The 132,095-nt window shown below is 32.4% G+C and overlaps 7 protein-coding genes across 12 annotated transcripts; 5 read left to right on the top strand and 2 right to left on the bottom strand.

Moving 5' to 3' along the window:
• Nucleotides 1-39,037: 39,037 nt before the first annotated feature.
• LOC146530672 (uncharacterized) lies at nucleotides 39,038-55,876 on the top strand. Its single transcript, XM_085198912.1, has 6 exons — nucleotides 39,038-39,227; nucleotides 50,497-50,654; nucleotides 52,833-53,049; nucleotides 53,463-53,590; nucleotides 54,001-54,178; nucleotides 54,485-55,876. The coding sequence occupies exons 1-6, from the start codon at nucleotides 39,194-39,196 to the stop codon at nucleotides 54,544-54,546; spliced, it is 777 nt and encodes a 258-aa protein (XP_085055038.1). The 5' UTR covers nucleotides 39,038-39,193; the 3' UTR covers nucleotides 54,547-55,876.
• Nucleotides 55,877-61,257: 5,381 nt separating this feature from the next.
• On the bottom strand, nucleotides 61,258-77,668 carry Cep164 (centrosomal protein 164). Of its 3 annotated transcripts, XM_085199371.1 has the most exons (22): nucleotides 77,315-77,666; nucleotides 76,449-76,560; nucleotides 75,843-75,990; nucleotides 73,889-74,324; nucleotides 73,223-73,436; nucleotides 72,325-72,698; nucleotides 71,358-71,547; nucleotides 70,026-70,926; nucleotides 69,243-69,420; nucleotides 68,837-68,994; nucleotides 68,144-68,317; nucleotides 67,822-67,922; nucleotides 67,257-67,428; nucleotides 66,822-66,936; nucleotides 66,415-66,492; nucleotides 66,113-66,182; nucleotides 65,613-65,746; nucleotides 64,954-65,108; nucleotides 64,176-64,307; nucleotides 62,529-62,715; nucleotides 62,321-62,385; nucleotides 61,258-62,070 (listed from the first exon to the last, which is right to left on the bottom strand). In XM_085199371.1, the coding sequence occupies exons 1-22, from the start codon at nucleotides 77,379-77,381 to the stop codon at nucleotides 61,987-61,989; spliced, it is 4,245 nt and encodes a 1,414-aa protein (XP_085055497.1). In that variant the 5' UTR covers nucleotides 77,382-77,666; the 3' UTR covers nucleotides 61,258-61,986. The 3 variants fall into 3 exon arrangements, with proteins under 3 accessions (XP_085055497.1, XP_085055495.1, XP_085055496.1); XM_085199369.1 differs by lacking the exon at nucleotides 64,176-64,307 and having other exon boundaries at nucleotides 77,315-77,657; XM_085199370.1 differs by lacking the exons at nucleotides 61,258-62,070; nucleotides 62,321-62,385; nucleotides 62,529-62,715 and having other exon boundaries at nucleotides 63,941-64,307; nucleotides 77,315-77,668.
• An 875-nt stretch (nucleotides 77,669-78,543) lies between these two features.
• On the top strand, nucleotides 78,544-80,786 carry LOC146530670 (26S proteasome non-ATPase regulatory subunit 8-like). Its single transcript, XM_085199268.1, has 5 exons — nucleotides 78,544-78,776; nucleotides 78,908-79,083; nucleotides 79,337-79,544; nucleotides 79,820-79,990; nucleotides 80,611-80,786. Exons 1-5 carry the CDS (start codon nucleotides 78,669-78,671, stop codon nucleotides 80,752-80,754), a joined length of 807 nt encoding a protein of 268 aa, XP_085055394.1. The 5' UTR covers nucleotides 78,544-78,668; the 3' UTR covers nucleotides 80,755-80,786.
• Nucleotides 80,787-81,037: 251 nt separating this feature from the next.
• On the bottom strand, nucleotides 81,038-93,755 carry LOC146530668 (uncharacterized). 3 transcript variants are annotated; one of them, XM_085199026.1, is made up of 17 exons: nucleotides 93,580-93,755; nucleotides 92,517-93,149; nucleotides 92,133-92,257; nucleotides 91,916-92,047; nucleotides 91,180-91,326; nucleotides 90,438-90,588; nucleotides 89,500-89,653; nucleotides 88,811-88,882; nucleotides 88,436-88,531; nucleotides 88,083-88,323; nucleotides 87,597-87,720; nucleotides 86,874-87,090; nucleotides 86,290-86,485; nucleotides 85,731-85,900; nucleotides 85,438-85,638; nucleotides 81,258-81,373; nucleotides 81,038-81,164 (listed from the first exon to the last, which is right to left on the bottom strand). In XM_085199026.1, the coding sequence occupies exons 1-17, from the start codon at nucleotides 93,738-93,740 to the stop codon at nucleotides 81,071-81,073; spliced, it is 3,030 nt and encodes a 1,009-aa protein (XP_085055152.1). In that variant the 5' UTR covers nucleotides 93,741-93,755; the 3' UTR covers nucleotides 81,038-81,070. The 3 variants fall into 3 exon arrangements, with proteins under 3 accessions (XP_085055152.1, XP_085055153.1, XP_085055154.1); XM_085199027.1 differs by having other exon boundaries at nucleotides 90,438-90,582; XM_085199028.1 differs by having other exon boundaries at nucleotides 93,494-93,612.
• smid (nuclear valosin-containing protein-like smid) lies at nucleotides 81,470-84,736 on the top strand. The gene has a single exon (XM_085199029.1). It carries the CDS (start codon nucleotides 81,566-81,568, stop codon nucleotides 84,167-84,169), a length of 2,604 nt encoding a protein of 867 aa, XP_085055155.1. The 5' UTR covers nucleotides 81,470-81,565; the 3' UTR covers nucleotides 84,170-84,736.
• A 5,677-nt stretch (nucleotides 93,756-99,432) lies between the features above and the next one.
• Nucleotides 99,433-109,082, top strand: LOC146530667 (insulin-like peptide receptor). Of its 2 annotated transcripts, none has more exons than XM_085199240.1 (8): nucleotides 99,433-99,513; nucleotides 100,002-100,206; nucleotides 101,894-102,107; nucleotides 103,478-103,618; nucleotides 104,040-104,239; nucleotides 106,078-106,224; nucleotides 106,609-106,774; nucleotides 107,137-109,082. In XM_085199240.1, the coding sequence occupies exons 2-8, from the start codon at nucleotides 100,184-100,186 to the stop codon at nucleotides 108,982-108,984; spliced, it is 2,739 nt and encodes a 912-aa protein (XP_085055366.1). In that variant the 5' UTR covers nucleotides 99,433-99,513; nucleotides 100,002-100,183; the 3' UTR covers nucleotides 108,985-109,082. The 2 variants fall into 2 exon arrangements, with proteins under 2 accessions (XP_085055366.1, XP_085055365.1); XM_085199239.1 differs by having other exon boundaries at nucleotides 99,440-99,600.
• Nucleotides 109,083-111,600: 2,518 nt separating this feature from the next.
• On the top strand, nucleotides 111,601-118,659 carry LOC146530666 (insulin-like peptide receptor). The gene is made up of 6 exons (XM_085199443.1): nucleotides 111,601-111,809; nucleotides 113,142-113,282; nucleotides 113,699-113,898; nucleotides 115,673-115,819; nucleotides 116,250-116,415; nucleotides 116,714-118,659. The coding sequence occupies exons 1-6, from the start codon at nucleotides 111,675-111,677 to the stop codon at nucleotides 118,358-118,360; spliced, it is 2,436 nt and encodes an 811-aa protein (XP_085055569.1). The 5' UTR covers nucleotides 111,601-111,674; the 3' UTR covers nucleotides 118,361-118,659.
• The last annotated feature ends 13,436 nt before the right edge of the window (nucleotides 118,660-132,095 follow it).

The following is a 132,095-nucleotide window of genomic DNA, read 5'->3' as shown; positions in this document are numbered from 1 at the left end:
ACTCTATCTTGCTAATTTTATTTACAAATAACGTCGATAAAAATACCCTAAAATACTCCAAATATGCCTTAAATATTTCGCATTACTTATTTATTTTTACCGGAAATCAAATTTCGCGATGAAGGGCGTCCCTCTAATGCCTTCCGGCGTTTCGATAATGTAATAAAGTTACAACTTCTTAACCCTATAAATTCACTTTTTGATCGTGGTTTGAGCCTGTGGCGAAGTTTTCTATAGATATTACCATTTTTTGTTTCACATTTTTTCATACAAAAAGACAAGGATGGGAAGTTTTGAAGCGACATCTCGTACTAAATTATAGTGATCGCAGGGAATGAAGTTTACGTAATAAAAATAAAGAATATAATGTATGTATGTTTGTGTTATGGTTTTCCTCTTATTTACTTTCTCGCTTTCTAGAAAAAAAACAACATCTTTACTATATTTTGAAATATCCCTCTATCGGCTTTAGGCTTTAATTTGACGTAGAACCCTTCACCTATACATAGTAAGTTACCGTAATACTCCGTTCTCTACTTAAAAAAAAGTGAGTTTTGAGTGCCCGAACTCTACGCCGTGTTTTTTTTGCGTTCTTGTTACCAGAAATAGGAATTAAAACTAATTATAATTACATATTGTTACAAAACTCTGTTAGTTTATATCATTTCATATTTAAAACAAACTCATTAAAATAATAATAGACTCTTACTACAGTATTGCAGATTTTCCCAGCTCCCGCGGAAACATACTGATGAGTTTGAATTTCATTTAAACTTTGATTGTAACAACTTTTACTCGGAACTGTTTCAGTATATTCTATTCAAATTATTATTTATATTAATTTTGTGGTACACTAATCGAATTTAATTAGTTTTTCGTGTTTTTTTTTTGTATGTATATTATATAGTTTTCAAAACATTCGAAAATTGGGCGGAAAATGTGAATTATTTCAACTCTAGGTACCCTCTATCTCCCCTGAAAAAATCGGAAGTCATAGTAAAATTCAAATTTTGAATATACATATATTTAAAAAAATATATATATTCAACCTATTTTAAAAAATTACTTATTGTACAAAAACTTAAATTACTCAAGTAGCAAACTAGAAAAGAAATTTCATAATAAATTAACTCATTTAAACCAATATAATAACAAACGACATTAATTACAGCATAACGCAGTCTATCCATCACTGTCGCACATATAAACAAATACATACGTTGGAAAGAGATGACGCACATCAATTAAACGTAACAGTGACAGTTAACAGAGTCCTCCCCAGCTCTTGACCGTTTTAATTACGCTATACCAGACTCAATCAGAAAAATGGTTAAATAAATAAAAAGTCACAATTAACTTCCATAGTTTAAAGCTTTTTCACGTTACAATGGCCTGCTGTAAAATTTTTTAAATACAAATTCAGGTATTTTCAAGTAAGTTTAAATGAGTTTATATGGAGAATTTATATTCACATAAGTACATAATATGTGTCCATAAAACACTTATCTATATCTACCTATACATATAATCAAATTATAATTCATTGTTGTATATACATTGAAAGTTTATGAGAAATTCTATTATTTTAGGGCATTTAGGCGGGCAATGGTACCAAAAACAATTATAAAAAAAAAAAAAAAAAACCATTATCAAAAGAAAAAATCGGCATTATACATTTTACTACGCTATAATAAAAACATTTACACTAACATCACTGAAGGTTAAACCAGTGCTTAAACATTAAAAGGAGGCAAAAAGTCCTAAAAGATTTGACACTCCAAAATATCATGACATCACATCGTCTGTCTCTACGTAACGTTGCATTATATGGAAAGAACTTTTTTCATAACAAAGATGTTATCTAATATATTTTTTTTTTTTTTTAATTTTTTAGAAAAATTTATACGAAGTATGTAAAATTTAAAAAAATGAGTGTACTCAGTACTTTTCCTTTAAAATATCGTTAAAGAATATGCGCCGTGGTACATTTTAAACGCAGTGGAATTGGACCCAAACTCTATCATTGAAAAAAATATGCAAGTATAAACATTTCTTTCCCTCTGTTTCGTTAGACAATCCGCGGCGTTGCGGTCCGCCACCCAACATGCTATTTTCCATCTGAAAATAACATTACTTGAATAGAACTATATTTTATTTAGCTTCACGCTTTATCTCTCTTTCAGAATAAAATACGACAAAGCGACACTACGTTAAAGAGGTTTATAACGGGTTAAAGAGGTTTATAGAAACACTACGGTCTCTATAAACCTCTTTAACCCGTTCATCTCTTCATATATGAATGGATAAAGGTAGGAATTTGAAAAACTCAGCCTCAAAGAATATAAGCAAAAATCCACTTTCATTGTTAGAAGCACACAAAATCGACAGGTGTTTGTGATAGCGTCCTTCGCCATTCCTTTTATTTATTGGTCCCTTTGTACGAGGCGTGTGGATATGTGATACCAATTATCTCTAGTTTCAATTACTTCCAATGATTCATGTAGTTTTTGTAAGAGTGAAAATTGAGGCTAGTTTTGTCTTGAAGTAATATAATGTATGTATGCATAATACTTGGAAGGACGACGGAAAGAGCTATTTTTTTATTTTTATTGTCAACCATAATTAAAGATCTATGTATATCGGCGCAAAAAAATTTGATCGTTTTTATGGTGGGCAACCCAAAGATCAGTATGTTGTCTGTCTGTCTATCGGTCAAGTCCATGTATCTCAGGAACCCATGGAGATATCGGTTTGAAATTCAAACCATACACTCAGATCTATCTAGACTACACTAATGGGAACGAAGTGACTTAACACTAGGTCTCCAGGTTCCCTTCGCTTACTCTGCTATATGCGGGATACATCGTGAACATCAAAACAATATTATATTTTAACTTTACGAATCTCTATTCCTTACTCACTCCTGTGTGCATATCTATTATGGTATAGTTAAAATATTATAATAATATATTTTTCGTATATATTATACACTTTAAAGTAAAATTTTCCAACATATGAAACTTAGGTTAATAAAATATTTATAAGTTTTTCATATTCCTCGTAAAGTTTTGTGAAAGAACCGTATATAAGAGTGGATAAGTAAGCTAATGTTATGAAAGAACCAATATTGTATAAGAAAATTTTGTATGCCCTTATATTTTTTTATACTTACAAAAAAAATATCTCATCATTAAAATTTAATATCAAAATTTTAATTGACAATAAAAATTCAGCATTAGCATGGCGTTGACCTCTGCCACTCACCGAAAATTTAGAGGTAACCTGGGAAACTAGTATATATTTTGTTCCTATTAAGATCCTTCCTGTTCCCCCTTTTTCCCAAAATTATTCAGCAACGAAACTGAAAGCCGCGTTTTATCTCGTGATCGGGAGGCGAGGAACCCCTAACCTATAGTGTTTACAGCCGCACGCTTCTGCCCTTGCGCCTCAACGAATGGCCTCATGAGTGACTGACGTGTATATTAAATATAAATATTTTCTTTTCTTTATATAAGAATAATAAAAACGACCAAACACTATTAATAACAAATACCTATATATTTCGACGAAATATACAAATTACCTTTACTTCTCTCTAATAACGATAATAAAGGAGAAAATACGATAAAAAATGTTTATTTTTCTTTATTATCAAAACAAATGAATGCTTTATTCAGAGAATCTTCTAATTTACTATTTATACATTTAATTTGTGTACGATTAATTATAATTGTTACTGTAAACGCGACAGGTTGTGGGTTCGATTCCCACTCGTGAAAATGAAATATTTCATATATTAATATCTAAATGGCATAAACCAAATAAATATTTTCTTTGAAATTAATACTTATGTATATGATATCTCAATAAAATATATATAATTTTAATTTTTTTATATAGTTGGTAGGTGAGTTCGATTTCCACTCGGGAAATGAAATATTTATTATTTTCATTTCTTCAATTCTCACTGAATTGAAGACAGCCAGACAGCCTGGCGCTAAGTTCCACCACTCAGCCCGTAAAGCCTTAAAAATGAATTATTACAAAAAAATCTTCCGTTAGTGAGTGAGAGACAGACAACGCACAGACGAAACTAATGTATTCCGCCCTACTACTGTACTTAAATAGACATTGACAAGACAAGAATTGACATTGAAATTGGATATTTAGGCAATTTAGGAAGGCTTGGAGAGCAAGAAATTTGAACGGAATCGATAAAAATTCTGAACTTTTCATTTTACGCCTAAGTTAGTTGTTGGCGACGTATATTATAATTTAATTTACAATAATATAAATAATTTTACATACATATATAAATAATACTAAAAATAGTTTTACCTTTCAAAATCCTTCATCTTTATCTCGAGGGCATATCCATAGGTTTGCATGTTGATGATAGAGACCCATATCAATAGAAAAGTGACATAGCGAGTTACCCCATAAATTTATAATAATATATCTATAATATATTGTATTTTATTACAGACAAGATTTTCATAGAGGAAGAGAATATATTAAGTCTTTCTTGTTTGGAAATAGTTTTTTCAGTAGTAACACTAATATACGAAATCTTTACTATGTAGTACAATTGGTGGAATTAATAATAACAGGGTTAATGGTAATTCCACCAAATTCCATTTCCAAGAGGGTATGGAAAAAGTCATGACGCTTCCCCGGGTGATCGGTGGTGCGAGATCCAAGCCAAAGCTATTCAAAATTGGCAAGATGACGAAAATTCAAGTCCTCCCTAAAAAGCACAGCGACTCCAGCATGAGAACACAGTATCACGACACCTCCTCTTGTATTTACCGCCCAAGCCTCAATACATCCCTCCGCCAACCCTGCTCCATACAAATAAAGCAAGAATTTGAAAGATATCAAATTATTTAGAATATGAACTCACGATCTACCCAGCATCCTAACCCTCAACAGGAAAGACAAGTCCTAAGGATAATGAACAGCGTAATTTATTAAGTTTAATGCTTATAAAGGTCTTCTCTCATAGAGATATTAATGTCTTTACTGCGTCGGATATACTCGTGTGTGTATCTAATTAGACCTCTAGCGGAGCTAACAATATTATTCAAGCATCCTTATTTGCTTTATCCTCTCTAATTTCCTTTTCCCGCATTTTATATTTTTCTTTTATTATAAAAATAAGTATTGTAATTTATTACTTATTAATTCATTTGTCGATTTGTATTTGTTGAGGTTTTTGCTTGGAGGTGAATGAAATTGCGTGTTGACTGACGGAACTCAACGCTGCGCTTTACCTCGTTACCAGAACGAGGAAATAATTATGTTCATGGATATAATTAAGATCTGGAGCTAGTATAAAAATTGCTAAGATGGTTTATTTCGCACTTGTCCAATCGATTCTTACTTACTGCATACCGGCATGGGGTGGTGCTCCTAAATCAATCTTACTCCCACTAGAAAAAGCACAGAGATGTATACTTAAGGTTATGACATCTAAACCTACCCGTTTTCCAACTGCCGAACTATATGACATTTGTAAAGTTTTAAGTGTCCGTCAATTATTCGTTCTGCGCTCTATTTTACGGAAGCATAGGCTCACCCCTTTCGAACCGCAGAACAATTGCGGGAAACGTAGAGTTGATAAGGTTTGCTCAATAGAGTCACGACGCACTGTCTCGGCAAATCGCATATTTTATTACTTAAGCCCCATACTATATAATAAAATAAATAAAGAATTAAAAATATATCCCCTAACGTTGTATCAATGTAAAACTAAATTGACTGACTGGCTATTAAACTTAGATTATGATCAGACAGAGAACCTATTGATCGTATAGCTTGATACCGATGAAGCCATCATACGTACGCACACACACATCCACACACGCACACACGTCCACACACGCATACACACATCAACACACGCAAACTCACACACCACATATAAACATCATGCACATGCACTCTAATAATGTTTTGTTTATTGTATACCTTTTTATTTTATTTTTTCTTTTAATTAATTAATTTTTAATACTATTATTGCATGCTTTTTTAATTATTAGTTTTTATCATTTGTTATATTTTAAAGTTTTTTCTTTTTTTTTTTGTAATTGATCATACTAATTTATGAATGGATGCTGGTGAGGCGGGCGTTAATAACTGCCACACAGTTTACAACTAATGCGGTTATTATCGTTATAAATTGTTTTTTTTTTGTAATTTTGTTTATGAATAAATTATATTATTATTATTATTATTAATGGTGTCATATCGTATTTATAAAAACTTTGACATTAAAATGTCCAAATACGATATTAAATGCTGTGACAAATGTGAAAAAGTTAACTAGAGACGTCACACTTAACCTTCGATCGTGATAGATAGCCCTCGTTTGAGCTTTTACATCGATCGTGTCAGCTACTAAATAGATTTAGTAATTTCTGAAACGCCATACAAAAAATATATCATCAGTTTAATATTTCGCTTTTAAGGAAAATATCTGATGGTTTGGAATTTGAGAAATATCAGTGTAAGTTGTTCTAAGAATAAATCTCTGGTAACTAGACATTGCATGGCGTTGAGTTGATTCAATAACAATGCTTCAGAAATGGATGAAAATCTGGGAATAGTATATGTATCTTAACACTAAGTTTCCTCGGAACAAATTAATTCTCTGAACAAAGCTACTCTGTACCGTTCGTCATATGACAGAGACAACGTCACGTCAATTCCGTGTCTGGTTAGAACTAAAAATGTGGACGAAATATCTCAACTACCTAATTAATTATTGGCCTTAACAGTATATATTTTAGGAAAAATACTGATACTATCTGTATCAGTATTTTTCCTTTAGGCCTTTTCTATAGCTGTAAATTCTTCTTTTTTTTTCTATTTAGTAAATTCTTCTTTATGCAATCTTTTTCTTTAAAACAACAATAATGAATATTATGACTAAATAAACGTACCTCTACGCCGCGAACCTGAACCTAAATTATTTTAATTATTTTCAATTCTCTATAGATGAACACACGGCGTTAAGTTTCACCACAAAATCAACAAGGTGAAAAATGCAGGACAGAGAACCTTCAAAATTGCAGGCGTGTGAGCTCAATGTGATATTTATATGTAAGGATAAGTAAGGACTTGTAAGGATTTTTTGACTTAATTTTTTTTAGATATTTTTCTTGGTAACAAATAAATGCTTTTGACAGACGGACGATAAAGTGCTATAAGTGTTCCATTCTCACCTTTCTAAGGTACGGAACCCTAACAGAATTATTAACTACAATTAAATTTATTAACACATAAAATATGTAAAAATTACAACAAAGCAATATTCTATGAACGTGATTCAATGACAAATTATCAAAGGAAATCCACAAACAAAGAAGCCTTCAGTAGAACCCCAAGCAAGAAATGCAAGCGTAGAAAATGAAATACATTTAAAGAAAATTACGTAAATAGAAAGAAATAGTACAAAGATAACGAACACACCCGCGGAATATTAATGACCGAGCGAATGATCAACGGGGCTGGTACTAGTTTTTATTATTACTTCGCTTTCTTTAAATATCATTTCTCTTTATAGGGTAGCCTAGGAAATATATTAATATCTATCTATCTATCTATATATATAAAATCGAAAGGTCACTCACTCATCATGAAATCTCAGAAACTACATATGCTAGGAATCAGAAATTTTGCATAGGAGTTACTTATAGGACGTAGGTGCTCGCTAAGACGGGAATTTGTAATATTCGACTTCTAAGGGGTTGTTTTTGGGGTCGAAAGTTTGTATGAAACTTCGTTACTACAAATGCTAGAAGTCTCAAATTTTGCATAGACGTCACTAGGACGTAGCCATGGAGACAGAAATTAATAATAACATAGTTCACGCGGGTGTAACCGCGAGCGGGCCGCTAGTCAGTTATATGGGTAATATCTAGGAAAAAGCAAGGTAGGTAGAGGGAACTTATTGTTCCCTACTTTCCCCCGAGTTCTGGAGGCACTGTGTTTTGAGTGGCGAAACTTAACGCCGCGCTTTGCGTTGTTACCAGAACACGGCAATGAAAATATTGAATAAATCATTCCCTAAATGGGAATCGAATCCCAATATAATTATATTACTATTTTATTAATATATTTATTAGTATAGAAAACTGTAACATTGCAGTAAGCAGTAATTTGAAAATGACTAAAGGGAATAACATGTGGTGACAAGGGAAATGGTCACTAAATTTATGTTGAAATCCATCTCACCCTCATAATGGTAAAGTAATTATAGCTACGACAGGACTTCACGCCCCATAAGCGTGGAAGTTTTAAGTATTTTTCAGAGATCTTACAAAAATTTGGTAATCAACATTTAAAATACGTATATATATATATATATATATATATACGTTTTTAAGGTATATCAATAGACAAAAAAACAAAACCCTAATGGGATCACTATTTTCTATATCCGTCTGTCTAAACCATTTTCTTTATAAGATATCAAGCTGAAATTAACATGTAATGTTCCGGTCGTTTAAAGCACAGAGAAAATTAAGCATCTATTTTAATCCAATTAAAAATACGAGCAATTATGCATAATTTTTGTTATATTTTGTATGAAATTAGCAGCGTAATCAACAGCTATAGGGGAATTCCCGGTGACCAAGAATTATGAAATTTGGCAAGAAGGGAGAACTTGGAGGACGAATAAAGAAAAAATAAAAAAGTGAAAATTTATACATATTACATAGAAAAAAATATATAAGAAAAAAAAAATTTCTTCGCTCTGGTATCGAGGCAAAGCGTGGCGTTGAGTTCCGCCATTCAACACGCAATACCTCCAGAATTCGGTAGAAAGTGGCGAATGGAGTGTTTTAACACTAGCCTATTCGCTGCCCACCCTGCTGTGTGCGGGATACAGCGTGAAGCTGATTATTTTCTTTTACTTACAGATATTGTTATTCTTACTTGGAATACTATAAAAATATAAAAAAATACTTAAACAAAAGCAAAAAATCTACAGCTCTATATAGTATGTATATCAGTATCGAAAATTTCTTCATACGATCATAATAAAACGTTCACTTATTCATATGCTCCAATAATTCAATATCCTGCTTTATTATTTCAGCGTGCGTCGTCTCTTGTTCAGATTTTTTTCCTTAAAATAAATCATTAATGGGGAAACATTATTTGCCCTTAACAGTATCATCATTCGCTTTACGCTGTATCCCGCATTTACGTAGAAAAAGGGTATGTATGTCTTGTGCTAAGACACTCCGTTCTCTATTCTCAGGCCAATTTTCTAGACATTGTGCCTTAATGGCGGAACTCAACACCGGTTCTGGATCAAGATTGGATGAGAGAATAAACTCTCTAATAATAAGAGAGAAAATAAAAATACTTCACTTTCCAAAGCGGGAATCGAACCCATAACAAGGTTTCTACGCAACGATGGACTCTAACTTATTAGAATTCTTTAACAAAATATGAAAATGTTGCGTGAAACGTGCCCCGACGGGGCTACCTTTTGATTTATTTATCACATTTGTCAGCCTATACGTGTGTGGATGTTTTTTTAGCTATTAAGATAGTGGCATCAAGATATAATAAATTATAAAAAATGTTTTTTCTAAACATAAGTATAATGATGATGGGTGTATTATTATTGTAAATAATTTATAAAATATAATAAATTATTATTAATATATATATAATTAATAATATTTATCGACGCAAAAATTAAAAAAAAATGGGCGGAATGCAGAAAACTCTATCTTGACATTAATTCTCTTTGCTTACTCTGCCATACACGGAAAATTAAGCGAGAAAATGAAAAAATAAGAAGATTGTCTAACATATCAATATTTATGTTCTCGAACATCTATCTACCTTAGAAAACAGATTACCGCTATACTCGCATAAAAAGGTAAACATAGGTAACTTAGTGTTAAGACACTCTACTTTTCGCCCAATTTACGAGATATTACGTGTTGATGGAATTCAATAATACGCTTTGTCTACCAGAGCAGGGAAACTAAAATAATTAAATGTAATCATTCTCCTCAGTGCAAATCGAACATACATCCATCACTTACAGTCACACGCCGTTCCACAAGGTACTCAAAAAAAACATTTCCCAACAAAAAATCTAACATAAGATATGTCTGTACATAAATAATAATATATGCATATTGCCTATGCTAAATTTCTTGGAGATGAAAAATGCTATAGAGTCCATTACGGGTCACGGGTGAAGGCGTAATAATAGGGAGGTCACCTTACGAAATATGAAGTCATTTTGCCCCCAATTTAGCTTTATTGTATGAAAAAAGATATATACTATATTTCTTGTTCTTTTGAATTATCATATTTGGTTATATCATTTTACTTTCGTAGGAAAAATTTTGATCTTATAATATAATTTACGTATCTGTTTTCTATAGTAGAATAGGCAGAGAGAGGGAACTTCAAGTCTTTTTGTATTGAGTGTCGGCACTAAACGCCGTATGGACAAACTTGAGAAAATTACAATAATTGAATACAATCATCCTCCTGAATAGGAATCAAACACAAAACCATCGCATTTATAGACAGATGCTCTTACGAAAACCAAAGCTGCTTGTAATTAAATATCATTCATCAAAAGGCAAAATATACGTAGTTTAAACAAAAATTCTAAATAATTATAATAAGCGAAACTTTTTTGTGAAGTAAGAAGTAACGCTAATTATATTTTTCTACTTAAACCCTCATATCCAGGTCTAGACTTGACTCATGAGTCACGCGTGCTCTATTGTCGTGTCGATCGCACATTAAGGCCGATTCGAGTTTTACACGCCACCTGTATTCAATGGGAAATGACATAGCTTATGTGTAATAACTAGATGGGACATCTATTTTAGTTTTCTTTTTTCTATTTAAGCTCTGTCCAGTACATAGCAGAGTAGGCAGAGGGAACCTAGTGTTGAGACACTTCGCTCCCCATTTTCAGCCGAATTCACGAGGCATTGTGTGTTGAGTGGCGGATGGAACTTAACGCCACGGTGTATCTACGTTACCAGAGCGAGGAAATGAAACTAAATTCTCTCGAGTAACGATCGAACCCACAAACAACCACTTTGTTTACTATCAGACACTGGAATAACAGGCTTAAATAACCACAATTTTTATATCGTTATCTATACTAATATAATAAAGCGGAAGAGTTTGTTTGTTTGTTTGTTTGAACGCTAAGATCTCTGGATCTACTGGATCGATTTACTTTGTTTTTGTTTTGTATGAAAGCTGCATTCTTCAGAAGTGCTATAGGCTATATAATATTACATTACACATATGTACTAATAAATTAAAATACTTTCTAATTTGACATGCAATTTATTCTGCCATGTTAATAACAACCGTCGTCGCTACGCGACCGCGTTCGTTACCGCGTCATTTTGATATTCATCCTTATGAAAATAAATATAATAGTCACTTTTAGCATTTCATCTAGATTGAAATTATATTTTTATTAAAAGCTTTTATTTAACTTGCAATGTATGTATGTGGGTTCGGGTGAAATCTTAGAGCTCAATTTTGAAGTAGATGTCGTCAACCGATTGAGCTGAAATTTTGTATACACGTTTACTTTGGATGACAATGCACGATAAAATATGTGACGTCATTCTAAATGTAATATGGCGGACCATGCAAGATGGCGGAATTGTTAGTTTTAATGTACTTCTACAATATGGGTATCAAATGAAAGGACTCGTTGAGGGCAACTCGAAAAATAATGTGATGTCACTCTAAATCCCATAAGGAGGAAATCGAAGATAGCCGAGTATCTATTTGGTCTACTTCTACAATATACATATTAAATGAAATGGGTTGTTGACCGTAACTCTAAAAATAATGTGACGTTATACCAAATCCAATACGGCGGAACATCTAAAATGGCGGAATAGTTATTATTTATGCACTTCTGCAATACGGGTATCAAATGAAAGGGCTTGCCGAGAATAATTAGAAAAATAATATGACATCTAGTGTGAGAAACCTTCTTCCTCCTGGCATTAATCCCGGCTATAGCCAGGGTCTGCCTTCCTACTCAACCTACTCCACTTTGCGCGGTCTTTTGCGTCCACGGTGGTTAGACCACTGGCTCTCATATCCGGAATCACAACATCCAACCAGCGCTTCCTTGGGCGTCCAGGAGGTCTCACTCCAGGAACTGATATAGCAAGGCACTTGCATCCGACATAGTTCTTAGACCGGCGCGTAACGTGGCCAAACCATCTCAGGCGGCGCTCTTGGAGCTTATCCGCTATGTCACGGACCCCAAGACTACCTTGAACGAATGTGTAGCGTATGCGGTCAGACCGCGTTTCGCCGCACATCCACCTCAGCATCTTCATTTCCGTGACGTGAAGCTTCTGAGTGTGCCGAGATAGTGCTGGCCAACATTCGCTGCCGTATAAAAGAACCGGTCGTATGATGCTCTTGTATATCAGTCCCTTGAGCTTGGCGGTTTTCTTTGGTCACAGACCACACCAGTGACCTCCCGCCATTTGGCCCAGGCAGCACTTGTCCGGCCATGGACATCGTGATCGATGCCTCCAGACTCGTGCATAACGGATCCAAAGTATCTGAACTTTTCTGACTTAACGGCTGGCTCAGGACCTATAAGGATCGTGCTCAAGTCTTCCGCAGGCCATGTACTCGGTCTTCGACACATTTAGTTTAAGACCGCCGTTCTCAAGCGTACCCTTCTAGAGGTTCACTTTACGCTCCAGCGTCAGTCGGTTCTCGTCAATGAGTGCTATGTTGTCGGCATACAGCATCAGCCATGGAGGCTGCACTACATTGAATAAGAACGGACTAAGAGTCGAGCCCTGGTGAACCCCCACTGTAATCGGGAAGGGTTTAGTGTCGCCAACATTCCTAACCATAGAAGCGGAATCGTGGTACATGTCTCTAGTGTGAGAAACCTAGTCAGTGGTAACTAAAAAGTAAAAAATAAATTATAAGCAAAAAAATCATTTTTAGAAAAAGCTTTTATTTAAACGCTTTAAAAAGGAGAAAATAAAATTTATCTTTTAAATTTTAACCATCAACTCATAACCTCATTGTACATTTTAATATTTAATTAAATTGAAACTTTAATAATTTAAATTTAGCAGATTTTACATAATTAAATTAGCACTAGTTTAGTTACACAAGTAAATCGCGCGACAAGCTTTTATGATCATATAAATTGTGTACAATGAGGTTATGAGTTGATGGTTAAAATTTAAAAGACAAATTTTATTTTCTCCTTTTTAAAGCGTTTAAATAAAAGCTTTTTCTAAAAATGATTTTTTGCTTATAATTTATTTTTTATAGAAATTATATTCTTATATTTCAAGCAGGCGTAGCCGCGTGCGGGTCCGCTAGTGCACTGTAATATTTGACCTAACTAAAATTCGACATCTTCTAGAATTTTCTACCTCTTTGCTTATATCCACGCATTAGCCATACAAGCATTACATGGAAATCTTAAAGAAAAACTAGCCCCCACTATTGTATTCATAATTACCTATTAACAGGACTTTTTAGATTAACCCCACAAATATATGGCATTATTACAAGCGGAAATTGTGACTCTTTACTTACTAAAGGGTTGGACCGGAACAGTTTTATTGCGATGAATTTGATAATTTTCAACTTCACGCTTTATCCCGCATATTGCAGGATAGGCAGGGAACCAGTGCTAAGACACTGCGGTGATTTTCAGCTAAATACTGGAGGCACTACGTGTTGAGTGGCGGAACTCAACTTAACATATGAGCGAAAAAATGAAAATATATATTTCATTTCCTCGAGTGGGGATAGAACCCACTACCAGTCGCGTTTTCAATCACAGACTTGCCCCTGAGTCACGACTGGCTTCAATATGGCATTATTACAAGCGGAAATTATACCTCTTTACGTACTAAAGGGTTGGACCGGAATCGTTTTATTGCAATGAATTTGATAATTTTCACGGTACTTTTAAAAATATTTAGTAATGGTGGATAGACATAGTATTTTAAATTACTAATATTTTTTCTGCAAACTTGGATTATTTTTGTTTTTGTAGTTAAAACATAGTGCTTTACAATTTTAATGTGTTTTAATTTGTTTGTCCCATAGTAAATGAGAATTTACTTATTTTTCCATGTTCAACTCAATGTTTATATTAAAATTATTGATTTCCTTTTTGATTGGTCAAAGTAAGTAAGAGAAAAGGAGTGTCCTACCACTAGGTTCCCACGTCCCCTCAGCCCACCACGTGCATGATACAGCATGAAGCTGAAAACTAATAATAATTGAGTATTCCAATAAGTAAAAGAGCAAGTTTAGTACAAATATAGGGCGTATATTCAAACAATTTAGCATCTATTTCCCAGAGGAGGTCCTCCGTAAATATTGAACTTCGACTTAACAATGTAATATTAGGTACAGTTTGCTAGTTAGTCAAACTAAAACTCACATTGATTGTTAACTATGTTATAATTATAATTGGGAAGGGAATTAAAAGGTTTTTTTAAATAATATCATATAATATAAATGTTTATAAAGGCTGGCGTCGTGTTCCTCTACTTCTCTTTGACACTTGTTGACACTAGGTTCCCTTTGTTTACTCCGGTATGTACGAAAGAAGGTGGTCCTTTATTGTTCAAGCTGTATCTTGCCCATCACTCTATTGTCCATTTTCCACGTAACTCAACGTCGTAATTTAACTAATGACGCCGTAACTTTGTCATGTAAGAGAGAAGAAATTAAAATAATTCCCACGAGTGGGAATCGACCATCTCGCGTTAACAGTCTCAGTCAGAAAACAACACATTCAAAATTCAGCGGAACAGAGGTGTCTTAATGGGAACGGAATGTTAAGACATTTCGTTCCCAGGTGACCTCTGTGGGGGATATAACTAAAGCTGTATAATAAGCCCTTAAAAGTTGTATTGTACACTCTAAAAACTTTCTAGGCTGTAATTCATGTAGCATTTATATTAGACCTAAACTAAAACCTAATCTAGTGAGTAGTAAATGTTTTATTAGCGCCTATCGACTCATCTCGCTTTAATGACAACAACAAAAACTATTTATTTACCGCAATATTAGGGTAGTTGTTCACTAAGAGTTCGCATATATTTGATTCTATGTAAATGAAGCCAATTTGAGATCTGTCTTTGATGAAATGAAATATTTATAAATTTTTTTTGCTCTGGTGTCACTGCAAAACACAGCGTTGAGTTCCGCCACTGAATCCGCAATTCCTCCAGCATTCGCCAGAAAGTAAGGTCTGGAGTGTTTTAACATTAGGCTCAATCTGCTCACTCTGATGCTGTAGGGGATACGCGTGATAGGAAATTAAAAGAGCCTAAGAATATGGAACTTCTTGTTCCAATTGCTGGAACCCTGGCTTCTACTATTCAGATCCTCTCTCAATCAATAGGCCACTCAATGATAATGAAAATTATTATATTGTCACTTAAACCGCTTATAATTACAAAGTTTCATGGTGATACAATTATTAGAAACTGGGTCAAATTCAGTATCTTAGATTTTTTACATATTTATAAGTCGACCTCATAAAAGCCTCTTTTTCTCTCTCATCTTTGTATAGTAATCTCGAAATAATAAAAAAAAAGATGTTATTTCTCTTCCACATAACGCGTCTAGTAGGAAGGCAACCCAAAATCTAGTAACGCTCTAGTCTGTAATGAAACATTTTTATTACTATCAGTTGCTACGGACCCATTCGTGTTTTAGTTTTCTTTTGGGAAATACCATGTTATTTGCTATACATGGCCTGTAAATAAACTTATACTATATATATATTAATTTATTAGTTGGAGCTAGTTTTTGCTAGCTTTATATGTATACTAGAGAAGTAAGTTAATCTTAAGAACTTCATTAATTCTGGTTGATTTTGATATATTGATTAAACAATCAATATACAAGGAAACCTGTCTTATAAGGACAGAAAATAAAGATATTTTAAACATTTCCTAGATGAGAATCGAACCTACAACCAACGAGTCCCACTGCGCCACGATGTTATACAGTTTCGATGGTATTTTCCTTTACATATTAAGCAAATTAATTTATCCCGCACACCCAATAGTATTATTGTTATTCATATCATTTTTCTTCTACCTTCCCTGCTACGTGCGGGATACAGCGTGAAGCTAAAAAAAGGGTTAAAATATAAAAATAATTAACTAATGTAAAAAAAAATAGTGTCTAGATGTAAACTTTTAATTAAATTTAAATATCCAGTAACAAAATATACTCCACAGAGTATATCCTCAAGAAAATCTGAGTAAATTTTTAACAAAGTAACGCGGGAGTACACGAGCTCTAATAATATTATGAAATCTTTTTGTCCTTTTCATTTATAAATTGTGAAAGAGACAAAGAAGTTGTAAAAACATCAACAAAAATGTATATTTTATAAATATGTGACTAGGATTTACTTTGTAGTCAAAATAAAGATTCCTCTGGGGATGGAAATTGGTGAGAGTTGGGTATTTTTAAATGACATTTTAACTACCATGAAAAATTAAATATTATATTCGTCTTTCTCATCCTACTTTTTACTATAAAAAAATATACAAATAAAATCGAAGGTTTCACAAATTATCGTATTTTGTTTTTATTAAACGAAAACTGTCATCGCATTTTATCTGATCAGAGCCAAATAGGCGTTGCCATGTGCCATGGAGCAAGGTAGACAGGGAGTACCTGGGCACCTGGTATTAGGAGACACTCCGTCATCATTATGACACTTCCGTTCTCCATCTCCAAATACTGTAGGCATTGCGTGTTAAGTAGTAGATCTCAACACCTCGTTACCACTACAGGCATCTGTAGCATTTTTCTTCCCTAAGTTTGCAATAACACTTCAAAAAAATACAATCAAAAATTATATATTAAAAGCTTAACAAGACGCCTATTCTTCGTTAAAATGTGATATCTTTTATTATTCCTTTATTTCCACTAAAGGGACACACAAGTACATAGTTTGCAATTTCAACTATTTTGTATTTAGGTTTTCAGTCCCTTTGAGCTCAACAGTAATTACTGGTCATTTTGTGTAACAAAATGTAATTTAAAGTTTTCTTAATTTTAATTGGGTTTTCTGCGTGTCATTTTGGGCTTAATGATTGTGCTATGGTTTAAACAAAACCTTGTACCTCTGTGGAGTAGGTTTGGTGTAAGCAATTCTAATGATGGTTAGTTTATATCTAGAACTGATATACTAGAAGTTGAACAATATGCACGTTACTTCGAATTCCATTACGGAGGTCATGGTGGAAAAACTTAGACGAAAAATAGTGAAAGTGTTTTAACACTAGATGGTCTAACCACCGAGGACGCAAAAGACCGTGCAAAGTGGAGTAAGTTGAGTAAGAGGGCAGACCCTGGCAATAGCCGGGATTAATGCCGGGAGGAAGAGATCCTTCTATATGTGGAATACAGAGAACCTAAAAAGAAGTTATGCTAATCAAATACTTAAAAAACTTCACAATTAACTACTTCTCACCTATGCGTGTATTAGCATCAATTATAGCAATTTTCATACAAAAGTCTTTCTTATTAACGTTTATACACAAACACGCTCCTTTATTCATAATTTAGTGTTTTGGGCAATAAACTTTACAAGTTATGGGCTATGCGCCATGTCGTTGCCCTACAATAACCTCTGAGGCTAATTTCTTTATTGCTGCTTTTTTGTTTTTCTTTTACTAAGTACCTTATTTGCAGGATATTATTGATATATTGACACCGTTGAGACGTAATTAGGAAGTATCTAAGTATACTTCTAGATTGTGGTCGAAGTAATAGGAATGTTTTATTTTATTTCGCGGTATTTTTTGCACATAGCATGCTGTTAAGTAGTGGTAAGTGGAACTCATCACAGCACTTTACTCCGTTAAGAGAGGATTTTTTTTAGCTCCATTTTGAATCCCGCACACAGCAGGGTGGGCAGAGGGAACCTAGCCTCCTCCCCACTTTCCGCCGAATGTTGGAGGTTTTGCGTGTTGAGTGGCGGAACTCAACGCCGCGCTTTGCTCGCTGCAGGAGAGGAAATGCAAATCTTAAATATTTTATTTCTTCAAGCGGGAATCCAGCCCACAACCAGTGGCGTTTACAGTCGTAGTTGTACCCCGTCGTCGTAAGAACTGACCTCAATTAATGTTTATAAATAAAATATTTCATTTTCTTATCTGGTTAGACAATGTGCGTTTAGTTTCATTTTTAGCAGCGTTCTGTTTATTATAAGTAAAAATAAAAAAGCAGCTTTGAAGTTAGCTTTTCTCTTTGGATTCTCTTAATAGAATTCAAACCCACAACCATCAAGTAAAAGAAAATTCAAATAAAGTCAAAAATTAAAACAAAAATAACCATTCAACTAACGTATCTAAACGCCGAATATATAAAATATCTCGCCCACGCGCGCAGTATAGTCCCATTTAGCGTTTAATGTTGGCTGAAACAAATACATGTAACACGTTAATGCCTCATTGACACGAATGAGTCGGTTATCGGGTTTTATTTGTACTGGCGACGCCACAGTTTTAGTAATTCTGTTATGGTCAAAATTCATAGTATTTATGCCTATAAATAAATAAGACATTGTCTTAATTTTTATGGAAAAGTATAAAAAATTTAATATAGCTAAGTTTCAATCTCCGCCTCGTGGAAACTAATGTCTGAAAAAAATTGTCTGAGAAGACTATTTTGGTTTTCTAAACATGGAACCTGTTTCTTAAGTGTGTAACTTTTCTAATCTTAAAAATATTTAAAATATTTATATGGATTTAAGACATTGCGTGTTAATTGGAATTGAAAACCGTACTTTTATCTTAATGGAAATACAAAATTGATTCGGAAAGTCGAACTAACCAGCCTCACCTTTAGAGTCCGAAGAACTTATTATGAGGTGACAATTTTTTTAGAAACCCAAGAATCCCTATAATTTTTTACTTTATTTACAGAATCTTATTCATTAAACTTTTATCGTTACATAGCCGATCGTAGTAGCGTTCTGGGTTCGATTCACGCTCAGAGAAGGAATTTTCATTTCTTTCAATTGTTAACAAGATAAAGCGTAAAACAATTATGAAATTTACAACAAAATTTAGGTTATCAGTAAATCAATCCTTAGGTGATTAACCTTGCAAGCTTTTAAATACTACATTTTTTAACTATACTGAAATGGGTAGTTCGCATGTTATGAGCAGTTAAACAAATAAACAGTTTTAAATGGGTAATTTGAAATGTAACGTCTAGTACTCAGTTACGACAACTTATTGTAGTAACTAAAATTGTAGAATAATTTGTTATCAGATGTGTTATTCGTTTAATTTTTATTTTATTATAATAAAGATAACATTAAAATGTAATTTAATTATAATTTTATAGTTTTAGTGATGTAATGTGAACAATTATAATCATTTACTGTAAAATTTATTAAATAAATTAATTAAAATTATATTTTAATTTTTTCCTAATTACATTTTTTCATAGAAGTAAGTTCCTATCATAGTGAGGTAATGATCGTGACCGTGGTAGTGGAGCAGTATAGTAGGTACCTGACTGCAAACGCGAATGTTGTAAGTTCGATTTCCACGGAGAAATTAATTATTTTCATTTTCTCGTTCTGCTAACAAGACAAATTGCGTGGTTTAGTTTTGCCATTCAATAATATACAATGCCCTGAAAATTCAGTGGGAAGTGGCATATCTTAATACTTATTTCTCTCTATCTATCTCGCTCTCTCTGCCCTACCATATCCAGAATACAATACGAAGCTACAAAAAAAATAATTCTCAAATAATTAAATTCACACATTACTATTTACCCCACACAAAAACCTCTACACAAAACTTTCTCAATAAATCACTATAGTATACTTATCGAAGTTTTAAAACCTCTTGTGGAACTACAAAGATTCCGATCTACATTAAGTTAGGGTCTACTTACTGAGGAGGAGGAGGAGGAGGTAGCCACATCCAACTTGAAATGTTCACATAACAGCGCTTAGTAATGAGATCCCGCTCGTTAGCTTGTATAAGGGAGGATTCAGATGTGGCGTTTTAAAATGTGTTGTAGATTTTTTTGAAAATAATACATAAAATAACTTTTTTTTATTAGCAACAAAAAGAAATTATACTGAAAACAAATATTTCAGAAAATTAATACTTAAAATTTAATTTAATTACATGCCTGTATAATTATACAGGGTGGAAGAGGCTGCGCTTCTTTAATTGAAACTGCATATAGGGTAAAAAATTTCAAACCCGAAGCTAAAGAAATTAATCAAGATGCCTCAACAGTTTGGACGTAGGATTTTTTTTTCATTTCACGATTTTTCTCCATACCTGTATTTCGTGTGACGCACACATACACATACTACTACAAAAATACTACTAAGCGTTGCCAAACTTCTACTTTTCATTCGTCAAAACAAAACCGAACGAGAAAGAACGATATCTCGCGTTCTTTTTCACGCAATTACCTATTTATTATAAATCTAAATAACGTTCAAACCTCTTATTAAAATTGTTTAACAAAATCCTACTTTAAGTCAATTTATTATATCACCTTTATTATGAAATTATTTAGAAATACTGCATGGTTATTGAACCACCCACAAAGTTATATTCTAAATTTTTAACACACAAAATGATATTGAACTACGATAGATAGGTACTTACATTTAACATTAGTTTTACATCGTCGTTGTCGCATTCTCCTTTTACTATCACTAATATTTACATCATAAGTAATATTAAAAACTCAACATTTGTTTGAAATGTCTTAAAAAAATGTATGTTTTGATAGTACACTCAAATACTGACACAATAGTTTCACATTTGAGAAAAATACTCAGTAATCACATCATCACGATCACGAAACATTCATCACGATTTTAGAAATCCGATTAATGATAAAATTAATATTAAACAACATCCAAATAATTTAAAACACTTAATAATTATTCAACGTATAAAATCGAACAAAATAATGTAAATACAACAGAACTTAGCCGTTCCGCGGCTAAGTTCTGTTCTCACACAGATAATTAAAAACATTGTAATAGTTGCCATTAACTAAAATACTTATCGAATATACTATTAAATTTTTTATTAAGATTTTCATTATTATTTATATTCGTATGATTATTTTGATAGAAAATCGTATAAAAATTAAATATTAAACGAGTTTTATAATGTTACACGAGGACCTGCGAAAATTCAATACGAAATAAATTAATATTTAGTAATTATTTGTAAATAGTATTGATAATTTTATTAATTATTTTAATATCAAATCATGCGTAAAAAGTATAATCTACATTTATTATGAATTATAGTGTTATATTGCACAATCAATCAATATTAAAAATGAATTTTGTTATCTGTACAAAGACACCCCGCTCACGCCGCACCGATTACCAGGGATTCCCATAGAATCGGTGCGGCGCGTACATTCTGCGCAATAGTAGTTGGGTCGGACTATAGCTGAATGCTATTTACTAAACCATATAAATACAACGGGTTATGGGCCCAGACCACGTCGTAACAATAATAAAGAAAATTGCATCAATCGTAGAAAATTAGAAATACTGGCGAGATTAAAACAGCGTTACTTCATGCGACGCTTCGGCGTTGGTATTGAAATTTGGAGGTTAAGTTGCCGGGAAGGAATAAAAAAGAAAAACAAGCAAAATAAACAATCACAATGAAAAGGAAACAGCACAGTAATAAAACTGGAAGGAGTAAAAAATTGGAATGCTTGGAAGTTCCAAACCATAATACTACTACGGGGGGAAATTGTGTCATCATCATCTGCATTTATTGTAAAAAGAAATGCTACAATTAAAAGAAATATTAAATGTTTCAAGTGTAATAATATGGGTCATTATCGAGCTGAATGTAATGTGGACAGAAAATGTAATATTTATTGTTAAAAAAAGTGAAAAAAAATGCTATTATTGTAATAATTTTGTAAACATGTTAAAAATGAGTGTTAGTTTAAAACGGGAACATAAAAAATGTGTTTGTAGTGCAACAAAAGTAAAATTAAAAAGCTAATAGAAATAATTCAATAAAAGTGTGTGTAAAGTGTATTCCTAAGTGTTGCGTTAATTTAACATCAGCTCGCCGCCGTTGCCTACATACCTACGCTAGTTGCTGCGACTCGATTTCTTGAATGAAGCGTGTGCGACGTTGCCGCTTTGACAGGTAAGTGTGTGAGTGATAATATAACACTTTACAAATGGCGTTTTTTTTTAAAACGATTATTTTATTATTTATTTTGTTTGAAAAAATAACTTTTTCATTTTTGGGAATTATTTTTTTTCTGAATTATATTAGGCTTTTATAGAGTAGTTAAAACTGTGGTTTCATTTAACGTGGTGCCGTCAATTCCACCCTGTATACGGCTTTATAATTAAGTTTAAGTAATATTCACTTTTTAATTTAATATGGAATTATTTGAGCATACCTATACTTTCACGGTGGTTGGTAGTTTGATTCCCACATTTTTTCGTCGTCATGGCTTAACTGCACGGTGTTTAACTCTGAAAACGACGGTTATGGTCAACTCCTACTCGGGAGATTTTTTTCCCTCGCTCTGATATCAAGACATAGCGTGATGACGAGTTCCATCACTCAATAAAGTCTCGAAAATGGGGGTGGAGAGTATCTCAGCGCTAAGTTCTATCTGCTTACCCTGCTATAACAAAAAAAGCGAAGCTAATTTGTTTAAATCATATTTTTTACTATAAAACATATAAAACTAAACCGAATATCTCTAAATAAAATAATTTTCTTAAGAGTTAGAAATAAGAAACTTTACTGGAAAGCAGCATATAGCAGTTCACTTAGCTCGAGCAGGTCTCGTTGCCAAAATAGCGGCCAAACTTTTCGTCGCAATAAATCACTGTTTTAAAATATATTTCGAAAAATACTCGAAGCTGCGCCATTATCAACTTCTCGTTTCTTGAAGTCTCTTGAAGCTTTTATTTTTAGTTCTAGTTGTATTGTGTTGGAGAAAAATATCTTATCAATTGTTGTTTTAACAGATTCTGGTCTCATGTGGTTCATTGTTTACTAAATATTTTCTAAAATTTATACTACGAAACTAATAAGTTTGTTGTAATTGATGATGTTAATCTCATAAACTACTGGTTCAATTTGAATATTTCTTTTCTTGCAGTCAGTGTTATCTACCTCTGGTATCGCAATTGGAATGGAGTGGGTTCGATTTCCACTCAGGGAATGAATTATTTTCATTTTCTTCGTTGTAGTAACAAGGTAAAATTGACTTACACCATTCAACACACAAACATGGGCGGTGAATCGGTGACGGAGTGTCTTGGCACTACGTTCCCTTTGTCTACTGTGCTATAATTAAAAAAGTGTTTTAAAGACTTAATGTAAAAAAAACATGACTCAGAGGAATGTGGAAAGAAAATTCTTCATAACGTTTAAAAGTTTCATTTGAAAGTGATCTTAGCTGTATTCCCTACGGCAAGGTTAACAATGAAACTTGCTCGGCCAGATCATTTCACCAACATACGTTTTTAACTACCCTACTTACTTTGGTTGGAAAACTTACATATTGTTTGTATAATCATTTGTTAATATATTGCTTCATTTTTTTTCTGAGGCCACTCGTGGCGCAGGGGCACGAAGCGTGACTAGTAAATGCGACTGGTTGTGGATTCGATCCCCACTGAAATATTTATTTATATTTATATTTCTTAGCTCAGGTGCCGAGGCAAACCGTGGCGTTGAGTTCTGAAACTCAACACGTAATGCCTCTAGAATTGGTCGGAAAGTGGTGAACGAAGTGTTTTATCACTAAGTTCCCTCTATCTATCCTGCTGTATGAAACACAGTGTGAATCCAATAATAAAAAGAACGATTCGAGGGTAATTCATTATTTTTATATCCTCACTATAGTAATAAGATAAAACCCAAAAAATACAAAAAAACACTACTGAACATAGTGAAGTCAGTGGAGTGACTTAACACTAGATTCCAACTATCTACCTTGCTATATGCGAAATATAGGGCGAAACTATAGAAAATAATATATTTCTTGTATTTAAATATATGAAAGTGCAACCAAATAGAATAAGGTAAGGTGAAGTCAGTGTAAAGTGTTCACAGCATGTTTACAATGGTTGCATGCACGATTATAGTAGAACCTAGTTTCCTTGAAAACTAAAGTACCTTGTGATATTGTGAAGGCAATCCACTAAACTGCCAACTGCTATTAAACTGTACTATTAATATTTTAAGTCTTGAAGAGTTTGTGTGTTTGAAGACGCTAATCTCAGGAACTAAATTCAATTTGAAGAATTCTTTTTGTATTGGATAGTCTATTTATCGAAGGAGACGAATAGGATATTTTATTCTTATTCGTTTTTATTTATTCTTCCTCTATATTATTTCCATGTACTACCAAGGTATAAAACTAGTCATGGCGCAATGGCACAAGCGTGTAACTGTAAATGGTTTTTGGTTCGATTCCTATTCGAATGTCATTCCGTTGGTAAGACAAAGCGTAGGGTAGAGTTGTGCTACTCACCACGGAAAAATGCCTCCAAAATTTAGCGGAAAAACGGAAAACGGAGAACGGAACTGTCCTAATAGGAACGGAGTGTCTTAAAGCTAGGTTCCCAGGATCCCTTCACTACCCTGCTATATGTGAGATACAGCCTGAAGCTAAAAAAACGAGATATTCTCTATACTCTTGAATTATTCTGCTTTTAGGTTACCTGTAAAACATCTCTAATAAATAGTGAAGAAGAATAAATTATACACAAATTCTTAAAAAAATATATTATACACTCCATTCATTATATTCCAGATTATACAAGGGCCGTTCTGGATAGCAAAAAGCAAGGGGTCCAACTTAATTTGTAAGTTAAAGGCAGGCTTAACCCAGTATACTAATACCGGCCAACACTCACAGATAGGACTTTGTGAAGTTACGAGAACGTGAGTTTACAATATAGGTAGATGTAGGTTCGATTTTTTATATATATTGTTTTTAAGAAGCAGAAGGACCTAGTGTTAAACCACTAAGTTTTCCGCCTTCCGCTCGCTCTAGATATTGCGTGTTGAAAAGCGGAACTCAAAACGGCGATTTGTAATTTCACAAGAAAGAGGGAGAAAAAGAAAATTTTTCTTTCACCCCACTAAGAATCGAACCCACAGCCATCGTTTTTTTTTTCCTAAGTATTGTTTAGAAATAGCACAGTATTTACATCCGCCAATCAGCACGTTTTGCCGCATAATTAGCCTAAAAAAACAAAAAGTGTTTTAATACTTCTTTATGCTTATCTTAATACTAGCGGACGCGCGCAGCTTCGCATGCGTATTTAAGGGTGAATTCTAATAATCCATGAAACATGTGTTCAATGAAATATTTTTAAGAGTCTAAATTTCAAATTTTATAAAAATCGGTGGCGATTTAAAGATTATTCCATATAAACTTTCAACCCTTTATTTGCACCCTTAGGGGGTGAATTCTATAAAACCATGAAACATGTGTTTTATTATATACGTTTAAGAGTCTGAATTTCTAATTTTATAAAAATTGGTGACGATTTAAAAAAACCTATACAAACTTTCAACCCCTTATTTGCACCCTTTGGGGGAGAATTCTAGAAAACGATGAAACACGTGTTCAATCTTTTAAAAATCGAAATTTCAAATTTTATAAAAATAGGTGCCGATTTAAATTTTTTTCCATACAAACTTTGAACCCCTATTTCACCCTTTTAGGGTTAAAATTTTTCAAAATCCCTTCTTAGTGGATGTCCAGATTACGAAAGTAAACTTTTGTCCAAATTCCACGTTTCTACGCACAGCGGTTACGGCTGTGCGTGCGTCTTACCTCAGTCAGTGAGGACAAGTCCTTTTATATATATAGATATGTGAGAGACGTACGTCAAGAATGTAGAATAGCGAATGCGATGGTTATGGGTTCAATTTCCACTTGATAATAAATTATTTTCATATCTAGTACGACATTGTGGTGTTGAGCTTCACCACTCTACACGCAGTGTCTCAAATTTGGGCGGAAAGCGGAAAACATAGTGTCCTGGCTGTAGATTCTCCACACTTACACTTGCAGAATTTTCATTCGTATGCAGAATGCAGCGTGAAAAATAAAAAAAAACTCATAGCTTCTCATATCGCTTGTAAATTGAAATATGGCAATGATAAATTGATTAATTAATATGACAATTAACGCCATCATAGTGCAATTAACACGTACGTGATACGACTCTTGTATTTATATCTATATATTATATTTTTGTAGCTTCTAGCCCTTTCCCGCAAAGCAGGATATGCAAAGAGCGTAGTGTTAAAACACTCCACTTCCCATTTCTTCCCTTTCTTTTCTTAGTGTATGAATAAAATTAAATAAAAAACGTAATTTCTAAAAATCTCCCAATAGACATGCTGTGAGTGGATTCAAGTCCAGCTACTTTCCAATTCTAATCCTTATAATTTTTTAATATTAAACCAAAGATATCAAAATAACAAAGCCAAAGAACAATAAATCCAAATACCCGCACAATTTCAGATGAATCAGAAAAACCCATAGTATCTACAGAAATACGAATAAAAGATACTTTCTCTCGATCAAGAAGCCTAACCGGATAATTAAGGCGTCATTCATTTCATCCGTTTCGCTGGTGACTGTCCGCTCGCGAAAATACTTCTTATATTTTTTTATGGAGAATCCCATTGTAGGGAGAAGGATGCTTAAGGATTTAGAAAAGTAATTATAAGTACTTGGATATATTTTAGTATTGTGATCGCTGAATGCGAGTGTAATCTTTTCTTTTTCTATTTTTTGAAGAAATATTATTGGTTGAGACCATAATGGCACGGTTTATTGTTTGGATTTAAGGGTCATAATCAGAAAAGTGGACATTTTCGAATTCGTAACGTAACTGATAAGTAACAACACTGATAATGTTTGTTACGAAACTGATGATATTAGGCATTATACACAACAAAATAAGGATATTATATGAATAAAACTGTTGTTTTTTTTATTTAATGAGACACAGATAAAAATTTTAAAGATTCAATCGTTGAATTAACAGATTATAAATGTAAGAAGAAAACATAACAAAGTGACAATATTAACAATATAATAATGCTAGTTCGTAACGTAATAAACTTATATTTCTAGTTAGAGATCACAAAGTTAATGATAAAATTAAATCCACCTTAAAATATATCAAAATTTGAGTCGTTATCACTGGAATTAAGTTTAATTCTTTGTAAGTGTTTATTCCGCATATCTCCATATTTAATAGGATTGGTCTTTTTAAGACGTTCTCTATATCTTTTATGTCTTTCAGCATTTGATATAGGAGCCATGACGCTTACTGAAAATAAAAAAATATTTATCAAAAAATAGTAATCATGAAATCACAACTAATTTCAGGAAGTATAAAAAAATGTTTTTAACTAAATCGGTTAAGCTGTTTCTGAGTTTAGCGTGCACAAACACATAGACAAACACGCAAACAAGCAAAAAACTTAAAAATCATTATTTTTGGTTACTTTACGTTATGAAAAGTCACTAATAGTTTTGTTCATATGCCAGCTATTTTTTTTTCTTATATACACATCTTCCATATACAAGCACTGGTTCGTTACAACTTTATTATAAACATATATAAGAAAACATTAGTAACGTAATTGTGAACTAGTCTTCATTTTTTCTCAGTTTCGTTACGTAACGAAATATAACGAAATTGAGAATGATGTCTGAGAAATTCTAACCTTTTTAAATATTTGCTCATAAGCCACGTGTTGCATGTGCAAGCACTGAAGTTCTTTTTTGAGATTTTGTAAAAAGAAGCAAATAACATAAACAAGAAAACGAAATTATAGAATACTTACCAAAATAAAAGCCGTTTATAACCCTGAGATGTAATTTCACGCATTCCCTCTAAAACATTTGAACCCCTCAACTGCTGCGAGAACACTACTGGTTGTAGCTACGACAGCGTTGACTTTTAGAAATATGGTGCCACAATAAAAAATAATAATAAATAATAATAATAATAAAAATAATATTAAACACCATCCAAAATAATTGCGTTCATAATTTAATTGTACGTTATTAACCCTGAGTAACAAAAAGTCAATATTTTGGGACAAATTTACTTAAGTAATATATATTATTTATTAAATAATGTATCAATAAAAGTAGTTCCATTTAATATTGTGCATAAAGTAAAGTAATATAAACATATCTGAAATCAAATAAAATCATAAATATTCGTAACAAATCAATTCTTAAAAGGTAAAGTGGTGAATGGGACACGAAAAATTGTATGGAAGCATTTTGAAAGGATTTTTGCAACTAACAAAAAATACTATTATTTGCCATAATACATTTAAAATATTACAAAAATCTTTAAGTTAATAAATGAATTTATCTTAAATGGCAAAATATTTAAATTATCTTTAAAATTGTATTTTTAAAACACATTCAAAGTAGCGGGACAAGAAAAGACACAAAAAGTACACTTTTTCTGATTATGACCCTTAAACGCGAAGGTTGCTAGTTCGGTTCGAGCACAACGGAATTAATTATTTTCATTTCAATTGAAAACTATAAGTGCTTTATCACTAGGTTCCCCCTGTGTGTGCAAGTAAATAATCAATATTCAGTTAGCAGACATTTTAAAAAATACATGAATTAATATAATTTTGTTTTATGTAGAAATTTTCAATTCATTTTCATTTTTTTGAGCTATTACCAAGATAAAGCGTGGCGTTGAGTTCCGCCACTCAACACGCATAACAATTTGGCGAAAAGTAGGGAACGGAAGTGTCTTAATAGGAACAGAGTGTCTTAACACTATGTTCCCTCTGCCTACCTTGTTATGTGGGAAATACAGAGTGAAGTTAAAAATAAATCACAATTTTCTTCTATCAACGTGCTCGTATGCTTAACTAGCATTCGGACCTTAAACAGATAACATTTCTTGGTCAGTCCATATTGAATCGGTTTAAATTTTTTAAGACTACAGAGTAGCAGCCGGCGAAATCTTCTTATTCTAGTAAGCTGCTTAGAGGGTAAGTCTTTGACAATCGAATACGAGTGAGATTGGGGAATTTAAATTTTCGCGGAGACGAACGAAAGAGATTAAATGCACACTGTTGGGAGAAAACAGCTAGTGTATGTTTATTAATTTTGATTATTTATTTAGAATTATTATTTAATAAATGTCATATTTGTTATTAAAATTAAAATAGATTTTGTGCTTACAATTTTTTTTTCTATTCTTTATATTTGTAAAGAATAATTATTCCAAATCAGATAACATTACATCTTCACACGAATATGAACAGATAAAGAATAATGCAGATTTTTCTTTTCTAAAATGGCTGCCTTAGTTTTAGAAGATATATCAACCTTTACACTAAACGTGAAATACTGGAAAGAAAATAGCAGTGTAACAGCATTCTTCTTATATAAAATGAAAAATAAGTTCCCTTTAAAATAAGCTTGCTTGGAATAAACTGATCAAATAAAATATGCAATTTTAAATTTCTTAAAGATACAAAGTAACAGTGGCCATCTAGGAAAATCTTCTCATTCGAGTAAGCTGCTTTGGGGGCAGGGCTTTGACAATTCTATGAAAGAGGTTGAAACTCAAATTATAAGTTTATAGAAACTGTAAAATGATACTTAAGCGCCTAATATAAAATGTATGATTTTATAGGAAAAAACATATTTCTTAATATTTATATTGTTTTTAATTTGTCTATTTATTATTTATGTATTACTGATGGTTAATATGTGTTAGCTTAAAATATTTTGTTAGAATACAACTTGCTTGCAAAAGTCTCTTACGCGATATATCGAAAATTAGGTGGCACGTGGGGAACGGAGTGTCTTAACACTAGGTTCCCCCTACCTAGCAGCGTAAAGAGAACCAGTACTAAAAATTCAATATAAAATAATATTTTTCCATACAAATCAGTTAAAACAACAAACCAACAGTGCGCAAATTCAACAAATTCCGCAAAGAAACCCGCCCGACTGAATTAATTCGGACACGAATTAATCCGAACACCTTCCGACGGCAAGATTGCGATGCTCCGATTGGTCCCAAATTTCAAACACGTTCCATTTATCGGCTGACATTTTTATTTTTACAAAAGGGCTTTATTAAATTCGACTCAACCATTTCTTCTTTTGATGAGACGATTTCGATTTGAATTGTAATCGATAATTTTATTCGATTTGTTGCTAACGATATTTAATGAAAATTGTTCGTTAAGTTTTAAAATGTCAAATCTTTTTTATATTGACGTAGGGACAGTTTTTGTAAGAAAAATATTTTTACCACATTCATAGAAACAATATCAAGTAGCTTCATGCTCTTCTACTCATAGCAGAGTAGGCAGGATAGAAAGAACCTGGCAACCTACTGTTAGGATACTCCGTTCCCATTAAGTCACTTCCGTTCTTCACTTTCCGCCGAATTCTGCAGCATTACATGTTGAGTGCCAGAACTCAAAGACGACCTTATTACCAGGGCGAGAAAATAAATATATGAAATATATTATATCCTCGAGTGGGAATCGAATCCACAAATTATCTTGCTTACAGTTGGAAGATTATTAATTTTAGATATATTTAGCCGGCAATATTTAGTTGTACAATTAATATAAAATAATAAAAAAAACACCAATTTATATGTTTCTACAAACACATCTAAACAAACACACGTTTCAATTTTAACATTTGCTGAATTCACAGCGCACGTCGATATTGTAGTTTTAAAGTGCTTCAAGTTTCTACAAGAGTATCACTTTTGAATGAATTGTATATTCATATACTTATGAGTGCAAGATATCATCTAAAATGCTCTTTTTAAATAATATATGGGTATCTATATATATATAAAAGGACTTGTCCTCACTGACTGAGGTAAGACGCATGGTAGAAACGTGGAATTTGGACAGGTGTTTACTTTCGTAATCTGGACACCCACTAAGAAGGGGTTTTGAAAAATTTTAATCCTAAAGGGGTGAAATAGGGGTTGAAAGTTTGTATGGAAAAAAAATTAAATCTGCACCGATTTTTATAAAATTGTAAATTCAGACTCTTAAAAATATTTAATTGAATACGTGTTTCACGGTTTTTTAAAATTTACCCCCTAAGGGTGCCAATAAGGGGTTGAAAGTTTGTATGGAAAAATGTTTAAATCGCCACCGATTTTTATAAAATTTGAAATTTAGACTCTTAAAAATATTTCATTGAACACATGTTTCATAGTTTATTAGAATTCACCCCTAAATACGCAAGCGAAGCTGCGCGCGTCCGCTAGTATAGTATATAAGACATCTTTACTATTAAAATTAGGGAATACTATTTATAGCTGGCCTCTCAAGAGGCAATCATGGCGTAGCGGCACAAGGGTGTGACTGTAACGCGATGGGTGTGGGTTCGATCCCCACTCGAGGAAGTGAAATATTTATTTACCATTATCTTTTCATTTCTTCGCTCTGGTGTTGACACATGCCCACAGGTGTTGATAAGCGGCGAATTTTATATTTGACTTGACTTTCGCTATTGACTTAGAAGCTTATTTTTTTCAGTGCTTCAAGGCATCGTAGAATATTCAGGATATTAGATATTAATTTCAGCATGATACTTTTACGCAATATTTCGATAAATGAGTCAAACAGGCAACAGAGTGATAATCCTATAAGAGTTCCTTTATATCCTTTTGTGATACAGACTCCTAAAAATTGATAGATCATTCCACATTCTCCATATACAATGCAATATAAAAAATAAAAAAAAACCATTATAAAGCCAAATTTTCACAGATTTTTTTATAAAACATTGAAATTCTAGTCGCGCTAGTGAAACTTTTAAAAATCATAAACCCGTCCTGTACGCTGTACGACCTGCACAATAGCTATGTTCCTAGACTTAAAGGACACCTCTCACATTGAAAGCAGCGATCTAAAAATTCCCTTTGTATCGGAACAATGGGACACACGTTACGAATTCTAAAAATCAAACACAGACTGAAGGAAGCCTTTGAATATGCTCTGGGCTTGCTCAGCTTTATAAGCTTTATCCATTGCATCGCCTTGTGTCCGGATAATATTTGGTGGCGTAGAGGCACAAAGAATGACAGTAAATGCGGCAGGTTAAGGGTTCGATTCCAGTCGAGAAATTGAAATATTTCATATTTTCATTTCTTCGCTCTGGTGTTGAGCTCAGCAAAGTACGGCATTGAGTTCCGCTACTCAACGCAATGTTTCTAGAATTCAGCGGAGAATGGAAAACGAAACGAAACAATTTTTCCCATCTGTTGTGGCACTATCGAACAGAGTCTGATTTTGTAAAGGAGATAGTTGTAACCCCAGAAAATAATATAAAACAGGTGAACACCAGAAAACGGAGACTTTTGACACAAAGTTTCAAAGGAAATCGAACCTGCAATACTCATAAAAACATTTCAACATTAAAACAATAGGTTAGAATACATTATAAAATCTATAACACTTATCTTCACAATGCCACACATCCGGTTATACTCGTATGATGAACGAAGGTGAATGTTGAATAGCTTGTGAATTGTGACGTCATTGCCAAGAGACCTGTGGCTCTAAGGTCGATCCCACAGGGATTTCATATAATTCTCTAGAAGAGACCTTTTTTTATCATATTTTTTGTACTTACTTTTTAGCGCGAGGTCAAACCTGGCCATGTAATGAGTGACCTAAATATAACGTTCTATTATGTAATTCTAAAAGTGTTTTAAAATTTTCCCCGGCAATGAAATAAGAGTAAATGTGACGGTTGTAGGTTCGGTTCCCGCTCAGGTAAATGTATTATTTCTACATCCTCGCTTAAAAACAATGACTGAAACCATTTCTTAATATTCTTATTTCTTCACTGGCACCAAGGCAAAAAGTCCGGCGTTAAGTTCCGCCAGTCAACACGCAATACCTCGAAAAATTCGGCGAAAAGAGAGAAACGGAGCGCCTTAACACTAGATTCCCTCTGCCTACCCTACCGTGTGCGAGATAAAGCGTGAAGCTGACAATAAAAGATATATTCATAAATTTTGTCAGTCCATCCAGCACAACTAAATCAGTTTTTTCTATTATCACAAAGAGTTTCCAATCGGCGACGTATTTCCCCGGTCTCGGGCGCACCGACTCCATTGTACCAGAGCCGCGTCGTGCCATTGAAAGCTATACGCTTTTTAAACTACACTTACAGTAAGTTTTATGGAATAAAACTGCTTTTTATTTGACTTTTCACTGTAATCTGCTTATATAAGGGTAGGCAAAAACAGTTTTGTCTATTTTTTGCAAGGTTAACTAATACGTTAATAGGTAGGTTGTGGGATCGATTCTCACTCGAGGATAATGAAATTATTAATATTTTCATTGCTTCGCACTGGTACCGCTTCTGCCACTCAAACGGAAATTGGGAAACAGATGTGAGAAATTAGTGTCTTAACACTTGATTCCCAGGTTTCCGCTGTCAATACATATACGCTAATTGACATTTAAGACGAACTACGGCGTAGAGTTCAGTTCGTTCAAAAATATACGGAGTTTAGTAAAAAAAAAACCTACTTCTAAATCTTAGTAATGATGAACTCTCATGCCCCTTTTAACCCTTTCGTTAAGTTAAATTCTTTTTAGAAAACATAAATAAAAATTTGAAAGTAAAAAAATGTAAGAAAGGGTTAATTTAGTTAACTTAATATTAAGGTGCTCTAGTCCAAATGGATGATGCGATGGACAGACCAAGTGAAGGCAGCCCTCGATGACCCTCTCTACGAGTGCACCAGGCAGACAGTCAACCGCGTAGAATGGCGTCGGACTGTGTGGCGCACCACCAACCTTTAAAAAAAAAAAAGACGACCACGACCGCTCTGTCAAGAGCGAAACGACAAAGAAGAAGAAGAAGAAGTCCAAATGTTTCTTTACGAAAGATGTATAAACCAAAATATAGTATGCTATATTTTATCACACCCAGTGTATAACAAGGCTGTCACTGTGGACTGTAGAGAAGGAAAATTTCCGAAAGGACATTGGAAATCTTACAGCAAGTCATTACAGATATCGACAAGTCTTAGAATTAGAATTGTAAATGTCGTTTATTTGGAAGATAATTTAATTTTTTTATATTAACGTATGCATAGTGCGGCGTTCAGTTCCGCCACTAAAACGTAATATTTTGAATACAGGCAAAAAACGGAGAAAACAGTGCAATGAGTTTGGGTAATTCAGCGTGATATTCCATTCTCTTTTTAAAGGAGAACAAGAAATACTTGGCTGTAAAAATAAAGAAAACGTCAGAAGTAGTGTTTGCTCTAAACTTAACGTTTTCCTTCAAAGAAGTAGTTTTAATGCAAATAGTTTTAATTAAAATTGGTCGTCTTCATAGTGGTCAAAAGCAACATTTCATTAATTTAATTAATAACTTAAAAGCAAAACCAACTCTTGTCAATCTAAATTGTTCAATTAAGAAATGAAAGACATACTTCTACAATATTATAAGGATATACAAAATTCTTTAAGACACAGTTAAAAGTATATATTATAGCTCCATGCTGTATTTCGTTCTAGAAGAAGAAGAAGAGGCAAAAGGATCCAGGGATTAAGGCACTCCGTCATACACTTTCACCTGTCATATATATTTTCATAATCCTAATCGAGATATTATGAACTAAACACTTAAAAATAACCTTCAAGCTGATATTTTTTAATGAAATGAAATAGAAAATATGTCTTACATCTGCATAGGTACATAGGTAATGTAGGAGAGTTTTTCTAAAAATATGTCGACATCAAATTCAAGCTTAGCGGCTTAAAAATGTTCATTAAATTTAACGAACTGGCGCGTGCAGGTATCTCGGATTACGTACAGGTTCGTTTCAATGTTTGTTTGTATTTTTTCTTTTCCCATTTAGGCAAGAATTATAACTTTTAAAATTTTAGTTCATATTATACTATTCAGCTTTAAGAGGTGGTTGGGAGAAAATGGTAGCCAATTTAAATATTTGTGCTTAACAATTATTTGAAATTCTATTCAATTGGAAAATGAAGTCAAAATGTATATTTTGAGGAATAGGTTATAGGTTCAGAGTTCGGCGGAAATTACCAAACGGAATTGTCTTAAAGGGAACAGAGTAGGTAATAGTAGGTTCCCAGGTTCTCTCTGCCTTGCTATGTGCGTAAATTGATGGCAACCCTCTTTTAATTTTTAATTATAATTTATTTTCTTGCTACTTCTTATCAAATTTTATCAGTTAAAAAGATTATACAAAAAGATTAAGATAAGAAAATAACAAAAAAGTATATTTAAAAGATCAATCTTACAAAAAAAAACAAATTCACAACATCAAACGACACTTAAAATGTAAATACTTCCAATCTTCACCCAAAACTTGACAAATTGCATTTAAAAAACCAGCTTTAGACCAATAAATGGGTAGATAAGCGAAAAAATTGGTGAACAATTACCCCAAACAAGTAGGGTTTATCACGGACCAAGAATTTACGGAAAAATAGACTTTATTATGGGAAAAATAGGATTTTCACCAAAAATTATACAGTATCCAGAGGAATTAAAACGTCCTGTAGTAATTCCGGCACTAATGGAGCAAGAAGTGATTAATGCTGCCGACGACATTACTGTTAATGAGAATAAATTGCATCTTTGTACGTAATAGCTCACTTAATTCTTTCGCCACTTTGAAAGCTTTGCCATTGAGATGGAAAACTGTATTATTGCCAATATTTATGGAGAAAACTCTGGAAAAACTATTGTTTAAGTTTGAGGCCGCCTTGAACGTCAACAGTGTGACCTTCATGTGGGGGTTAGATTCTGTGGGGGGGGAATGATTAATATGCATAAGCTACAAGTAAAAAAGTACGAGTATATCTATCTGTTAATATGTTCCCTTGTAGCTGTTAAACCAATAAATCGATTTTGATACGTCGCGTCGTCCGATTGGTCTTGAAGTGTTACTGGATATATTAATTTAGTTCATATTGACAAGTATTTTATTTTATTTATAATTCATTTGATAGAATGATGTCAGTCTGGTACTCATTATCTTCTAAGTGTATAAATAATACGAAGTTCTTTCTTAATAACGTAAATTAATAACCCATTTCTAATTATAACCTATCTTTCTATCTGTATCTATATAATAATCTATAATAATTTATTATATGTATTTGAAATGTATTATATAGTTGCTATGTTCTAAGTATAAACGTGAAGTTGTCTGGCCTTTATTAAGTAGAAAGTTAAAAGGCCCAATGGCTTTTAATTTAGTCTCGTTATACAGTCATAGCTCTTCATTTTAGTCTGATGGAACAAGTTCTTTGTCATATTTATATGCTATACATATCGATACATTTGTGATATGGCTGGGAAGTATTTAAATGTGGTGGTTTTTGGTTCGATTCCCATTCGAAATTCATATTCTTTTTTATCTTCACGCTCTATCCTGTACATAGCCACTCCTTTCTCGGATAAGACACTTCCGTTCCCTTTTTTCCGCTGAATTATTTACTTATTGGACTTACTTATTGGACGGAAGCGAAAATCAATCATCATCAATCAATTATTAATTATTTCCACAATTGATAATCGAATCCCCATCTGTCGTGAACTGTCAGTCACATTCGAACTGTGCTATAACGGTATCAAACAAGAAGGCTTCATACAATAATTCGTTTAACCCAACTTCATGAACTACTTACAAAACAATTCAAATGTACCTAGTAATCGAACGTTTTTATGAATTCGAACGATTTTTATGAAAAAGTAAGGGAACAAGCGTGCAAAAAGTTTCCCAATAGAGAAAGTTTCGCTTTCATTGAATAAGGATTATTAACAATCTGTTTACTGTGGAACTTTAAAAGGGCATTCATACTTTATCCAGAGTACTTTTGTGTGGCACAAGCTTTAAGGATTTCCAGCGTTAATGAAAATCTCCCTGCATTTTAGAGTAAAATAAAAATGTAGATAAGAAGAGATTAATTACTTTTATATTAACTAGAGTAGGTTGTTAAGTAAAACTATTATAGGCTATGTAATTTTAGCAACATTATTTTTTAATTAAGCTACCTACATTTGTTCTTTGGTATTCACTTTTACAGAGATTTTTTTAAGGCTTTACGCTGTATCTTGCACATAACGGAGTAGGTAAAAGGCACGTAGTGATATGACTCTCCATTCCCCGCTGTCTGCTCAATTTTTGAAACACTGTTCGGCTCCGCGCTTTGTCATTTCATCAGAGTCAGGAAAGGATGACGAATTTAGGCAATACAGAATGTGTTTTGACGTCGAATTCTGAAGGCTTTACGTGTTGAGTGGCTTAACTCGCCGCACTTTTCCTCATTACCAACAACGACCAAATGAAAATATTAAAATTTCATGTTCTAAAATAGAAATTGGATCGACAGCACGCTTGCGCCCATGTGCCACGACTGGCATCTAGGAATGCCATGACGGCCATGAAGGCGAAAAAAGAATAAATACCTAAAATCCTTTTTAGATTTCAAGCGGATTACGTTATTTTTCATGCATAATCCAACCAATATAAAACATCGTTCCGTAGATCACTTAGATTAGCGCGGATATGTAAAAGCTTTTAGCGTGTTACTATAAATACAAAATCACATTTACTCGTTTTAAGTCTAATATAATATTTAGGGATTTATTAAAAAAATAAAAACTAAAACTTAGTATAAAATTGTATTGTGTTATTTGTAGCTGTTTTTTTTTAGTTGTAAAGATTTGGTTCTGTATAAAAATATACTTGTGTATTTTTTCATTAGTACTTCATAATGTTAAAAGGCTTCCAAGCCTTATAGTATCAGGGTATTGTCCGTCTGTTAAGACCACTTATCTCGAGACCGCGTGAAGATATTGAGGTACCGCGTAAAGGCTTCTATGTCTAGACAATCAAAAGATATGAGGAATTATGTAACATGTATGGTACAAAATAAGGTATGTATAAAGGATAAAAAAACAGTACAAACTTATAATTGTAATTTATTTCATACAAAATCAGTTCATACGCCTACAAGCTTAAGCTTGTACACTTTTATAAGCTGTCCCTTAACCTACAATCCTGAGATTGGTACAGAACACTCAGTGGGCGAGTCCAGCTCACACTTGACCGAGCTTCACGCTTTTAGCTTCACTCTGTATCTTGCTCATAGCAGGGTAGGCAGAGAGAACATGGGAACCTGTACAGACATACACTGCCCCACTGCGCCTTCAATATCCATATGTTTAATGAATACATATAAACATACGTACATAATGTATGTTTATAATGTAATTAAACTGAATCAACTGTAGCTTTTATTTGTGGTCGGTCGACCGTCAATCATTTCATTGCTGCGAGCGTAACGTATTATAATTATTAATTAAATTTTAAGCCGATTTGATAGATTTGTGTCACATGCTAGTGCAAAATTAATTTATAAAGAATGAATCGAAATTACTATGAAAGTGGTAAAGGTGATAGGGGGGAAATAAGTGAAACTTTTGATTTCACATATTTAAAGGATAAATATGTGAAATCAAAAGTTTCATTTATTTCCCGTATAGCAAAATATATGGAATGGATGGATCTGGAAATCTAATGTTAAAACACTCCGATCCCATTAAAACACTTTCGTTGCCCTCTTTCCACCAAACTCTCAAGGCATTTCGTTTTGAGCGTCGGAACCCCAAATCCTCGTTACCAGTACGAGTGAAATAAAAATATTGAATATTCCATTTCCATGAGTAGGAATCGAACCCACAACCGTCGCGCTTACAGTCGAACGCATGCGCCCTTATGTAATAACGGCTTAGTAATTATTGATATAATATATCTAATTTATTAATATTTGTCATCATCTAAGATATTGTGCCCACATAATTTATATGTATCGCTTGGAAGCCATTGTCTGCGCGTACGCCGATGCGGGACAGTGTCGAGGGAACTGTAGACTTAAATGAACGTGCTTTATATATGATTTTTTTTTATTTTTAACCAACTTCTGTAAAAAGAGAGGTTATCAACTATTACAGGTTATCGATTTTTGTTATAATTTATTCTGTTTATTTAGTGCTTGTGATGGGTGGAGTGATCATAATATGGCTAGCGTTAGGTAAGTCTTTTTAATTAAATTTTTTATTATTCTTTTTCTTTGCATATTAAGAAAATATGTTTCGTTTGGTCATATATATTAAGTTTTATACATTTTGTGAATTTTGAATCAACTCTGTTACCACAACTCTCATTTTCATTTATTTGCTCTGGTATCTGGCTCAAATAAATCAAAATATTTTAAAAAAATTGTCGAAAGCGTAGCGTTAAGTTCCGCCACGCAATGCCTCCAGAATTCAGCAGAAAATGGGGAACGGAGTGCCTTAATACTAGGTTCTCTTCTGCCTACCCTGTTGTGTGAGGGAAACAGCGTGAAGCTGCTTTTTTAAATATATTCTTATTATTCTATATTAAATAACATACACTATTAAATAATAATTACATTATATATAATTTTCAATATAATTCTATCCTATACAGACACATTTTACCAACTTAGTAATAAATTCATTAAACTATTAATAATATAAGAGGATCAATCATCGCTAATTTGTTTAAGTATTGTTTCCTCTTTAATGTACATAGACTATAGACAGGTCTTATACGACAATCAATATTCAATCAATCACTTTAGTTCAATAGGAGAAAAACAACATTGAGTGATTGGATATACTAATAATATAGTATTTTTTAAAGTTTCAGCTATATTCCGTAACTCTATTACTCTATCTAATACTCTATCTCCATTTCTCCATTTTATATATAAATTCTAAACGTTGCGTGTATTGGCGGAACTCAACGCCACACTTACTGTACCAGAGCGGAGGAATCGAACCCATAACATTTTATTTAATGGTCTAGGTAGTTAGTCTATGGTAGATAAGACAATTTTTCATCAAGAGATATAAAATAAATAAAAAACCTCCGCGTGGAAATGGAGATCGAACGCGCAACCTTTGTTCTACTATCATGTAAAATAAAAACGAATTAAAAAAATAGTTTAGGCTGTATCCTGCATATAGCAGGGTAGGTCTCTCAGCGGAATTATCCGCTGATTTCTCCGCAACGTCGCGTTATTTGACTTGGTACCAGAGCGAAGATATGAAAATGGGTTATATTCCCCCGAGTAGGGGAACCCAGAGGGGGAATGAGCCCCCTTTTAATTTGTCTTAAATGAAGTCACGTTGTCAAATCGAAATTATGTCGAAAAACAAACAAATTAACTCTAACAACATTCTACAGATAGTTTTAGATAAAAAATCATATATGGACGTACAAATTATACTTAATGACATAGAAAATTATTATTAATTCGGATTCTAATCATCGATTTCCGTGATATATTGGAAAACCCACTTATTATATACTTGTTAGTCACGACAGGTGACGAATAAAAGTTATTTAGTTCTTTATAAAGCCTGCGAGCGCAATAGCTGGAGGTTCGATATTTACTCAAAAAGAAATAAGAAAGAAATATATTTATTTCCTACTTTATTCTTTCGAAGGATAAAGAAAGAAGCTTTAACGTTTTAACGTGCTCGCGTTCAAGTTACATTATGGTGGAGCATGCCTTAAGAAAAACTTTTTTTCCTTATTTTTACCTACAAGCGATAATAATGATTGTAAAAAATTTACAATATTAAAAACAACATTTAGAACCCATAAAAAACTAACTATAAAATAAAAAAAGAAAATTAACTTAAAAATTAATTAACCAATGGACATTGTCCATTCTCCACCATATTTAGAAGCAAAAGCTCTAGCATAATAGGACTACCAAATTGTACTCTAATTTCCTCATCTATTATTCATTTATCTATGCAACCTCAGTCCGGGCCTGGTTTCTGTTGCATAATTAATTTTTTCACATCAAAACCCTCTATTGCAGATGTCTCTTTAATTATTCTCAATTGGTGGCAATTGTTAAATAATATGGCTTCTAAGGGAGCGGAATTAGTCATTATTATGGCGGCTATAAAAGTATATTTAGTTAATGCGTGTGCTTACAGAGTATATTAAGTGAATCTTATATAAAAATGGTAGATTTAAATTTTGTCATTAAAGTGTTATTCTATGCTTAGGAAAGACACTTGGACATTTGAAGAGGCGCAGGTTTAAATCCCGTTACGTTCAAAATGTGTATTATAAAAATAAAAATAAAAATAAAAAAAAAAAAAAAAAAATAAAAATAAAAATCTTTTATTCTCAAGCTACATGGGCTCATAGCTGGTTAGTACAATGACTTAAGAACTATGTTAGTAAAATAAAATACAAAAGATAACAAATATAAATATAATAATACATAATAATATAATAACTTTTAAAACACATAGCTAATTTTGCACATGTAACCTAATAAATCTCCCTATTGTGGGCCCATCCACTCTATCTGCAAATACCTTCAGGATGCTGTTGGCGCTTGCCCTTACCCTTTGTATAACAGATGCCACCTTTTTGCGCATTATCGCAAAGTAATCACTTATGTGAGCATCTGCAAACATGCCTGATGCACTACAGTGATAAGGGAGCTTCAACAGCACCCTGAAGGCATTATTATATTGAACTCGAAGAATATGGGCTGCTCTTCGAGTACAACTAGCCCAAAGGCCGCTGGTGTAAAATGTTTGGCAGTAAGCTTTAAATAGTGCTATTTTAATAGGTAATGAACAACCAGCAAACCTTCGAGCCAGCATATTGGCCCTTACAGCCAATGCCCTGCGTTCTCTTTCCATGTCTTTATCGTCTTTTAAGTTTTCCGTAACAATGTGCCCCAGGTATTTAAATTCAGTTACCCTATTTACAAGTTTTCCACAGAGTTCTACAGGGGGGACACATGTTGGACTTTTATTTGTGCCTAAAAAGACTAACAACTCACTTTTCTTAGGATTGTATATTAGGCCATGCTGCTTAGCATATCCTTCACAGATGGATATTAACTTTCTAATTCCGCATATCGAGGGACTCAGCAACACCATGTCGTCTGCATAACTTAAATTATTTACACATTCACCATCTATATGGCATCCAACATGTGTGCTGCTGAGTTTAACAAGTAATTCATTAATGTAAATATTAAAAAGCCTCGGTGAACTGAGACCTCCCTGCCTCACTCCACAATCAAGTTTATATGGCTCAGACAAAGAATTTGACCATTTTATAAAATTTCTCTGAGTATCATACCAGATGGACAATATAGATATTAGTGAAGCAGGAACGCCGTTGCCACGAAGCTTTTCCCACAGGATATTATAAGAAACCAGATCAAAGGCTTTTGACAGGTCCAGGAAACAAGCATACACTGGTGTTTTCCTATCAGTATAGTATTTGACAGCGTGCTTCAGTGCAAAAATGGCACTCTCAGTGGACAGCTTAGACCGAAAACCAAACTGCGAATCGTGTAATTGTACATATCCACCGATGCAAGAGTCGAGCAGGCTGTCAAATACCTTGGCTATCACAGTTGCTAATGAAATAGGCCGGTAGTTACCCCTATCCGCTATGTCCCCTGTCCTGTTTTTTACAATAGGTACAACTATTGTGTCCAACATCTCCTGTGGCAAGTAAGAATGTCCTATACAGAGATTGAAGAACATTGTCAACACTCCTGGCAGATGTTTACCAGCATTTTGAAGGTGCTCGATGCTGAGTCCATCGTGTCCAGGAGATTTACCTCTCTTCATATTTTTAATTGCATCTTTTATTTCTTTACAATTGAAACTTACCGGGGATTCCGACTGACAAGACTCAGCATCGTTCACTTCTGTCTGAGATTCAAGAGGTGAAATAATTTTAAAATGTTCTCTAAATAAGTTTGCTATCTCCGCATAGTCACTCCTACCCTCCACGCTGACTGGAAGACTTGGACTATTATTTAGTTTTCTAGTTCCTTTCCAAAATGATGAAAATTTCTTTGCTGTATATAAGGAGGCCAAAATATCCATCTCTATTTGATCTTGGTTTTTAATGCACCATTTTAATTTTGATTTAAATATCCTTCGACTTAACCTCATTTCCTCAAATATACGCCCACTAGTGGGTTGCCCGTACGACATCCATATTTGAAACTTAACCCTGGCCTGTGCGTGAGGTTCTTTAACATGCTTGTTCCAACCTTTTATACCCTTATAATTCCTTTTACAGTCTCTTAATGTTCTACTTTTACAAGCAGCATCGCCTAATATACACACAATATCTTTATACAATTTATCCAACAAACACTTATGTTGTAAGTTATTACAAAAATAGTCCGCACATTGTTCAAATTGTGCAGGAAACTCAACATTTTTTAAACTGTTATTACATAGTTCTGAGTATCTTGCAATGTCCTCAGTATTTCTTTCCCCCCATCGGATGCCGCTATTTGCGAGCTTAATTACATTAGTTTTTGATCTAATTACATTGATATCACATTCTAACTTCAAAGGAAAATGATCTGACCAATATGTATCAAGCATAACTTTAATGTTTACAACTGTTCTTGCCGCCGAATGAGTTACAAGACAGTGATCTAGCCACCGCTTACACCCATGCGAGTCACTTATGTATGTATACGTTTGTGATGAGATGCCAAGGCGATTAGTATCTGCACACAACAATTCTTGCTCAGTACAAAAACTAATAAGTTCTTTAAAAAATGTCTCACCTGGGTGCGCATTGAAATCCCCCAGCACATAAACAGATTCAATATTATTGTATTGTATTATGGAAATAATTTCACTGAGACAGTTCGTAAAACCTGGAAGGTTTTCACTACAATCCGTCGGCATATACGTATTTATAACCATAAAACATTTATCATTTACTACCATTTTTATTGCACAAATCCGATCACTATCACATTGCACTACAGTCACACACTTCAATGCACTTTTACGCCACAATATTGCAAGTCCTCCGAAAGGTCTCCCTTTACAAATACCAGCTGATGTGTCCACCGAAGACTTTGCAGTGTAACTGAATTCATGATCTATATTCTCTAGATAGCATAAATCATGTGGATATAACCATGTTTCTTGTAACAATATAATGTCAGCTGTCATGCATAGTGATCGCACACAGTTCAATGACCTCTTGACATTTTTACAATTAAATGTTATTATACTCAATTTTGAAGAATTATCCATTTTTGTATCTATTAGTTCTGAGAAGAGGAATTTCCTTCTTCTTTTCTATACTTAAAACGTATAAAACGCCTGAATGTGATACCATCAGGCCAAATCTGATCATCCAAAAATATTTTCAATTTATTTTTATTTACAAGTATTTTATACGCATTGTACGGTCTTTCCTTTTTCATTTTTATTTTTTCGAGTGAAACGACTTCCGACGTTTTATTTTTAATATATTCACAAATGTCCTCTTCTGCGGTCTCTTTGTTTACATTTGAAATAAACAACGGAATTTTAACTTCAGCCGCTTTAAACTTCTCGGTATTGTCCGTAGCTGCTTTCCCTATTTTTCCCTCAAATCGATTCCTATACCTTCTGTTTTGAACAGTAACCCACTCACTAGTTTTTGCATTCTGCATTTTCCATTCTCCTTTTTTAGCCACATCCGCCATCGTGGGTTGTTTGATTTCTATATTCGTATTCGTATGGCAGGCCGCTTGCGCCTCCGCCTCGATCATATCAGTGCATATTACGTTTTCAATCAATGTTGAATTCATGAGCATGCATGCACTGTCTTTATTTCCGACGTCCGCCTTATGAGCGTGAGCGAGATAACGATACTTTGTTGACTCCGTACGCTCCGAGTTTTGATTTTCCGTTCTTGTTTCGAACTCAGCTGGTAAAAGGCCGATAGGCTCACTATCAAGTACATACCCTCCTCTTTTTTTCGTATTAATATTACACGTTAATAACGATGCCGGGGTTGGATTTGTTTCTAAATTCAGTTTTAATTCATCTAGTTGCTTCGTAGTAACGTAGCCATTTCTTATTTCGTTTATTTCAGCCCGCAAAACCAGCAGGTCTCTCAATAATTTGGTGACATCGACATGGTCGAAGGTAACCGGCGGTAATTTATGTAGATCTCGAGCCACAAAAATAGGGATTAAATCCGGTTCTGTAACTTTGAAGACACATATCATATCCTCTAAATCTTTGTGTAATTTTCCATTTTTACGTCTTGACACCTTCTTCAGGTTTGTTTTAATAGAAGCAAATAGCAAATTTTTTGCACATTCTACCTCCTCTTCAGAAAAAGCAGTCGTACAAATTCTTATTAAGCTTTCATTATCAATTACAGAAATCTTATTTTGTATAAATGATAATAATTCACTTATCACAATATTACAGTTCGCACACTTTAACGTATTCACATTTACTTCAGACATCGTCGCAGAGTTAGCCACTAACGATCCGTTCGCTAGCGCGACGCGACGCGACTGATTTAAAATAAAATAAAATTAAATTATTCTGCTATTTTTTTACTCGACATTGATTGTTTATCTATTATGTATTTTTGTCTGAAAATTTATCTTTTTCTTTTTAAGGACAATTTTCAGACATGTTGGTAGGCAGATTGTAGGTTCAATTCAAATTCGAGGAAATGAAATATTTCATATTTTCTTTTCTTCGCTCTAGTATCGATCGAGTTCCGCCACTCAACACGTAATGCCTCCAGGATTCGGCGGAAAATGAGCAACAGAAGTGGGAATCGAACCCACAATCACGACTGGCCTCAAATTATCAACATATGTTTTTTTCTAAAAACGTTTAATAAGTTGCTTGTTTACCATCAAGTGCACAGAATGTAATGTCACTAGTCAATGAACATTAATATCGTTTGTCGGATGATACGCGCGTGTATCAACAATCATAATAGGGTTGACCACTTAAAATAAATTTATAAAATAATATTTATATAACATTTGAAGCCTTTTGAGGCCATTTGAGGCAAGTCGTGGCGAAGTGGCATAAGCGTGTGAGCAACGGCAATAGAATATGTGAACATTAGGTTCCCAGGTTCCCTTTGCTTAATCTGCCATGTGCAGGATATCAACTTAAGGTCGGGTAATTTGAAAAAATATATTATAAAAATGCTGTGAAATAAATTTGAGTATTAATGCATTAGCTTACAGTTCCAAGATAGTTGACTTCTATAAGTTAATATTATTTTTATAAATAGATCACAAAAACAAATTCTATTTTTAATGACATTTCCTTCTTACCAGTACGATAAACTTTTGTCAGCCTGGATAAATAAAATGCAGCGTTAAGTTCCGTAATAATAAGGCAACTATTCAAATAAGAAAAAAAAGAATAATAATACATTAAATTCTTTCTAAACAAAAAACAAAAGGAAGCCGGTGAGCGGATTGTCTTAATGTCTTAAAAAAAAACGAAAACAATATTTTTCAGACACTAACAGAAAATAATTGATAGCCCCGGCCCCCAAGTCACGAGATGTCCTAAATATTAAAGCATTAAGGCGCGCACGACGCACCAATTGAGCATATTAAACGGTTCTTTTAAAACTAAACTAACTAACGCTAACTCTCCTACAAGAGATTTGATAGAGAACAATTAGAGTGGCTTTGTGTTGTGAGAAAATATTCTTTTGAAAATATTCTTTAGATGCCGTCGTGATGCTGTAGATCCGGTGGTTAAATTCCGGTATTCAACATGAAATGTCTCGAATTTGCGTGAAGCGGAGTATGGAGGTTTTGCGGAGTTAAAGCATGGAAGCTGAAATATATCAGTTGATAGAGAAATCTATGGAATGTACTTTTATTTATAATAAATACTATTTTCTAGTTTTTTTATTTTGACAGCGTGAAGCTGATTTATTACCTAATTGTTCTAGTTAAAACGTACCTAATCATTATCAGTACATTCATATTAATTTGTATGTAAACGTCGTTTAACCTATGTACTCGCTTGTTTCCAAACGGTCATAAATTATAATTTATCTAGAAATAGTAAAAGCTAGCGATAACTGAGGCACTCGTAGCACTATATTGGATTGTAATCTTATTGGGCGGGAAAAATAATTATTATAATTATTTACATTTCCTTTACATGTCAACAAGAAAAGGCTCGGCGTTGAGCCCTGCGATTTAACATGCAAAGTCCCGAAATCGAGCGGCAAGTGGCAAAAGTATATCTTAATACTAAATTTCTTTTGCCTACTCTGTGACATATCTTTTTTAAGCTGTCCAGACCCAATAAAAATAGTTCTACATACGACCATGGTTATCCTCTTAAAACAAATTTGAAGCGGTAACTATTCAAAGCTGACTTTAACATCTGTACCACAATAAACTCTAACTTATATAAACTTATATATTTATACTTTTCTTATATAGTGTTATCTAGTTGGTAAATAGTATGATTAATTAAACGATGTTACGTATACTAAGTAATATATTTGTAGTCGGCACGCAACGCGCCTGGAATGTTTTACTTTATACTCATATAAGAAGCCCTCGTGTAATCCAGGGGCAGAAGCGAGCGTCTGTAAACACGATAGATGGGGGGTTCGATTTCCACTTGAGGAAATTAAATATTTAATATTTTCATTTCTCCGCTCAGGTAACGAGGCCCAGCGAGTTGATTTCCCCTATTCAACACGCAAAGGCCACAGAATTCGGCAGGAAGTGGGGAACGGAAAAGCCTTAATGGGAACGGAGCGTCTTAACACACCTAGTGTTTATTTCCAGGTTTCCTCTGCCTATCCTTCTATGTGCGGAATACAGCGCTAAGCTAAAAAACACATACATTTATATTAATGTTATTTTTACTTATAAGTCTTCGATAGTAAGTCCATCATCTACTTCATATCCTCTTCTAAAATAGATAATATTAAAGACATTCAGTGCTAGGTGACGTAACCTAACGCCGCTCTTTTACTTGCCAGATCAGATAAACAATTATCACTGTACCGATGTAGATGTACCTAAACATTCTCTCACTATGTAGTACATAATTCATGTGATGCTCAACACAAAATTTTTAACAATATAATACGAGTATAACATTACATAGTTTTTAATATTTTATTTTACTAAAAACTCAGGTTAAATACGACGTAGATTCTAGTTACAACGAGTATGTTTTAACCAGACCGTGACATCTGTATTGTTAGTAAGTATTCATTACACGAATTAAAACCTTGACCAAATGCAAAAAAATAGTTAAAACTTAAATAGAAATATAAATTCCGTCAAATTTCTTTATTACATTAGATAAGTATAGATTTATGAAGCTAATAAATGGATAGAGAGTGGAAATTAACGCCACGCTTTGCCTCCTTACCAATGCGAGGAAATCAATATATGTATGAAATATTTTATTTACTCGAGTAAGAATCGAACCCCGACTTGTCGCGTTTACACTCGCAAGCTTGTGCATTCTCTGGCATTTTATTTATATTAATTTATTGCATTTTTATTACTATAAAATAAGTGTTTTTTATGAATTACGATTTTTTTTCTTATTAAGGTCACTCTATCTCCTCCTTTAATATAATGTATACTCGTTAAATAAAGCTAAAGCTCTAAAGTAAGTGAGGGTAACAGAAAATAGCATACGGGAAGTCCCCTCAGTGGATTTTGATTTGGTAATTGACAAAATTAGAGACTCAATGTTTTTAAGTGCTATAAATATTTCTTATAATAACTTTTGAATATTTTATTACGTTTATAACCCTATTAGTTAGTTAAAAATACATTTTAATAAATGCTTGTTAATTTCACATTAAAAGCTGACTGAAATATTGCATAGGTCTAATGTTATGATTTATTTAAAATAATTATAGTGAAATATCGTTTTAAAAACAGGATTTAATGTAATTACTTTAAAAACTTTCTTGATTTATTTGTCGCCTTTATTACAAAGTGCGACTTTTAGTTCCACCACTTGGCACGCGAGTTTTGAAAAAAAGATGGTTAAATTAGAAAGGCACGATTATAAACAGGGCATACTACATGCAATATGGGATATACACGGCAAGGAAGGCAAGGGGAACCTAGTATTAAGCCCCTTCGTTCCCATTAAGGCACTTTCGATCCCCGCTTGTCACCGAAATCTGGAGGCATTGCGTGTTGAAAGGCGTAACTCAACGCCGTGCTTTGCCTCGTTACCAAAGTCAGAAAATATTAAATATTTCATTTTCTCTAGTAACAAACAACCTGTCGCGCTTACAGTCACTCTCTAAAATAATAAAGTCAAATAATTTTGTTCGTAACTAGTTGACGCTCGCAATTTTACTTGCGTGGACTTTAAAATGTATTTTTTCCACTAAAAACATTTCCATGTAAAGTGTTTCCAAGATGATGGCTCGCACTGTCAAAAATTTTCAGATCTCATATAGAGCCAAGTTTCTATATGCCCAAACTTCACAAAGTTAGAATTGCACAGAGTTATTAGTAAATTGTTATTTTCTAAATGGAATGAAAATAATTTTTCAAATGTTCCAGACATTTGATTTTTTTAGCTTTATCGTACATAGCTGGTTAGGCAGAGGGAACCTGGGACACTTCCGTTTCTTATTTTAATAATTGTACTTTTAGAGAAATTTCTCTAATTTTTTTATTTTATGGTCTAAAGTAAGGGTGCGGGCGAATATCAGTTTTTAATAAAAATAAATTTATATTTTATTTTTATTTAGCTTCACGCTTTATCACGCACATTGCAGGGTAGGTAGAGGCAACCTAGTGCTAAAACACTCCGTACCATTAGATTTATATTATTTATTGGACATAGACGTAAATAACAAAACCACAACCAGAATCAAAACACCATTTAACTTCCCATATTACGTAACGTGACCTCTCCTCATTACCATATCGTACATTTGCATAATTAATTGTTTAATCCACTAGCCCTGACAAAAACTATTCTTATGTAAATAAAGGTTTTAGCGACGTGTGCGATTACTTACGTAGTTTACTAGCTTGGTTCATATCTAGTAGAATCTCTCTAGAAATAAATGCTAGTAAATTTGATAACGCCATAGTCCTAAGTTGGACGAATTATCTGATTTCTTGGTTTCTAGATATAGAATTTATGTTTAACATCATATGTGAAACTTATTTTCTTAGCTTTACGCTGTATCACGCAACTGGCAAGGTAGTCAAACATAATGCAGTGTTAAGCACAATTGTTTTCGAAATGTTGTGTGTTGAGTGGTGGAAATTATTACCATTCTTTATCTTATTACTTAGCGAGAAATTGAAAATTTACTCATTTTCCTCGTCTCACTGAAGTAACAAGACAAAGCGCGTGTTTTAACACTAGATTCCCTCTGCCTGCAATATTTACTATAAACGGGATATAGCGTGAAGCCATTATTATTTTTAAATATTATTTTATTTCTTTTTTTTTTAGTGTCAATAGCAAACGCAATAGAAGTAAACGTAACAGGCAATTGGCGGCCGAACGTCGGCTGGGAGGTGGTGTGCCTGTGGGAGACCTTAGAAAACGACACCCTGCAGTCTGTACGTCTCTACAATAATGGACAGCAGTTCATGATATATCGACCTGAGGTAATTGTAAATTATTATTAAGGTTTACATTGCCGACGTGGCAGTGTTAAGGCGCCGGTTGTGTATTCGATTCTCACTTGAGGGAATGGAATCGAGAAATCAGCGAAAAGTGAGAAACGAAAATGTCTTAATGGGAACGGAGTAACTTAATAGGTTCCCAGATTCCCTGCACCTAACCTGCGATGTGTGGGATACAGCGTAAAGCTAATAAAGAAATATGGTTTAAAATATCTTATTCTTCATAAATTTTAAGAAAATATTAAAATACAAATACCAAAAGAACTTTGCTATCACAACAATATTACGAGTATATTAAAAATGCTTTTTCCAACACAATTGAAATAATCTCTTTGTCCGTCAGTATAAAACTATTAGACCTTATCTTCGTCAGCTCTCGTACTTCCAGAGATGTTTATTATGAATGGTCGGACAGGGCAATTAATTTACTTAGTATCCTTCGTCCCTTTTTATTTACTTAACAGAGTGGAAGGCGGTTTGAAGATATCCTTTTTAGTGTAAAAATGAATATATAGCTTAGATTATCTCTTAAGACAGTTTAGGGATTTTTTTAGTAAATGTTTCTTTATGTGCATTAAAATATTATTATGTAAACTTTTTTTACTTTATAGTCAAAAACAGTCTCTGAGATCATAGCGCAGGGTTGGGTTCTGATGTCTCGAATGTCTCGACTTCGAGCGGGCAACTAAGAAGAAGCTTTGACCGAGATTCTCTATGTAGTAGAGAAAGAGTCACGGACAAGGCACTTTTCATTTTGTTTTCTCCATAGTCTATCAAGAGATTTTTTTGGTTGAACGGGCTTACTTCAGGAGCTAGTGGTTCGAATTGAAAAAGTAGTTAAAAACTTAAAAAAAACGTTTATTTTAATTTTTATTAAAAAAAATATAATAATAAAAACGATTTATTAGAACTAATACGAAAATACGAAAATGCATTAAAAAAATATGTGTTTTTATAACATTCTGGTCTCATTTGAATGACGAGTGTCGACTGTCGAGTGGGTAATCTCTCCTTTCCGAGTATTTTAGCCGGTAACCACCCGTTTCCTCTCTATTATGCTCTTGTTTACAAGCTTCAGTGAATACCGCTTAGATATTCGTTGCTTGCGATGATTCATTACTTTAAATGGTTTGGAAAATTTAAATTAAATTATTGTGATATCGTGATTTTAGATAGTCTTCATGTAAATGGTTATGTTTAAACTATACATATACATATTATGTTGAATTATAATAATATGATTTTTTTATATTTTTAAAATGTTACTTCACACCTATGAAAAAAAAGACTCATAAAAGTTTTTTTTTACGTGCAATTTCATAAGAACGCTTTAATAAGAACCTATGGCTTAGTGCCCAGAGTGATTGATAGATTGAACGATTTCAATTCCCGCTACGTCCAAATTTTTACACGTTTTCTAAGATTTTTTTAAAGTATAATCTGTAGGTATGCTGGCGGTGTAGATGACGAGGTTTGCCATTATTGTAGCTTAGAAATATTATTATATATTTTGTTATTAAATTTGACTGATTTTCTTGAAACGTCTTAAATGCCTACTAGATAAGTTTTGTACATAGGTTTTATCTAAAATTATATTTTCGTTTGGTAATATCTATAATTACTTAAACACTTAATTCATCATTGACACAAATTGGTAGATACTAAACTCGATTAAAATGTTTTAAATTATCACTCACATTTTTTTCGATTACATTACGTACCTACATACGACGATTGGATCGGGGAGTGGGGAACGGAGTGTCTTAACTCTAGATTATCTCTGCCTACCCTGCTTACCTTGTTATAATATAACTAATAAAAAATATAAGCTACAACAAAATATATACCTAATAGTAACATAGATATACCTAACTATTTTATCTGAACGCCAGGCGGAGGGAGACATTCCGTTCCCTGTTTTCACTTTACTAAACACGCAAGATTCAGAATTTTTGAATCGTTGCATTTTGATTGGCAGAATTCCATACTTCGTTTAGTTACCAGACCGAAAAAAAAGAAAATGTTCATTCTGCCGAGTGGGAATCGAACTCACAATCTCTGCGTTTACAGCTGAACGCTGAGCCAATAAATTATAAACAGAAAAATATATTGTAATACTTTTATATTTATATATTTTAACAACTATTTTTACATTTCCAGAAACACGGACCCGCAAAAACTGAAGTATTTCAAACCCTCCAAGCCGGGATGTACGTGGACTGCGCCATAACCAAGGATAGAGGCCAGCAAGGTCTATGTAAAATGCTTTTGGAAATATATCAACCTGGTGTCAATGACTTCTCTTACACTTGCGAGGTATCGGGCGAGAGGCCGATGTTTAGAATTGGGAAGCAGGATTATTTTGTAAGGATATTGGGTAAGTTAATTAATTATGTTAATTATGTGTATTTAATTATTATAGAGGCGTAGGAATAGGAGGGCTTGAATGGCCTGTGCCCATCTAAGAATAGCCTGGTTGCCATCCCAGATTTTTTACTAATAAATGATTAGGCCTGAAAATTAGGAAAAGATCATTACATAAGGGCAATCATGGTGCTGTGCCCTTACATCGTGTAAACACGACAGGTTGTGGGTTCGATTCTCACTCGAGGATTTTTTTCATTTCTTCGTTTTTTGTCAACGCAAACCGGGGCGTTAAGTTCCGCCACTTAATAAGCAATACCTCCAAAATTCGGCGGAAAGTGTAATCTATGTGGGTAATATATAACAGTCAGTACACTATATTTTGTGTTTTCACATATTAATAATCTGTTATGTTTGTTCGTTCAGTTCCACCATCAAACGCAACATTAGTAAGTAAAGTGCAGGAAGGATCGTCACCACCTCGCGTTATGTTGAACTGCTCTTCAACAGGACTGCCCGCTCCGAGGCTACTGTGGACTATTGATAATGATAAAGTAAGTTATTTAATTAAAATATTTTTTTTTGTGAAACTATATTTAAAACATAAGTTAATTATATTACTTTTAAAATTTATATAAAATAATAACCATTTGCGCTCATTTAAAAAAATATATTCTATGAATAACTAAAAAAAATATTTAAAAAACGAATATACTAACTTGACTAAGTATATATTTTTTATATTGTTGAGGCCAGCCTTGCCATAAGGGTTGTTTAAAAATTACTTACTCTAGCAACGAGGCAAAGTGTGGCGTTGACTTCCACCACTTGCCTTCAGAATTCGGCGTAAATTGGAGAACAGAGAAAATAATGGGAATATTCCGAAGTTCCCCAGGCCTCCACTACCTATCTTAAAAACTGGAGCTATAAAAGGTATATTATAAGGCTATTATATTAATTCCAGTTACAAGCAGATTTCACGGATCGACACTGGAATGCTACCTCTAAACTGTGGTACGTCTGGTCGTACCTGTCTTATGTTAGGACAAACGACGCCATAGTAAAATGTACGCCTGAAGTTATATCCAATAAAGAATTTATTAGGGGAGAACCTGCTGAATATAACTCTGCTTTTAAATTTGGTAAGTAATGTTTAACAGTTAATAAATTTTAATTTCAAAATTATTTATAAAATAAAGTACTTAATAAAAATCTATTGAAATAGGAAATTAAGAATTATTTGATTTTTTTCTTGGCAAAAATTAAAGTGACAGGTATAAATTACATAATGTACTTTCCGCGGTTAAGCTCCGCCATCAAATATGTATTATCTCCAAAATTGAATGAAACGTGGATAACGGAGTGTCTTAACACTAGTTGAACCCGTTTTTCAATACCATTATAAAAATAATAAACACTAACTATAAACGTAACTTTCTTAATTTCAGGTACAAACCTAGCATTACTCATATCAATATTGCCACTTTATAATATCTTGTATACAAGATAATAAATAAAAACGGATGGAAATACTTAATAAAACTAAATATATAGACATATCGTTTTTATTTCAGTAGAATCGTTGTTGACTTACAAATATTAAGGTGGCACTACACTGTAGGGAAAAAATAAAAAATATATTATAATGTATTTTTATAATAAATTTTAATATTGTTACTGTTTTTATTAAATAAGTCAGTGTAATCCCACCTTTAGTAAATAAGAATTGAAGTTGCCTCCACACTGTTTTTAATTATATAGTATTTTATTATAATTTAATCTTGCAGTACATTTTTCACAGACAAAAAAATGAAAAAAATAAGTAAAATTTAATAAATTTTTGTATGAATTATACCAAAAATATACTGCAAGTTATTATACATACATTTATCTAGAATATAGATAGTCATATTGTATTTAAGTAGAAATGCTACACAATGGCCACTGTCGAGTTCTAAAAATTCTTTATAAACATCGAATATTACTATTTTATTTCTATATTAAATGAAATATGGGAATAGAAAATTGGCTAAAATTAAGTTTTAGGAAATAATAAAAAAAACACATTACGATGGTTATGGCTAATTAGCGCGGCGTTAAGTTTTATAATTCATTATAATATATTTTTAATGAGTGATACTAAAGAGAGTGAAATATCATAAGGTTTTCTTTTTCTAGTAAAATACAATAAAATTTGTTAAGATAAATTTCAAAAAAAACGTTTCTAATAGTAAAATAATAACCAATTTTCTATACCACATCAGTGTGGAGTTATACTAATATTGTATTTGGCATTTGGATAGGAATTTACATAGTTTATTAGTTATTTTGTTTGTGAAACATATATGTTTTTAATATAGAATAATCCGAATAGAAGTTTAGTATGAACGACATCAGTAACCTTAGTGTTACCATGCTAACAGTTTGTTAAGGAAATTCGCAGAAGAGAAAAAAAAAAACTATAAACTATAATATACCTATACTTATATTATTGAAGGTTTTTATAATTTCAGAAATTGATTAGTGTTCTCTGCTATGAGAAATAAAATAAAGTTTTAATATATAAAAATGTACATACCAAAAAAACGCATTTAGCAGGTCACTCTATAAGCCGACTAAGACAAATATTTGTATATCATAGGTATATTATATATAGACAATACTTTTTTATAAAAAAAGAACAATTGTGCGATTTCAAGAAACATATTAATTATTTAAATGATTTAATTAAAAAATATTTTACTTTCGCTGTTTGAATATACAAAATCCAAGTTTCCATAATTTTAATTTTAATTCAGTTAAAATGTAAATAAATAATATATTTTTAATGTTATACATAATCTTTAATGTTTTTATTAAGATATATATATATATATCTATTTACGGGTTACTTCAATAGCTGACCATAAATTTACAATATACAATAACCAGTTTATATTCTATTTGGACAATAATATAAAAAAAAAACATTAGGTATAATGGACTTTAATTCGCACTCAGAAAATTTACCTAGCGTTTAACTATAATTAAATTTGTAACATTACATTATATATAACATTATAACAGGGACGTCGAGGAACAGCGCCCGACTATAAACCTGCGTTCTCTACCCTGCTATTTGCAGTGAAAGCTGATAAAAAATTATATCCACAACTTTAATAAGAATTAAATGCAAATTTATATATCTGAGTGCGAACGTTAAAATTAACTTAGGTAAATAAATATACATAGATCAATGTAAACATGGATATATTTAACTAGAAAGGACAAAATTCACTACAAATATCCTAGCTTTTCATAATATATAGAGGCAAATGAACCAAAGGAGTTTTTTATAATTACTTACTTTAAATAAGTACATACTCAAATAAAATAAAATTTTATGGAATTTAAAACATAAGTACCATACATGTATATTTAAAAATAAAAGTTTCACTCACTAAAGATTATTAGGCTTAAAAAATTAACTTAATTATTTCTAAACGAATGGTCCAATATATTTAAATATGCACAAACATTTACGTATATTTATAAAATATAAGGACAAATACGAAGACAATGGATGAACGAATGAATGAATGTACATTTCTTAATTCAAAGAATTTGGGTTTTTATAAAGTTTATAATATTATAATTTTATAAATTATAATTATTATATTATGAACATTATAAAGACCTGAACGAATGACGGTAATTAAATTTATGCGTGTGTTAATTCACTCACAATGAAATAACTTTCAAGAAATAGGAAAAGTTAGCGCATTTTAGTACTTTATTGAAAAAAAAACTGAAAATAATTCGTAAAAAAAAAACAAAATAAAGAAAATTTTAATTAAAAAACAAAAATGTGTATATGTAATGTTATGTTATATATTAATATAAAATACAAGGACAAACACACAATGAATGAATGAATCTACATTTATTATCACAGCATCTCCATCTAGCCTACGTACTAACAATTTACTTTAACTTTTAATCATTTATTAGAAATTTAGTTATTAATTAGAATGTTATAAGAAATAAATTTAATATTTATTGTAAATATATTTAGTTTGAATAAATTAATTTTATGAAATATATGCATGCAGTGTTTTTTTCTTAAAACCGAGATACCGAATTTTATCAAAAAATAAATAAATAAATATTTAATCTTTTTATTTATATGTAATTCAACAATATTTATTATATCGCATATTAAAAGTTTATATTTTTTTATATATTATATTTTAATTTAATCATTTTTATGGACAAATTATATAAAAGTAAACCCTGCTCACGGAAAGAAATGGTAAATAGTAGTAAAAATTCACAAGTAATTAGAATGCACATAAATAGTCAACAATACTTCTGACCTATTTTAAAGGATACATTTCATTTATATCTTGAAACAGATATTGATTATATCAATATATATGTAAATAATTGTTTTATTAAATTGGCTGAAACTTTAGTTATCATGGAATGGATATTATCTTTAAAACGATATGTATCGTTATATTAATACGCAATCGTAAGTAATAGTAAGCGGGCGAACCCGCGAGCGGAATCGCTAGAAATTTTATAAATTAAAAAAAAGATAAAGTAAATTGTCATACGAAACAACCGCACTATATTTCAGTCTAGTTGATTTAAGATTCAAACATCTAAAAGGGACTAGAAATGTCATTTACAATTAAAAAACAACATTAAATAACTATAATTACTAATGTACGAATAATCTTTTTAAAGTATTTTTTTTTATATATATGTAATATTATATATGACGAAGAAATTGTGCGTCAAAATTCATAAATTACTATTTAATTCTAATAATTACGAATATTATGAGAAGTATTTGACTGCAGGAATTTCAAATACATATATATATATATTTTATGAAATCCTAATCCTACTAATATTATGTTCTAAATACATTTTTTACATATTTTTTTTATGTTGAAAGAGATCGTTTGTAAGGGACTAAAAAGTTCCTTGAATATAAAAATGTCTTTTTTGCATATAAATCAGAAAAAAATCTATTCGATTACAATGAGTTTTGCAATAACAATTGGTTAATATCAAAACTACGAAATTATTGAAAATTAATATTAGTTAATTAAGTAACACATGTTGGTGATTTAGATTCTAATTAAGAATTGCTTTGAAAATATTGTAAATTTTTACGAATATATTTTTTTCTCATTAAATCATACTCATAATTGAAAAAAAAATCTTATGTCAAATAATTGAATGCACATATTTGGAGGAACGTAACAATTCCTTTGGTAAAATAATGAGGGAATAGCACTTTTCCTGGGAAAACAAGTTAAATATAATATCAATGTACATGCATAAGACTTTTTACAAACTGAGTCTCCTGCAATATTCCAAACAAAGTGCATATACGTCGTTGTTGCCCCAAACAATCAACATATAATATATTTCCCGCAGCCTTAATTATAAATTATAAGTTCACAAACACTGTTTATTATTTTGTATTAATATTTTATTATTTATGATAATATTATGAACATGATGGCACTTGTAACAATCTTTTGAAAATGTATTAATTAAAAATATTTTTTAGAAAACATACTAATATGAGTCTAGTCGTGGCGCAGTGACACAAAGTGTGACTTTAAACACGACTAGTTGTGGGTTCGAGAGCGAAGAAATTGAAATATAAACTCAACTTGAGTTTTTATTTCAAAGAGTGGAATAATTAAAATTATTATAAAACAACATTATTGTGAATACTTCGAAAAGATGGAAAAACTAAGGTTTGATTTTAAAATGCGAGGAGCGTCAGATGGAAAAACAACAATATCGTGCCTAACCTCAATCGGCACACTAGATCGTTCTTTTGCAATACCGGATGAATACCAACCAACAAGTTTACACAAATAATTGATACCGTCACAATTATATGGCAGAGTGAAAAACACATTGGTAAAAAGAAATCAATTCAGGAAAGTTTGGATAACCTTAACAGAAAATATGAAAAAAGTTTATTTTGATGAGGAAGATAATTTATTATTTGAAAATTGTTATTTAGAGGAGATTCCAGAAAATGCAGCTGAAACATCTACTGCAAGCCTTTCAGAAGACACAATAATTCTTTACTGTTTTTGCTGTTAGAAAAAGTTTTAGAATCGAAAGAAGAAACTTCTGAAGTTAAAAACTTAAACAAAATTGCTAATGATTCCATGATTGACAAATTTGATGAAAAAACCTCCAATGCCAGCAATGGATTAACCAATTTGAAAAAGAATGTGATCGCTGTGTCGTGGTAGAAGATAAGAACTGAAGATAGGAACTGACTGGTACACTTGCATGATTTTAAAATACTCTATAGAATCAGAATGGAACAACTGGAAAAAAATATTTATTGAAACTTTTGGGAACAAAGTTTGGTCTCCTATTAGATATGCCTTTAACTTCAAATATCAATCAGGTTCCTTGCTTGAATATGTCCTGAAAAAAGAAAAGATACTACTTCAAATCAGAAAATCCATGAATACTGAAATATTGATTGATCTTATTGCTATTGGGTTACCAATAATGTTTCTGAAAAGATTAACCGAGAAACACTTCAAGAAACTCAAGATATTTACAATGAAATAAATGAATTAGAGCATCTTGTCAAAAAAAAATTAATGACAAAAAAAAGGAAAACCTTTCTTCGATAATAATCAAAAGAAATGTGAAGACAAAAATCCATATGAAATATGTGAGAAGGCAAAAAAAGGGAAACAATTTCATTCTGAATCAATTTGCTGGTTTAGAGAAAAAGAACACAAAAACAAGAAAATAGGATCAATCAAATCTTTTAAAAATAACAATTTTCATATAGCGAAATTAATTCAAGCAACTGACGACATGATTTAACGAACAGTCACATAAATATTATGTGATTGTTCTCCTTCGAGGGGGGAGATATAAGGAAAATAACTATCCTCATTTACTCGAAGCGTCATTTCCTTAAAATCGAATTTGTCGCATTTGCAATGTCTCCAATGTCAGTTGTAACGTAAAATATTAAATTGTTATAAAAATAAAAATTGAATTAAAAAACCACCTGGAGCAAAAACTTCTGATGTTGTTTTCTGTTTTTATTGTAGGTGAGACTATTTCTTACTTATGCACCTTTTAAATAGGAATAAAATTATAAATAAACTGTTTTTGTTGCAGAAATCCAACTTGAGTTTTTATATAGTGAGTGGAATAATTAAAACTGTTATATACTATTAAATACTTTGTCATAAATATATATTAATATTGTGTATTTTTGTATTAATTATTATAATTGAATATAAAAAAGTCGTATAATTAATTAATAAACACTAAATGTAAGAAATGTGTGAAATCGACCCTGTTTTTTTTTTAAATTTTAGTACAATAAATTGTTACAAGTGCGCAAATGTATTAAATAGAAATTATTATGTTTTAAATTCATTTAAATATTTTGTATAACTAGTTTGTATTCCAGTAAAGAAATAAATATATCGAATAGTAAACTTTTTTATGAGTAATACAAATATAAATTAATGTATATATAATTTAAAACATAAAAATAATTTGTACTAATCAATTGAGTTTATTATTAAACTTAATAAAATTATTTCAAACAGGAATCATATTTTGAGGCATTTTAATAAAAATTCAATTGTTCTTAGAATTGACATATTTTGATTATTACAATAATAATAAATCTATTTCATACCTGTCTGATAAATGTGTGTTAATTTATCAGAAGCTTATTAGAATTTCACATTATTTTTTATTGAAATGGAAATAAATACATTTTCATATAATATTATAACATTTTTAAAGTGTTATTTATTCCACAATTGGGCAAGAAAATTACTTTTTAGAAATTGTACTAATAAATACTCTCTTCTCTCAAAATGTTTATACATTTTCTAAAAAAAGTATTTATTTATATTTATATATATATTTATTTTAAATATAGTGTCAAGTAAATTAACAAAACTTATCAGATGGTTATATCATAGATTGAGCGGACGCAAAATTAGGTATAACATATAGATTTTTATAATTACAATAATTATTATTCAATAGATAAATTGAAATAGTATATGCATCTATATAAAGGAAAATATTTAAAAATGTATTCTAGAGTATTTATTGACAATTAAGAGACACGGGTTCGTTTCCCATTACGACATTTTTTTTTAATTATAAATGTTTCTAAATATTTACCTTTCATTAATGTATCAATAATATTTTGGTTTGCATAAAATATATTTACTAAGCGGCAAGTAAAAATAAATTTTCTCTTCAAAATATTTTTAAAATAATAATTAATAATTATGCAATATAATTTATTTTTATTTATTCCATTTGTTAGGACTTAAAGTTTCCACGTTTGTATTTCATATTATAGATAAAATAATATTATATTAATTTTATTATTGTAGCGTTAATATTTGAGCTATTTTCTTAAGCAAAATGTTTCTTTGGTAAATATTATTTCATATGCTTATTTAAAATGCTAATAAGATTTAGTAATAAATAGACCGCCATTTTACAATTTATTAATATTATTGATCTCAGAATCTTTTTTTAATATATATATTCAACTAATGGTTCAAAATATAAGATGGACAGATTGAAAAAGAAATAGTTTTTTTCCTATCAACATTTTAAATAAGCATTGACTTTGGCAAAATAATCCTTAAAAGCTATATAAAAATAATATTTGTACGACCAATATTTAAATACTAATATATTAATTGAACAAAAAAAATAAGTTGACTAGACAATTTTAATAATAACATTACATTTTTCAGTCATTTTTCTAATAACACTATTATAGAGTAAGTTTGAATAACAATTGATTATTAAGTTATTATGGTTGTTGTTATTTTAATTAATGAAATATTATTATAGTTAGTGTTACGTTAAGGGAACGTTATTTCAGTAATTATTGGAATATTATTAATAATTAGGGTGCCGTTTGCAACCAAGCGCGTAGACCTTTGGCTCTTTCTGCGACTCCGTCTGAATTATCTTGCAAAACGGGATCAGGCTGGAAATTGGATTTTAAGTTGTTTTTGTAATATACATATATTTTAAATGCCTCTCGCTGTATCCCGCTTATAGAAAGAAAACAGTGTTAAGACACTCAGTTCTCCAAACACCGCACAATCTTAGAAACTGTGTTGAGTGGCGGAGCATAAAGTCTTGTTATCCCTGCGGGGAAATGAACATGAATCGCTTTCTTAAGTGGGAATCGAACCCACGATACTTAATTATTTACTAAATATCATCATACTTACAGCTGATAGTGTCATCCTGGTATGTGAAGTAGTTGGCATGTTACAGGAACTCGTTTCAGGCGAGGCTGGAAATTAAAGAAATATAAATACAAGAAATATAGGTGGGGATCGGAGTGACTTAACACTAGGTTCCCTTTGCTTACCCTACTTTATGGTGATTGATATATGCGAATATAAAGAAATAGACAAACACATACACAAAACCCACCAGTATTACCCCTCGTTCTGTAACTCGGTCGCCGCGCATCTAAGGCCCGCCATATATCCCGCACGTCGGCGTGCAGCGCGCGCAGCGACCGTAACACAGCGCCGCCGGCTATCTCACCACCATCTGGATTGTTGTGGTCATTGTCGTTGTCGGTGGCTGATGAGGGGTCACTTGTTGTTGCTTCTTGCTGGAATTGTTTAATCCTTTTATGAATAGTTTATTTTGTGTAAGTTTTAGTACAGAATATGTCAAAGAATCTGAATTTCTATATCACGATTTTAAAAAGTTGTGAAAAGACTTTTGGTATGTTAAAGATAACACGGAAACGAAAAGGCCCGCTCCAGTCTGTTTCAAAGGTTTCATTGTTACAAATAATTAAAAATGTATTTGCGTAAAATTGATTTAAAAATAGCTGAGTTTCTTGCGCCGGTACTTCTCAGGTCTGAAGCATTAACTTTTGTGACGATGTAAAGAGTTAATTATAAAATATATTACTATAATTAATAACTGCACATGCACTTTTAAAAACATATAAAATTATGTATTGAAAAATGTAAATAATTCTAAAACAATTCTAAATAAAGAGGACTGTCAATTATACAAATAAATATATATAAATGTATTTAAGGTTCTACTAAAAAAAGAATATACAATAAAATATAAAATAATGGTCTGAATAGATACAAACATTAAACAACATGTTATATATAAGATAACAAACAACAAGCAATGTTCACTAGAAATGGTGTTGTATCGACTCACAATACAAGATACAAATATCTCCCTCGACTACCCTACCCGTTACAAACATAATTATTTATATTTTTAAATTCATAAAAATATTACAACGAACACGGAGTGTGTTCGTTGTAATTACGTTTAAAAACTTTTTTTACTTTTAAAAATAATAATTTGAAGAATAAAATGATGAAAATAATTACGAATACTTCATTCACTTCGTAGAAATAAAAAAGGCTAAAAGTTGCTAAACCCTACATAAGTCATGGCTATATATATTTGGCTGAGCGTCTGCAAGGCGTAGTAGGGCTTGTGCGATGTGTCGCAGCCTTGTTTCCCTCACTCCTAGGGTCGCTCAGGAATAGTGCAAAGAACAAAAATGTCACGAATGAACTAACTTCGTATAAAAAAGAATTCAAATAAAAAAGGGACAAAAAATGCTAAGTGCTGAGCAATGAGTATAGATAATACATATTCGGCTAGAGAATATATGTCATACAAGTATATTCGGCTGAGCGTCGGCAAGGCTACGTAGAACTCGTTCTAAATGTGGCAGCCTTTTTTCTTTTCTAGAATTACTCGGGCAAGGTGCAAAAAACACCAAAAAAGGCCAAAAAAGGTATGAACTAAATCTTAAATGTAAAATTACTCAAATAAAAAAAACAAAAAATTCTCAGCACAGATCATAAAGCATTTAGCATATATGCCTCATGCCTGTATATTCGGCTGAGCATCTACGAGGCATCGTAGTGCTTGTTCTACATGTCGCAGCCGTATCTCTTTTTTCCCTAGAATGGCTCGGGTACGATGCAACAAATAAAAAAAATCTTAGGTAAAATGACTCAAATAAAAAAACGAAAACTGCTAAGCACTGAGCATAGAGCATAGAGCATTGAGCATATATCATGCCTGTATATTGGGCTGAGCATCTGCAAGGCGTCGTAGCGCTCGTTCTATATGTCGCAGTCTTATCTCCTTCTCCCCTAGAAGCGCTCGAGCGCGGTGTAACGCCACTTCTAGTTCTGTGGCTTCACGTTCCTCCTATATATTTATATACTTATATATTTATATATGTTTATAATATATTGTATTAAATCTTCTCTATTTCATTCTATTAGTTTTATTTTATAATTACTATAACTACATCTTTATATAAATAAATTCTATATTATACTTAATATCTATTCATATTTTTTTTAAATACGCACGCATACACAAAAATATGACCACACATATAAATACATAGACTAAAACCCAACTCATAATTACTATTCATACATTCTTTAATTAAATTACATCTTATACAGTATGATCAACGAGTCGTGACTGCCTTGTAGTTAGCTGTAGATGGCAAAAGAGATTTGATTTTAAGTTTTTTTTAACTTTTTTAAAACTCCAGAAAGCTTAACTTCAGACCAGCAACAACTCTTCGATTTTAAATTACGTTATTTTTTACTAGCAACTGACGGGCGACTTGACCCGCTTAATCTTATTAAATTATAGCCAAATTATACAAAATGTTAACATAAATTGTAACGTGTGTGTTATTCTGATGTAATAACTACATGACTGTTGCGTGAAACTGGATCAAACATCCATTCTCTCAAGCTTTCACGTTTATAATATTAAGTAGGGATTTACCCTAATTAAAAAAAATAATAAAATCCATTTAAATATTATAGCTTACAGACGGAGCCCTATGAGGTGAGACCGAGGCCCTAGATTCCCTTAAAGCTGCTTTCCTCGTTTTCAATACTGCTCGAGCTCTCTTCATACCTTCTCGCTCCACTAATGCTCGGTGCCTAACAAATTCTAATTCTGGCGTATCTACTGTCACTGGACCTAAAAAATTTGATATTTAAGTGTAGAAATTAATTTTATTTTAAAAAACAGCTTCACGCATGATCACGCATAACAGGGTACGCGGAGGGAACCTACACTATGTTTCCCACTTTTCATCCATTTTACAATATATTTTCCGTTTATTTTGTGTGTTGAGTGAACAGAGACAGGAAATAAAAATAATACACGTCGATAAAATGTTATCGATTATTATTTTTAGCTTCACGCTGTATCCCGCACATAGCAGCGTAGGCAGAGTGAACTTGGGAACCTACTGTGTTGCCATACTCTTATACTCTGTCCCCATTAGAACACTACCGTTACCCATTTTCCGCCGAATTCTGGAGTCATTAAGTGTTGACTGGCGAAACTCAACGCTGCAATGATTAGTATTATTATTATTTATTCTCGTTGTATCCCGCACAGAGCATTATAGGCAGAGGGAACCTAGTGTTAAGACACTCCATGATTATTACCATTACATAAAACATTACAGTTATATACCTAATTCAGCAAAAGGATAACGCAAGCTATATGATGGCTGACACGCCAAATCCGGGAATTGATCTTCTAAATCATCTAATTTTCTTAATTGCTGCCTCAGAGACTCCAGAGGACTGGACCAGCCTTCTCCACGTCTGGAATATAATATAAATAAGGAATGAAATAGAAAAAAATAAAGATTTTTCTAGTGTAAACATAGGGGTAAACTCTGAAAGTTAAAAAACATTGTTATATTCTTATACTCTTTTTGTATAATTTTCGATATATTTATATAATTACAAAAATACGATATATTTTAAAATTTTCTTTTAAGTAATTATATGTGCTTACATGTAAAAGTATAAAATAATATTAACTTTGGTACCCAAACAATGGTCGTCGTTGACAAACAACGTCATGGATTCATTCCACGACCTTCGCGTTTACAATCAGACATGGGCCCTTTGCACCACAATAATCTCAAGACGATTTAAACTTGTAGGAAAAAAATATATACATACTTAGGTGAATAATTAAGACGAGATGTTGATGCCGATTTTAACCTAGTGAAACATCTTCTTCGGCCATGACCTGTAAGTAAAATTAAGATTGTTATAAATTTACTATGAAAAAAAAATTAAAGAAGTAAACAAACTCGCTTAAAGCCCGTGTTTTCTCGTTATTTCAATCTCCTGTTAAGGAGCTTGCATTTGATGTTATAAATACAAAAAGAAGGATAATGAAAATCCATGTGGCTGGCACAGAGTGCGCGTGCACTAGTACTGTTGTTATTAAGTGCAGTTTCTATGTACAAAAATAATACCGTTTCCATTAATAGTTTCTTTGGGTTTCTCATCAGCTGTGGTGGCGTCTGAAGAGTCCTGACAGTCAGTGGTCGCACCTAAAATATAAAATATGTAAATAAAGAATTTATATTGTAATATAAATAATATTAATTTATCAGTATGTAGAATAAATTATTTTTAATCAGGTACACTAATCCCGGCGTTTAGTCGTAGTAATTGGCGAACCAATCAACAAATAATTTGTCTAATACGGGTTGAGAGCAAAGGAAGAAGTGTTTTAATACGTTCAGATCCATACTACAGTGTCGGTCACAGTGTGTTCTCGGTCCGATGTTAGTCTCCGCTCGCCTGAAGCTATCTGCGTAGATATGATTTTAAATGGCCAGGACTCTCCGACCGTATTGTACTATAAATTAATACCAACCCCCATCTCTATCTCGGTCTCGTCGTCTTCGCGGCGGTTCTCTAAACGCGACATTATTACGCTTGTTTCTGGAATGTTTCATGGCCGACATTTGTGACGTGTCTGATTGGATTGTCTAAAAAAAAAGACAGAAAATGATGTATATGTTATAATCAAACCTCGAAGGTCCTGTTTACATAGGTTTGACTCGACTATTCTTGGACTTAAGGCCTTGGTCACATCACAAGAATTTTTAGGGCCTGCCACGCCTACGCCGGCTACGCCCGCTTTAAATAGAAATATTACTAAAGAAATTGAATTGTTTTTTGGGTTCTATTACGTTAATAAGTTCCCAATAACATTTTTTTTAAATATCTTCCAAGTAACGGCACCGACCCTCTTACGATTTTATTATAAGTATAGATATAAATTATTATTTATCAATTTATAACTCACATTGTCCCTCCTCAATTTCCATTCATCATTATTATTTTCCGACTTGTGGGCATTACTTTCAGAATACGATGTTTCATTGTCATTAAATTTTATAGTAGGATTGTTGTTTTTGATTCGAGGCGGCTCCATTTCAACTACAACACTAACTGACGTCTCGTTTAATTCTTTACACCTGTAATGAATAGCAAATTACAGTAAACGTTAGACAAAAACATACTTCAGTATGCTTCAGACAAACTGATATAGACAAAAGTTGTTAGATAGACTTCTTGATAGGGGTCATTTCCAACTATTTGTGGACCATAACATGTTATGGTCCAAAATTTCATCGTTTTCTAGATATTGGGCATTTTTTTATCTAAAGCCCATATTAAGGTTTTAAAAAATGAGGCAGCCCTGGAGCAGGCGCAACGATTTTGTGTTCGATTCTCACTCGAAATGAAATATTTAATATTTTTATTTCCTCGCTCTGGTAGAGGCAACGCAACGCTTTGAGAATTCGGTAGAAATGAGGAACGTATTGTTAAAAAAAATATTGATTAGAAAACATATTTTAACATATTACCTCTCTAAAGACTGATTCGCTTTGTGTGAATTAGACTTCTCCGTTTCGGAGCCCGTCGTCATACTCATTTCACGCCTCTTATTGCGTCTTTCTATGGACATCTGAAAAAACATATATATAAATTCAAATATAGTGCTCAAGGTCTAAGCTGAGTTTTGCATTAGCGAGTGTTCATATATCGTGTAGGTGTGACGTCACGTGTATAGCCTTAACCGATTGTTGTTAAGCGCCCCTGCTCCGCTCCTCTCCCCTCTCCTTCTTCTGGCCTTCGACGCCGCTGTTTATCTTGTTACCAGGGTGGGTACTACAATATGACAATCACCTTAACATCATGCTTGAGCCGCGCGTACTTCTCCTTCAGACACCTGTACTTGTCGTGCAGCGCGCGATCTCCCCTCTCCCCGCGCTCTCCCCGCGCCGCCGCCGCGCGCTCCCCCGCGAACCGCGCGCGCACCTCCTCTATGTGGCACGCGTGTTGAGTGCGGAGACGCTCCACCTGGGGAGGATGTACGTATATTACTATATTGAAATAACGTTTTTTAGTATTTATTATATTGATGTAACATGATATAACGAAGTGAAGGACAATTTCATACAACTATAACAAAATTTTATTGAATTTAGGACTGTACTAGTTGCTTAGAATACTCAAGAATGCACCAATAGTTGTGTAAACATACTCAAAATATTTACATCGCACCAATATTTATGCAAAAACACTTAGGACACACACAGCATACTGAATATCTCACCAATTAATTTAACTTTAATAGATAATAAAAATATCTTGTTCTCAGTTGCCTTAACATTTATTTATACTATATGCTCCTCCAAATATCCTCATTTAGTATTGCCCCTTTTCCCACGCACTGCTCAATCGAGACATTTAGTGTTGGTAGCGAAACTCAACGACGCGCTGTCTTGATGTCAGACCAAGAAAATAATGTATCTCCCCGACTGGCTATCGGCCCCACAGCCGTCACCGTCATTAAATAAAACTATAAATACACTCTACCTCAGCCCTATAATCGTGTCTTAAATCCGTTATTCTATTCGTATGTTCCTCCCTCAACTTCTCTACAGTCGCTCTGTTCTCTTCTATCATATGAGATCTTTCTCTATTTAAATTGATTTGTAATTGACTGTGTATATCTGACAGGGCACGTTCATTTTCTGTAAATAAAAAAAAACAATAAATTTATCAGTGATTACAATAATTATTAGACTATATAAGTAAATACAATTAATAGGATCTTTGATTTTCGTGATCATTACACATTGTGTTGACTGTTTCATCAAAGGAATGCCTGACTGGCTGATTGATAGACTCATAGATTCAAAGGTATATAGATATAATATTAGAACTGATAGAACTAATAAAAACATGTAATTTTTTTTTTAATATAGAAAAAAATACTGACCAATTTCCAACTGCTCCCGCATTTCATTGAATTTATCACTATAATCTTCTTTCAGTCGCGCCATGTCATTTTTATGCTGTTTTTCTCCTATTTCAATTTGATTCTCGAACCTTCTTTGCATTTCTTTTAATTTGTTTTCTAATTCTTCTTTATGTATGTGTTCAGCTTCGGATAGTGCCTGAAGTAAAAAAAAGGATAAACTTTTTTTTCTAAAAAAAGTCTTGGTTTGTACTAATCATGTAAAAGTGCTAATAATCTTTCAATATAAAAAAATAGTTTTTTTTTTTACACAGTTTAATTTTTTTTATATAGAAGAAAATTCTAACATTAAGCTGTATGTGTATAATAAATAGCTGTGTGTGTATAATAACAATTAATTATATTTGTATACTTATTTCGAATTTAAAAAACTGGTCAAGTGCTTGTTGCATTAGCCCACCCAGGTTCCATACCAATAACATGATTGTGTAGGTCAACTGGAAGTACAACTTATAAATGTTGACAAACTTAAGTTTGCATGAATTTGGTATGAAACTACAAGTATATTTTGTAGTGATGAGTGTTGTAATTTTCGGATTTTTTCCCTTTTGTACTGCAAGTTTTACTTCTTGTTCAAATTTCATAATACTAAGTCAAAGGGAATTACTCCATAGGTTTTGATTATGCAACGGATTTATAAAATATACTAGAAAACAAAGCGTAAATGCAATAAAAAATTGCGTTGACGGCTAACAAATTAATCTTAAAGTACGAAACCCTAAAAACAAACCAAAATAAACTTACTTCATCAATTTCCCGTCTATGTCTATCAATTTGTTCAGCCAATCTCAATCTTTTATCATGTAGAAACTTCTCTTCTGAGTCTTTCAATTCTTCCTGCAATTCAGCCCTCATTTTTTTCTCTTTCGCAGTAAACTCCATTCTTATTACTTCTAATTCCTTTTGTAAGGACAATTCTAATCGCCTTCTTTCATCCTGCTTGTTCCTTTCGAACATTTCTCTAAAACCCATATCGGGTAATAACGGTGATTTTATCGGTTTCTGGTCTTCTTGACTCTCAAATTGATACACAACTACTACGTTGTCCGAACTAGATTTTCCTTGAGATATAATAACACCATCTAACCTAGGACTTGTTAGATTTTTACCTAAACTCGAACCAGAATCTGATGTTTTTAATGGATTTACTATAGATTTGCCTAAAGGTTTAAAAGTGGAAAGCGGAGTTGACCAATTTTTGGTAAATTCGAAGCGTGGGGACCTATCTGATAGAGATGGCGTAGGAGATAATTTCAATTGACTTTTAATATCTTTAGGGACATCGATACTATTCGATCTAACACTAGCCTTAGGTTCGTCATCTTTAGATAACTTCGAATCCTCGGAATCCGAATGTGTGAATGTTTTAGTGATATCTAATTTAGGAACTTTTATTTGAGGTATTGCCATATCTCGAGATTTCTGTATAGAATCAGATTTTGATTGACTTTTATCTGTATTGTCATCTATTTTTGGACTTTTATCTTTATCTTTTGTTTCTTCGGCTTTAGTCGTATTAGAATCGTCTAAATCGTTTAAGTCGAGATTCGCGAATTCTCGATCCGGAGAGTCGATTGACGTTTCGGATTCGATACTTTCCATTAAATTGATGGAAATTTTATTTTTCAATGGTATCATTGGTGATCTGGAATAATTTAAAATATATTGTTTTTACATAGGGTATGAATGTTACGCATCGTTTGTGGGTTCGATCCCCATTCGAGAGAATTAATTATTGTTTATAAATATTTTATTAAATCCCGCGACTCAACATGCAATGCCTCACTTTCCGCCGAATTCTATGTACGTATATTGAGTGTTGAGTGGCGGAAGTCGACGCCGCGCTTTGCCTCGACACCAGAACGAGGAAATGAAAATATTAAATAGTTCATTTCCTTGAGTGAGAATAGAACCCACAAAGTGTAGCGTCGATGCAACAAAGTGTCCCAAGTCACACGCTTATGCCCCTGCGCCACGACTAGCCTTGATGGAGTGTCACAACACTAAGTTTCGTCTATCTATTCTGTTAGATGCAGGTTATAGCGTAAAGATGAAAAAGAGGAAATTACTACATACCTCGGCCTACTTTCTTTATCCGATATCTGTTCCTCAATTGTAAGGGACGGGGGTTCGACATCCGCGCGACGCACTATATCTGATATTTTCTGGAAATTTTTTTGGAACAACTCCGGCTTTATGTAAGCACCTGCCGGTGGTTTCACTAGGCGTCTTCGTGGTGATTGACCACGATTTAAACTTTCACTATCTGTTCAACAAAATCAAAAAATATATCTTTATATGAAGAAAAATACAGTCAAATCCAATTTGGCTTAACTGGTAGTGATATAACTTTTGGTATGATATCGTAAATTACTAATGTATAGCACAAGAAATAAACTAACAATATATAAAATATGAAGTTACTCATTCGAGTTTCAGAAGCTAAATGCTGTAAAAACAATACACCAACACTGAAATCACTGACATTTATTTATTTATTTATAAAATAAAATTTATAATACTTTAGAAACAAAAATAAAAATTAATCACCATGAAATTAATTTATTTAATTATAACAATATCTAAATATATAAAAATGAATAGGTCTCAAAAAGTCAACGAACATTGTATACTCCGACATTTTTTTTAACAAAAATTTTATAGATGCTTCTAATTAGTTTGTAATTTATATTACTTATAAAACTTTTTAGCTTCACGCTGTGTACAGGACATAGCAGAAAAGGCTGCTGGGAACTTAGTGTTAAGACACTCCATTTCTCACTTTCCGCTGCTTTCTTAAGACATAGCGTGTTGTGCCGCGCATTACCAGCGCAAGGAAATGAAAATATAAAACATCCGCCCCTCAATACGTAATGCTTCAAGAATTCGGCGGAAAGTGGAGCGGAGCTAGGAAGTAGGAAAGGCTAGATCTGACACTAGATTCCCTCTGCCTACTCTGAAATGTGCGGAAACAAAATGTCATATTCAATATAATTATTATATTGATTATGAGATTTTTTCTATAAAAACTATTTAAACTTACCTAAAGAATCTTTATCAGATCCAGAAATACTTTTCAATTCTCTCGGGCTATCACCAATACGTGGAGGTATTGGAGGTCTTGATATCAACGGTGACAGATGTGTGATAGATGTTGACGTTATAGGGGGTATCACGTTATTGGTAGTTGGTGTGATAGGATGTATCACGGTATTTGAATTAGTAATAGGCGACAACATGGACTGTGATATGATAGATGTAATAGGATTATTAGTTTGTGTGATAGGCGAAGATGGTATGATAGGGGAGGGCATGGTGGGTGGTACACTTATTATGGAACTTTGTCCGTCGTTTTGCTCAGACGAGCTATTGGAACCCGGACTCACTGTTGGTTCGGGAAGATTCTCTAATTTAAATCTGGAATTTTTTAATTGTAATAAGTTATTATAATAAATCTTATATTCTTATTAAATATCTAAAAACAAATATCTACAAATGATTTACATTGATTTTTTTTGTTTTTTAGCGTTATTAAAATAATAAAACACGCCAGAAGCGCTAAACGGGCGCAAACTTCACTATGTAATTGCATGAGATTCCTCAAATCATTCTTATATCATTAACCATTTTGGTTAATATATTTATATTTAGAGGCAGTAACAAAACTATTTCTACAATTAATTGCTTAATTTTGGTCAAGGGCAATTTTTGTGTCATATTTCCATGAGTGGGAATCAACTCATAAACATCATTCATACTCGTAAATGGTATTTTTTTATATACATACATTGGTGCCAAATCTCTAACTTCTGTAGGTCCGGTGGTACCTTTATATTATTGCAAGAGCTTATTTGAATAAAAAATATTTTGAAACATATTTACAATTTGATGTTCACATAACGTACTATTCACATAACAATTAATAATTATTTCAAACTTACCTAACACTCTTCTTATCCTCTTCAAAACTCGGTATTTGTTTAGCTTTACCAAAAGCTGCACTATCTGCCTTTCTTTGCAGTAAATCTGATGATTTCTCCCTTAATATGCCTTTCGGGGGATCACTTTTGGTAACAGAATCTACATTTATTGACTTCTCTGTATCTGGACTTGGCAAGTTGGAGCGTGATAACTTGAGGAACATGTTGCCCTTACCTTTTTTTATAATATGAAAGATAATAAATAAATAATGTTAATAAATAAATAATAATTTTGATATGATACAAATGTGTCAGTATTAAGTAATTATTTCGTATTACATCTTATAAATACAAAATATCAAACTGACATTTGCATGTAACTAAGTCGAGGCAACCTTTACAAGGTATATGAAAATAGCTTATAATAAATGTAATCACAATATGACTTTATATCATGGTATTTGTTCACGGGGGTTCAATCTTTCGGAGAAACTTTATGCGTATTTATTTATTTTATAATAATTTTATCGTGTGCTCAAAGAAGGTGTTACAAAAATGTCTTTGTCAAAAGAAAAATTACATAAAGAGACAGAGAGAAGAGGACAGAGTGATCCTTTCATAAAATTTCTTCGTAGAAATTAGTTTCCCTTTTTTTTCTTTAAAAATACATTAACAAAACAAACTTACCAGTCAAAGGGAATCCTTTCTCCACTTTAGCGCTCACCAAAAGCGGATTAAAATGTTCCTCCTCTGGGCTCAAAACATTCATTTTCAAATCAATAATCTCAGATTGTTGTTTAAACAACATTTTAGGCCTTTCGAAAGTCGTTCTTGACAATATATCACGATCTGACGTATTTCTTATGAGTGGTTTTGGAGTTATTGGTGTGTCAACAGATCTACGTAATGGCGAAATTTTTAGGTCAGCTAACTTTTTGTCTAGCCTAGACATGGGTAATGGTGGTCTTCCTAAGGGTGTCAATCGTCTGTTTAACGCGAGCGTGGAACTAGCATCTTTTACGTCATTCTGTTCGCTATCAGTACTAAGATCGTCATCGTCGCTTTCTACTTTAGTTTCTACTCGTTCTAGATTTTTGGTGTTTTCTTCAGATGTAAGTAGTTCCTAAAATATATATGAATTATGGAACATGTCACTGAAATTTCAAAAGGCAAATGATAATATATTTTAACTGTTGTCTTCAAAATATGTTCGTCTTCTCATTCCAAGACGACTAAGTACGACAAAAGGTCTCTAAATTAAGCAAAAAGTCAAAAACAGATATATGAACTTTCTTGCATAATTACATGGGTTACATACTCCGTGTATAAAAAATAATATTTTTAGTCGGCCAAATCTAAAAATTTACGATCTTCCAAAAACCAGATAAAGCAGAAAAATTTTGAAATAATATGCTTATATATATTTTTATTTATCAATTGCAGATTTCACTGAATAAAAACATTTCATAACACATTCCTCGGCACCAGAGCGAAGAAATGAAAATATAAATAAAATAAAAAAATATTGATATGAGTTCCCCGTTATTAAGATCCCGCACTTCAAACCTCTCGAGAATATAGGTCTTAGGCTCCACTAAAGGGATATATGGATATATCCACATATATATTTATATAGATATTACAATATGTATTGGTAAGTATTAAAATAGTTACGACGTTAAACACCACTATTTAACAGAGCTCTTACTGTATATTTGTTTAAAAAACATACCTTAACCGTCGATTACGAAGTTTTTTTAAAGAAAAAGTATGACAAAGAGGGGAAAATATTTATGAAAATTTATTCTACTAAATCCTTGTTTTGTTATACATAATCTTGTTTGCTGTCGAATCCAATATCCACTAGTAAGCTCCAAAGTAATTTGCAATGTCGCATATAAATGAGCTTCGATGAAAATTAGATGAAAATTAAGCACTCGTCGACTCCCGTATATACTTAGTTCTAGTTTCATCAAAAATATTATGTCACTTTCAACTATATTAATTAACTATTAAACAAAAAAAAACATCATTTAACTCTTAAAAAATCGGTTGAGTGCGAGTCGGAAATGCAGGCCGATACTTCCATGTTATCTTTTTCTCTGAAATACAATAAATTTCTACTTTCGCCATTTACCTTTATTTGTGCTATAAGACGTTGCTTTGTATCAAATTATAAGATTTTAAGAAGTACCCTGTAGGTGTGTAGGTTTTGATGTTGATTTGTTGTTAAACACGCTACATCCGTGAATTGTGAAAATATTATATTTGATGATGAAAATTTTATAATAATCTAAACGTCTAGAAGTATGGAGTCATGAGAAGTCAATGTTTTAGTTATTAGTTTTTAGTTACGATCTTCAATGGAGTGGTCGAATGGAAATAATTAGGAATAATGACACACATGACATGACCAATTTCTAAGTATCCTAAGTAACTCTGACCACATATACAATAGTTCATATAGAAATAATTTAAGATAAGATAAAGATAAAACAACAAATTAATAAATGACTATCCCACACAATAAAAAAAAACAATTCGAACCCGCAGATCCTGAGATTAGGGCGTCGGACGAAACATACTCTTTAGTTTTATAAGATTAAAAATAGAATAGAAGTGTACTTAGATTAAATAATACCTGTACAGATGCGCAAGTATCATCTTGCATAGATGCATCTCGGGCTTTCTTCACCAATTCCCTATACACATGGTCCAAAGGATGTTCCCATTGTGTTTTTTTCGTATCTTCATTATAGTAATAATGTGTTTGTAATTTTTCATCGAAACTAGAAATAATATTAAATTAAACAATATATTTTGTGAGATATGTAACTATTATTTATTAATATTTTCATTTTTTTCCTTTTGGCACCAAGAAAAAGGCCCGGCATTGAGTTGCACCTCTCAACACGCAATGCCTCAAAAAATTCAGTGGAACGTAGGAAACTGACTGTTTTAACACTAGGTTCCCCTACCTTCGCTAGTATATGCAGGATACAGTGTAAAGCTGATTTATAATTAAATAGCTTTGTTAGTTAAATATGACTGTAAACACAATGGTTGTATGTGGTGGTTTAGAAACATTATCCCAGATTCAAGGTAGTGAATTACCTCCACCTAGCTATGGCAAGACAAACCTCAATGTTTAAGTCTGAAAGGTCTTAAGTTCAAACATAAAGTGCACCAGAATAGGTTCTCTTTGCCTACTGTGCTATACTGTATAAAAATGTAAATGTAATATTACTATGCCTTCCACGGTGCAGGTAAAGCTTGCATGAGACCATCTTTAGCCAATGGTAACAAGTGACTCTCACTTTCAGGGTCAATGCCCAATTGATAGGCATAGTCAGATATTTCTGGAAAAGAATACTTGCAGATTCTTTAACTGTAAATGTAAAAATCTCAAAAATAATGCAGAAAGAAGAAGATGGACATGTCAAATTATAAGGTTTATGGGAGAATGTAATAAAGATTCATCTTGCGCTTATAACGGTATTTTGATTTTTTAAGAGCAAAAAGGACCTTTATTTTATTTTCCTGTAAATCCTCCCCTCCTCTTTTGACATAACCATTTGTATGTAGCAACAATATAGATTAAAGAAATGTAATATTCAGATCTATTTTCTCAATTCATTAAAAAGGTAAAGGCAAAATTAAAAGGTAAAAAGGCAGTTATTCTTAATTTTTTTCTTGTATGATATTTAAAGTTTCAAAATAAGATAGATTTAATTACATGAAAAGCAGCTTTTAGCGTTTTACAATTCTGGCATACATTTCTTTTTTATATATAGTTTTTATTTTAATGGACATGAAAATGTAATAAATTGGCTTATATTTTTAAGTACATTTATTTGAATGGAAAATAAACATTGTGCAATTTATTGAAATAATAATTTTTGAAAAAGCGCTTTTTAAAAAGCATAAAATTATTTTAGTAATTAGTCTAAATAAAAAATATTAGAAATTTAAACAGTAATTAATAATTACAAAGACAAAGAGGGTTTTTAAATTACAAAATATAATATCAAATATATATATATTTTTTTTACAGAGATTGCAAAGAAAACTAAAAGAAAAGCCTACATTCATACAAATACAAACAATACAGACCCTCTGCAGAAGGCTGGCTGTTCTCATCGAATATCTCACGGCACACCACGGCCGAAGGCGAACTCATCTTTAAATATCATAATTTACTTCATTTTAAATTGATTTCTTGCACATTAACTTCATATTTACTAGTAAAAACCTTTTTATCCATTATTAAGTAATCCACAATGACCGAAACATATCCTCCTATGAGAAAATCTTCTCGACTAAATGACAGCTGCCGATATTTGATAATGATAAAAATTTAAGATGGATTTTATGTATTGTCTATGTTCCTTATTAAAATTATGTTTATGATATTTTTCGTATTGAAAACACAATATGTTAATACTCCGTCTATACTTATAATAAAATTATAAGGGATCGTCGAAGTGTCTGTACATAGAATTTATATAAGAAAAAATGTTAGTAGTGCCATTTAATAACGTAACAGAAACTTTTTTACAAACATTTTTTTAATTTTTGTCTGTTTGTTTGTGCCTTTTTGTTCATGCTAAATCTCTCAAAAAAGAACTAGGCCGATTGAATTACAATTTTTCACTATTGTATGTTGGCAAGCTATCCTTAACATTTTGTGTTTGTCTTATTTTAATCATTTTATAAATCAAAATATTATATATTTATATACCATTGTAAAGAATGTTGTTCGACAAACTATTTTATTGAAAAGGCTGAAAGTTTACTTTTCAATTTAGATATTTTTTTAAAACGACTTTAATATTAGAACACGAAAGTAATGCAGATTAGCATTTCGTAATTATAATTCAAGTGAGCAAAGCTGCGAGCGTGCCTATACTCATGTAACATACATGTATAGATTACAATGAATTTTGATCATCGAATAGTTAATATTTGCAACAGTCATAATTAGCTGCAGCCACCACCATTATCATTAGATTCGTCAAGTTTGGTAAAACCTTAAAATCAACCATTAATTTTAATTAATACAAAATTTTGTATAAATATAAATTGAAGAAGAAGAGAAGATTTAATAATATTTTTTTAGAAGGAATACTTTTTATTTTATTTATTTATTTAGTTGGAAGCAAAATGTTTGTTGGATATATTTTACAGAAAATTTTTTCATTGTAGAAAGAGGAACAGAATCGTTACGGTGCCATACCTTATCTGACTGATCACAACTAACACAATTATAGAATTTAATAAATATTTTAAAATACGATTTTTTTGTAAATTTTTAATCTATAGTCTATGACGGCAATGACTTGTCAATTAATGTTGCTGTCAAGTAAAATTTTGTCATGAAATTGCAGTTTGCTTTTGCTTTGTAGAATTGTATCAGAAAACGCTTAAATTTTTAAAGTTCTTGATTGGTCTTGGTTATATAGTTAACATGGCTTCTGTTAAAGATGTTGCTACTTTGTATCAAAACTTGAAAACAGAATGGGCAAAGAAACCTCGTAAGCTCGATAGATGCGGCGAACTGTTAAACAAAATAAAGGTAACGATTTCCATAATCTTTGTAATACCTACTGAACTACTACATGAAACTACTAAAGCTAATGAATATGCTTATATAAAATAAAATATAATTTATGATTGTTTCAAGAAAATATTATTCCTTTTTTTCAGATAGCGTTAACACAGCTTACTTTTCTACCAAGTAATAACACCTCCGCCAATCAAAAAGAGTTGATCCTAGCGCGAGATGTGTTAGAGATTGGAGCCCAGTGGGCTGTCGCAGCCAAAGACGTAAAGGCTTTCGAGCGATTTATGTCTCAGTTAAAATGCTATTACTTTGATTACAAGTAAGTAAAAAAAATATAATGTTATTAGAACCCTTCGTTTTTCTTGCAATTGAATCTTAAATCCATATTGAGATAGTATGACATAGGTCTACTATACATGTTAGCTCAAGAAGAGCACCTAACAATTTCCATTCCTCAGAATATGGCCAGGTCCAGGCTGATTACATTTCCATGTTTTGAGGGCTTTTAAGACTATTGTTATCATGTGTTAAGTTAATTTGTGTTGCTAATATAAATAAACTTTAATTTTTAGAGATCATCTCCCAGAATCTGCATTTATGTATCAGCTCCTTGGTCTTAACTTACTTTTCTTACTGTCTCAAAATCGAGTAGCAGAGTTTCATACGGAGCTTGAACGTTTATCAGTAGATGTTATTAGAGCTGATCCATATGTGAGACACCCATTGGCTTTAGAACAGTATTTGATGGAGGGAAGCTATAATAAAATATTCTTAGCTAAGGTAATACATAGCAGTAATTTTCATATAATATATTTTTGTTGTAGATTGTAAGTTGTTTGAGATTAACTTAAACCTAATTTATATAGACTTTTGTAATGAAAACTTTGAATTGTGTAGTCAAGATTTTGAAGAACTTATGGCAAATTTTTTACCAAAAAGAATTGATGAAGATAGTGGGGCAATGGAATGTCTTAACACTTGGCACACTCTACCCACCTTTTAAATGCAAAATACAGTGTGAATCTAAACAAAAGTAAATTAATTGTTAATTCCAGGACAATGTACCAGCGGAGAGTTACACATTCTTTATGGATACCCTACTCGATACAGTGAGAGGTGAAATAGCAGCATGCATTGAAAAAGCGTATTTGTGTATATCTTGTACTGAAGCTGCTAGAAGATTGAACTTACCGTCCCAACAGGCAGTACTAGAATATGGGAAGAAGGTATTTTTTTTATATTTATTGTCACACTTTTCCCCTATAGCAGTTCAGGCAGAGGAAAGCTAGTGCTAAGTTCCAAATTTTCTGTTTATGATCAGAGACTGAACATACAAGCAATGCCAATGAAGAAAATTATCCTTTGTTTTAAACAAAATACTAAACTGCCACTGTGAAACAGTAAGAAATATAAACTTTATAATCGTGGGTTCAATCCCCACTTGAAAGAAACATTATAATGAAATTATTTTCATTTTCTTACTCTGTTAGACCAATTGCAGTATTGAGTTCTTAGTGTATATCAACACACATTTTGATATTATATCATCATTTTTCAAATTAGATGATATCTATCTATCTGCCTATCTTGTATAGAAAGATGCAGATTAAAACTTCAATAATAAAATAAAATAAAAATAAATAAATAAAATGAATCCTCCTAATATTATAAGTTTGTGAGGATTGATATTTGTTCTGCATTCATGCAAAAACTGTTGAATGAATTTAAATGAAACTATATATATGTTAAAATTTTGTGTTTCTACTTTGTGTAATTTGCATATATAATATAACAATAAGAATCTCTCATTAATCTCATAGTTACTTTACTTTTTATGATTTCCTAGCGTAACTGGAATTTAGGTGCTGACAACTGCTACCACTTCAATTCCTCTGAAGAGACCTGCGCATCTGCTGCTGGAGTGTTTCCCTCATCTGAACTCGCTGAACAAACCATTGAATATGCTAGACATCTTGAAATGATTGTGTAATTAAAAGTTTCTTATAATAAACTATTCTTAAATATTGTTTTTTATTTGTCTTTTTGCATGTGATTTTTGGTCATTTTATTACATTTCTTGAGATTATATTATCATGCTATACATATTAAATAAAATATTTTTACTTTAACTCTTGTTTATTTCTGTAGCTTATTTTTCAGATGATAAAAGAATTATCATATAATTTATCATAAATTATTTCAGAAACATAGTATTGTTTTTATGTTTACCTTAAGTATATTATAGAAGGTGGGAAAAATAAAAACCAGATACATCTTAAAATTTAACATTTATTTCAATGCAATGTTTATACCATTAATGATTTAAGATCATCTAATTTCAGGAGTTTCATAAAATATTCCAATGCATGTTGAAAGTGCCAAGCCTTTGAATCTAAACACCTAAAATATAAATAAAAAAATAGTCATATGTTAATTCGTAATAAATATTATAAATACTTTAAAATATTTTAGATACACACAAAAATCAATTACCTTTCACTTGCAATTTCATTTAATTCCGTTATCGTCATAAACGCACTTACAAGTCTCTTTTTACATTCTTCATCGGGTATTGTTTCAAATTTCAAGCTTAACTCTCTTTTTGGAATCTAAAACAACAAAAAAAAAAACACTTAGTTATGAAAATAAAAAGTCTCGTGTATAGGAAGCTTTAGACCATAGACAACATATTTTACGTATGACAACAAAACGATTGATTGACCGACGCTGCTGTCAAACATTGCAATCTGCGACGGAGACTATTAAAATAATTTCCGATTGAATTTAAAACATTATAAAACATGAAGAAACATCAAACTAGACAGAAAACTATAAACGACCCGGTGATAGTTTCGCGGGTCAAAAACTATCTCGCCGAGAACGTCGACAAAACATATGTAGATGTTAGCCAAATGGCGCGTTCTCTCAAAGAGCGCTACCGCGAATATAACAACAGAAGCGACAATGCGTTTTGTCAGATGGTTGAAAACGCTTACAAAGTTGTATTACAAAGATACGGCTTGGAACGTCCGTCGACGTCGGAGGGCTCAGAGGAGGAATCTGATTTAGAGTTGTTAGACGAAAACAGCAGCGCCCTTAATGATCGTTTGTTAGCTATGTACAAGATGCAAGATAACAAGCGGCCGCCGACCACACGCAGAGCCGGCGACAAGTCCGGCGAACCTATCGATATACTTAGTAGCGACGAAGACGGCAACACGGCGCCGAAAATTCCAAAAATCAGCGATCAAATAACCATCACACCACACATACCTACCCGGAACACGAATGATACCCCCGCCGACAACTCGGCGAAACCGCAACAAAATCAAGTCGTTAACGAAAAGAAACGAAAACTTGACACAAATAAGAATGCAATACCAAAGAAAAAGGTTGAGTTTGCGCCAGTTAAGGATGTCAAAGTTAGTTTTGACGACATAGGCGGCATATCCGACATTATTACACAGATATGTGATTTAGTGTTACACATGAAACACCCTGAGGTGTATACACAGTTAGGCATAAAAGCACCTAGAGGTGCACTGTTACATGGACCTCCAGGGACAGGAAAGACACTATTAGCTCATGCAATTGCTGGAAAGTTACAATTGCCACTCATAGCTGTTACTGGTACTGAACTGGTAGGTGGTCTGTCAGGGGAGTCAGAAGAAAGGATAAGGGAACTCTTCGAGAGATCAGTGTCTATCGCACCTTGTGTTTTATTTATAGATGAAATAGACGCTGTGTGTGGGAATAGAATAAATGCACAGAAAGATATGGAAAGAAGAATGGTGGCTCAATTATTAGCAAGTTTAGATAATTTGTCTGAAAACAATGCTTCAGTGCTTGTTCTTGCTGCAACTAATAACCCAGATGCCCTGGATCCTGCATTAAGAAGGGCTGGCAGACTTGAACAAGAAATTACACTAGGTATACCATCCTTGAAAGCTAGAAAAGAAATACTAGTAATTCTGTGTCGAAATTTAGCTTTAGGCAGTGATATGGACATGAATATCTTAGCCCAAATCACTCCTGGATTTGTTGGAGCTGACTTACAAGCTCTGGTAAATAAAGCAAGTACATATGCCGTTAAGAGGATATTTGCAGAGATTCAAATGTTCAATAACAACACATTAATTAATAATAGTGTTGAGGAAAATACATCTAATGAAATAACTATAGTTCCTAATGGGGAAGTAAGTGAGGAGCCTAAAGAACCAGTTGAGAATCAAGACATTGCAAATGTTGAACCTCCACAAGTGGAACAACCAGAGGCTGCCCCACAGGAAGTAATTAATGGAAGTGCACCAATCATAACCAATCACATCACACCCACAATTGTACCTGAAGAGAAACCACTGGACCAAGTGGATGAAGTATTAAAACTCCTTGAGAACAGCCTCCCTTATACACCAGAGCAGTTAACCGGTCTAGCAATAAGGCATGATGATTTTGTGAAAGCTTTAAAGACTACAAAACCTTGTGCGGTAAGAGAGGGTATAGTCACAGTGCCCGACGTCACATGGGACGATGTGGGGTCTTTGAGTCAAGTTAGGAAAGACTTGCAACTGGCTGTACTAGCTCCTGTTAAATATCCTGATCAATTAAAGAAACTTGGTTTGGCCTCTCCAAGTGGCGTCTTACTTTGTGGACCGCCCGGATGTGGTAAAACTTTGCTAGCTAAAGCAGTGGCCAATGAAGCTGGGGTCAACTTTATTTCAGTCAAAGGCCCCGAGTTATTAAACATGTATGTAGGCGAGAGCGAACGCGCTGTGAGAACATGTTTCCGACGCGCACGTAACTCAGCTCCGTGTGTAATATTCTTCGACGAATTCGACGCTTTGTGTCCGCGAAGAAGTTCACAAGATAACAATGGGGCGGCGAGAGTCGTAAATCAATTGTTAACCGAAATGGATGGTATTGAGTCGCGTGAAGGAGTTTTTGTTTTAGCTGCGACGAACCGACCTGATATTATAGATCCAGCAGTACTGAGACCTGGCAGGTTAGACAGGATAATGTATGTAGGAATGCCTGGCACTGAAGACAGGTACGACATTCTCCAAAAATTAACCAAGGGCGGTACAAGACCACAATTAGGCGCAGATGTAAATTTACAAGTAATTGCAGAACTAACAGACGGATATACTGGAGCTGACCTATCAGGTCTAGTCCGAGCTGCGGCTACAAATTCTTTAACAAATCACATTGCAAATAATACTTTAGAAGGTGAAATATTTGTGTCGTTCGAAGATTTTAGGGCAGCCCTAACTAAATGTAAGCCATCGGTATCATTAAAAGAAAATCTACACTATCAGAAACTAAGATTGAAATACGCAGGAGGTGATGAGAAGGAAATGGAAATAGAGACTGAACTCACAAATGAAGAATCGATGGATACCGTGTAGTGTTCTAGGAAATAATCTAATATGCATTAATATACAGTGCCAACTTCCATAGTTATTGCCTTTCAGTTCAAATTATTATAGTTTTATGGGGTCATTCATAAATTACGTCACACTTTAAGGGGTAGAGATGAGGTCAACGTAGTATGATGTGTGACAAACATATTCCAAATTCCATGACATCACATTTTAAAATATAATGTTCAAACATAATTTCAGAACTTGCTGGGTAAATTAAATAGTTTCTAGGTGTAACAAAATAAAATTGCAAAATGTATGACGACACAAGAAGGGGCAAAAAAATCATAGAAATCATGTGACATAATTTATGGATGCCACTTAATGGAAGTAATAAATTATGTTAAGATTATTTTTTTTATTTAGGTAATTTTTTTCACTCCAGTGTTATCTGTAATAATCGCATGTTAAAAATAAAAAAAGCTATGGATATTTGAGATATTTTTGTGACACTAGTGATACTTTTCTGTAGAAATCTCATTTAACCATTTTAATTCAAATGTCGGCACATTTTTAATTCAGTGATGAATAAAAAATATTTTTATTACAATATTTTCGTCTTTTATTTTTTAAATAAATTAAAATACTAAATATTCTTTTATCAAATATGATTTCTTTTTATTTTAGGTTTTTCTACAACAAAAGACTTCTAAGAGAATGCAGTTTATTTTTTTATTCTGTCATTGTTATTTTAAACAATGACTAAAATATTATGTGGCAAAAATAACATTTTATTACTCATAGAATAATAGACGTTTATTATCTAAAATCGTTCTAATTCGATATTAAAATAAGACTAAATTTGTTTTATTTCAATTTTCATTAAAAAATATTTTTCTAGATTTTGATTTATATGCCAAATAAATTATAAAGATTTTAATAAATTAATTGTAGTTGGCAAGCAGAATTTTGTTTTATTGCTTTTATTGTAAGTGGACTTTGTAAAATAAGTTTTACGATTTTGTTATTTTATATGTGCGATAAAGAAATATATTTTTTGGTTCACGCTATATCCCGCACAGTACACAGAGGGAATCTAGTGTTAAGACACTTCCCTAATAAAGCACATTCGGTCCCCACTTTCCGCCGAATTTTTGAGCCTTTGCGTGTTAAGTGGCGGAACTCAGCGCCGGGCTTTGCCTCGTTACCAGAACGACAAAATGAAAATATAACTCATAACGGTCGCGTTTATAATGGCACAAACTATTGTGATTTTAGTTTCAATATTTGAATATATCTATCTTTATACTTACCATAACGTTTCTAAACGCAGAATTACCATATTCCACAGTAGGCTCGTCCCAATACAACATTTCATTATAAATTTGATAATGGTAGCCATTTTTAGTTCTCAAATGGATGTTTCTAGAAAATGCTAGAATAGGCTCGTCTTCTGCTAAAGAGTTAGCTATTATTTTGAAAATACCCGTTATTTTTATTATCGTTGAATATTCCTGCGGAAATTTTGTTTTACTTAATTTAGTATTCGTGTGAACACAATAAGACTAAGAACCTCTTTTTAGAAATCGGTTAAGAAGCAACTCACATCATGATAAATAACATCTACTGTGAAAGTGGACGGGTCGTGTTGTATGTTCGGCCATTTCATTATTAACTTCTCTATATTAGATGAGCCTTCGACTTGGTCTATGTCACCTTCGAGAACACATTGACTTTTTATTAGGAGATTTCTAATATCTTTATTTGCTTCGTAACCTGAAAATAATAAAAAAACAATTATTTTTTTAGTTTCACGCTCTATCCTGCCTGAAGCAGGTTAGGCGAAGGGAATTTATTGTTAAGACATTTCGTTTCCTACGCATAGCCGAATTTTTGAGACATTGCGTGTGGAGTAGCGGAACTTAACGTCACGTGGTGTAAAATAGAGCGACACATACACGGCGATTTCAATCTTAGTGCGACACTTGTGTTGTGGCACAGGGCTATAAAGTGTGACTGTTGTCCTGTTGTGAAGACTGGTGCGACACGAGGAAGAAAGTAATCAAAAGTAAGAAAAAATATAAAAACAAATTTGAGCAACCACCAACAAAAACTAACTAAATTCGAAGCAGCCACGACTCGTCAACCGTACTGTAGTCACTTACGCAGTTTATTCCAATAAGTAATAGTCATTATAGCATCTTTTTGATATAAATTCTTCACATTCCTATCTTCTGCATCACATTCTAACAAAGGAAAGAAAACTTCTAGAAACTTCGATACCGTAGAATGAGCTTCTTCTGTACTATAGTTTTTTTTGAATTTTGGTAATTCCCCTTTTAGTGTTATTGGTATACCATCCTAAAAAAATAAAGTAATCACAATAGAAATAAATAATTTATGTATGCAATATGTACACTGACTGACAATTTTTCAGAGTTTTGTAAGATTAAAATGTATGAATTAAATTGAAAAATAATGTGTTATAATTCAGTAAAGAGCCTTATATTTTAAAATTCAAGTTTTTGGAATCTTATTCTTTTAATTTTTTTTATGCGCAAGTAAAATAAAATATTAAAAAAAAAACAAAAAAATAACTTGAAACAAAAACAAAATATCTTGCCCATTTTAAACTTTTTATGCATAATTAAAATATGTTTAACCCAAAAAAACCCCAAAAAAATATACAATATTTACTATTTAACAAACCATAATAATAGCACAATAATTATTATTTAACAATACTTACCAATTCCCTCAAAGTGGAGAACATAGTTTTAATAACTCTAACATAATGCCCAGTGCTTATATAATCGTGACATAGTGGGTTCCCTTCCAGATATAATTTTTGTAAAGGAATATATCTACATGGTAATAGTAAAAGTGCTTTATTTAATCGATTATTTGATAAATTTAACACTTTTAAATTCGGTGTCGATGATTCTAGATGAAAACTTTCTATAGAACTGAAAAAGAATATAGAGTTAGTTTTTGAGGCCGTCGTATGTGGCTGTAAACGCAAAAGTCGGGGTTTCAAGGAAATTATTTTAATAAACATTGTCATTTCCTCGCTTTGGTAACAAGATAAAGGGTGGCGTATAAAATTGAGCGATTCGTGGGTAATTCCCTCTGCCTCTTTTAACTTCACGTTGTATCCCGCTATATGCGGTTAAAGTTAAGTTAAAAGTGAAATTGATTGTAAACGGAACGGGTGTGTGTTCCCCCCTGGGCTAATGAAACATTTAACATTTTTATTTCCTCACTCTGGTAACGAGGCAGAGTGTGGCGTTAAATTCCGCCACCCAGTACGTAATGTCTCGACAATTTGTAGTGGAAAGTGAGAAATGGAGTATCTTAGCATTAGGTTCCTTCTGCCTCATCTGCTATATGCAAAATACAGCGTGAAGGAAAAAAAACAATAAAAAATAATACAAAAATATTTTATAAATATTAATAAATTAAAGAAACTCACTCAATATTATTGTTAGACAGATCGAGTTCAGACAAAAACATCCATTGTACGTCACTTTGTATTTTAAGCAGTTCCGCCTGGTTGAAGGGACGGTTAAGCGGGTAGTATATGAAATGACTTACATCTGTAATAAAAAAAAAATAATAAAGCCATAAAACTAATAATATAGTTAATAATTAAATTAATCAGATTCACGCTGTATCCCGCACACAGCAGGGTAGGCAGAGGGAACCTAATGTTAGGACACTCTGTTCCTCACTTGCTGCTGAAATCTGGAGGCATTGCGTGTCGAGTAGCAGAACTCAACGCCGCGCTTTGCCTTGACACCAGAGCGAAGAAATGGAAATATAAACGTAAATAAATATTTCACTTCCTCGACGTCGAGAGCGTCGCACCTTGTGCCGCTGCGCCACGACGCCCTTAATAATATCGTAACATAATTACAAATAAAATAATTTAACATATAATAAATTCAAATAAACATACCTTTTTCCAAAGTAAACGCGTTCAAATCCAATATTCCATTATCATCATCGTATTTCAAGCTCAATAACCTTCTTAGTATAAGTCTCGGTACAAAATTTAAATGTGTTATAGTGAGGGTAGTTTGACATATAGTGAGAGATAGCTGTATGTCTTTGTAACGTATGGTGAAAAGCAGAGAGTGGAGAGCTAGGAGACTACCACAACTGCGCACTACTAGTAATTTACATCTTTTTGTTGTGTGCTGAAAGATTGTTTTTGGGCAAAATTTATGATTTATATGAGCTTCTGATAATTATTAATTATAAAAAATGTTCCTAAATAAATAATATAAGACTTATAATAACAACAAATACCTCTATAAAACATGGTATAAAAGATTTCCTATTCAAATTATCCAAAACTAAATCCAAAACATCCTCTTTAGTCCAAGATGGTGGATAATCTCTGATCTGAAAATTAAAAGAATTAATTAGTATTTTCTGGATGTAATCACTATGAATATTTTTTAAGCTGTATACCGCACATAGCAGGGGAACTTAGTGTTAAGGCTCTCCAATAAGAGCGAGGAAATAAAAATATTTCATTTCCTCGAATGGGGATTGAACCCAGAATCTGCCGTGTATACCGTCAGTAACTATAGTTAAACTAAACAATATAGATTAATATATTATAGAGATAGAGTTATTAATTAACTTATATATATAAAACAAAATTAACAAAATATTTACCACAATCATAATAAATAGATCATCCTCGTCATATATTTTCTGCATTTGCTCTTTCTCCAACATCATTACGGTCTAAAATAAATGGAATATTAAAAGATATTGTCTCTTTTTATTATTTGTGTATTTTTTATAATTCAAAATAAAAAACGAAGAAAATTATATATAGTAAAACCTCGATTACTCGGCCCTCAGTTATACGGATTTACGATTATCCGAATGACCAACGACAACAATTAGTCCGGTTAATCGAGCTTCTACTGTATTATATAGTCAGTAAAAATAAAACATTTCAACAAACAATATCTTCACGCTTTATCCCGCTACTAGCAGGGTAGGCAGAGAAAATCTAGCGCTAAGACACTCTATTCCCCAATTTCCACAGAATTTATAGGCATTGCGCGTTGCGGAACTTAACGCCGCATTGTCATGAATATGTAACATATAATTTTTAAAATGTCACTTTCTATTGCTTAAAATAAAACAAAGAAGAGTCGCTATAAAAATGCAACAAACAAAAAAGTTAATTCAAATAGGTACTTTAAAAATAAATTATTTAATTACTGTCTGTAAGTATGGTTTTTCTATAAGCATGGTTAATTAAGTATTGTTTTTTTATAAGCAATTATTTAAAAGTTAAACAAAATAAAAACTTTTTAAGATAAATAAAAACAACTAAATAAAGCACTTACTTTAGAATTCCTAAATGTAACACATTTTTTTACTTCCACCAACCTCTTAAACGGCCATTGAGGTAAATACTGTAATACTATGTCATTTGTACTATTTATTATATAATCTCTTTCATGCACTGGTATATCCATTTTTGTTACATCTAATACTTCTCTGTGGAGAAAAATAATATTTTTAAACATATATATATAATAAGGCACAGAGAGTAGTGTTCAAACACTGTTCAGGAGAATGACATTCTTAAGATAAAATCTACATATGTAAAAGGACTTGTCCTCACTGACTGAGGTAAGACGCACGTACAGCCGTAACCGCTATTGGTAGAAACGTGAAATTTGGACAGATGTTTACTTTCATAATCTGGACATCCACTAAGAAGGGATTTTGAAATATTTTAACCCTAAAGGGGTGAAATAGGGGTTGAAAGTTTGTATGGAAAAAACTTTAATCAAAACTGATTTTTATAAAATTTGAAATTTAGACTCTTAAAAATATTTCATTGAACATTTGTTTCATGGTTTATTAGAATTCAATCCTAAATAAGCAAGCGAGGCTGCGCTGGTCCGCTAGTAGATATATATTATTATATGACTAAACTTAATGGTAAGATAAGGAAAAAATTAATATTTTTTGGTCCACTCTAGAACAGTTTGGTGCCTGATTCAGATTTTTTATTAGCATAAAATTAAGCTCGATATATTGAAAAAAACCCTTTAGGCAAAAAGATCAGTTCGAAACTAAAAGCAAGAGCCACACTAGAAAATATATCTACACGCCAATAAGCGTAGTGTTAAGACACTCCGTTCTCCACGCAGTGCACGATTTCCTTGAGACACTATGCTGTGTCTTATAACCAGTACAATCTTCCCAAGTACGAATTGAACTCATAACCATCCCATTCACAGTCAGAACCCGAAAAAAAATATATGTAACTCACCTAACATCCTGATCCTTGTTCAAAGACAAATTAATAGTTAATTTTGGTTTTTTCGTTTGTTTCAACGGCCCCAATCTTTCGAAAGCGCTGACACGCTTCTGTCCCGGTTCTAAGGCTTCTGGAGATTCGGAACCTTCGCATTGTTCTGAAACTTTAAAAAGAATGTTCTAGAAAGTTCAGGAGAAAAAGTCGGCTTTACGCTGTATCCCGCACACGGCAGGATAGGCAGAGGGAACCTGGTGAAGACACTCTGTTCCCCACTTCCCGCCAAATTTAGAGGCATTGCGTGTCGAGTGGTGGAGGATATGGAAATATAAATAGTTTTGAAAGTTTCTTAGTTTGTAATCTTAAAACATTGATTTGATCGAACAAGACCATATTATTAATACTATATAAATAAAAAAGAGACAGATTATATTATAAAGTTACATATGTTTAAATTAAAGACATCATTTTAAGACATTTTTAACATGTGTACTAGTGTATATATATAGTCTATATATAAAAAAAGTGGTAAAATATAAAAAGACATACATTCAAATTAATATAAAATATTGGTTATAAAGTTATAACAAGTGTGCAAGCGAGAAGGAAATATTTATGCTATATAAATGAAAGAGACGGAATATTTAAAATTATATTATTGTTTTAAATTATTTGTAAACTATTACTTTTAACATGTGTGGGAGCGAGACAGCTATATTCTTCCATAGGAAAAAAAGATAAAAATTACATTATATACCTTCATTATGTTGTGTCTGTTCATACATATCCGTTGGAGAGTAAACTTGACGACGATTGACATTTTCATTTGATTCAATTAATTTAAAATTTGATAACGGCATATTAGAAGAAGATGGATTACAAATATTTTTATTTTCTTGATATCCTAAAAAATAAATAAATTAATTATTTTGATAGGTAATTCATAGATATTTATCTAGAATTATCATTCGGCAAGAGAGAATGCTGTTTATGAAATATTTTTTATATTTTTAATGTTTAGAGACCACATTTCAAACAGAAAAATACTTATTTAGAAAACATATAAATAAGTTGTAATATGTGTATAAATAATAATTTTGACCTATTCAATTCGATTAGAATTAGATATAGATATTTTCATAGAAACGTAAAGCATTGGTATCTTGCTATGTTAAAATTTTCATGTTTCCTAAATAAGTATTTTTCTTTCTTAAGTGTGTAAAATAATACTTTTTAACTGTAAAAAAAGGGTAAATAATTTTAAAAAGATATATTATATAGTGGCACTATGTGACAGTGTCTGACAGTTGTGGATTCAATCCCCATTTGGACGAATAAATTATTTTCATTTTGCTGCCCTGCTTAGGGCAACTATAAAATGTTAAAAATAAAATATTTATATTTTTTAATAGATTACTAGCATTACAAAATTTTTCATATTAAGTATTATTACATTTTTTTATAAAAATAATTATTAAAAAATATAATCTAACCTTCATCCATAGAATGTTTGTGTGTTATATTTTGCTTTATTTTTATATTAATATTTATATTGTCCTGAACAACTGTTCTCATATTGGCTGATATAGCTTCATGTAACTCTTTATTTAGTTTTTTCGACTTTTCTGGAATAAATTATGTATATCACAAATTATTTATTTCTTAAATGTTTAACTAGGTAATAGCTATATAATTTATATTTTTAATTACCTTCTGTTCTATTAGGAGCTGTAGTCAAAACAGAATATTCTTGATTTTTTATTTCCATTTTCTTAGCAAATTGTTGTTGTATTTTCTTTTGAAAGTTAAATTCTTTTTTTATATTGAGTGAGTTTCTGAAATTATTGAATAAAGGTTATTTGTCACTCTCTATAATATAAAAGGTGTTTTTGCATGGTTTTAAGTTCTACCATTAACAAATAATGTCTCGAAAATTGAATAGAGCAAGGTGAACAGACTGCTTAAATGCTAGGTTCCATATGTCTTTCCTTTAATATTTAAATACATTGTAAAGAAGATTCTTTGATTTAATTTTATTCTTAAATAAGTTTAAGCACGAGTCCATTTATAATTAATATTGACAGAATTACTTACATTTTATCATTATTAATATTTTTTTTTGCAAAAATATCATCATCATTCAATTCCACTAGCTCTGAAGTTTCATCAAAATTTATGAACAAAGGATTGTCATATATTTGGAAATCATCAAATTGTAAATTTGTTTTACTCCCTTTATTATTTTGTTTCATGATAAAATTTTTCGAAACAGGTCTCTGTGTCGCTACAGTTTCTTTTTTAATCGCTGTGCTTAACAAATTAGTGTTTTGATTAATATTTGCATTAGGTTCTTTAACTTTACTGTTTTGACTGGTTCCCTCATTTTTAATACTTCCTTTAGGTTTTTGATCCTCTTGTTTATATGCTTCAGTGTTTTTATTTTGAGTAAACATAGACCCTGATGGCAGATTAAGGCCAGGATTAGAAAATATAGGATTGAACTTAGAGTTACTAAATCGAGGACCTGACATAAGTGGTTTAGGCTCTTGAATAGTCTGTGTTTGAGTTAATTGATGTATTTGATGTAATTGTAAAAGATTGGCAATAGTTTTCAATCCTTCCAGAGTAGCCGCGGGATTTGGATTCGGTATCATCGGTGGTCTTATTTGCTTTGTGGTTACAAGATTTGGGTATTTCTTTCTGCGCCTACACTTCCTTTTCTTCGTCCTGGAAATTTACATTGACTTTTAAGACAAATACATTTACTATATTTTTTACTTGTAATAATATTAACAGCTCTGTAATGTAAACTCAGGAAAAGATAATAATACAATAAAAAAAACGATGTATAGAAGGCGGCTTTTTTGCTTAATAACAATGTCTGCAAGGCATTATTTCTAATGCACTTGAATATGATTCTTCATAACTTTAAACACTACTTTTGCTATTGTTTTAAATATAAATTAAAAGTGTAATTCAAACGCAATTTTAGTCTAATCCAGAATTGCGTTAGAATTATCACTGTATCGAGGAGATGAAAAAGCTGCGGCTTTTTCCATTTATTTACGTACAAATTCAAGTTATTGCTGGGATCAGACATTTTAATATAGTTTTTATACTTATTTATTTAACAATAACTATTTAGTAAACAACACACTTTGTGACAATCACAATGACGTTTGACCTAATAATTTTGACAGCTGTCGTAACTACTCGTAGTTTATACCACAGAAAATATATATTAAAAGCATACAACAAAAATATCGTACCTTTTAGTAGAAAAGCCAATCTGTTTACCAAGGTAGTATTTAAAAACATTCATTAATTACGGTAGTATTATAATTATAAGAAGCGTTTTAGTTCCTCTTCTCCATTTATAAAATAGCAGCCAGTGTCTACGTGGCAGATGATGGAAACATATATTTTACAAGCAATATTAGTTATTTCTTTATCAATTTTTCACTCGTGAAAGATACTGTCCTCTGCCTGTTAATTATACATATATTCTTATAAATCACGCTGGCAAAGTATAAATAAATAATCATATTCCAGTGACTAGGATATGTACTTTATGATACGTACGATGTTGTGGCGCAGCGTCACAAGGTCTGACTGTAACGCGACCATAGGTGTGTCGATTCCCACTTGAGAGAATAATTTAATTTCATTTCCTCGCTCTAGTAGAAAGAAACAAGTTTTACTAGAAAATTGTGTTCCTATGGCTTCCAATCCTGCACCCATCCTAAATATCGAATTACATATTACCTACTTATGCTTAGTTTATTTTTAGAGTATTTTGCATTTGCCTATTTTAGAGACATTAAAGCCAGGAACAGAAAAGGCCCTCGTTATCGACACTAGGTGATATTTCTTTTGAAGTTTTATATTTAAATATATCATAGATTGCCCCATTAATTAATAAAAAGTTATTTCTTTATTATTCAAGTGCTAAATTTATGAATTCACAAAAAGCTGAAAAATCGCTTGAGCGTTTGGGACACCTTAGTATAGAAATAGTGAAAATTCCCCACCGATCTCATGTCTTGCAAAAAATTACAATAAAGTTAGTTCACTTTCATTTAAAAAATATCTCAGAGAAGCTTTGTTATAGGTATATACAAAAATCCTCTACATTTTTTATTGTGGAAAAAGCGATTACGAATTAAATGTGAATTTGAAAAAATGATGATGCGAAATCCCGCAATACCGAGATCTTAGCATACCGGGATTGGAAGGTACTAGTAGTGATTGGAACCATACTATAGATATGCGTCATACAGCGTGTAGCTATTCTATATAACAAACGTATTAGTACAAGTTCTACATTTTTATTTAACAAATCATCAATCACCTTATAATATTTTTAGGTTTCCGAAATAAATACCCAAAATTTCAAGTTCCAAAAATGCCGTCCAACCAAAAACACGTTGTTTAAAGTATGCATTAAACGTCGTATATCCGAGCACAAAATGCAATATTACTTGTTAAGTCCACTTGACCTGCGCCCCTTATACAGGCTGTTTTATTACCACTTCGCTCTACGAAATTTTACATAGAAATTTATATTTAAAACAAAATGTAAAAGTTAAGATGTTATTATCACTTCAATAGAAGGATAATTTTATATTAACCGGAAGTTTTAATTAACTATTCTTTGATGTTTGAAGTGTGTTAGTTTTAATGATTATTTGTGATATAAGGCAATGGTTATATGGTAAACTGCCTTTTGATTATGTTTTATTTTTAATGTTGCGTTTCTATAACTTTATATTATACTAGTGGACCCGAACGCGGCTACGCCTGCTTGAACAATAAGAATATTTATTAAATACTAGCGACCCGCTCGCGGCTTCGCCCGCATTAATTACATAATTATTTATTATATAATCTGATTTACTTTAGTGTTCTAATGAACTTATTTTTTTAAGAAAATCTTTATAATGTAAATTAGAGTTTCTAAATAAAAAATTAATTAAGTGGTAAATTATTTGTATGAAAACAAATATGATAAAATATTTAACTCGAAGTTTACATTTTCAGTAAATAATTTTGTATACTATTTTATGGTTAGTTTACTTATGTGAATAACAGTAAACACTAAAGCAATAAGTTTTTAAAGTTTAGTACTTCCTATGTTTTTTAATATGCATGTTCTAAGAATACCTTATAATTATTCCACTAACGTTAAATAAGTTGACAATAATAATAATAATTCTTTAATGCACAGATAGAAAAAATAAATAACAAAACCAGTTAATTTAAAAATACACAGTAATTATCAGTATACCTTATCACTAAAAGCAATTTCTTACAAGCAACCATACAAAACACAAGAAAGTTATTTTTAAAAGAGTACAGAAAGGTGCAAAAAGTATTGCTAAAGAAATAAATTAATCTATTTTTTTCCCCTAACCTGTACTGTCCCATTGTTGGGCAAAGGCCTCCTTCCACTTCTTCCACTCTGGTCTATTTCGCGCTATTGAGCACCAGTCAGGCTTGTAATGGTCCATCTCGTCTCGCCATCTCCGTTTCGGTCTGCCAATTCGTAAAATCACAAAAATCGCTGACGTGGGTATGAAAGCCGCTATGCCGCATGCCTGAATAGTCTTAGGCGAAATCTTCTACCACCTGGATTCCGAACTCTAAAAGGAGAATTGGCAGACCAAATTAATATATAATAAATAGAAAAGAACACAATAATTATGAAATTATTGTGTTCTTTTCTATTGAATGATATGAACATAAATACATACATACATACAGACTTCAGATAACTTAAGGGTAAACGAAAAAAAAAATATCTTCTATCTAAAAAAATATACCTTCGATCTTCTTAGAATACCGATTTGTTTGTATGAGCGATAATTTTTTTTATAACAACAATTTATCAATAATTATATTTTTTTATAAATTTCAAATAAATTAATTGTTTAATTGTCTTTTTCATATTAAATAAAAATAATATCTTGCAAATACATTATTGCAGCAAGTCCACGCTTTGAATGTACCTATCAATATTTAAAACTACCTTCCATAAAAAATAAATAATACTAACATTACAACGCGGCCAATCCAGCGGCAATAACAGTATTTATTTGAAAACGTGATAATTCTGGATTCGATTCCCATTCATGGGAATTATTGTTTTTAATATTTTTCATTTCCTCTCTGATAGACGAGGCGCAGCGTTAAGTTCCGCTACTCAACTCCGAACTTCAGGAGTCTTAAATGTTAATTGAGTACTAAATCTACATTTCACTCTATTGGAATCCACTCTGACCCTGAACTCGTTATATTGCACATGGTTAATATTTGGTCAAGGTCAGACATATGTATAGATTACTTAACTAACAGATTAATATTTATATTTATTACTAGCAACCCGCCCGCGGCTTCGCCTGCGTGAACTACGTTATTATTAATTTCTGTCTCCATGAGTACCTATGTCCTATAAGTGACGTCCATGACGTCTCTTAGCATTTGTAGTTTTGTAGTTTCATACAAACTTTCAACCCCAAAAACAACCCCTTAGAAGTCGAATATTGCAAATTCCCGTCTTAGCGAGCACCTACGTCCTATAAATAACTCCTATGCAAAATTTGAGATTCCTAGCACATGTAGTTTCTGAGATTTCGTGATGAGTGAGTGACCTTTCGATTTTATATATATAGATTATATAATATATTTATTTTTATAAGAATGAATATCAAAATATAAGTTCATTTTGGGTGACGTTTTCTTAAAACTACAAAGAAACTTTGCAAACCGGTGCTTAGCAACGACGGTTGTTATTAACATGGCAGAATAAATTGCATGTCAAATTAGAAACTATTTTAATTTATTAGTACATATGTGTAATGTAATGCTATATAGCCTATAGCACTTCTGAAGAATGCAGCTTTCATACAAAACAAAAACATAGTAAATCGGACCAGTAGATCCAGAGATCTTAGCGTTCAAACAAACAAACAAACAAACAAACAAACAAACAAACTCTTCCGCTTTATTATATTAGTATTCAAGTGCTAAATTTATGAATTCACAAAAAGCTGAAAAATTGCTTGAACGTTTGGGACACCTTAGTATAGAAATAGTGAAAATTCCCCACCGATCTCATGTCTTGCAAAAAATTACAATCAAGTTAGTTCACTTTCATTTAAAAAATATCTCAGAGAAGCTTTGTTATAGATATATACAAAAATCCTCTACATTTTTTATTGTGGAAAAATCGATTACGAATTTAATGTGAATTTGAAAAAATGATGATGCGAAATTCCGCAATACCGAGATCTTAGTATACCGGGATTGGAAGGTCTACTTTCTAAGTTTCTACCATACTATAGATATGCGTGATACAGCGTGTAGCTATTCTATATAACAAACTTATTAGTACAAGTTATACATTTTTTTTTAACAAATCATCAATCACTTTATAATATTTTTAGGTTTCCGAAATAAATACCCAAAATTTCAAGTTCCAAAAATGCCGTCCAATCAAAAACACGTTGTTTAAAGTATGCATTAAACGTCGTATATCCGAGCACAAAATGCAATATTACTTGTTAAGTCCACTTGACCTGCGCCCCTTATACAGGCTGTTTTATTACCACTTCGCTCTACGAAATTTTACATAGAAATTTATATTTAAAACAAAATGTAAAAGTTAAGATGTTATTATCACTTCAATAGAAGGATAATTTTATATTAACCGGAAGTTTTAATTAACTATTCTTTGATGTTTGAAGTGTGTTAGTTTTAATGATTATTTGTGATATAAGGCAATGGTTGTATGGTAAACTGCCTTTTGATTATGTTTTATTTTTAATGTTGCGTTCCTATAACTTTATATTATATATTGTAATATTACTAAAATAAATTTACATTATCTTCATCTTATCTTTTTAATCTAATTAAAGTAATAGGTACTTTGTTTTTAGGTATTACACCTATTTAAAAAATGATTACCAATTTGCATATAAAAAAAAACTTATGATATTAAGTTTATTTAAACAAATTCATAATTATAATTTAATACATTTTATTGAATAACTAAGCACCCTTATCTCATTTTTTATTTTTTTTATCTAGCTTCTATGCTCAAGTAATTCTATTGTTTATATTTTTTCATTCTAAAGTATACTTACAAATAATCTTGCTTTTAAGCCTGTACGTGTATTATCTCTGCAAATATAAAGAAAATATTTACATAATTTTTCAGTGTCACTTTGTCTAGACTTTCGAAAAGAAAAGCTTAGGATAATAGAACTTGCCACTCGTTTTTCACTTTACTTAACTCAACATCAGACAGCGCAAATTGTTTTTCTATTCTTTAGAAAATTAAATTACACCACAATTCTGTGTTTATGTTTAGAAGGAAAAAATATAATAAGCTATATTTGTATTCGTAAAGATGTTTGAAAATATAAAATGTTAGGATCTCTTTTAGTAAAATGAGCAATTATATAATATTTCTTATTGTTTTTGTCTATCTCATTAAAAAAATTGTATAAATATCACTATTTTTCCTAAGGAAAAGGTAGTGTCGAAACAAATTAATTCCTTTTCGTGCAAATTAGAGAAAGGTATAAATGAGGCCGTCGTGACGCTGGGGCACAAGCGTTCGACTGTTAACAACGGCTATAGTTTCGATTCCCACTTGTGAGTGGGAATAAATTGAATTTACTTCATTTTTTCACACTGGTAACGTGTCAAAGCTATGCCTGTAGAATTCAGCAGAAATTGGGGAACAGTAGTGTTTTAATGAGAACGGAGTGTCATAGCATTGGGAGCGTTCCTCTGCCTACCCTGCTATATGCGGGATACAGTGTAAAAAAATATATTGATGCAGTCTTGCGTATTACACGCGATTAAAAGTCTTTTAGCCAGCCAAAACAAACTAGTAATAAGTATTAGGCGTTTACACATCACCCTGTATATCAATGACCTTTTGAGATCGAGCTCCTAAATTAGGACCTATCGAATCTTCACGGGAATAATTAAATAATTTGCACCCGTCAGTCTGTACAGCGGCTTTACATGTGGAAGTGACTCGATAATAATTTGTGACATTTTCCTTATTCCTTTAACAACAGTTAGTTTTATTATAGTGCGCGAATTACTTATATAATTATTATTATTAGAAGAATTTTTTAGACAAATCAGTATTTAGTTTTAGTTGGTCAGTTATAAAATTGTTTATTTTTCTTTATTGTATGGTATATTTAAATTTTGCATGTAATTTTTTTTTAATTTTCATAGTATTTGACTAGCGTGTTTTTTTTTATTTTGTCATATATACGTATATCTATAACATTCCAAAACAGTAGAATAATTTATTTAATAAGCATATTGTTAATGTAAAATACGTATTTTTAATTTTATGTGTATTAAACTATAAAAATATAGTAGAAAAAAAATTACATTAACATAAAAAAGCGTTACTACCATTTAATTGTTTATGGAATTATTATTTTCTTCATTCAAAACCAAATGACTAATAAGAATCATTGATAAGTAATATTCATTGTTTTATAATAATAATATTAAGAACAATTATAAAATAACATTTTACTTTCCAAGATTCGTATTCTTTAAAATATATCATATTGTTTAAAATATGCACTCCGTGTCGATACATAAGCAATGTGTTTTCAAAGTACCAGAATATATTTGAGAATTTTCGGATTTCTCTTGAGAAAACGTCCGACAATACGTAAACAGAAGAAGTATAAAAGATTTGGGGTTAAGAAGTTTAGAGTAAAATGGCGAAAACCATCTTGATTTGGTAAATACAACGTTTTTATAATAATTGAATTTATAGTTTTATAATTTTAAATAATTAATGGCGAAGTACATTTTGGTGCTTGTTAATGTAACGACCTTAATTTGATCGTTATTATCACGCTTTTATTAGGTTCCGCTTTTTCCCTGGTTTCTTCTGCCTAGAAGCCTAGGAGGTTAAGCTCCATTAACATTTCCATTCTCCTCTTGTTTGAGTGGCGGAACTCAACGCCGCGCTTTGCCATAGCACCAGAACGGGAAAATGAAAATATTAAATATTTCATTCCCCCGAGCGGGAATCGAATCCACAACCTACCGCGTTACAGTCACACGCTTGTGCTCTCGACGGCCTCAACTATGTAACTTTGCAATAAAATGTAAGACAATTTCATACATTTTATTACAATTTAACCTACTTATAATTAGGTGGAGAAGTTTAAATAAATCGTCCATCCGAGAATTGAACCTACAACGATCGCGCTTACAGACACGTTCTAATTAAATAAATAAAATATATAAATTGATCATTTTAATTGTGAGCGTCAATTAAAACAATTACAAGTATATTCCAATTTGGAATTAAGCTCCCGTGTGTTTTAAATTAATATTTGTCAAGAGTAAGCTCGCTTCTCGAATGAAGCTTTTATTTTTATCAATATTTTAAATACTAGTGACCTACTTTCCTTAATATATGTAGTATGGTAATTGGTAATGTTTCATTTTGCTGTGCAATTTAAAAATGTGAGTGGAAATCTAAATCTGGCTGTGCACGCGATGGATGTGGATTTAGATCCTGGGGATAACCCCCTAGGCAGTGGGAACTTGGTGTTATGACAGTCCGTTGTCCATTTTCCGCTGAATTCTTGAGGTTTTGTGTGTTGAGTGGCGGAAGCCAATGCAGCGCTTTGTCTCTACATCAGAGCGAAGAAATGAAGATAACCCATATCCACAACCAGTCACGTTTACATTCACACGTTTGTGCCCATCCACCACGAGAGTTTGTGTCCTGCCTGACCTCGAATCAAGGCGGAGAGCGGAGAACGACGTGCCTTAACAACAAGTTCTTTCTGCTTACTCTACATATCGAAAAAGTATTAATAAAATAGAATAAACCGTTTCGTCTATCTATACTAATATAATAAAGCGGAAGAGTTTGTTTGTTTGTTTGTTTGTTTGTTTGTTTGTTTGTTTGTTTGTTTGTTTGTTTGTTTGAACGCTAAGATCTCTGGATCTACTGGATCGATGTACTTTGTTTTTGTTTTGGATGAAAGCTGCATTCTTCAGAAGTGCTATAGGCTATATAATATTATATTACACGTATATACTAATAAATTAAAATACTTTCTAATTTGACATGCAATTTATTCTGCCATGTTAATAACAACCGTCGTCGCTACGCGACCGCGTTCGTTACCGCGTCATTTTGATATTCATCCTTATGAAAATAAATATAATAGTCACTTTTAGCATTTCATCTAGATTGAAATTATATTTCTATAGAAATTATATTCTTATATTTCAAGCAGGCCTAGCCGCGTCCGGGTCCGCTAGTAATATATATAAATCTATTGAAGTAATCTCCACTATAGGACTCAAAAGCTATAAATTAATTATATTAATTCTTAATATTTGATATCTTTAGCTTTATAAAAAGCAGTGTAAGCTAATTATATATTTTTTTCGTATTTCAGGTTCATATGTGCAACTTTAGTCAATATTTCTTATACTTTTAACAAACAACCTACAGAATATCACGGATTTTGCTTCAATATGCATTTAAACTACATGTTCAAGTTGAAGAAACTGCAAAATTGTACAGTAGTTGTTGGAGATTTAAAAGTTATGCCGTTCGAGAAGTCCACTGCAGACGACTTTAGAAATATGACATTTCCTAAATTGAAAGAGGTGGGTAGTATGACTTTTTTTACGGTGGTTCTAGGTTTAATCCTTAATCAATAATTAATAGCGAATTAATGGCGACCTTACTCGATATGATTAATATATACAAATTATGGTCATTATTGATCTCTTTTAAGAGAATGCAAAAATGCGGCATTAAATTACGTTATTTAATTATAATGGTTTCAAAATTGGGCGGAAAGTGAAGAACGGAATCACACGCCACAAAATTATTTCTTTCTGCACCAAAATACTCCAGAGGTGGGCATTAAGATAAAATAGCATAAAATGGTTTTATATATTCTTTCATTTCAATGATATTTATATGTGATATTTGCCACTATTTTAAATATTTATTGAATACGTTATTGGTTCAAGTATTATTTATGTGAGAAAAAATATCAAGCTCTCGTAGGACGATCCTTTTTAAAATTATATTGAAATGAATGTACTTTTATTGAAGCTCTAGTTACAATTGTATGTATTTCTAAGATATTTGTTTATATTAAATTAATTTAGTAGTAGAAAAAAAATATTCTGTTTTTTTCATACCCTACTTTTTCTATATTTAGAAATGTGGGATATATAAGTAACAGAGATTCTTAACATAACGTTAAACAACTCTGACCCCCAGAATTCCGCTGAATTCTTTAGGCATTGCGTGTTGAGTGGCCCAACGTTTCATTCCTACGACTGAGAATCGAACCTACACTTAATAAGTTCACATATATTGATTTAAAACAACTGTCAAAGATCAACCCCCCCCTAATTGACAGAGTACCTTAGCGGTAGTACGCTATAGAGGTATAGTAGCTACGAGACCGAATTGATGTCAATTGATGTCACATTACGGTTAATTTACAACGATCATATTCGGTTCATAATAAAATGAAATAAATGAAATATTAATTATTGGTCGTAAATCAAAGGTGGAGTGCTATTGTGCAATTATCGTAGTTAATTGTATAATATGATGCCGTCGAGGCCCAGTGGTTGTTTCACTGTTGTTAGGTTCGATTCAAGAGTGGGTGAAAGTTTGTTTTTTTTTAATATTTTCTCGTGTAAGGTTGAATTGTGCAAGTTTATTCTAATCATAGAGAAAATGTAGAGAAGTATCACTTAGCCTTGTTTACTTATTGTTTACAATACTTATGTTATGCTTGTTGGTTCATTTCCCACTCAGGGTAAAGAGTATATTAAATTTAATTAATTTTCATTTCCTCGTTCTAGTAAATGAAACACGGCGTTGTGTTCCGCCACTTAATAACTCGAAAATGCGCCAGAAAATGAGAAACTGAGTCCTAACTCTAGGTTCCCTCTGCCTAAGTTGCTTTTTTATATTAAAAAAAAACGATTTTTCTTATATTTCCTTCCAGGTTACCGGATTCATGGTTGTTTATCGTGTATTTGGATTGGAGACATTCAGTGACTTATTTCCGAATCTAGCGCGCATCCGCGGCAATACACTAGTGTACAACTACGCATTGATTGTATACGATTTGCCTAACTTGAGAGAGGTATGAGAAGTACTGAATAAGCCTTTAGTGTACTATCCTTGGTTGTGCTGGCGCAGAGGCACAGCGTCCAACTACTAACGCGACAATTGTGGGTTCGATGTTAACTCGGGGATTAATTCTCTCTCTTTTTACGTAACCAGATCAAGCGTGGCGTTAAGTTTCATCACTCAATCAGCAATGCCTTAAAAATTGGATGGGGCCGTGGGAGTGTTTTAACACTAGGATTCCTCTACCTACCCTGCTACATGTGGGATATAGCGTGAAATGAAAAGAAAATTGATGTGTGGGCTGCGTGAGGTCTTAGCACTAGGTTCCCATATTCCATCTATCTGTTCCACAAATTTGTGCTCCTAAGCTACGACTGTTCTATAACATAATAGAAAAGGCCATAATTACCCAAAAAAATAATACTTATTTTCAGGTCAGTCTAAACGGCTTACTAAAAATAGATCGAGGGGGTGTCATAATATGGGGTAGTCCCCTAACCTGTAACGTGGACACCATCGACTGGGACGCCATAGCGCCGGGTTCCCGCCACATATTAAGTAAGCCGGACAAACATTGTATTTTCCCTTGCACTTGCTCTAGGAACCTAGCTACGAATCGATGTTGGAATAATAAGTAAGTATCGTTTCTTTTTTTTTTTTTAGTGTAAATAAGCAAATTTTTTTCGATACCCGCTTAAAAGTTTTTGATAATATTTAGTTTGTTTCCTTGTAAATTCCAAGATTTATAATCCGATAGTTTTGAAATATTACATTATAGAAAAAGCCTTCTATTAAGGTATATTGTAAAAAAAAATACGAGCGTAGACTCAACAGCTGCGCTGTATTTGCCAATTTTCTTCAAGAATCCGGTTTTTTCAAAAAAATGAAAAATTCTCGAATATCTGCCGAACTAATGAAAACCGGCGGTCAAAAAACATAAATGGGGGTCAAATGGCTAGATGTTGAGGTCCTCTACCAATAGACAACCGTTGATCCGTCGACCGCGGTACAACTGTATATGGATGTGTAATTATAATAACTCGATAATTGTATACAAAGTAAAATTGAAATGATAGATATACAAATATATCACCTAATTACCTATAGATTAGTTACATAATATTAGTTGTTAATTATAACTAATGTTAATTTTATATATGACCATTTTGTTAATTAATGTCCAAATAATATGCTAAGTTAATTAATACGTTTATGTGGCTAATTATAGTTATTATTTTATTAATGATATATATATATTTTTATATTGTATGTAGGTACATAGTTTTAAAAAAACAAACATAATGAATTTTAAACACGCTGTACCCCGCCCACAACAAGGTAGACATTCCGCCCCCCCAATTTCCGATTTTTCCAGAAATCTGTTATTAGAATACCTTGCTTGCACCGAAAAATATATAAAAATTTCGCCCATAGCATATTAGATAGAGGGAACCTGGGATTATAGTGTTTCCCTAATAAGGAATAGAGTGTCTCAATACTTCACTTCCGTTCTTCACTTACCGCCCAATTCTTGAAGACTCAATACCACGCTTTGCCTCATTACCAGAGCGAGACATTAAATAATTTATTTCCGCGAGCAGTAACTGAACCCACAACCATCACGTTTATAGTCGCACACTTGTGGTACTGCGCCATGGCGGCCTGTAAAAATGTATTATAAAAAATACAAATAAATTCCATATTGTTCGCAAATATTTCCACTTTGAAAAGAGGTACATAATTTTGTCCTTTATAACATTTTAATTAAAATTATTATAACTGTTTATATCAACAAAATTCAATACAGGAATGTTTGTTTAGTCATTATTGTTAAATGTATAATAAATAATTCACTAATTTCGTTAAAATAAATATGGACTTTGTATTATTATTATTTTATGAAGAATATTTTATGCGTATATGTATATAATAAATATTGTTGAATATACTATCGCAGTAGTATGGATTTGATTTTCACATTATTATTTTTTTTGACCTCACCAGTGTGGGGTCACACATAGCAGGTTAAGCAGAGGGAACCTGGTACTAGTTCGTTTTGAACTCGGTTCCCATAACGATTTTTGTATTCTCCACTTTCCGTTGAATTCTGAAGACATTCTGTGTTCAAAGTAGTAAATATTTCAATCCATCGAGTGGAAATCGAACTCACAACCTGTGTTGCGCTTACAATCGCACGCATGTGACGGAGCGCCACGACTTGAGACCTGCGACTTGAGACTTGCCACTAGGGTTGTAGGAGCCCAGTAGACTTAATTTTCGGCTTGCTGCTTATTATATAAGCACAAACACTTTTTTATTTTAAATATATAAAAATGTGAAATATTACCCTGTTATGAAAAGTGTTGACGTACAACGTTGAGTTTTACCACTCAACATACATGTTACACAACACACACATACTCACAACTTTATCATTCACACTATTAACACACATTAAATATTTAATTTTAGAAAATGTCAAATCTTCCTGGAAGGACCGGAAAGTTATAATTGTAGCAATAAATGCTTTGGTTGTCGCAACACTAACTCTAGCATTTGCACTCTGTGTAGAGAGTTTACTTATCAAGAAACGTGTGTATCAAAATGCCCGAAGAATACGTAAGTTTTATTGTTATTATTTATTTTATACAGAACAAAAGATAGTCATTTAATAAAGGGGGAAAATGTAACGAGAATATCAAATAATTTTTTTATACTTCACGCTGTATCCCAAATATAGTAGGGTCGGCAGAGGGAACCTAGTGTTACGACACTCCGTTCCCCAATTTCCGTCGAATTTTTCAAGGCACTGCTTGCACCACATTTTTTGCTTCGGAGAAGAGCAAAGAAATGAAAATATTAATGAATAATGATTTATTCCTCCGATCGGGAATTGAACCTACGATCATCGCGCTACAGTCACAATCTTGTACCTATGCTTCCTTAAATTGTTAAATTAAATACTCGTATACTCGTATATATATATTTTTACAATTTTTTTAGCTTACTTCTAAGAGACAGCAACTACTGTGTGACAGAAGACGAATGCGAGCATTTGGATCGTTGGGCGTGGAACAACACATGCTTATCTGAATGTCCTATTAATTATGATAGATCGGTGCTAGATTCTGGAAAAACAACTTGTGTACTATGCTATGATTGTCATAAGGTATATATTTTTATTTTTGTTTTTATCTTTTCTTAATAAAATGAAATATTATTTCACCCCCCCCTGGCAAGACAAAGTGCGGCGATAAGTTCCGCAACGCAACCCGTATCATCTCGAATTGTTGTTGAAAGTGGAGTACGAAATGTCTTGAAATGTCAAATGTAGACAAGACTATAAAGCATCTAATGAGATTTTTTGCGTCTAATCTCCCTTTTTTGATTAGTAATTATATTACTGTTATTCTTATATTTACTTCTCAATTATGTACACTAATTTTGATATATTTTTTTAATATGCACGGATCATTCACATCTATCACATCTTTAAACCAGGATTTTTTAAAATTACATATTCCATTTCAGACATGCTGGAATCTCACAATACAAGCGCTATCTTCGATTCAAGCAGCTGAAAAGTGTGTTTACGTGAATGGCTCCTTAACAATTCATATATGGTCCATACCTAATGTGGCTGATGAATTACGAAATTACTTAAAAAATATTGAAGAAGTAACTGACTATATACATATTTACAGCTCAATCAGTCTCACTTCGCTAGATTTTTTGTCATCTTTACGAAGGATTGGAGGCGAGCGGTTGTTACATAATAAGTATAGTTTAATAGTTTATGATATGCATAATCTACAGAGTCTTTTTGCACCTAATGTCACGGAAAATCTTAAAATAGATAAAGGAACCTTAAGGTTCTATAGAAACCCAATGCTTTGTATGCATGAGATAAATAAGCTAAAAGACAAATTCCCTATTCCGCCCACTAAACTTGATTTACCCCAGGGTTTAAACGGTTACAGCGGAGGTTGTAATTCAGTGTCTTTAAATTTAAAAATCAAAGAAATGAATGAGACATCAGCCATTGCAACGTTTCATCCACAAGCTGTAGATGTTCATTACACAGTGCTGTACGTCAAAATACCTCAAGGAGTTAATACGACAATTGTACCAGAAAGTTGCAGTGACTTCGAATGGTCGGCTATAAATATTATAGAAACAAGTGAAGATATTATCGAAGTTCCACTAAAACATCTTCGTCCGGCGTCGAATTATGCGGTTTGTATTGAACAGTACGAGCCTGTATCACGACTTTTATCTAGAAGTAGTATTGTTAAATTTAAAACTTTAGTTGGAAAACCTGAACCACCTTTCATATTAGAATTAGTAGCGTCCTCTTTTAGTGTCATAGTTATTAGATGGGTAGATCATTTGGACTATAGAAATGATATTGTACGTTACGAACTAGATGTTGTGTTAGTAGATATAATAGATAAGTATATTGTAGCTAGAGACCATTGTGGTAGTAAAGATGATGACGTGTATGATATTGATTACGCTCGTCACGCCAAAGTTATGCGTCCCCCCAAAAATTATGAAAAAGGTTGTGAATCCATGTGTGGAGTTCTATCTTCCGTAACAGTTGGAGCGATGGTTGAAGAGGATTTTGATGTATGCGATGCGATTACAAATTGTGATATTGAATCCGATCGTCCTAAGAATTCTACTGTTAATGGTCTGATAAAATCTTTAGCTTTAAATATAAACGGTAGAAAGAAAAAGTTTCAAGTTGGTGGATTGTCACCTTTCAGAGATTACAGGTTTAGGTTACGAGCTTGCACTAAGGATAGCTGTAGTCGATCAGCTAGAGGCGTAGTAAGAACGTTACATTCTAAAATCGCTGACGTTTCATATATATTGTTGGCTAGTGCAAACATATCTGGCCACATTTACGTCAAATGGGACCCGCCGGAAATAACAAATGGACCCATTCTTTCGTACACAATAGAAATTTACCCTAATTTTAGGTCGAGTGATATGAAATATTTGGTGCCACAGTCCTGGTGCGTCCCCGGAAACATGACGAATATTATTGTCAAATCTAATAAAGCTAGTAGATATCTTGTAAGAGTTTGCTCTACTACGTTAGTTCACGCGTATATTTGTAACGATTGGACTAAAGTAGAGATATCTAAGGAGTACCAGCCAGTGTGGTGGTGGTGTGGCGTGTTGTTTGGAATATTTTTAACCGTATTTTCATGTGTAATTGGCTATAAGTTAAGAAGTAGAAAAAGTGATACTATACCGCTATTCGATGCTACTTTCATTCATAGACAGGAGAGTGAACCGCCAGCCAGTATGATGTCAGATTTTGTGTCCATTTACCCAGTCTCCTGGCATGAAATGCGGGAACTGTCTTAGCAATAATCATGTTTAATATTAAATGTGTATGTTTTAAATTTTAAGGACACACAATGTAATTTAAACGTTTATTAAAACAACATTTTCTTACTTTCTGAGCTTCTTATCTTTTATTTATTTATATTTTGTTCATACTGTAAGCTATATATGTGTACTATGAATGTATGTATGTATGTATGTTTGTATGTATGTATATGTATGTATTTATGTATATATGTATGGATATGTTTATATATGAATATATATATATATTTTATTATATTTATGTATTTTATTAAATTTATTATTCACACCCCCTTTCCTACGTTTTACGTCCTATGCCTTAAGGTTGCCTGGAAGAGATCGCTGTTTTAGCGATAAGGCCGCCTCTTGTACATTTCTTTCTGATCTTGTTTCCTTTTCTTGTGTTTTATTTTTGGGTGTACAATAAAGAATATTATTATTAATGTAATATTTATAATTAAAAATGCAATCAGATTATAAATTGTAATGAAGTACATCGTAATAATAAGTATTTATCCCGTGTATTATTTACTTTAGTTATATAAACGTGTTCCTATCCAAACAATCCAAATTATGTTATTATTGAGAAAAAAATATCTCTGTATTTAAAAATTCCAACATCCAAAAAGATCCAATTATAAAGTTATTTCCGTAAAAAAATATAAACAAGTTACAATAACAAACAAAAAAAATAATATTACCATCGATGATAATTTACAAGAAACTCTTAAAAAAGTAATAAAGGTGGAGTTTATGACAAATGTTGTATTAAAACAGCCTGCATTCAATTCCCATGATGAAAAAATTGTAACAAACAACGAGGAACGTCGACGTTAAACAAAAAAGTGTTCCAGATGAGCGGACAATTTGAGGCAGAAATTAATTTTGTGTAATGGAAGGAAAAGTAAATGTTTTCACTGTCTCCTCATAACTTGGCACTGGGCGAGCGGTATACAAATCTGGATATAAATGTTTTCCTATTAAACTTTTTAACAAATGGTTCTCTAAAGTGATTGGGATGTTTAAGTGCTGTTTTGTAAAGGACATTAGTAATGCTATTTTATATTTTTGTTATATTATCTTCTTGATTTTCGATGTGAGGCCAGTCGTGGCAAGGGCTCAAGGGTGCGAATGTAAATCCTTAAACGGTTATGGGTTCAAGTCCCACTCGAGGCAGTGAAATATTTAATCGTTTATTTTGCTCGCTCTCGTAACAAGCAATACCTTCAGAATTCAGCGAAAAATGGGGAACACAAGTGTTCTAATGGGAACAGAGTTTCATAGGTCACTTTGCCTAAACACACATACGTGCGGAATACAGGCTGAAGTTAAAAAAAATGTTTTTTGAGGTTGTACATAAGCTGTATATTTAGCTTGTATATAGAAACGTGAACAAGTATCACACACTTTAACCACTAATAACAAGTAAACAAGTTGAGCCGAAAATATATATTATATTGGGTTTAACATTTTTATAAATAACAGACTATTAGAGCATAAACAAAAAAAATATTTTATAAATAATTTAAATATTTTAAAAGTTAACAAGCAACAGATTTAACTTTCACCTATTTGCGGGTAGATATGAAACAGCAGTGAATTAAATATAAATATTCCCTTAGGGGATATCTGTTTCCATTTTTCAGTTTCAGTTATCTTTTTCAACTGTATCCCTGTTGTTTGCTGTATAGAAGGGTGGGCAGAAAGAACCTGGAGCTAAGACATTGCATTACCCACTTAAATTGCCCAATTTTTTGAGACATTGCGAGTTGAGTAGCGACACTCAAAGATGGCTTTAAACAAAAATAATTTACATTAATAACTATATAATTATAAGCAATTATTCAGATTTAACTGCGAGTGCTCTATTTATATAATAAATCAAATAACCACACTACACTTTCTTAACAAGTGTTGGCAAAACTTGTCTAATGTAACTGCCAACTTCGAAATTAATCTAAACCGTTCCTACATTTGACGTCACGATGTCACATTTTGCGTATTCATATGGGACTTATAATTGTAAATAATTTATAGTTATACTTCTCGGTTTAATTATAACTATTTTGTAAGTAGTGTTTATTAATTTTGTTTGGCAGTAACGTGGTTGCTTTGGTTGTTTTAATTTTGTTATAGGATTAAGTTTTACGGCGTTGAGTTCCGCGATGTCGTAAAGTAACAATGTCCGTCCGGAACGTGGAGAGTGGAGTGTTTGGCATTGAATTAGGAAAAAGATAAAATATGTATAAAAAAATTTGAAAAGCTTGTTCTTAATTTGGGAATTAGTAAATATTTGGAAAATAACAATTTATAAATTATTTTTTTTATAAAAAAATAATTATTATCAAATTTTAAATCTAATTACAACCCTATTAAGGGTTTCCCAATAAAATTTGAACTGAAACCACAGAAACGATAGTCCAACTCCGAAACATTGGAAACGCCCGAAGGTTTAATTAGCCCGAAACCGTTTATCTACAATATATATAAATCTATTGAAGTAATCTCCACTATAGGACTCAAAGGCTATAAATTAACTATATTATTTCTTAATATTTGATTTATAAAAAGTAGTGTAAGCTAATTATATATTTTTTTCCTATTTCAGGTTCATATGTGCAACTTTAGTCAATATTTCTTATACTTTTAACAAACAACCTACGGAATATCACGGATTTTGCTTCAATATGCATTTAAACTACATGTTCAAGTTGAAGAAACTGCAAAATTGTACAGTAGTTGTTGGAGATTTAAAAGTTATGCCGTTCGAGAAGTCCACTGCAGACGGCTTTAGAAATATGACATTTCCTAAATTGAAAGAGGTGAGTTTAATGTTTTTTTTGACGGTGGTTCTAGGTTTAATCCTTATTCAATAATTAATAGCGAATTAATGGTGACCTTACTCGATATGATTAATATATACAAATTATGGTCATTATTGATCTCTACCAGGGCAAAAATGCGGCGTTAAATTACGTTATTTAATTATAATGGTTTCGAAATTGGGCGGAAAGTGAAGAACGGAATCACACGCTACAAAATTCTTTCTTTCTGCACCAAAATACACCAGAGGTGGGCATGAAGATAAAATTGCATAAAATGGTTTTATATATTCTTTCCTTTCAATAATGTTTATATGTGATATTTGCCACTATTTTAAATATTTATTGCATAAATTATTGGTTCAAGTATCATTTATATGAGAAAAAATATCAAGCTATATATTGAAATGAATGTACTTTTATTGAAGCTCTAGTTACAATTGTATGTATTTCTAAGATATTTGTTTATATCAAATTAATTTAGTAGTAGAAAAATTTGTTCTGTTTTTTTATACCCTACTCTTTCTATATTTAGAAATGTGGGATATATAAGTAACAGAGATTCTTAACATAGCGTTAAACAACTCTGATCCCCACAATTCCGCTGAATTCTTTAGGCATTGCGTGTTGCAACGTTTAATTTCTTCGACTGAGAATCGAACCTACACTTAATAAGTTCACATATATTGATTTAAAACAACTGTCAAAGATCAACCCCCCCCTAATTGACAGAGTACCTTAGCGGTAGTACGCTATAGAGGTATAGTAGCTACGAGACCGAATTGATGTCAATTGATGTCACATTACGGTTAATTTACAACGATCATATTCGGTTCATAATAAAATGAAATAAATGAAATATTAATTATTGGTCGTAAATCAAAGGTGGAGTGCTATTGTGCAATTATCGTAGTTAATTGTATAATATGATGCCGTCGAGGCCCAGTGGTTGTTTCACTGTTGTTAGGTTCGATTCAAGAGTGGGTGAAAGTTTGTTTTTTTTTAATATTTTCTCGTGTAAGGTTGAATTGTGCAAGTTTATTCTAATCATAGAGAAAATGTAGAGAAGTATCACTTAGCCTTGTTTACTTATTGTTTACAATACTTATGTTATGCTTGTTGGTTCATTTCCCACTCAGGGTAAAGAGTATATTAAATTTAATTAATTTTCATTTCCTCGTTCTAGTAAATGAAACACGGCGTTGTGTTCCGCCACTTAATAACTCGAAAATGCGCCAGAAAATGAGAAACTGAGTCCTAACTCTAGGTTCCCTCTGCCTAAGTTGCTTTTTTATATTAAAAAAAAACGATTTTTCTTATATTTCCTTCCAGGTTACCGGATTCATGGTTGTTTATCGTGTATTTGGATTGGAGACATTCAGTGACTTATTTCCGAATCTAGCGCGCATCCGCGGCAATACGCTTGTGTATAACTACGCACTGATTGTATACGATTTGCCTAACTTGAGAGAGGTATGTAAAATACTGAATAAGCCTTTAGTGTACTATCCTTGGTTGTGCTGGCGCATAGGCACAGCGTCCAACTATTAACGCGACAATTGTGGGTTCGATGTTAACTCGGGGATTCTCTCTCTTTTTACGTAACCAGATCAAGCGTGGCGTTAAGTTTCATCACTCAATCAGCAATGTCTCAAAAATTGGATGGTGCCTTGGGAGTGTTTTAACACTAGGATTCCTCTACCTACCCTGCTACATGTGAGATATAGCGTGAAATGAAATGAAAATTGATGTGTGGCTGCGTGCGGTCTTAGCACTAGGTTCCCATATTCCATCTACCTGTTCCATAAATTTGTGCCCCTGAGCTACGACTGTTCTATAACATAATAGAAAAAGCCACAATTACTTTAAAAAATAATACTTATTTTCAGGTCAGTCTAAACGGCTTACTAAAAATAGATCGAGGGGGTGTCATAATATGGGGTAGTCCCCTAACCTGTAACGTGGACACCATCGACTGGGACGCCATAGCGCCGGGTTCCCGCCACATATTAAGTAAGCCGGACAAAAATTGCATTTTCCCTTGCACTTGCTCTAGGAACCTAGCTACGAATCGATGTTGGAATAATAAGTAAGTATCGTTTCTTTTTTTTTTTGTGTAAATAAGCATATATTTTTCGCTACCCGCTGAAAAGTTTTTGATAATATTTAGTTTGTTTCCTTGTTAATTGCCATTGCCATCGGCTTATAAAGCCTTCTATTAAGGTACATTGCGAAAAAAGTTACGAGCGCAGGCTCAACAGCCGTGCTGTATTTGCCAATTTTCTTCAAGAATCCGCTTCTTTACAAAAAAATGACAAACTCTTGAATATCTGCCGAACTAATGAAAATCGGGGGTCAAAAAATATAAATGGGGGTCAAATGGCTAGATGTTGAGGTCCTCTACCAATAGACAACCGTTGATCTGTCGGCAACGTTACATACTGTATATGAATGTGTAATTATAATAACTCTATAATTGTACACAAAGTAAAATTGAAATGATAGATAGATATACAAATATATCACCTAATTACCTACATATTAGTTACATAATATTAGTTGTTAATTATAACTAATGTTAATTTTATATATGACCATTTTGTTAATTAATGTCCAAATAATATGCTAAGTTAATTAATACGTTTACGTGGCTAATTATAGTAATTATTTGTTTAATAATATATTTTTTTATGTTGTATGTAGGTGCATAGTTATAAGAAAAAAAACAATGAATTTTAATCACGCTGTACCCCGCCCATAACAAGGTAGACATTCCGCCCCCCACTTTCCGATTTTTCCAGAAATCTGTTATTAGAATACGTTGCTTGCACCGAAAAATATATAAAAATTTCGCCCATAGCATATTAGATAGAGGGAACCTGGAATTATAGTGTTTCCCTAATAAGGAATAGAGTGTCTCGATACTTCACTTCTGTTCTTCACTTACCGCCCAATTCTTGAAGACTCAATACCACGCTTTGCCTCATTACCAGAGCGAGACATTAAATAATTTATTTCCGCGAGTAGTAACTGAACCCACAACCATCACGTTTATAGTCGCACACTTGTGGTACTGCGCCATGGTAGCCTGTAAAATGTATTATAAAAAATACAAATAAATTCCATATTGTTCGCAAATATTTTCACTTTGAAAAGAGGTACATAATTTTGTGCTTTTTAATATTTTAATTAAAATTATTATAACTGTTTATATCAACAAAATTCAATACAGGAATGTTTGTTTAGTCATTATTGTTATATGTATAATAAATAATTCACTCATTTCGTTATAATAAATATGGATTTTGTATTATTATTATTTTATAAAGAATATTTTATGCGTATATGTATATAATAAATATTGTTGAATATTCTATCGCAGTAGTATGTATTTGATTTTCACATTATTATTTTTTTGGCCTCACCAGTGTGGGGTCACATCACACGTAGCAGGTTAAGCAGAGGGAACCTGGGACTAGGTCAAAACATTCGGTCCCCATTAAGATATTTCTATTCTTCACTTTCCATTGAATTCTGAACGCATTGCTTGTTTAAAATATTAAATTCGAACTCACAACCTGTGTTACGCTTACAATCGCACGCATATGACGAAGCGCCACGACTTGAGTGAGCGACTAGAGTTGTAGGAGTCCAGTAGATTTAATTTTCAGCTTGCAGCTTATTATATAAGCACTAACACTTGTATTAACTTTAAATAGATAAAAAATTATACCTTACCCTGTTATGAAAAGTGTTGACGTACAGCGTTGAGTTTTGCCACTCAACATACATGTTACACAACACACACATACACACAACTTCATCACTCACACTATTAACACACATTAAATATTTAATTTTAGAAAGTGTCAAATCTTCCTGGAAGGGCCGGAAAGTTATAATTGTAGCAATAAATGCTTTGGTTGTCGCAACACTAACTCTAGCATTTGCACTCTGTGTAGAGAGTTTACTTATCAAGAAAAGTGTGTATCGAAATGCCCGAAAAATACGTAAGATTTATTGTTATTATTTATTTTATACAGAACAAAAGATAGTCATTTAAAAAAGGGGGAAAATGTAAAGAGAATCTCAAATATATTTTTTTATACTTCACGCTGTATCCCAAATATAGTAGAGTAGGCAGAGGGAACCTAGTGTTACGACACTCCGTTCCCCACTTCCCGCCGAATTTTTCAAGGCACTGCCTTGCAAAAAACGCCAAAATACGTATTTTGCTTCGGAGAAGAGCAAAGAAATGAAAATATTCATGAATAATTACTTATTCCCATCGAATCGAACCTAGAACCGTCGCGCTACAGTCACAATCTTGTGCCCCTGCTTCCTATCCCCAACCGGGTTGGACTAACCGGGTTGGAGAAAATTTTATTGTTAAATTAAATACTCGTATACTCGCATATACATATTTATAAAATTTTTCAGCTTCCTTCTAAGAGACAGCAACTACTGTGTGACAGAAGATGAATGCGAGCATTTGGGTCGTTGGGCGTGGAACAACACATGCTTATCTGAATGTCCTATTAATTATGATAGATCGGTGCTAGCTTCTGGAAAAATAACTTGTGTACTATGCTATGATTGTCATAAGGTATATATTTTTATTTTTGTTTTTATCTTTGTTCAATAAAATGAATTATTATATCTCCCCCCCTGGCAAGACAAGGCGCAACGATAAGTTCCGCAACGCAACCCGTACCATATCGAATTGTTGCTGAAAGTGGAGAACGAACTCTCCTTTTTTGATTAGTAATTATATTACTGTTCTTCTTATATTTACTTCTCAATTATGTGCACTAATTTTGATATATTTGTTTAATATGCACGGATCATGCACATCTATCACATCTTTAAACCAGGATTTTTTAAATTTACAATTTCTATTTCAGACATGCTGGAATCTCACCATACAAGCGCTATCTTCGATTCAAGCAGCTGAAAAATGTGTTTACGTGAATGGCTCCTTAATAATTCATATATGGTCAATACCTAATGTGGCTGATGAATTACGAAATTACTTAAAAAATATTGAAGAAGTAACTGACTATATACATATTTACAGCTCAATCAGTCTCACTTCGCTAGATTTTTTGTCATCTTTACGAAGGATTGGAGGCGAGCGGTTGTTACATAATAAGTATAGTTTAATAGTTTATGATATGCATAATCTACAGAGTCTTTTTGCACCTAATGTCACGGAAAATCTTAAAATAGATAAAGGAACCCTAAGGTTCTATAGAAATCCAATGCTTTGTATGCATGTGATAAATAAGCTAAAAGACAAATTCCCTATTGCGCCCACTAAACTTGATTTACCCCAGGGCTTAAACGGTTACAGCGGAGGTTGTAATTCAGTGTCTTTAAATTTAAAAATCAAAGAAACGAATGAGACATCAGCCATTGCAACGTTTCATCCACAAGTTGTAGACGTTCATTATACAGTCTTGTACGTCAAAATACCTCAAGGAGTTAATACGACAATTGTACCAGAAAGTTGCAGTGACTTCGAATGGTCCGCTATAAATATTATAGAAACAAGTGAAGATATTATCGAAGTTCCACTAAAACATCTTCGTCCGGCGTCGAATTATGCGGTTTGTATTGAACAGTATGAGCCTGTATCACGACTTTTATCTAGAAGTAGTATTGTTAAATTTAAAACTTTAGTTGGAAAACCTGAACCACCTTTCATATTAGAATTAGTAGCGTCCTCTTTTAGTGTCATAGTTATTAGATGGGTAGATCATTTGGACTATAGAAATGATATTGTACGTTACGAACTAGATGTTGTGTTAGTAGATATAATAGATAAGTATATTGTAGCTAGAGACCATTGTGGTAGTAAAGATGATGACGTGTATGATATTGATTACGCTCGTCACGCCAAAGTTATGCGTCCGCCCAAAAATTATGAAAAAGGTTGTGAATCCATGTGTGGAGTTCTATCTTCCGTAACAGTTGGAGCGATGGTTGAAGAGGATTTTGATGTATGCGATGCGATTAAAAATTGCGATATTGAATCCGATCGTCCTAAGAATTCTACTGTTAATGGTCTGATAAAATCTTTAGCTTTAAATATAAACGGTAGAAAGAAAAAGTTTCAAGTTGGTGGATTGTCACCTTTCAGAGATTACAGGTTTAGGTTACGAGCTTGCACTAAGGATAGCTGTAGTCGATCAGCTAGAGGCGTAGTAAGAACGTTACATTCTAAAATCGCTGACGTTTCATATATATTGTTGGCTAGTGCAAACATATCTGGCCACATTTACGTCAAATGGGACCCGCCGGAAATAACAAATGGACCCATTCTTTCGTACACAATAGAAATTTACCCTAATTTTAGGTCGAGTGATATGAAATATTTGGTGCCACAGTCCTGGTGCGTCCCCGGAAACATGACTAATATTATTGTCAAATCTAATAAAGCTAGTAGATATCTTGTAAGAGTTTGCTCTACTACGTTGTTTCACGCGTATATTTGTAATGATTGGACTAAAGTAGAGATATCTAAGGAGTACCAGCCAGTGTGGTGGTGATGTGGCGTGTTGTTTGGAATATTTTTAAGTGTTTTTTCGTGTGTCATTGGCTATAAGTTAAGAAGTAGAAAAAGTGATACCATACCGCTATTCGATGCTACTTTCATTCATAGACAGGAGAGTGAACCTCCAGCCAGTATGATGTCAGACTTTGTGTCCATTTACCCAGTCTCCTGGCATGAAATGCGGGAACTGTCTTAGCAATAATCATGTTTAATATTAAATGTGTATGTTTTAAATTTTAAGGACACACAATGTAATTTAAACGTTTATTAAAACAACATTTTCTTACTTTCTGAGCTTCTTATCTTTTATTTATTTATATTTTGTTCATACTGTAAGCTATATATGTGTACTATGAATGTATGTATGTATGTATGTTTGTATGTATGTATATGTATGTATTTATGTATATATGTATGGATATGTTTATATATGAATATATATATATATTTTATTATTTTTATGTATTTTATTAAATTTATTATTCACACCCCCTTTCCTACGTTTTACGTCCTATGCCTTAAGGTTGCCTGGAAGAGATCGCTGTTTTAGCGATAAGGCCGCCTCTTGTACATTTCTTTCCGATCTTGTTTCCTTTTCTTGTGTTTTATTTTTGGGTGTACAATAAAGAATATTATTATTAATGTAATATTTATAATTAAAAATGCAATCAGATTATAAATTGTAATGAAGTACATCGTAATAATAAGTATTCGTCCCGTGTATTATTTACTTTAGTTATATAAACGTGTTCCTATCCAAACAATCCAAATTATGTTATTATTGAGAAAAAAATATCTCTGTATTTAAAAATTCCAACATCCAAAAAGATCCAATTATAAAGTTATTTCCGTAAAAAAAATATATAAACAAGTTACAATAACAAACAAAAAAATAATAATATTACCATCGATGATAATTTACAAGAAACTCTTAAAAAAGTAATAAAGGTGGAGTTTATGACAAATGTTGTATTAAAACAGCCTGCATTCAATTCCCATGATGAAAAAATTGTAACAAACAACGAGGAACGTCGACGTTAAACAAAAAAGTGTTCCAGATGAGCGGACAATTTGAGGCAGAAATTAATTTTGTGTAATGGAAGGAAAAGTAAATGTTTTCACTGTCTCCTCATAACTTGGCACTGGGCGAGCGGTATACAAATCTGGATATAAATGTTTTCCTATTAAACTTTTTAACAAATGGTTCTCTAAAGTGATTGGGATGTTTAAGTGCTGTTTTGTAAAGGACATTAGTAATGCTATTTTATATTTTTGTTATATTATCTTCTTGATTTTCGATGTGAGGCCAGTCGTGGCAAGGGCTCAAGGGTGCGAATGTAAATCCTTAAACGGTTATGGGTTCAAGTCCCACTCGAGGCAGTGAAATATTTAATCGTTTATTTTGCTCGCTCTCGTAACAAGCAATACCTTCAGAATTCAGCGAAAAATGGGGAACACAAGTGTTCTAATGGGAACAGAGTTTCATGGGTCACTTTGCCTAAATACACATACGTGCAGAATACAGGCTGAAGTTAAAAAAAAATGTTTTTTTAAGGTTGTACATAAGCTGTATATAGAAACGTGAACAAGTATCACACACGTTAACCACTAATAACAAGTAAAAAAGTTGAGCTGAAAATATATATTATATTGGGTTTAACATTTTTATAAATAACAGACTGATAGAGCATAAACAAAAAAAATATTTTATAAATAATTTAAATATTTTAAAAGTTAAGAAGCAACAGATTTAAATTTCACCTATTTTCGGGTAGATATGAAACAGCAGTGAATTAAATATAAATATTCCCTTAGGGGATATCTGTTTCCTTTTTTCAGTTTCAGTTATCTTTTTCAACTGTATCCCTGTTAGCTGTATAGAAGGGTGGGCAGAAGGAACCTGGAGCTAAGACATTGCATTACCCACTTAAATTGACCAATTGTTTGAGACATTACGAGTTGAGTAGCGAAACTCAAAGATGGCTTTAAACGAAAATAATTTACAGGAATAACTATCTAATTATAAACAATTATTCAGACTTAACTGCGAGTGCTCTATTTATATAATAAATCAAATTACCACACTACATTTTCTTAACAAGTGTTGGCAAAACTTGTCTAATGTAACTGCCAACTTGGAAATTAATCTAAACCATTCCTACATTTGACGTCACGATGTCACATTTTGCGTATTCATATGGGACTTATAATTGTAAATAATTTATAGTTATACTTCTCGGTGTAATTAGAACTATTTTGTATGTAGTGTTTATTAATTTTGTTTGGCAGTAACGTGGTTGCTTTGGTTGTTTTAATTTGTTATAGGATTAAGTTTTACGGCGTTGAGTTCCGCGATGTCGTAAAGTAACAATGTCCGTCCGGAACGTGGAGAGTGGAGTGTTTGGCATTGGATTAGGAAAAAGATAAAATATGTATAAAAAAATTTGAAAAGCTTGTTCTTAATTTGGGAATTAGTAAATATTTGGAAAATAACAATTTATAAATTATTTTTTTTATAAAAAAATAATTATTATCAAATTTTTAAATCTAATTACAACCCTATTAAGGGTTTCCCAATAAAATTTGAACTGAAACCACAGAAACGATAGTCCAACTCCGAAACATTGGAAACGCCCGAAGGTTTAATTAGCCCGAAGATCTGGTGGGTGCAGATAAGCCGTGATTTTACGCTCCACTGTCAAACGGACGTTCGCTTTGCCAAATTTCTGTAGATAGTGTCGCATTTGTGTTACAGAGAGAATTCTTTATCGTTGTATGGTGGGGGGAGATTTTGATGGGGGTGGGGTGGTGTTTTGATTTGTAATGTTTTAATTAGTGGTTACGCCACTTGTGGCGCAGGGGCGCAAAGTGTGACTAAGCGTGACAGATTGCGTATTCGATTCCCAGTCGAGGAAATTAAATTTAATATTTTCATTTCTTCGCTCTGGTGTACAAGATCGATTCGGTGGAAAAGGGGGAACGCAGTGTCTTAACAGTAAATTCCCTCTGCCTAACTTTCTGTATGCGGGATACAGCGTGACCCTAGTTCGTGAAAGAGTTACTAGCAGTTGTTACTATTATTATAAAGATAAAAAGCAGCAATCACGCTCTAATCGTATAGAAGGAAATAAAAGGGGGATTATTGTGTTGACAGACCCTATTTCCGCCCAATTTTCGTGTTAAGTCGTGAAATTAAATTTACTTTGTGAACCAGAGCCTCGAACTGAGTGTAATTTAAATATAATCACCTCTTGAGGTGTAAGCGACCCAACAACCGTCACGTTTACAGTTGGATGCTCTACCGAAGCGCAACTATGGACTTATTTTAAAAATTGATATTTTTTAGTTTCCCATATGGGATATATCACATAGCTAGGCAGTAAGAACCAGTGTCTTTTTACGTTCTTTATTTAAAAAAAAAATCTCAAGTTTTCAAGAGCATTTGTTCAGTTAAATATATGAATTTAGACATCTTTTAATATTCAGCAGAGAAATTAATAATATTATTGTCTATGAAAAATTTTATAACGAGCATATTTGAACCAGTTTGATGAGAAAAATTACTTAGGTAGGTAGGTTAAGTAGGAAGGCAGACCCTGGTAATAGCCGGGATTAATGCCAGGAAGAAGAAGAAGAAGAAGGAGATGAGAAAAATTACTTAAAAGCTTTCAAGTATCAACATGTTTTTCAACTATATATATTCAACTATGTAAATAAAATGGAAGAAAATATATTGTAATTCACATATATTATATTAAAGATATAGATCTAAGTGTCATCCTCAACCATTGTGCTGAGACACGTTCCAACTGTAACAAAATTTCAGTATATATTTGATTATCTTTACACTCGCGGATTTGCTCATGTGGAATTTGATTTTAGCAAAACATATTATATATATTCTTATGGCCTAAAAATAACATATGATCTACACAAGTGAACGATTTTTTTTTTACTTAGACATCAGCAATATTTCTATCGCAAAGAAAAAATGTATGTAACCCTTATAGAATGTCAGTGTAGAATAAGTCGATGTTATTTGCCTCAGGTTCGCACAAAAATGTCAAACTTAAAAAAAAGCTTAAATTATAATCAAATATCTTAATCCTAATATATGTCTACGGTCCCTTGTCCCTAAAAATATGTTTCTCTTTATGCATCGTTTTTGCTGCAATTTGTATGAAATCCTTCAGAATTTTAAGGGAAATATACCAACGTATAATTAACATCAAAAACGAAAATTTACTATGAAATTTTGTCAAAATCGGACCTGCAGTTTGCCTGTCATTGTGTCACAGACAGACAAACAGGCAGAGATATTATACTTTTGAATTTGTAACATAAATATAGATATATATAGATATATATATCCTCACAATTTTACGTGTATTCTATTCAAGATCTTACGACTTCAGTGTAGTACAATTTGTAGGATTAGCAACTCAGTTAAGATATGCAAACAAAAGGCGTCGTAAAGTTTCATCGTTAAAGACAACTAAGAGATTTAACTCGTAGCGCTTCTTTTAAATGCTTTCGAGCTCTATCTACGAGGAATCGAAGTTTATTGTTTTTTTTTACAAGTGAAATAATTGTTCTGTTGCCTTTTGTACGGTGTTTTTTTTTGTTATTATGGTTGTAGTAGGTTCGATTTAAATGTGAAAAATATTTGTGTATGAAATAAATTATTTAAATTAACATGTACGTTTTATTTTATTTATTTAGATTCACCAGAGGTAATTAATTACATAATTTTTACAATAATAGTTTTATTCATTTTATACTCCTTATAACGCATTATGCACTAAAAGTTTCATTACTTAAACTTTTAGCAAATACTGCATAAAAACACAAACAAAAAATCCTATTCCTCGCGTAGGAAATCGCGGGCGGCGCTGCTAGTTTACGTTTTTTTTAGCTTCTAGAAGGAATCTAGTGTCACCCCTTTCCTCAAGCACAGTCCAATTTTCAAGACATTACGTGTTGATATGCGGACCTCAACCCCGCGTTTTGTCGTTTTGCCAGATAGAGAAAAAGAAACTTATTCGTTGTTTCGAGAGGTTATCGATCCCACAACTATCACAATTACGGTCTTACGTCTAGTTTAAAAGAGAATAAAAAATAAATAATACATTAGTAAAAGCTAAATTTCCAATACCAAAATATAGTAAAATGCCTACCTTTTTATCAGTAAGCTTTTTGCCATAAAAGTGAGCATTCAAAAATATATTTTTTTACGAAGATCAAATTATTTCCATATGAATAACATAAAGCGGGCGGTGAGGCATCTCGTATAAAAATATTTTATTAGTAGACCCTTGTTTGTATATAAAATATTATAACTCAATATCCGCATATATTTTTAACTACCGTCCTGGTCGCGGCTTCGCCCACTTGTACTACACAATTATTTATTTTCTCATCTAAATATATTTTGTGATCTTATAACATTATCACTTTAAAGATAATATCCATACATTTACAGCTAAGGTTTCAGCAAATTCTATTCATCTCTAATAGTCAATAGCTATACTTTTAGCTTGGAAGACATTATAGTGCAATATTTACGGTTTCCGTTGCGTAATCTTACAAGCAAATATCGAAATAATATGCGCAGTAATAATTCAAAATAAAGCATGTTGGGTGATGGACTCGAATCTTCAATTGCTTCATGGTTAATCAATACATTCTATATCTCTATTTATTTGTATTAGAACTCTTTAACTATCGGCTTACAACAAAGAAAATATATAATACCACCCACACCATCTGGATACGTGGTACTCCAAAGCTCTGTGGTTTTACAGAAAGTTCCTTCCTTGTGCCCCACGTTTGTGGAATGGCCTACCTGCCGCAGTATTTTCGGGTCAATACGATGGGTACCTGTAGCTCCTTTGGTGTTCCATGGGGTCGCGTTGATCTATAAAATAAAAGAAACAAAAAATAAAACACCTAATGAATCATAATTTTAATAAAAATATTTAAATGATAAGAAAAAATTCTTGGTAATTAAAACTTATCACGTACTCGTTATAGCGATAAAAGTCTCGTTTGTTTTTCAATATTGAATGTGAATTAATTAATATTTCTTTACAAGATGCAATTATCGAAAGGTTTTACTTTAATATTTTGCTGCTTAAAGCCAATTAAAATTAACGATAGTAGTTAGTAGACGCTAAAGTATGGGCCGACAAAACTTGTAGCAATAAAAATATTATAAAGCTAAAGTGTTTGTTTGGTTGAACACGCTAATCTCGAGAACTACAGCTAAGCTGACTTCGCATATCCTACAAGGAGTTCGCGTCTCCACAGCATTTATATTTCTTACAGTCTTCTTCTATAATAGCAGTATAGCAGCATCAGTACCAACACTGCCGTCTCATCAATGTAGTTAAGGTGCCCTGGTGTTAGCCCTGTTACCGCCAGCAATACACCTTTTCACTTCCATTCAGTAACTTCCATCTCTAATGAACATACTTCCCAAGTTACGCAATAATATGTTACGAAGAGTAGCAATTCAATTACCACTGGGGGGAACTAACTGTTTTCATTTTGTCTTTGGTTGAGTTCCGCAACATAGCACGCAATATCTCCAAGATTTAAGGAAAAAATAGAGAACGGAGTGTGTTAACACTTGGTTGCCTCTATCAGTCCGTAACGTTCATTACAAATTAAACGTAAAGTATAGTCAATTAAATATATCCAAAATTCGCAAAGGCATATACTTTAGTTTTAAAATAATGAAACTAATTTAGCCTTCTAGGAATGAAGACAAAACTACAGCGAACGTTAAGTGCATTCTGCGACTGTTGACCGGTGAAATATAGCGGTACGTAGTGCAATTACTTTGTATTAACTAGAAATCGTTATTTTATGTGTAGTAATATTAAAGATACATTTAAAAGGGTAGGTAGAGGGAACCTGGGAACCTAATGTTAATACACGTTCCCCACTTTCCGCCGAATACTGGAGGCATTGCGTTTTGAGTGGCGGTATTTTCTGCGCAAACTTCGAGTAGCGGAAGTTATTTTCTTCTTGCTTGAGCGAATAAATTAAAATATCTCATTCCCCGACCTGAAATCGAACCCATAGCCGTCGCATTGACATTATAGTATTGGCTTAATACATACCAAGTTTTTAATTGGGAATCAAAGATCATCTTTCACACAGTCGGGAAGATCAAACTACTAAGATAAATAATAAAAACTAATGGAAATAATATTAACAACATGTTTTCCTCCACCTCAGCTTGATAGACGCTCGTGAAGCATACATCCAACTCAACGGCACGTCACTAATGTGGTTATGCGAGAGTTCAAACGCTACGGTGCCCATGGTTATTTCATTTCTTGTATGTAGTTGTATATAGCTGTAGGTATAATATCAATAACGCTTTTTTAGCTATAGCTATAGGTAGGCAAAAGGAACTTAGTGTTTAGACACTCTGTTCCCCAGTTTCTGCCGGATTCTGAAGGCATTGGCTGTTGAGCCATTGGCTTTGCTTTGATGACAGAGCGAAGAAATAAAAATATTAATAAATACTTGTAATAATTAATTCCCACGAATAGAGATCAACCCCATATAGCAGGGTAGGCAGTGGGTACCTAGTGCTAAGACACTCCGTTCCTTATTTTCCGTCTGATTCTGGAGACATTGGCTTTATTTTTAAATTGCACTTGCACCAGGCTACAGTCAATTAAAAACAACCAAATATAACATATATATATCAATTTTCCATATGATATTCCCTTTAAATGGAATGCCATTCGAGGCTTTACACTGACTTGCCAGTGTTCTGAACGCTTGAAATTGTATGAATGTCTGTCTCAGTGAGTTATTGGGGTATACGCGGCGGGATAGTGAATGCGCCGTTTACAAACTTGCTACTAAATCGTATCCATTTGCATGTTTATTACATTTTTCGAGAACTTCCCATATTGGGTGCAGATACCTTTTTAAATGAATTTTGATTTATCGTAAGATTAAAGTTCGTCAACGCTTAAAAATATGGTTAATTTATTAATCTATGGAATCGAAGGAATATAATGCAAGTACAATATAATTACTAGATATTTTTCAAATTCAAATGACCAAAGGGTATGAGGGATTTTAACAGAATTGGACCAAGTGAGGGTATACAGTTCTTCTATTTAAAAAAATGATTATCTTTAAAGTCGGTTTTCGGAAGAAAATTTTACGTGATACCATCATAAGAAAACATTGTTGAACATTGATGGTGACGATCGTGCTTCTCCATCGTTTTTACCGCTCTCTCGCTTGCACATTTAGTTCAGGCGGAACGTGACAATTAGTTATGCAATTTCGTGCGTTCATTGTTTTATAAGTCATATCAAATCACGTCAAAGGCCGTACGAGTCGGTAGGACCTTTTTGCTTACGCAGCAACCCTTAAAAATATTTTAATTCAAGAATTATGAAACAACGAAAAGTAAAAGTATTAAAAGAAATAGACGAATAGAAATCTACTGTACAAATAAGAAAAACGTTATATTACATTTTTATGGGTCTGTACCTGTCTATACAATATTTCTAAATATTTACTTCAGGAAAAGACTTCATTGAGTACATGTAACATACTTAAAATTTTCACCCGTCTGCGCATGTTGCCATGAAAACGAATGAAAGAATTTCAATAGAACGATATTCAGTGTAGTTATCACGTTTTTTTATATTTTATAAACTACTAGTCGTCCGCAACTATGTTTGAAACTGCATATTTTCCGTTCCCTCAAAAGTCTTCACTGTCCACCGAATTCTGGAGGCATTTTGTGTTGAGTGGCGGAAATCAGCGCTGCAGTGCCTCGGTACCAGAGCGGGGAAATAAAAACACTAAATATTTACTATCCTCGAGTGGGCATCGAACCTATAACCTGTCATGACTGGCTTCAAAATTATTAATCGACTCGTAAATAACCAACTGTATTTTCACCTAATGCGATATGTATTAGTAAAAACATGATAATTTCCACCGGTTTCCATGCCAGTTGAGCAAATTGGATGTTCAACCACATTGAAAACCAAAGTTTGTTATTGAAAGCAAAATAATATGAGCTGACCGCAAATGAAATCTATTAAAGTAGTTCGCGTTATTGTGTGTTTCTATTTATTATAGTACTTATAGATATAGTTCTATTGCGTTTCACTGTAAACGGGATGGTTGTGAGTTCGATTCCCATTCGGGGCTATGAATTATTTAATCGTTCTACTAATAGGGCAAAGTGTGGCGTTGAGTTCTGCTACTCAAGACCGAATATCCCGAACTCGGGCAGGAAGTAGAAGCAAACATTTTAATCTGTTAAAACTGCTTTTCGTTTTCTAGTAGGTACGGAAGAACAAGACTACGAAAAGTGACTTTTTTAGGGTAGGGTCCTTAGTTTTAAGATACTCCGCTCTTCACTTTCCGCCAAATTCTGGAGGATTCCAGGATCTCTCTAGGAATCGAACCCACATCCTGTCGCGTTTATAGTCATACGCTTGTGCCCCTACGCTACGACTGGGCTCTAGATATATGGATAGATTTTTTTTCCCTACATTTTTAAAAAATACTAGAGCTTATTGAAAATGAAAAATATTACGTTAAAATAAATGTACAATATTATTATTATATCAGTTTTTATAATTAAATAAAGCTTAAAACAAATACATAAAATAAATATTTTCACAATTCATTCATTCAAAACAAAGGAATATTTATTTTTTGTCAGTTATTATATATTCATATCTTTATAATGTAATGGGCGTTATATTTAATCACGCGGGGGTGGTTTTAAATTAAAAATAATCTACCCCTTTTGTTCGAAATGAGGTAAATAATGAGAAAAATAATTATATGACCAATTCTTGGATGTAACAATAATTTTAATTATTTGGCATTTTCTTTTGTGTAATATTTACGTATTATTTTTGAAGTATGCCAATTAATTATATTAGCGAAGTGTAATTGATATTGTTATTGTTTATTATCATGTGTTATTTAAACATTCATGAAGCACGAGTGGGTGGAAGGCAAGTATGAAGAGGTTGATGATAGTGGGCAGGTAGACCGTAGTAATCGAGACTGTAGCCTTCTGTAATGTTCTGTCATTCCCGCTAGAGATAATGCCAATGCGTGAAGCCCCTGTATCATGGACAGGTTGTATCCTGTGAAGCCCTGTATCCAGAACAAGCTCTGTACCCTGGACAAGCAAAGATCCTAGGAAATTAACGTTAAGATACTACGTTTCCATTAAAACACTAACACTGCCGATCTCTAAAAGCGTTGCAAGTTGAGTGGTGGAGCTCAACGTCGCGGTTTGATTCGTTGCTAGAATAAGATATTTTGAAAATTAAATATTTCGTTTACCCGAATGGGCATCGAACTCACACCCGTCGCGTTTACAATCACTCCCTTCTGCCACTGGTCCACGACGGTCTTAGATAATATTTTTATATATAAGAGTTGTTTACAAGTAACGCACTTTCTGCCAAATTCCAAAAAAGGGTTCGGTAATTATTTTAACGTGGTGTGTCTAGACGTAACTTAGTTGTGTAAGGGCGGTATACGAATTATATAGAGATGATAATATAAAAACAGATATTTGTTTTTTCCAATGAAGTAACTGTGTTTAAAACTGACTTGAAGTAAAAAATAAGTGGCTCAGACGTCTAAAAAAATTTGGAATTATAGCTTGAATTGATAAGCAGGTGCCCGTTGCAATTATATAAGAATAAAATTCACATCCACAAAAATAAATAGAAATCAATATTTTTCTTTATTATTTGAAAGGTACAAACGTACAGGACACAGCCCAGCGGCACAGCGTCTAACTAGAAACGTGATGGTTCGATTCTTACAATAAATTATTGTAATTACCTCGCTCTGGTAACATGACCAAGCTCGGCGTTGAGTTCCGCCACTCAACACGCAAAATCTGGAAAATTTAGCGGATATTGAGAAACAGAGTGTCTTAACACTGAGTTTCCTCTGTCTAGCCTGCATACATCTCATATAAACATTTATTTATTCATATTAAATCTGTGTGAACCACATTATATACGTGTTAATACCATAAAATAATATACAATTTAAATACTTCACATTTATATATTTACTTCAAATATTTCATCTTCCATTATATTTCACATTTATTGAACCCTATCTGTATACCGAACATTCTATGGATATCGCAAGCATGTCGACCTTCGAAGCTTTTCGAGGGAAGAACGGTCGATGTTGAATATATTAAATAGTTTCTAAGACCCATATATTTATTGGTAAAAGAATAATACTAGAAAAATATATTGATTATAATATTTTTCATTATATACATAATCGAATTAGCGATTACTGGGAGGTAACATAGTGTCTAGCTTTTTTTCGTTAAATGGATTATCTAAGAAAAAGATTTTTTCCTACCCGGAGTGTCTTAACACTACGTTTCCTTGGCCTACCCTACTCTGTGCGGGATACAGTGTGAAGCTGATTTTTTTTATTAAAAAACATTAATTAGAAACGTATTTAAAATTTACTATTTCATGAATAAAATTTTAATATTTCTTCACTATAACTATGAAAATTAATATTTTTTTAACTCCATGTAAATATAAGTGACGGTAGACAATTTTAAAAGGCGGAGCAGGAAGCGAAGGCGGGCCCGCACAGCCTGCAGGAAACGTCACAGACTAATCAGACGTCGCTGGGGAAATAAGCTTTGATTCGGATATTTTTCATATGTTTAATATAAGAAATATTATTTGATATGCATATGAATATACATAATTATATTATTATAATCTAAACTTCTATTCTATTATTATAAGCTGAAGTTTGGTTAAACACGCAATTATTTTATAGAAAAGACGGGGCAAACAAGCAAACGGATCATCTATGATAAGTGATCACCGCCATCCACGACCCCGTGTAATACCAGAGGAGTTACAGGTAAGTTACCAGCATTTAAGGTACCCAAGTCGTACCGACCTGGAAAGACTGCCGCAGATAGGCCATCCCACAGTTGCGAATCACGTGGAAGTAAGTTCCTACGAAATCTCAAGAACTTAATAGTTAGAATTGAAAAATATACTTTTGTGCAGTATACAGGCAATGCCTCCAATACCTTGGCGGAAACTGAGAAACGGAAGTCCCTTAATGGGGGCAGAGTATCTTTACACTAGGTTCCCATGTTCCTTCTGCCTATCCCGCTACGTGGGGGGTACAGCATGGAGCTACAAAATATACACCTAATTAAAAACAAAGTAGATTAACATTAATTTTTCTCATTTTGATGTACGTTTTACGTAATAAAATATCATGGTTCAGTTTTCAATAGAGTCAATACAAACATTTAGTTCTAAAAATTTTATAATGTTTTTGCAATGTAAACAATAGAAAATAACAATAGAATATTTTAGAGCTACGATATTTTCATTGATATTGACAGAACTATTGGCTTACAGCATGTTTTTATATTTATTTCATGTGTACATAGATACTTTATATGCGGAGAATATAATTTATTACTATTCCTAAAATTTGGTAGGGTAGAAGCATGCGACTGTAAGCGCAGCGGTTATAGGTTCAATTTCCTTTTGTGAAAAATCTAATATTTCCATTTTCTTGCTCTAGTAACAAGAATTGTTATTAAAGAATGCGTATAAATACGTCGAGAATTAAGGGAAAGTGGGGAACGGAAGTGTCTTAACGGGAATGGAGTGTTTTAAAACTAAGTTCTCAGGTTCCGTCTGCCTGCCCTCCTATTTGTGGGGTACAAAGTGAAGATAAAAAGAAAATATACCTAAAATCTAGAAAATTGAACCTACAATCGTCGCGTTTATAATTAGACCTTGTGCCGCGACGGTGGTCTCAGTGACAATAGGATAGCTAATTTTTAATAGAAAATACAGACAAATGAATATAAATTTATAATTCTGTTATCTGTATATAAAGAGAGGTATTATATTTTATGTTGGCGTTGATAATAGTTATTTATAGAATTGTAATAGTAGTAAGTAGATGGGTTCGTTGAGGGTAAAAATAATTTTAATATAATCATTCCCTCGAGTGGGGTTCGAGCTCACAACCACTACATTTACAGACCATCCCTGTTTCACTGCGCTACGAGGGCCTCAAAGCTAATTACCATATTATGAAAAATAATTTAATAATTTTTAATATATATATATTTTTTTTAATTTCTTTTTGGACCGTAAATTAAATTTTTAATTGTTAATTGGCAACATATTCACTCCATGTTTCATGTATAAGTGGAAACTTCATTGGCAGGTGGAATATGGATATGTATTATACTAAAAAGTATTGTAAATGCTGTTTGTTTCCCAATTTAAAATAAATAAAATAAAATAAAAATCTGTCAATAGATTAATTAAGAAAAATCAAACCTAATTATATCAAATTTAGACTAGATATATAGTATGAGCTATGAAGGAACACAACTCAACCAACTAAATGCATATATTATTATTGTCTTAATAGCGTTCATCATGCAACCGGCTTTAATAGCTGGCACTGCTATCTTATACTACTGCCATGCTCTAAGAGTTACAGTGTACATATATAATATATATAGAATATAAAGACGTGGTCAATATTGCTCTACTAGTGTAGAGAAATTGTATTAATTATTATCGGAAATACTAGAATTGCATATGTTGTAATAGACATGATGACAGGTTCAGGCATGCTTCCAAATAAGGTACGTCGTATTAGAAGAAATT

Source organism: Heliconius melpomene, chromosome 16 (assembly GCF_056956725.1).
Source record: "Heliconius melpomene rosina isolate 202511_hmr_F chromosome 16, ASM5695672v1, whole genome shotgun sequence".
NCBI lineage: Eukaryota > Metazoa > Arthropoda > Insecta > Lepidoptera > Nymphalidae > Heliconius > Heliconius melpomene.
Note: the sequence above shows the minus strand (reverse complement) of the source record. Positions and strands in the feature narration are given on the sequence as shown.

Coding starts and splice junctions, on each gene's coding strand:
- LOC146530672 (XM_085198912.1), top strand. CDS start 39,194: ATGGGTGGAGTGATCATAATATGGCTAGCGTTAG. Junction 39,228..50,496: donor CATAATATGGCTAGCGTTAG/GTAAGTCTTTTT, acceptor TTTTTTTTTTAG/TGTCAATAGCAAACGCAATA. Junction 50,655..52,832: donor TCATGATATATCGACCTGAG/GTAATTGTAAAT, acceptor TTACATTTCCAG/AAACACGGACCCGCAAAAAC.
- Cep164 (XM_085199371.1), bottom strand. CDS start 77,381: ATGAGTTCGCCTTCGGCCGTGGTGTGCCGTGAGATATTCGATGAGAAC. Junction 72,699..73,222: donor GAGGATAAGAAGAGTGTTAG/GTAAGTTTGAAA, acceptor AAAAAATTCCAG/ATTTAAATTAGAGAATCTTC. Junction 69,421..70,025: donor ATAGACGGGAAATTGATGAA/GTAAGTTTATTT, acceptor TTTTTACTTCAG/GCACTATCCGAAGCTGAACA.
- LOC146530670 (XM_085199268.1), top strand. CDS start 78,669: ATGGCTTCTGTTAAAGATGTTGCTACTTTGTATCAAAACTTGAAAACA. Junction 79,084..79,336: donor TGCTATTACTTTGATTACAA/GTAAGTAAAAAA, acceptor TTTAATTTTTAG/AGATCATCTCCCAGAATCTG. Junction 79,545..79,819: donor ATAAAATATTCTTAGCTAAG/GTAATACATAGC, acceptor TGTTAATTCCAG/GACAATGTACCAGCGGAGAG.
- smid (XM_085199029.1), top strand. CDS start 81,566: ATGAAGAAACATCAAACTAGACAGAAAACTATAAACGACCCGGTGATA.
- LOC146530668 (XM_085199026.1), bottom strand. CDS start 93,740: ATGTTTTTAAATACTACCTTGGTAAACAGATTGGCTTTTCTACTAAAA. Junction 89,654..90,437: donor AACAAGGATCAGGATGTTAG/GTGAGTTACATA, acceptor TTTTCTCCACAG/AGAAGTATTAGATGTAACAA. Junction 85,639..85,730: donor TAGATGTTATTTATCATGAT/GTGAGTTGCTTC, acceptor AAATTTCCGCAG/GAATATTCAACGATAATAAA.
- LOC146530667 (XM_085199240.1), top strand. CDS start 100,184: ATGGCGAAAACCATCTTGATTTG. Junction 102,108..103,477: donor CATTTCCTAAATTGAAAGAG/GTGGGTAGTATG, acceptor ATTTCCTTCCAG/GTTACCGGATTCATGGTTGT. Junction 103,619..104,039: donor ATTTGCCTAACTTGAGAGAG/GTATGAGAAGTA, acceptor ACTTATTTTCAG/GTCAGTCTAAACGGCTTACT.
- LOC146530666 (XM_085199443.1), top strand. CDS start 111,675: ATGCATTTAAACTACATGTTCAAGTTGAAGAAACTGCAAAATTGTACA. Junction 111,810..113,141: donor CATTTCCTAAATTGAAAGAG/GTGAGTTTAATG, acceptor ATTTCCTTCCAG/GTTACCGGATTCATGGTTGT. Junction 115,820..116,249: donor TCGAAATGCCCGAAAAATAC/GTAAGATTTATT, acceptor AAAATTTTTCAG/CTTCCTTCTAAGAGACAGCA.